General features: G+C 39.0%; 2 protein-coding genes across 3 annotated transcripts; one reads left to right on the forward strand and one right to left on the reverse strand.

Moving 5' to 3' along the window:
* Positions 1 to 15,551: 15,551 nt before the first annotated feature.
* COIL (coilin) lies at positions 15,552 to 60,107 on the reverse strand. The gene is made up of 8 exons (XM_072646776.1): positions 59,961 to 60,107; positions 59,275 to 59,670; positions 22,283 to 23,384; positions 20,477 to 20,563; positions 19,487 to 19,534; positions 17,546 to 17,615; positions 17,176 to 17,264; positions 15,552 to 15,854 (listed from the first exon to the last, which is right to left on the reverse strand). The coding sequence occupies exons 1-8, from the start codon at positions 59,975 to 59,977 to the stop codon at positions 15,771 to 15,773; spliced, it is 1,893 nt and encodes a 630-aa protein (XP_072502877.1). The 5' UTR covers positions 59,978 to 60,107; the 3' UTR covers positions 15,552 to 15,770.
* Positions 60,108 to 61,327: 1,220 nt separating this feature from the next.
* On the forward strand, positions 61,328 to 98,766 carry SCPEP1 (serine carboxypeptidase 1). Of its 2 annotated transcripts, XM_072646777.1 has the most exons (14): positions 61,328 to 61,342; positions 64,535 to 64,652; positions 70,412 to 70,560; positions 74,541 to 74,630; positions 75,935 to 76,090; positions 76,447 to 76,521; positions 83,196 to 83,268; positions 84,982 to 85,019; positions 86,829 to 86,957; positions 87,070 to 87,163; positions 88,470 to 88,583; positions 91,261 to 91,398; positions 92,701 to 92,864; positions 97,822 to 98,766. In XM_072646777.1, the coding sequence occupies exons 2-14, from the start codon at positions 64,595 to 64,597 to the stop codon at positions 97,888 to 97,890; spliced, it is 1,347 nt and encodes a 448-aa protein (XP_072502878.1). In that variant the 5' UTR covers positions 61,328 to 61,342; positions 64,535 to 64,594; the 3' UTR covers positions 97,891 to 98,766. The 2 variants fall into 2 exon arrangements, with proteins under 2 accessions (XP_072502878.1, XP_072502879.1); XM_072646778.1 differs by lacking the exon at positions 61,328 to 61,342 and having other exon boundaries at positions 64,521 to 64,652.
* The last annotated feature ends 45,413 nt before the right edge of the window (positions 98,767 to 144,179 follow it).

Consider the following 144,179-nt stretch of genomic DNA (forward strand, 5'->3'; position numbering starts at 1 on the left):
AAACGGAGCTTGCTACATCTCTGTCTCCCGCCTCATCACTGCGTGCCTGAGACTCGAGATGTCCCACTGGTCAGGGGTCTCTTCACTGAGCCAGCCGTTACCTCAACAGAGGAAGAATGATTAGGACAACTCCTCAGCACAAAATAACAACCCTAATGGCAGAGATCCATCTGCCCAATGGGAGGCTAAGGAAAGGAAGAGATGGCTTCACTCAGTTGTTCTGTGAATTGCTACAAAGTGGAGTCTGGAGACCCCAACCAATCCCTGACAGTCTTTTCCACCCTGGGCCAGCAAGGACTTTCCCAGCCTTGTACTCTTTTGCCATCCCAAACCTCCTCCCTAGTAACTCAGGTTATGCCTGTGATTTAGAACTGGAGGTGCACTTAGAATAAACCACTTCATCCAGCTTCCTCATTGTACCCAGAGGAAACTTGGTACCAGAGAGGTGAAGCCATTCACTCAATGGTGTACAGGTTGTATGTGGCAAAGTCAGGATTAAAATTTCTCTGACTCCAGACCCAAAACTCTTCACTGTGTAGTTCAGACTTCTCCCTTACTTCTAATACTGCTGGTTTTGTTTCTAGGCAGCCCATTTAAACTGGGAAAGGGGTATCTTTGCTTCAGTCCATTTTTCATCCTTTTCTCATGTCTTTTCCTGGGCATATGTATGCAGAAATCTATCCAAGAAAGGACTTCTTCCCTGCCTTGATGGAATAGGAGGCAGCTAGCTATGTTACACTGGAGAGAACACTAGCTTGGGCATCAGAGGGCTGTGATTTCAGATCCCCTCCAACCCTTTCTGACCCTGTTGAGTTGCTAATCTGAGCCTCAGTTCCCTAAATATCTCTAAAATAATCTTTAAAAAATGTCTAAATTTCTAAAAGAAAGGATTGGGGTAGGTCCATCTGGATTCATGATCCTATTATCTCTATGTAAGGGAATGCTGACATAGAGAATCACTTGGTGAGGAAACTCCCTCTGCATTGTAAGGAAGCCCATTCTCTGCTATTTATAGTGTCAAATCAAGAAGTATATATTAAACACCTGCTATACCCTGGGGATACAGAGAAACAGAGAAAGAAGAGTCACCTAGAACACACAGAGATACAATGACTTGCCCAGGGTCACGTGGCTAGCATATTTCAGAGCTGGGGCTTAAACACAGATTTTCCTTAGAGTGGAAGCTGGCTCTCTAGCCACAAAGCCACACTGCCTCTATGATATATACATACCATAAAAAATAAATAAGGGAATGGAAGTGGGAGGGAAGAAATGAGAAAATAATGTGGGATTGAGTCAAAACTTGAAGTCCTAGTTAGAATCTCCTAATGCTTCTTGCTTCTGCACACCCCCATTGGTCAACCAAACTTTGAGGGAGATCTCTTTTGAGGTGGGATGATGAAACAATGACCAAAATCATTGCTCCATTTGTTTTTTCGAAAAGTAATCAATTTTAAACTCCATTAAAAGGAAATCCCTTTGCAAAATTGTGTGACTATATGGGGTCATCCCTAAGTATAGCTCTAAGTATGGGTCACTCCTTTAGGATGTAGGAAGTTGCTCAGTTAGCCTGGTAGGATTACAGAGCATGAGTCATTGCATGAAGGTAATTGATACTCATTGCAAAATCTAGGGATGGACTGAAAAGATTGGCCCTGACCTTTGAAACTATTTGTAGAGTAAGCTAGCCAGGTATGTCAGTCTAGAAGAAAGACAACTATGGAGGAAGAGCTCAGCTTCAGAGGTGGCTTTTTACTTTTCCCCTTGCTCCTATTATAAAATGGCAGTGGATGGGTAAGAAAGGTATATGCTTCCCTATGGTAATAGCAACTTGAAACGGAAACATATACCAGTGTCCAGGGCAGAAGAGAGTCCAGCAAAGTCTAGCTAAATGTGTCAGGGACAAGAATCAAGAGTTAGCTGCTAAGAGAGTGGATTGCATTCAAGAGATGGCAGTCCCCAGACATGACATTCTTACTGGTCTTATGGCTTGGGCTCTATTTTGTTCTAGAAAGGCATCATAGTACCATAGACCAGGATATTAGTCTAGCCCAAAGCTGGAGTCAGTAGTCAATCACTGAATAAGATTCTAGCAGAGCCTGAGAGACCAAGGTTAATGAAAGGAATTGGAGGACATCAACCATCAGTGGTGCCCTCAGCCCCACTACAATCCCCACTTTGAATATATCTTGATGACCCATATTCCTCTTGTGTGTACTTCATTTACCAACTCTGTAGGTATTTCTTCTTCCCTCTGACACCTTGAATATTTGTAGGAAATATTCTCCAGGTTTATGAAATGCTGTAACTGATATCATTTCAGTAAATGCCTTTGTCTTGAGCAAATTATGTACTATGACTGACTAGACTCAAGTCAACAAACATATATTAAGAAGGATCCAAATCTAAGGATACCTTAAAGGACCAAGCTGAGTCACTTGATACAGCACATTTTTTCCCATAGGGCAAGAAATAAAAATAAAAATAGAAATGGGGTGAAAATTTCAAAGCAAAATTATAATAAAATTTTCATGTCAATTGATGCATCTGGACCTTCTACTGGTAAGCACTTTACTATGTGCCAGGCACTGGGCTAATCAGTGGAAATATAAAAGTTGAAAACAGTCCATGCTCAAGGAGCTTACAATCTATTGCAGAAGACAGCATGCAAACTGCTAAGCATGTATAAAATATATACAGTGTAAATGGGAGGCAGTCTTAGAGGAACTAGCATTAAAAGGGTCTGAGAAAGTTTTCTTGCAGGAGGCGGGATCTTAGCAGAGACTAGAAGAAGCAAAGGCAAATGTATGCTGGGAACTTGTGAATTATATGGTGTTAGGAGTGTGGACCTACAAAGTCCTTGAGGACTCAACCTGCAAGTTTAAATGTGGATGGCAGGTGTCCCAGAGAGGTACCACCCCTGTGTTATTTAAAGCTCTCAGGTTTTCTCATGCAAAAAGACTTGGATGAGTATTTCAGTTGGAAGAATTTGCCATTTTTCTTGGTGATAATAATAAAGGTTATAATGAAAATTTCCTCCCTGAAACTGAAGTATTTAGTGGATTTTTTTAATGGAGTATACTCAATAAATCAATGTAAGATCTTCAAATTCACAAAGAACCATGAACCTCAGTTATGCTGTGCCATGGTGATACCCAATTTACAAGTAAGTGAGTGCCCCCAGGCATTATATGTATGCTACTTTTATTGTTATATTGAAGTTGTTTATGTGCTAAAAAAGAAGTGGTAATAAATTCTTATTTTATTTGAATAAAGTATGAACCAAAACAAGGTGGGGTAGAAGAGGAAGATGTCATTATATAAAGTTTGGAAGCTTTATCTTTCAAAGCATTTTCCAACTCCACCAATGTATTAAAAGTACCATCTCCAAGGTTACTAATATTTTTAACTGAAGCCCAGGGAGTGTGAGTGTCTTCTTCAAGGTCACAGACAGTAGTAAGTGGCAGGGATAGAACTGCTACTCAGGTCTCCTGACAAGGCTCCTTCTTCATGGAGTGCTTTGAGGAGCAGAATACTTGTAGAAAAGGTTGGTAGGGAGAAGCTACTTACTTACCTACCTTGGGTCTTGAAGCTAAAGTGATTCATCTCCATTTCTGCAAGTCCTGCTTCTCTTGTGGTTGTTTTTTTCTTTCCCTTCTTTCACCCAGTTTGGAGATGGAGGAGAAAGGATGGAAGAGAAGACAGGGAGGAGGAGAGAGACTGCTAAATCATATTATTTTTAGTCTTTTTTTAGTCCTGTCCAACTCTTCATGACCGTAATTGGGGTTTTCTTGGCAAAGATACTGGAATGGTTTACCATTTTCTTCTCCAGCTCATTTGATAGATAAGGAAACTGAGGCAAACAGGATTAAGTGACTTGCCCAGAGTCACACAGCTAGTGAGCATCTGAGACCAGATTTGAACTCAAGATGACTTCCTGACTCCAGGCCCAGCATTCTATCCACTGTGTCATCTAGCTGTCCCAAAACATATATACTCTGTGAAACATAACACATGTGTCATGGGTGGGGTCTTTTGTCAGAAGCTGTTTTGGCTTTGCTCTCCCAGGATGGGGTAAAGGATGTGGTTTGCATTGATGATGTTCTTATAAAAATAAAGACTAATTAGTAAGTAAGCATAAATTCAAAGGACATATTAAGTACTTAGGGAAAAGTTTGAAAGAAATAATTCTTTTGATTCTTCCCACCCACCCCACCCCCACACCTAGGAAACTCCTGGTGAGGAAATTTCTTCTAATAATATAGATAAGCAATTGTTCTACAATTTAAGAGTCTTAGAGGCTTGCTGGGACAGGGTCAGCAGACATGCTGTAAAGGGCCAGATAGCAAATATTTTGGGTTTTGCTGGCTAAAAGGCAAAATTGAAGACATTATGTAAGTACTTATATAACAAAAGAGAAAATTTTCCAAAAATTTTTATTGATGAAATTTAAAATATAATAATAAAAATGATAATAGAGTATAATTTTTTGTAAAGCAGGTCTACTAATAAGAATGGAATTGGGGAGGATAAAATTTCACTTAATTGGGGTTCAAAATTAGTGTTCCCTATCATCAAAATTGACTACAAATGTTCATCTGTTAATTGCTAATTTTTAATGAGATTTTATATATTTGGTCTTTGAAAATGACTTTTTCACATAGATAACAGCTGGCAGATACTGATATCATTCCATGAATAAATATGTGGCTTTAATTGTGCATATTCATTGCTCAGAAGGCGTTTATAGAATTCTATTTTATTTTTCTCTTGATATTTGCCTTTTAGCAGATTAATCACTTCCAATTGAAGATTAGGGGGAGGCTCCTCAGTTGTCCAGTTCAATGGATTTTGAAATACAGACATTTCTTTTATACTTCAGTCAAGGACCCCAAAACACTACTGGAACAGTAGTTTGAGCTCAGAAAATATTTCTAGTGAAAATTTGGGTGGAAACAAAGCTTTCATTTTTTTGTTTTAACTTTTGAGAGCATAAGTATGTAGAAAAGTTTGACATTACTTGTGAATTCAAACAACATTAATTGTCCTAGAATTGATGCTACCACAGTGTAAATTTCACATAGAAGTGTTGCTTTGCCTTGTAATTTTAGGTTTAATTCATCAAGAAATATTATCAACTCTGCAGCAAAGGCTACTTTTCAAAGCCATTCAGTGTTTGATAATAGTGGTCGAGGGCAGTTCTCATTCAGAAAAATTTCTATCTCAGTCCTCAATGGAAAATATTGTAATAAAGCCTTTTTCTCTTCTTTTCTTGTTTTGACATTATGGGAATGCACTAATAATAAAAAGATGTTGCAAAACAAAAATATGCATGGCACTCAAAATGCGGCTGAATTATGACATCACTGAATTTGTCATGCCCTGAGCAGTGGTACAAAGAGATGAGAGTGCCATGTGCTGTTGGAACTTCTCAGCTCTGCTGTTGTAGCTCACAAGCCATCATGGACAATGATGCATAGCTATGGACAGCATGTACAAATGAATATGGGTAGCTATGTTCCAACAAAACTGTACTTTTGGACATGAACATTTGAATTTCATGTAAGTTTTCACATATCATAAAATATTATTCTTCTTTTGATACTTTTTCAACCATTTAAAAATGCTAAAAGCACTCTTGTTTCAGGGGTCATATAAAAACAGGTAGGAGAGTAGGGATAGATTTGATCCTCCAGGCAAAGTTTGCAGAACCCTGGGAGTAGGCAACCTGCCCAGAGTCATAGAGTCAATGTATGTCAAAAGCAGTACTTGAAATGGACTATGGGGCTATTTCCCTATCCATTAAATCACAGAGCTTCTAGAAAAATTATAGCCCAGGGCAGAGAATACTGATACCCAACATTATGCCATAAACATGAAGACACTTTCTGGATTCTGCTTTTCTCTTCTCCCACTCTTCTCTTTTGCTTGTTTAACTTTCCTAGCCATGACCACATCACCTCTCTTTTCAAAATCCTTGAGTGCAACATAAATTTGTTTGGCTCCAACTTACTTTCCCAGTCTTATTTTCCATCATTTCCTTTTGCACACTATTTCCAGCCAATTTAGACAACTAAATGATCCTGCAACTTGGCATTCCATCCATCCAGTCATACAAGTCATCCCTCATGCCTAGAACATACTCCACCTCTATTAGAATACTTATCTTCCTTCAAGGTGCCACAACTTCTGTGAAACCTCTCCTGATTCCTCATACTTCCTTTCCCCCAGGTAGTGCTCAATCCCTTCTCAAATTATATATTTACTTAAAGCCCAAATCTGACCATGTCATACTCCCTCTCTCTCCTCCAACTCAATAAACCCCAGGGGAGCAAATATAAAATTCTCTCCTTGGCTTTTATTTAAAGACCTTCTCAGCCTAGGTACTTTCTATTTTTCAAGTCTTTTTACATTTGCTCCCCTCCATGTACTCTATGATCCAGTGACAGTGGCCTCATTGCAAAGGTACACCACCTCCTAACTTCCCAAGTGCCTTTTCCCTGGCTGTTTCCTATTCCTAGAATTTTTTTCTTCCAAACCTCTGCCTTCTAGCTTCCTTCGATTCCTTCAAATTTCCCTTTCTCCCCACCCCCCCTTCCATTATACATACACGTGTGTGTGTGTGTGTGTGTGTGTGTGTGTGTTCTCTCTTTCCTAGAGGATCATTACTTTTGTAGACACAACAGAAGTGAAATAGTGTTGGGCACTTCTGCCTTCTCTGTGTAATTCATTACATAGCTCATCCACCCCAGTTCTTCTGTCCTTTGATTTTCCTCTTAACTTCTGCATAGCTCTCAAATCACCTTTAGCTAACCTTAATATACTTTGCCAGCCTTGGCTTTTTCTGTACTTTTGCCCTTGACTGTGTTCTATCCAACATTTCAACCACTGATTTGGATGATGACACAGTGGGTAGGTTTAGCAATCATCATACATGATCCAGACCCAGGAAGAACACATAATATGTTTGAATGACAAAATTTTCAAAAAGGTCTCAAAAAGCAGAAACAGTGAGCCTAAACTAACAAGATAAGGGTCGATAAGGGTGAATTTAAAGATCTATACTCACTTTTTTTTAAAGTTCATATATAAATTCAAAATTAGGGAGACTGGCTCATGTGGGTGGAAAAAAATCTAAGGCTTTTTGTTGACCACAAGCTCAGTGTGAGTGAACAATGTAATCCTGCCTCCTCCTCAAATCCTCCTCAAAAAAATGATGTAATTATTGACTTCATTATTAAAAATAAGGTGACAAGAACAAGAGATAATATAATTCTGCTCTAATCAGACCACATGTAAAGTACTCTGATCAGTTTTCTGAGATATCTACTTTACTATACATCTAAAGTTTTAAAAGTATAGTTAATGCATAGACTATTTTAGTCCCTTTTTCTTCCATTTCTATATCTTTGTTCATTTCTTTATGTTCTCACATTTATCCTTCTTTAAACATTGCTAATATTATTTCATAATATTCACATGCTATAATCTGTTTGGACAAGTGTTGGACACAGTTTGTTTTTAATATAGTTTATTTTTTTAACTTTCATCTTTAAAATATCTGAGTTCCAAATTCTCTTACTCCTATTAGCCCATCCCAGACCAATGAGAAGGCAAGCAACATGATATTAATCATAAATGTGAAGTCATGCAAAACATATTTCCATATTAGCCATGTTGCAAAAAATAATAATAAAGTAAGTGAAAAAAGTATGCTTCAGTCTGCCCTCAGAATTTATTAGCTCTTTCTCGGGAGGTACATAGCATTTTTTATCAAGAGTCCTTTGGAACTGTCTTGGATTATTATATAGGTTAGAGTAGCTAAATCTTTCACAGCTGCTTTTCATTACAATGTTGCTTTGACATTGTAATACATTCTCTTGTTTCTGCTCACTTCACTTTACTCAGTTCATGTATCTTCCCATGTTTTTCTGAAGCCATCCCCTTCATCATTTCTTATAGCACAATAGTGGACATATAGTTTGTTTTCAGGTTTGAGCTGTATAGCATGGATGTGAATATTTCTGCTGACCCATCTTTCTTTCTACTTTTTACTTACATTTTTGGGTATGTTCTCTGTCAACATAACTTGTGAGTCTAATATGACCATTTATGTAAGTTGCCTTTCCTGCCTCCCACCAACCCCAACCAAAAGGAATACAGAATGCATCAGAAAATGTCATCAAGGGTACAGCTGCTACTTTGTGATATACAATCATCACTGGCAAGTCCTTCAGTGCTCTTTACGTTAAAGATAATGCCAAGGTTGTAACCTCGGACACTGGAAGGATGGTGGTATTCTAGATAGAGAAAACTGGAAGAGGTGTGTGTCCATCCTTCGCTGCCAAAGAAGATCATGCCATCAGAGAAATAATGACATGACTTGCACTTGACTTTGTTTTGAGTGAGGGAGGGATGTTTAGGCCACCAGCCTCACTTCTCCTCCAGAGCCATCTGAATCCAGTGACCAGGTATTCATTAGGATGACTGGAGATGACCCAGGATGAGGCGATTGGGGTTAAGTGACTTGCCCAAGGTCACACAGCTAGTGAGTGTCAAGTGTCTGAGGTGAGATTTGAACTTGGGTCCTCCTGACTCCTGCACTGGTGCTGTATCCATTGCACCACCTAGCTGCTCATGGATTTGGGGAAAAGATAATAAATTTTGTTTTGGACATATTGAGTTTGAGATACCTGAGATATTCAGTTTGAAGTTTCCAATATATAGTTTAGAGATGTGTAGGCAGAACTCAGGAGATAGGTTGAGGATAGATAAAAAGATCTGGAAATGATATTTAAACCCATGGGAGCTGATGGAATCACTAACTGATAGAAGGCAAAGAGAGAAGAGGATCCTGGGCAAAGTCTTAGGGATATAGTTAGAGGGTGCAATATGGTTGGTTAACCAGCCAAGTAGGCTAAAAATGGATTGTTCAGACAGGTAAAAGGAGATGAGGAGCGTAGTGTCATGAAATCCAGAGCAGAGAAAGTATGTGTCAAATGCTGCAAAGAGCCTCCCCCGCTCCCCCCCCCCCAAAAAAAAACTTAAGAAAAATGGATAAGGATTAAGCAAAAAAATTGATTTGACAAATTAGAGATTATTGGCAATTTTGGAGAACGCAGTTTCAAGACGAGTGGAAAAGTCAAATTACAGAGGACTGAGGGGTTAGGGAGAAAAAAGAAAGTGGAGGCAAAAAGGGTTGGCAGATTTTTCTAGTTTAATTGTGAAAGGGAGGAAAGTATTCTCCAGATTAGCATATGTTTATTTCAGTATTTCTGGCCTTGAAAAAAAAAAGTAACTTTCAGAATTTCAGAATGACCATGTACAGTGTTGCAAGCATTAGTTTTGTTTTGGTTTGTTTTTTTGTCCCTTTCAGATTTTAATCTATGATCTTATAAAGATTTGCTTCCAGAATACTCCAGCGGTATATCTTTATACAAACTGAGGAGTAAAGTAGTTAAGTCTGTAGTAAACCAGTAAAGAAAATAACAAGGGTCTTCAGAAAAGTCCAACCACCAAAAATAACCTTTAGATGCTGTTCCAGTCCTTCCCATTGCTTCCATACATACATAGCTATCTGGGACAGTGAATAATCGGCTGTGACAGAACCATTATTAGGACTTCATAAGACTTTCATAAGTACTGAAGTATGTAGCAGGCCAATAGTCCTACCATTTTTATTGTTTCTATGATTTGTTCTTTGACCCACTCATTATTAAGGATTAGGTTATTTAGTTTCCAATTAATTTTAATCTCTTCCCATTAAATGTAACTTTTATTGCATTATGATCTAAAAGGATATATTTAATATTTCTGCCCTTCTGTATTTGATTATGAAGGTTTTATGCCTTAATACATGGTCAATTTTTGTGCAGGTGCCATATTCCACTGAGAAAAAGGACTATTTCTTTCTATCTCCACTCAGTTTTCTCCAAAGGTTTATCATATTTAACTTTTCTAAAAATCTATTCATCTCCTTAACTTTTTTCTTGTTTATACTTTTGGTTAGATTTATCTGAGAGGGGAAAGTTGAAGTCCCCCACTAGGATAACTTTACTATCTATTTCCTCACTTCTCCTTTACAAATGTGGATGTTGTACCATTTGGTACATATATGTTTACTACTGAAATTATTTCATTAGCTATGATACCTTCCTTATCTCTTTTAATTAGACCGATTTTTCCTCCTGCTTTGTCTGAGATCATGATTGCCACCCCTACTTTTTTACTTCAGCTGAAGCATAATAGATTCTCTTCCAGCCCCTTACCTTTATTCTGTGTGTCTCTCTACTTTAAATCTGTTTCTTGTAAACAACATGTTGTAGGATTCTGGTTTTTAATCCATTCTGCTAGCCACATTTACAGTTAAAATTACTGTATGTTCTTCCATCCTATTCCCCTCATTTATCCCTCCCTCCCCTGCCCCTTTTACTCTGTCCCTCTTGACTAATATTTTGCTTCTGAACCCCACCTCCCCCCATCTGCCCTCCCATCAGTCCTTTATTCCCTTCTCTTATCTCCCCTTCTTCCTGCTTCCCTATAGGGTAAAATACATTTCTATGTTATAATTGTTAATTGTTGTAATTTGTCAATTGTTCTACTCTCTCCTTTCATCCTATCCCTCTTCAATAGTGTTTTGCTTCTGACTACCACCTTCCCTGATCTGGCCTCCCTTCTATCAGTCCTGCCCTCTTCTCTTGTTTCCCTCCCTTCCTGCTTCACTATAGGTAAAAAAAATTCCTATACCCAACTAAATGTGCCCCTCTTTGATCCAATTCCAATGAGAGTAAAATTCAAGTGATGCCCACTCCTTCAACTTTGCCTCCACTGTAATAGGTCAAAAGACCTCTCCATGTGAGATAATTTACCCCATTCTATCTCTTCCCTCTTCTCCCAGTGCAATCCTCTTTTGTTTTTTTTTAATATACCATCCCATCAAAATCAACTCATATCCACACCCCAAGGCCTATGTATATTTCTTCTAACTGCCCTAATAATAATAAAGTTCTTAAGAGTCACTAGTACCATCTTACCATTTAGGAGTGTAAACATTTTAACTTTGTTGAATTCCTTATGTTTTCTTTTTCCTGTTTACCTTTTTGTACTTCTCTTGAATCTTGTATTTGAAAATCAGATTTTCTGTTCAGCTCTAGTCTTTAGATCAGGACTGCTCGAAAGTCCTCTATTTCATTGAATATCCATTTTTTTTTCTCCTGAAGGATTATATTGTTTTCCTGGGTAGGTTGTAATTGTAGCATTTTTGCCCTCTGGAATATCATATTTCAAGCCTTCTGATCCTTTAATGCAGAAGCTGCTAAAAACTGTGTAATCCTGACTGAGACTCCATGATATTTAAATTGTTTATATCGTACTACTTGCAATATTTTCTACTTGACATGTGAGTTATGGAACTTGGTTATAATGTTCCTGGGAGTTTTCATTTTAGGATCTCTATCACGGGATGAGTGGATTTTTTCGATTTCTATTTTAAAAACCTCCCCCTGTTCCCATTCTAGTACATCAGAGCAATTTTCCAAGACATGATCTCCAGGCTCTTCTTTTGATCATGGTTGGACCAATAATTCTTAAATTATCTCTCCTGGATCTATTTTCCAGGTGAATTGTTTTTTTTCAATGAGATATTTCACATTTTCTTCTATTTTTTCATTTTTCATTTTGCTTTATTGTTACCTGACGTTTCCTACAGTCATTAGCTTTCACTTGCCCAATTCTAATTTTTAAGGAATTATTTTTTTGTTTAGTTTTATTTTAGATTTCAACATTCATTTCCACAAAATTTTGAGTTTCAATTTTTCTCCCCATCTCTCTCCTCCCCCCACCCCATAACACCTTGCATTCTGATTACCCTTTCCCTCAATGTGCCCTCCCTTCTATCACACTTCCCTTATTTCCATCTTCTCTCTTTTCTTGTAGGGCAAGATAGATTTCTATACCCCATTGCCTGTATTTCTTTATTTCCCAGTTGCCCGCAATAACAATTCTCAACATTTGTTTCTAATACTTTGAATTCCAACTTCCCTCCCTTCCTCCCTCCCCACTCATCCCCACTGAGAAGGCAAGCAATTCAATACAGGCTATATATGTGTCATTTTGCAAAAGATTTCCATAATAGTCATATTGTGTAAGACTAACTATATATCCCTTCATCCTACCTTGTCCCCCATTTATTCTATTCTCTCATTTAACCGTCCTGTCCCAAAAGTGTTTACTTCTAATTACTCCTTTCTCCCATTTTCCCTCCCTTCTATCACCCCCCTCACCTCACTTGTCCTCTTCTCCCCAACTTTCCTGTAGTGTAAGATAGATTTTCATACCAAATTAAGGGAGCATTCCCTCAAGCCATATGTGAAGAGAGTAAGCTTCACTTTTCCCTTCACCTCCTCCCTTTTCTCCTCCATTGAAAAAGATTTTTCTTATCTCTTTTATGAGTGATAATTTGCCCCATTCCATTTCTCCCTTTCTCCTCCCAATATATTCCTCTCTCACCTCTTAATTTTTTATAGATATCATCCTTTCTGGTTCAACTCAACCTGTAGTGTGTGTGTGTGTGTGTGTGTGTGTGTGTGTGTGTGTGTGTGTGTGTGTACAATCCCTCCACCTACCCAAATACTGAGAAAAGTCTCAAGAGTTACAGATATTATCTTTCCATGTAGGAATGTAAACAGTTCAACTATAGTTAAGTCCCTTATGATTTCTCTTTCCTGTTTCTCTTTTCATGCTTCTCTTGATTCTTGTGTTTGAAAGTCAAATTTTCTCTTCAGTTCTGGTCTTTTCATCATGAATGCTTGAAAGTCCTCTATGTCATTGAATGACCATTTATTCCCTTGAATTTAGTCCCTTGAAGCGTGGCCAGGGCTAAGCTGCACTCCGCGTCCCATGTGATACTTTTCCTGTTGGCCTTCCAGGTTACCTTTGGCTGGAAATCTCTTTCACTCCATTGTTCTGTGGCTTCTGCTACTCTAGAATTTGTTGAGAGCCATTTTTTACAGGTATTTTATGGTCTGTGGGGAAAGAGCTAGAGTACGTGTGGCTTTCTACTCTGCTATTTTGGCTTTGCCCCCAGGAATTATTTTCTTCAGTTAGCTTTTCTAAATCCTTTTCCATATGGACAATTATATTTATTAAGGAGTTGTTTTCTTCAGTGAATTTTTGTACATTTTTTCCCATTTCCTCTGTACTGCAGACAGCTGTGGACCAACCAAAGGATGGAAGTTAAAAGATGGTCACGGTCACCTTAATATAAGGGAAATTTTTTTAAACAATTCAATTCAACAAACAATTAAGTACCTGCTATAAAGCAGGTAATATGTTAAGTGCTACAGATATAAAAAACTAAATGAAACTATTAGAGCTGCTAAAAGCACGATTGTGACATAGTGAACTCCCCAACTGTGGAAGTGTTCAATAAGAGTCAGGGTGTTGTAGAGGGATTCCATGCATCAGATGGACTAGATAACCTTTTAAATCCCTTCCAACTCAAGTATGGCATGATTTGGTAAAGGCAGAGGAATATTCTATCCAAAGTCCAGGCAGATGAAATTCTGGGCTTGAGCTCACCAGAATATGAGATGTCAGAACTATACAATATAGATAAGGTATCATTGGTCTAGTCAAAACTTGTAAAATAATGAGTTTTTCAGTTTCCCAACTCCCATCAAAAAAAGTTTTCACCGAGGAAGGGACAAACTGGAAGGAGGGAGTTGGCAACTGGAGTTGGGATTGACTTATTCTTGTCTATTTAAAATGTGACTAACCCAGAATGAGATAGGTAACCCAAAACAGGATGATGGAACTAAAATGGCAAATACGTCTGAGGAGTTAACTTAGAAAAGGCACCTTGATGCTAAAAGGGTACATATGCTTGAGGAGAGAAGAAAAGGCATATACGTCATTCATTGGTTTCTAGATTTGAGGCAACAGGTGATCAACTCCCCATTCCTCAGCATGGTATTCGAAGTCTTCCACTGTCTGATTCTACTTCTACCCAGACTTCTCTACTACTACAACACCAGGATAAAACTCTCCACTCAATCAATATAGTTATCTTGCTTTCCCCTGAACACATCATGATTCTTTTGATGGTACTTTTATTAACTCTGGCTGGCAAATAAATACTTACTTCTCCCTTCCTTTCAACATGTTCAAACCCTAACCAATCTGCAAATCTGACTCTTATACAGCATCTTCTCTAACCTCCTCAGTTCAGTTTTCTTTTATTTCTCTGTACCACAGAATTTAGCAGTAGATTACAGTTTAATAGACAAAACTGTCACGTAATGAGGAATGGGGCAGGTAGGTGGCACAGTGGATAGAGTGCTGGGCCTAGAATCAAAAACACTCTTCTTCATGAGTTCAAATGCAGCCTCAAACACCTATGACCCTGGGCAAGTCACTTAACCCTATTTATCTCAGTTTCTCCATCTATAAAGTAAGTTGGAGAAGGAAATGGCAAACTACTCCAGTATCTCTGCTAAGAAAACCCCAAATGGGATCACAATAAGATGGACATAAATGAAAAATGACCCAACAGTAACCAGGACTTGTCCACTGAATCAACACCCCTTTGTTATCTACTATGTGTTAGGCATCAGGAATATAAAGATAATAATGAAAATAGTCTCTACACTCCATGAACTTATATTCTATTGGGAGAAACAGCATGTACACACACATACATCCAAAGACACTGTGCATACATGCACACATACATATATGTACACACATGTAATACAAGGTAATTATTTGTAGGAGGGAGCAGTTGGGGGTTGGGGGGTAGGAAGGTCTTATGTAGGAGGTGGCAATTAATCCATATCATTGTTATCCTTGGGAGGTTATGTTTATTTCTGATGCTATTGCTCAAAAACTTGTTTGTAAGTCCTCTTTGAGAATTACCTTATGAGCCAATTTATGAGACACATAAGAGTATCACTTATAAACATCATACCTTCTTTTTTGACCAAAATCAGTTTCATCAACCTGATTTCTGACCTCACCCTTGACCAGCTTTGACTATGGATGGCTTTGCTCCCCCTAATCCAATCTAATCTCAAAAGATGAAGAATTGCCACCATAGAACCTTACTGCCCAAATAGCTGAAAACATTTATACAAATACCCATTATATCTTGGGAAAATATGTCTATGAATGAAACTAAAATTTGTAAAATTTTTCAATGGATAGAATTATTAAAATATGGAAATTTGCTTTAGCAGTTTAAATGTTACCAAATGGCATATTAAAAAAAAATACAGTCTCTTTTCTTATATTACCACCCAGTGGCCAAACAGTTTATTAATTTCAGAGCACTCATCTGTTATGTCAAATTCTATTAGGAAAGTCCTACTGACTTCCAGGATTTCATGGTGGGGTTTGGGGAAGAAATTACATATCAATGATCCTAAAACTATGGTTAATTTAAGATAACTAATAATTCTGTAACATATTTTATGTTTTAAAGTGACTAGTTTCAATATTAAGAGGTAGATCTTTTGTAAGGTATTTAACTTAAAAAAAGACACTAAAAAATTTACTCTGATGTTGAAATACTTTATTTAGAAAAGGTCCAAACTACAGTCACTTTCACAAGGTCATAAAACAAACAAACAAAAAAAATTACAAACTATTTGAACCCATATGGTTAGTCCTTATCTGACTTATATGTGTGTGTGTGTGTGTGTGTGTGTGTGTGTGTGTGTGTGTGTGTGTGTGTGTGTGTGTGTGTGTGTGTATATAGGGTGGAATGATAAAGGTCAGGCCTGTTCTGTACTTGCAGGGTCAGAGTGAGGCTCAATAATCAGTCTTGGTTCAATCAGTTCTTTCCAACTAATAGTTATCTGGGGAAAAACACAAAAAATAATCAATATGGTGATACTACCTTTTCGGTAGACTGTTCTAGTGAAATAAATTCATTATCAAACATAATCAACTTCAATATAACCAAAATAAGGAGAAACATTGTTTTCTAGTAAGTTAATACCCTGGCTGAGTTATAATAAATTATATGTATAATGGGATATAATGAAATATACCTAACACTAAAACTGAACGTATACAAAAACCCTAATAAAACAACTGAAGCATTATCTTCCTTCTAGACTAAGCACAGGGAATATATCCTACCTAACCTTTTATCTCACCTAGCAGAGTGCTTTGTATATAGCAAGGACTTCATAAATATTTGCTGAATTGAATTATTTTTTAATTTTGCAGAAGGATCTTTAGAAACTTGTTCCTCAGACAGAGGATATCTGTTCCCTGTGATTATCAGATGGTAAAATAATCTCCTCTTTTTGCCATTCTACGTTCCATAGATCTGTTCTTCTTTAAAAAAACAACTTTATTATTTCTTGCCATGGTAGAGTGTTCATTTATTAATTTCTATCAGCTGTCCTATAATTAATTACAATGAAATTAACTTTATTAATGATGCAAAAGCATCACTTAGTGGCAAAAATGACAAACTAACCAATAAGCCTAACTGCCTAAGTAGCACATAGAGGAAAATGTTTCTTATTATCTACTTAACAACAAAATTTCCAGAAATGTAGAGTAGCAAAAAGTCTATCGTATGGAGATTGGAAGCATAATAGACTGAGCTAGTATATATTCATTCCAATTATGTTCTTTGAAAGCTGATCTTTTAAAAAAATAAGTCTGAGAGCTTTCTACTTCTCTCATAAAATTAGAAAAACCTTTCATAAAACATAGAAAAACCTATATATTTAAGCTTCCCAACTATTTAAGTTTGGGACAAAATGAGGGTTACTGTTTATGAAGTTCACCTAAAATACAAAATCTTTTAAAAAAGTATTAAACATAAAAACTCATATTTTTCCTTTCAATGCTGACAAAATAAAAAAAGCCAATTCATGTCAAAGAACTTGAAACCTTTAGATTTTTAATATAAGTCCTAAAAAGTTTCTGATGGCTCTACTAATCTAAACCAAACACTCTTAAAAACAAGCAATTTTTTAATCATTTAAATAAGTTTTTAAACAAATAGCTAAACTATGCTTAATAGAATTATAGAACAACATTATTAATAGAAAGTTTACCACAACAAAAATCCTGGTAAGTCACTGTGTTTAAAGTAAAGCACTAATAAAACTTTTAAAAAAAGAATGAAACTAAGTAGCTCCCAGAACAGAAGCATACCCTTTTATCCTGTGACACTGCGTACTCCACCACTTCTGTTCCATTTTCATTCTGGTACACCAGATCAAACTTCCCAGGCTCCTTCACCACTGAAACCATAGGTAAGAGGGAGGTAGGGGGAGGGGAGAAGTGTAAGTGTGTGCGATTTCTAGGCAATTAAGATATTCTGCTAATAGCTGTTTTCTTCATCTTAAACAGAACTATCCACTGGATAGTTAGTGTAAAGAAGGATGAGAGTCTTGAAAAAGTGGACAATACAGTTCTAATGCCAAGGAGGTCATTCAAAACTCATCCACCTCTATGAAACTTGTTTAAAAGCACTCTAGAAACCCACAGTCGATGTTTCAAAATTGGCTCTAAAAGGATTTACCTGGTATAGAGGAAAGGATTTCTATGTCCACTTCCTGAGCATCAGGATTGTAGTTTATTATTTTTCCCTCCTTCAAAAATAAAAAAGTTCACATCAAGGTTACCTGTAGTTTATCAAACATCCCATTTCAACAACACAGACATACTACATTACAAATAAAACAAAATTTCATTTAAGCCAACACACATTTAAATCTGGAAGGCCAGAAACAACATAAATGTAACAATAAAGCATGACTATACAGAACTGAGACTGAACCAGTACAGCAGAGGACATTCAGCCAAATGATGAAAAGCTATGTACTCATTTCAATAAGACTATCATCACTGTCAACCTCTTTCGAAACTCTTCCTTCAGAACTGCCTTCTGAGCATGAGATGGAGATCCCCGGGCAAACAGGGAGGCAGCAAAGTTGCACAGTTGGTCTCACATCTTGTTAACCTGTGCACTTCTTTGCTCACAAGACATTATCTTCCGTTCCTCACAGACACATACTCTGGTACTAAAAGCTAGTTTCCCTGTTGCCCTTAACACTGACTGGCCAGTAGTGCCATGCTGATTTCTACTGCTCTGGCCAAGAAATTCCTACTATACACGGTATGGTAGCAGTCGTAGGACAGAGAACCTTGTAAGTAAAAATCTGCAAGACATACTAAACACTAATGACTGCCCATTCTTGCATGAGGATCTCTATTACAGTATGACCTGAAAAATTTGATGTTATTAAACAAACCAGAATGATTGAAAAAGGAAGAGAGAGAATAGAAGGAAGAGAAAGAGAGAGGGTAAGGAAGAGGGAAAAGAGAGAAGTTCTTATCAAGATTTTATTACAAAACCAAAATCTTGAAGGCATGTTCAGGAATTTCAAACTCAGACCAATTTCTTACATTTTCCTTAACTATTATGTAAGTTCTACAGTATAATTAGTGAGAATCTTAATGCATTAGAAAATCACAAGAACAATGCTGTGTGCACTTTCCCAAAAAAGAGTACTATATACCTTAAAAAGATTTCCAATGAGTTATTTTTTAAAAGAAGCAGATTCAAGGTAACCAAGTATAAATGACCCAACATTGTTTCTTGATCATTCTGGGATAAAAGTTTTACTGAATTGTAATATGTAATCTAGCAATAAATGTCTCAAAGAGATGAAATAGCTCAATTTCAAAGAAAATAAACTTATAAACTGACAACTCAAAAGAAACATGTTAATATGACTATCATTAGTATACTTATGTAAAACTTTAATCTTAGAATTAATCTAAGTTTTTAACAGCTTTTTTTCATTCAGCTTAAAGTTCACAATGGGAAAAGTGTATCCCGAAAAATAGGATGTTATAGATTGACAAGGCTGACTCCAAAAAATGATTTTGTTGGATGAAAACGTTCACATTCATCATTTATGAAGTACATGGGAAAATTCACCCATTACTGGGCTTAAAATAGAGATAACTCCTAAAGAAAGTCAGTCACTTTGTTTACAAATTAATAATTTTTTCATTCTTCTACTAATTATACTACTCAGCTCAATTCCTATACTGTCTATATCTATTAGGTTAAAGAGAATCAGCATGAGATATAGTAAATATAGCACTAGATTTGGAAGTCAAGAGCCTTGAGTTTGAAACTCATTGCAGACAATTATGAGCTATATGTTCACTGGCAAGTCACTTCAGCTCTCAGGGTCTCCTCTGTAAAATGGGGATAATAAAAGCTGTACCATATACTTCACAGACTTGTCAGGAGGAAAGTGCTTTGTAAACTTTAAAAAGTACCATATAAATGTGAGCTATTATATTAAAGTCTACATAACAACTAAAAACATCAACCACTTTGAAGGTGATATTAAATCCTACAAATATGGTTCACAAGATTACTTTTAAGCCATGTGCTCTAAATACCTTTACTTTTGCCATATAACAATTTTAAAATAAGTAGTACCTTGTAACTAGAGACATCAGGAGAATAATCTGCTGTCAGTTCCAAAAGCTAAGAAAGATAAACAAAAAAAGGTATTTATCATAAGCTACATAAATTGCTCATTCTTAAAATTTTTAAAAGGCTAATAAACATGACAAGAATATTTAGCCATTCCACTGTTGATAATACTGGAGGAGAAACTAAAGGTTTTCCATATCAATAAGTAATACCCATTTACCATTGATACAGCATATTAAGGTGGGACAGGGAAGAAATACTGAAAGAAACTAGATCTGGAAAAAAATGAGATCTGGATTACAGCTGCTCTGGGTCTACTAATTCTTGAGAAAGGCTATCTTCTAATTTCTTCTCACTTCTAATTCCCCAAGACAGCACAGCAGTGTCAGAACGCTGACCTCTCCTCTCCTATTTCACCTGCCCAACTAATATGTCTAACAGATGAAGGAGTAGCAGAGATGGAAGAGGGAAATACTTTAAAGCTATTTTGTTACATAACCCAATAGACCAAGCGTTCATAACTTTGTGTGACATGGCATCCTCTGGTGAAGTCTGTGGACTGCTCAGGATCATGTTTGAACATGTACAATAAAATACACAAAATTGCCAAGAAAAGTATTTCTATTGTTTTTGTTCATTATCTTAGTCATATCCAATTCTTATGACACTAATTAGAGCTTTCTTGACAAAGATACTGGAGAGGTTTGCCATTTCCTTCTCCAACTCATTTTACAGATGAAGAAACTGAGGCAAACAGGGTTAAGTGACTTGCCCAGAGTCACACAACTAGAAAGAGCCTGAGGCCAGATTTGAACTCATAAAGATGAGACTTCCTGACTCCAGGTCAGGCACTCTATCCTACTACCTAGCTGCAAAAACATTTTTTTTTTTTAAAAGTTCACAGACTCCCAAGCAATCCATGGACCCCAGCTTAAGAACCCCTACAATTTATTCTAGTTGTTCAGGCCATTTAGATGTTAGGGGGAAAAATACCTTAAATGCAATCTTTTCCCCTACCCGAGGGGGTGCTGCTAATTGAGGAAGTAGACTGTAGTCCTTCTGAGGTGTCTCCACTGGATTCTACAAAAAATAATGGTGACTATGAAGAGGTGACCCTTATCACCAAGGCCAACCCTCTTCGTTTACTCCTGAAACCACCCCTTCCCATCTTTGGCAGAAGATCACCAGCAAACATCATTCTGCAACCTCTGTCTTTAAGCTTTGATCTCTCCCCATTTAGTGGATCCTTCCCTATTGCTTAAAATCATACTTAAGCATCTCTACCACCCTCGCATCAGAACCTTCCTTCTCCATAAGTTCTTTCCTCTTTCTCCTCTTCTTCTCAGCCAAATTTCTAGAAAAAGCTATCCACATTCATTGCCTCCACTTTCTCTCCTTAATCCTTTTCAATACTTTTCAACCTTATTACTCAATTAAAATTGCTTTCTCCAAAGTTACCAGTGATCTTGTAGCTGCTAAATCTGATGGCCTTTTTTCAATCTTCATCCTTCCCAATCTCTCTGTAGCACCTGACACTACTCTCCACCCTCTCTTCATGGATCCTTTCTTGCTCTGGGTTTTCACAGCAATGCTTTACCTTGCTTCTACTACCTCTACGACTATTCCCTCTCAGCCTCCTTTGCTGGGTCATTTTCCACATCAGGATGCCTAACTCTGGGTATACCACTAGGCTTTCTAAGGCTCTCTATAATCTTTCACAGGTTTAATTAAAATTTCTATTCAGATGACTCCCAGATCTATATATCTAGTCCCAACATGGCCCTGGAACTTCAGTCATGCATCTCCAACTGCCTATGGAGCATTTCCAACCAGAAGTTTGGTAAGTGTCTCTAATTCAACAAGTGTAAAACAGAACCCTAAATTCACTCTAAATGTACTCTTCTTCTAAAGATTCTTATTTTGCCTAGGACACCACCATTATTCTAGTCTCCTAGGTTTACAACTTTAGTATTCTCTCTCCTCAATGTCTCATCTTCTCTCAATTCATATTACTAATCAGTTGTCAAATCTTGTTTCTACCTCTATAACATCCTGATATAGCATCTCCTCTGCACAGACTACTGCAAATTCTTCTAACTGGTGTCCTAGTCTCAAGTGTTTCTCTTAATTCATTCTCCATGTAGATGTCCAAATGATTTTCTCCAAGAACAGGTCAGACTACATCACTACTCTAACTCCAACTCCAATTTATACCTCATTGTTCCTAGAATCAATTATAAACCCTTCTGTTTGACTTTTAAAGTACTTCATAGCCTGGTGCCCACCTACCTTTTCAATTTTGTTTCCCGCACTGTTTTGTCCAACTAGACGGGCCACCTTGCTGTTCTTCACCCAGGGCACTCCATCTTCCATTTCTGTGCCTTTGCACTGGATGTCCTCCATGTCTGGAAACACTGCCTCTTCACCTAAGCCTTTTAAATCCTCATTCTTTCAAAACTCAGCTCAAATGCCACCTTTTACATGAAACCTGTCCTGCTCCATCTAGCTACTTGTGCCCTAATCCCCCAAATTAACTTGTGTTTATACTTAAATGCACACATACAGAAACACATATTTTTAATCCTTGAGGGTAGAGATTGTTTCATTTTTGTCTCAGATCCCTAGCACAACACATGGCATATAAACAGATACTTAATAAATGCTCAATGACTGATTGATTTCATTAGCAGAAGTAAATACTGAATAGATAAACTCCAGGCTCACCATAACGCAGGCTGGTTATATATATGTAGGGAGTAAAAAAATAAATAGATAAAAGAAGAAAGGAAGGCTACATACCTGGATAATAATGGAAGTGTTTTTTACTACTTCAGTTAACTGCTGCTGTTTCTGGGATTCACCATTAAACACATAATTAATGTTTCCCCCTCTCCCTCGTCCTCTCATTCCACGAAAACCTCGCCCCCTTGGTCCCCTCCAAGGGAAAATGTCTTCCCCTCTTCCCCTCCCTCTTCCAAAACTGCTGGGGTGAGGAGCTGCTTCTGGAACCAGAGGTGTCAGCTGTTTCCCACTATTCCCCAATACTGGCTTATCCCAGAGATCAGAGTATTGTATCTCCTGTCTTGTTCCTAAGTGATTGTCTGTATCCGGACCATTTGCCTGTGAAGATCCTGGAGATACTGTTGTTCCAGTTGGTGGAGGAGCCAATGCTGGTGCTCTCTTTGGCATCCTGCCCTGGTCATCCGAACTGGAACTGGAATCCAAACTAGAGGATGATGCTTGAGTTCTTTTGTCTTTGACAGAGGGTGCGTTACTGCCAATGTTGGCAATAAGTCTGTCTGCAGTTGGGTGGGAACCAGTTGGCTTTGATGTGATAAAAGATGGCTTCTCTACTAATTTCTTACCACCAAGACTTGTCTTGCTGTGGCTATCATCTGATGATGTGGCAGAAGAATCAGAATCTGATGAAGTATCAGTTTTAGTTTTACCAGACAAGCCAATATCCTTTTTCTTCTTTATTTCAGCTGAATTATTTTTATTAGAAGCACTCTTCTGAACACTATAGTTCTTTTTGGTCCGTTCTGGCAACATCTTTGCTTTAGAAGGCTTTGGAGACTTTTTCTGCTTCTTATTTTCAGTTTTCCCTTCCTTCTCCTTCCCTGATTTTTTTGGAGTCCATTTTCCATTATTTTCACTTCCTCCCTCATTTCTTTTTCTCTTCTTGTTTTTCTTCCTTGTGCCTTGATCTGGTTCCAGGGAAGAGGAGGTTTCACTGATCTCTCCCCCTTTCCAATGCTTCTCTGTGTACTGATCATTTTCTGCATCAGACTCATCTTCCTCCCAGGTGGTTCTCCTCTTCCGTGCTTTTTTGTATGAATAATTGAGTCCATTGCTGACTGCTACAGAGTTCTCGACAATTTCAACATCTTCTAATTTAACTCTGTCAAGAATAAGAGGTTCAGTGAGAAACCTATGACAATTTTTCCATACAAAAGCACTATGACTACACAAATCCTATATCAACATTCAGTAGAAAAGTTATCAATCTCCAAGACAGCAGTTGTAAATGCTTTCATGAATGCGATTAATACAATCAAGTCTTAATCATCTAATGATGAAAAGAATAGGCAATCTAAACAACCTCAAAGTTTAATACAAAGGTGGTGTTTGTATTTGATTTTGGAATGCAATTTTTAAAACCCCTGTGTATTCTGATATTATATATTTAGCAAAATATTAAATTCATTAGAATTTGAATACATTCACTGGTGAGGCAGAGACAATTCAGAAAAAAAATTCTATGACATTTTACCCAAAACATTGTACTGACAAACTTTCACTTTTTACTATATCCACAGGATCCTCTATGCTCACAGTCGCTCCATGGGCCATCCCTCTATATAATCTACTGTGGTATATCACAACTAGAAGACAATCTTAGCACACTTTCTCATCCTGGGAATTCCTCTGCATAAGATGCAATCTGCATTTTTATGACAATCTTTAGTAGCCCAGAAAAGACTACAGAATTATATTCTATAAGTAAAAGGGGAAATATTAGCGAACAACGCAAACGAACTATAGCTTACATTTATATCATGCTTTATAGTTACAAAGCACTTTGTAAATATGGTCTAATTTGCTCTTCGCTGACAGCCCTATGAGATAGGTGATACACAAGTATTATAATCCCCATTTATACATGGAGAAACAGACCCAGACAGATCAAAAGATCAGAGTACATCACGCCTAGCAACAGTCTGAGCCAGTATGAGTCTAGATCTTCTGATTCTAAATCTATCATTCTTTCAAGCAAAATGACAAATAAAGGAATTGCAAACATCACACTAGAATGTTGTTATTACACTGATGTATTCATATATTGGGCCACTAGGTGGTACAGTGGATAGAGTGCCAGATATGGAGTCAGGCCTCATCATCCTGAGTTCAAATCCTCAGACCCTTACTGGCTATGTAACCGTGGGCAAGTCACTAACCACTATTTGCCTCAGTTTTCTCATCTGTAAAATGAAATGGAGAAGGAAATGGCAAACCATTCCAATATCTTTGCCAAGAAAACCCCAAAATAGGGTCACAAAAAGTCAGACACAACTGAAAAATGACTGAACAACAAAAATTCATATGTGGGTATCATAGCAATAAATTATCTACAATCATTCTCCAGGAACTCATAGCACAAAAGTTCATAGATATGAACAACCAATATAAAAACTACTTAGATTAATGACATGAAGAGAGAAATATAACATCTTGAAATACTATCTGTTTAAATAATAAACATGTATCATTGTGGTGATAAACATATATCTGTTTATCTGTGGTGAAGATGTCCTATAAGTTCACTTTCCAGCTAATCAACAAATAGGACAAATTAATTCCTAGCAATAGTAAGACTTTAAAAAATTCTTTAATAATATTAATGTTTTGCATAATTGAACATGTATTAACTTTATCAAATTGCTTACTGTCTCAGGGAGGGGAAAGGTGAAGGAGGGAGAAAGAAAATTTGGAACTGAAAAACTTTTTAAAATAAATGTAAAAAATTGTTGTTACATGTAACTGGAGAAAAAGGAAACTTTTTTTAATCTTTAAATTTATTTAAGTTTTCAACATTTATTTCTCCAAAATTTTGAGTTTCAAATTTTCTCCCCATTTCTCCCCTCCCCCCACCCCAAAACACCGAGCATTCTAATTACCCCTATCACCAATATGCCCCCTCTTCTATCATCCCTCCCTTCTATCATCCCTCCCTTCTATCATCCCTCCCTTCTCTTATCCCCATCTTCTCTTTTGTCCTGTAGGGCAAGATAACTTTCTATACCCCATTACCTCTATTTTTTATTTCCTAGTTGTATACAAGAACAATATTCAACAGTTGTTCCTAAAACTTTGAGTTCCAACTTCTTTCCTCCCTCCCTCCCCACCCATTCCCATTGGAAAGGCAAGCAATTCAATATAGGCCATAACTGTGTAGTTTTGCAAATGACTTCCATAATAGTCGTGTTGTGTAAGACTAACTATATTTCCCTCCATCCTATCCTGTCCCCATTGCTTCTGTTCTCTCTTTTGACCCTGTCCCTCCCCAAGAGTGCTGACTTCTAATTGCTCCCTCCTTTCATTGCCCTCCCTTCCATCATCCCCCCACCCTGCTTATCCCCTTCTCCCCCACTTTCCTGTATTGTAAGATAGATTTTCCTACCAAAATGAGTGTGCATTTTATTCCTTCCTTGAGTCGAATGTGATGAGTAAGCTTCATGTTTTTTCTCTCACCTCCCCCCTTTTTCCCTCCACTGAAAAGTCTTTTACTTGCCCCTTTTATGCGAGATAATTTGCCCCATTCCATTTCTCCCTTTCTCCTCCCAATATATTCCTCTTTCACCCCTTAATTTCATTTTTTAAGATATGATCTCATCCTATTCAACTCACCCTGTTGAAGGTTGAAGGTTGAAGGTTGTCTCTGTCTCTGTCTCTCTCTCTCTATGTGTATGTGTGTGTGTATGTGTATGTGTGTGTAATCCCACCAACTACCCAGATACTGAAAAAAGTTTCAAGAGTTACAAATATTGTCTTTCCATGTAAGAATGTAAACAATTCAACTTTAGTAAGTCAAAAAATGAAATTTTTTAAAAAAAGAGTAATATTAACTTCTTTATGTTGATGTAGTAACAAGGATGGAGTTTAAATTCTGTTGCAAAGAACAAAACTGAATTTAATAAAACTAAGATAAAAATTCATTTCTAGGCAGCTTAGAAAATAATCCCAAAGCTTTCCCAATAAAAATGGCAATAAACACATTTAATAATTACTTTGAAGAACCTGGTGTGTACTCAGCACTAGATAAAACCCAAAAGCAATAATTATGGTTCCTGTTTTCAAGAGACTTAAAATCTACTTAGAGAAACAAAATTTACTGTTTATCAACCAATTAAGAAACATTGGCTAATGAGCAAAAAGCTATGTTAAGTCCTGGAGAAGGCAAAAAAATTTTAGAGATAGCCTTTGCTTTAGTGGATCTTAGAGTCTAGTAGGGAAATAAACATCAACACAGATATTGAAAGGCGTAAAGGGGAAGGTCACGAATACAAGGCAGTTTATAATCAAATGCTAGATTGGATAGTAGGGAGAGTCTTTACTGTACTTTTATGTTCCCACTGAGGTTTTCACTACTTAGCACTACAAGAAATCAACCAGAAGATTAAAGTAAATTTTCTAGATTCCAAAATGACTGCTACTCTGAAGCAATAGTTATAAATTTATACTGGAAATCTAGTTCTAGGAGGAGAAAATAATCTCCCATAGGGCTGTATGTTTATCTAAAAATAAAAGATAGATCTACAAGGATTACTACCATAGATGGATGTAACTATTGTTCAAGTATCCTATACAAAATACAGAGTTCCCCAGAAAAGCTATCAAAACTAAACTAAAAATAGCAAAATACTTATTTAGCATTAAGGGCTTCTTAATCCTTTGCTAGGCACTGTAGGACATACACAAGTACTGTACCCCCTGCCCTTAAGAGTTTATAATCTTGCTAGGTAGATCAGATTAGGATTTTTTAATTATATACTAACTTAAATGGTAGAATGGTAACCACAACCCTGTATGTGCCAAGCAATCATTAAAATTGTGTGGTATTGACACAAAGGCAAAGAAACTATCTGGATGCTGCAGTGAAAGGAACTACTACACCCTAGATAATAGGGTATCTCTCAGGAATAGAAAACTGGGCATACTCTGACATGCACTCTAGATCTTGGAAAAGCAGATTTTGATGGGTTCAAGAAAAGATAAATAGGATTTCCAAAAGGAAAATGCTGAATGGAAAGGCAGCTCAGCAGGGATGGGAGATAATGCAAGAATGAAATTCTGAAAACATAAGGCAGCACTAATTCCACTGAGTTTAAAAAATGGAATTTATTGAAAGAGACTGATGTGGATGCACAGGGAACAAACCAACCAACTTAAGATTTAAAAAAGAAATGTACAGAAGATAGAAGCCAGGTAAGAGAAGAGAAAGGGTAGCTAGGTAGTGCAGTGGATAGAGCACTGGGCTTGAAATCAGAAAGTTTGATGAACTCTTCTTGAGTTCAATTTTGATCTCAGACATTAGTAGCTATGGTACCTTGAGCAAGTCACTTAACCCTGTTTGCCTCAGTTTCCTCATTTATAAAATGAGTTGGAGAAAGAAATGACAAACCACTCTAGCATCTTTACCAAGAAAACCCTAAATGGGGTCAGAAAGAGTCAGACAAGACTGAAATGAATGAACAAAAGAGAAAAGAAATGTAAGAATGGGACACAGTTCAATAAAAAACTGCCAGGAATGCTAAAGTTCTGAATGAGGTGAAGAATCTGGTTGAAGGAGTTGAAAGAAGCAAAGGACAAAAAAACCCCAGTATTTTAGAGTTATACTGGGAGAAAAAAAAAAATAGTTAGTCACTAAACATTTGTTAAGTGCCAAATATGTGCCAGGCACTGTGCTAAGTGACAGGGATACAAAGAAAGGCAAAGTCCCTGCTTTCAAAGAGTTCACAATTTAAGGGGGGAGATAAATGCAAATAACCATGTACAAATCAGCTATATAGAGAATAAACTGGAAATAACAACGGAGGGAAAGCACTAGAATTAAGAGGATCAGAAGGCTTCTTGTAGAAGGTAGCAGTCTAACAGGGAATTGAAGGAAGCCAGGGAAGTCAGAAGACAGAGTTGAAGGAAGAGGGAATAGGGGACAGTTAGAGAAAATGTCTGAGTTGAGAAATGATGTGTCTTGTCTGAGAAACAATGAGGCTAGTGTTATTAGATTAAAGAATATTGGAGGATGGGGGCAAAATGGAGGTAAGGTATAAGAAGACTAGAAAGGTAGGGAAGGGTAGTTCATATTTCAATATCAAACAGAAAATTTTCTATTTGACCCGAGAAGTGACAAGAATCACTGGAGCTTATTGAGGAGTGTGTGTGTTTGGGGGGGGGGGAGCAGGGATAACATGATCAGATCTGTGCTTTAGAAAGATCACTTTGACAGCTGAGTGGAAAATGAACTGGAGAAGGGAAAGACTTGGGACAAAAACCAATCAGAAGATTATTGCAATAGTTCAGACTAAGGTAATGAGGGCTTGCACCATGTCAGAGGAGAGAAGAGAGCATATACGAGACAAAGTAAAATTGACAAGCCTTGGCAACAGATTGGATGTGGAGCGGAGAGAAAAAATGAAGAGTTGAGGACAACACCTAGGTTGCAAGCTTCCGGGCCTAGAAGGACAGGGGTGCCTTAAACAATGATAAGGGCCAAGATGGCGGAGAAGAAAGACACATATACTCTAGCGCTTCCCCCACAGCCCACATAATACCTGTAAAAAATAATTCTCAACAAATTCTAGAGCAGCAGAAGCCACAGAACAACAGAATCAAAGAGGTTTCCAGCCAAAGGTAACCTGGAAGGCCAACAGGAAAGGTCTATCTCACAGGACGCTGAGTATAGTGGAGCCCAGCCCTGGCCACATGGCATGGAGAGGAACGGAACCTGAACAGAACTCCAGGGCAGAGTTTCCAGCAGGGACAGTCCCAGATTCCTCAACCCACAAGGAAAGTTCCAAAGGTCAGTGTGGGAGGGCTTTCCCAGCTGGGCGAGAGGGGAACAGGGTTCCCCCAGCAATAGCCCCAGGTGACGGCAGCAGCAGCAGGCAGCTACAGTGTCCCGGAAACAACCTGGGTCCACTGTCCAGGCAGCTCAGCTTAAAGCCTCTGGTGGTAGGGAGCAGCTGATCTAAATCTCAGCCCTCAGTGTTGGCCCCAGTCCCACCCAAAGCTCTGGGGAACCAACCAGCTGAGTCAAATCTCAGCCTTGAAAAACACTGGGGAGAGGAATGGTAATAGGACCCTCCTTTTGACAAAGGATTCAGAAGTCAAGTAACTGGCTGGGAAAATGCCCAAAAAAGGGGAAAAAAAAATAAGACCATAAAAGGTTACTTTCTTGGTGAACAGGTGTCTCCTCCCATCCTTTCAGATGAGGAAGAACAAGGTATACTGTCAGAGGAAGTCAAGGCTCCTGCCTCCAGTGCCTCCAAAGTGAATGTAAAATGGGCTCAGGCAATAGAAGAGCTTGAAAAGCGAGTCAGCAGCTTGCTAAAGGAGAAACAAAAAAAATGCTGAGAAAAGCAACACCTTTAAAAAGAGGCTAACTCAATTGGAAAGAGGTCCAAAAAGCCAATGAAGAGAAGGAGGCCTTAAAAAGCAGAATTAGCCAAATGGAGGAGAAGGTTCAAAAGCTCACTGAACAAAATAGTTCTTTAAAAGAGAGAATCAAGTTCAGGGAAGCTAATGACTATGAGATAAACCAAGCAATTAAAAAACAAAACCAAAAGATTGAAAAAATAGAAGATAATGTGAAATATTTCATTGGAAAAACAAATGACCTGGAAAATAGATCCAGAAGAGACAATCTAAAAATTATGGGACTATCTGAAAGCCATGATCAAAACAAGAACCTCGACATTATCTTCCATGAAATTATCAAGGAAAATGTTCTGATACTCTAGAACCAGAAAGCAAAATAAATATTGAAAGAATCCACCAATCTTCTCCTGAAAGAGACCTGAAAAGAGAAACTCCTAGGAATATTGTGGCCAAATTTCAGAGTTCCCAGGACAAGGAGAAAATACTGCAAGAAGCTAGAAAGAAACAATTCAAGTACTGTGGAAATACAATCAGGATAACATAGGATCTGGCAGCTTCTACATTAAGGGATCAAAGGGCATGGAAAGGATATTCCAGAAGTCAAAGAACTGGGATTAAAACCAAGAATCACCCACCCAGCAAAACTGAGTATAATACTTCAAGGGAATAAATGGTCATTCAATGATATAGAGGACTTTCAAGCATTCATGAGGAAAAGACCAGAACTGAAGAGAAAATTTGACTTTCAAACACAAGAATCAAGAGAAGCATGAAAAGGTAAACAGGAAAGAGAAATCACAGAAGACTTTCTAAAGCTGAACTGTTTACATTCCCACATGGAAAGATAATATTTGTAACTCTTGAGACTTTTCTCAGTATTTGGGTAGATGGAGGGATTATACACACACACACACACACACACACACACACACACACTGACACATATATAGACAGAGAGTACGGGTTGAGTTGAAACAGAAGAGATGATACCCCCCAAAAAAAGTAAAATAAAAATTAAGGGGTGAGGTAGGAAAATACTGGGAGCAGAAAGGGAGAAAGGGAATGGGGCAAATTATCACTCATAAAAGAGAGAAGAAAAATCTTTTTCAATGGAGGAGAAAAGGGAGAAGGGGAGAGGAGAAAAGTGAAGCTTACTCTCTTCACATATGGCTTAAGGAGGGAATAACATGCTCACTACATCTGGTATGAAAATCTATCTTACACTACAGGAAAGTAGCGGAGGAGGCGACAAGTGGGGTGAGGGGAATGATAGAAGGGGGGCAAATGGGAGAAGGGAGTAACTAGAAGTAAACACTTTTGGGAAGGGACAAGGTCAAATGAGGGAATAAAAAACAAGGGGGAATAGGGTAGTATAGAGGGAAATAGAGTTAGTATTACACAACATGATTATTATGGAAGTCTTTTGCAAAATAACACATATTTAGTCTGTACTGGGGATGGGTAGGGAGGAAGGGAGGGAGAGAAGTTGGAATTCAAAGTATTAGAAACAAATGTTGAGAATTATTATTGCATATAACTGGCAAATAAGAAAGACAGGTAATGGGGTATAGAACTTTATCTTACCCTACAAGAAAAGAGAGAAGATAGGGATAAGGGAAGGGTGGGGTGTGAGAGAAGGGAGGGTACATTGAGGGAAGGGGTAATCAGAATGCAAGATATTAGGGGGTGGGAGGAGGGGAGAGATAGCGACAAAAATCGGACATGTTACAAAGCAATTAGTACTAAAACGTTGACTGAATTAATTACTGAGACGAAATTAGAGACATCTTTAGTTTGGGGAAAAGAATTTTAGTTGAAGTTTCCTAGAGGCAAGTAATCTCAGGTAAAATTTGTCATTGATGGAAAAGTTAAGGTTTTAATGGCAAATTTGATTTTACGACTGTTATTTAATCAGGACTAGAATATGTATAGAAAGGAATGTAAGCCACTTAAGACTTGCCTCAAATGATGTTCCTTAGCCAATGTGAAATTATAGTCATAACTGAAACCTGAAAAAAAAAAACTAATGATAAGGAAATTTGGAAGGGGTGAGTTTTGGGGAAGAAAGAGTTAAGCTTTGGACATGAATTTAAGATGTTTACAGGACACCTACCTCAAGGTATCTAATATCTGATAGCTGAAGTTGCAAAACTGAAGGTCTACAGAAAGGATGCTAGATTAGATTTGTTAGATAAGTAGATCTGAGAATCATCAGTAAGGGATGCTAATTTATGACAGTTGATGAGATTACTAAGTGCAATAGTGTGGAGGAGAAGATGGCCCAGGACAGAACCCTGGGGGAAGTTCATGGTGAGTAAACATGACTTGGATGAAGATACAGCAAAGGAGAATAAGAGGGGAAAAAATCAGGAGAGAACAGTATCTCAAAAATCTAGAAAGTGAACAGCAAGAGATAGAAAGAGAAATCCCATTTAAAGTTAGGGTAGACAGTATAAAATACTTAGGAGTCTACCTGCCAAAACAAACCCAGGGACTATATGAACACAATTACAAGACACTTTTTGCACAAATAAAGTCAGATTTAAGTAAGTGGAAAAACATTAGTTGCTCATGGGTAGGCCGTGCTAATATAATAAAAATGACAATTCTACCCAAATTAATATACTTATTTAGTGCCATACCAATTAAACTATCAGACAATTACTTTCTAGAGCTGGATAAAATAATATCAAAATTCATTTGGAAAAACAAAAGGTCCAGAATATCAAAGGGACTAATGAAAAGAAATGCTTGGGAAGGTGGCCTAGCGCTACCAGACCTTAAACTGTACTATAAAGCAGCAATTATCAAAACCACTTGGTATTGGCTAAGAAACAGAGAGGTAGACAAGTGGAATAGACTTGGCACTCAAGATGCAGTAGGCAAGGAATATAGCAACCTTCTGTTTGATAAACCCAAGGACCCCAGCTTCTGGGATAAGAACTCATTGTTTGACAAAAATTGCTGGGAAAACTGGATAACAGTGTGGCGGAAATTAGGCATAGACCCATACCTGACACCGTACACAAGAATAAAGTCCAAATGGGTACATGATTTAGGTATAAAGATTGATACCATGAATAAACTGGAGAAGCAAGGAATAGTGTATTTATCAGATCTATGGAGAAGGGAAGAATTCTTTACTAAAGAAGAGATAGAATGCATTATGAAATGCAAAATGGATAACTTTGAGTACATTAAACTGAGAAGTTTTTGCACAACCAAACCCAATGCAACCAAAATCCGGAGGGATGTAGTAAATTGGGAAAAAATTTTTACAGCTAAGCTCGGGGATAAAGGCCTCATTTCTAGAATATATAGAGAACTGACCCAAATGTATAATCATACAAGTCATTCCCCAATTGATAAATGGTCAAAGGATATGAACAGGCAATTTTCAGAGGAAGAAATTAAAGCTATCTATAATCATATGAAAAAATGCTCTAAATCACTATTGGTTAGAGAGATGCAAATCAAAACAACTCTGAGGTACCACATCACACCTATAAGATTGGCAAACATGACAGAACAAGAAAATGATAAATGCTGGAGAGGATGTGGGAGAGTTGGAACACTAATTCATTGTTGGTGGAGCTGTGAGCGCATCCAACCATTCTGGAGAGCAATTTGGAACTATGCCCAAAGGGCTACAAAAATGTGCATACCCTTTGACCCAGCAATATCGCTACTAGGACTATATCCCCAAGAGATCATAAAAATGGGAAAGGGTCCCACATGTACAAAAATATTTATAGCAGCACTCTATGTAGTTGCCAAAAACTGGAAGTCAAGGGGATGTCCATCAATTGGGGAATGGCTGAATAAATTATGGTATATGAATGTAATGGAGTACTATTGTGCCATAAGAAATGATGAACAAGAAGACTTCAGAGAGGCCTGGAAGGACTTATATGACCTGATGCTGAGTGAAAGGAGCAGAACCAGGAGAACTTTATGCACAGCAACAACCACAGTGTGTGAGAGTTTTTTCTGGTAGACTTAGATTTTTGTAATAACACAAGAACTTCTGAAAAAAAAAAAAAATCCCAATGGTGGACCTCAAGGCAAAAAGCCTTCCACACTCAGAGAGAGAAATATGGAAGTCACTCACATAATGTAGCAGATCATGTTTGTGTATGTGTATCTGTTTGTGTATCATGTTCTGATTTGTTATACGGATTCTTTCATTTATCTTAGTCTGACTACACAGCATGACGATAGTGAAAATATACTCAATAGGAAAGTTTATGTAGAATCTATACAGAATTGTATGCAGTCGTGGGGAGGGAGGGAGGTAGTGGGGGGTGGGTGGGGAGGGATAAAATCGCAATTGTATGGCAGTGATTGTTAAACATTAAAAAAAAAAAAAAAAAAAAAAAAAAATCTAGAAAGTGAAGTGGACATTATCCCCCCCCCAGCCCCTGGGTTGAGAAATGTCTGTTGAGTTTCTAGGCAGGGTTGGGCCTAGTAGCCACTTACTGTTTGTGGCTACACTTTCTGTTGTACCCCTTTGCCTAGCAGCGGCTTGGGCCCCCCTCTCTGTTGTGCCCCCTTGCCTAGCAGTACCTAGGAACCCCTGTCAAAACTGTTCTGTGAAAAATGTGTGCTATTGGAACCTCAAGGCTGTACCGGGAAGTGCTAAGATGCTTAAAAGGCATACACACCTTTGTTCAGTGCTGCCTCTTCGGAGGACAGCCGCCGGCTGATAAAGACGCTCCCAAATTCTCAATTGACTCTTGCCTGTGCCTGTCTCAATCTGTCCATTACAAGGAGAAAAGAGTGATCAACAGTGGCAGAAGGCATTTAAGTGATGTGAAAGGAAGAGGGGAGAAGAAGGAGCTGCACATAGCCTCTTTTTTTTCTGTAAAATATGAGGCAAGGATCTCAGTGGAGAAGGTGGGAAGGTGAAGAACCATGGAAGGTTTGAGGAGGGATGAAAAGGTTTGGAAGAGTGTGACAGTGAGTTGATAAGGGAGGTGTAAGATTAAGTTACAGAACATAAAATTGTAGTGAACCCAGTCAGCATGGTTTTATGATTTTCTCCTTTCAATCAGCAGCATGTGCACAGGAGTAAAGGCAGCAGATGGTGGGAGTGATCCAAAGCTGAGATTAGGCACATCGAGATCAATGATACAATAAGGAAACCACAGGGACTCCAGAGAAGAGGTGAGGGTAGAGTTGAGATGGAAAGGACAGTGATAATTGACAAAAGAGAGAAGACAGAGCTGCACCATTCTTTTTGTTTACATTTTCTCTGTAAAGACCAATGACTTTTACTTTGGAAGTGACAGAAGAAAAAAAAAACAACCTAGATGCTGATAATCAAAACAAGTAGGAAGATAGTGAGAGAGCACTGAGTTGCCCTTGATGATGAATTCAAGTCACTGGGCCCAGATGAACTACATGGTTATATGTTCTGAAAGAATTGGCAGGTGTGACTGCTGAGACACTGTCAGTGATTCATGAAAGATCATGAAAAGTGGGAGATTAGATAAGATCAAATTTGCTGATTTTCCAAAAAGGGAAGAGGACAATCTATAAATTACAGGCCAGACAACTTGACTTTCAGTTCAACAAATACCTAGAAATGGAAAGGGTGATGACCAAGAGCCAACATGAGGTCATCAAAATTAAATTATGCCAGCATTTCTTGCCTTCTCAATGGGTGGGGGAAGGGAGGGGGAGAATTCAAAACCAAAAGTGAATTTTTAAGAACAACATAAAACTTAGAAAAAAAAGTTAGATCATGTCAGACTAACATTATTTCTTCTTTGGGTAAGATTACTGAGCTAGTAGATGAGGTGAATGGTATGGAGATGGTTTGGTTAGGTTTTAGCAATGTTTTTGATAAATTATCTCATACTACTATATGGAGATGGAGAGGGGAGAACTAATACACTGAATAACAAAATGAGGATCCAAAAGAATCTTAACAGGCTAAAATATTGAGCTGAATCTAATAAAATGAAATTCAATAAGGATAAATGCTTTATAGTTGGGTTAAAAAAATTCAACTCCACAAGTATAAGATAGGGCAGAAATGGATAGAAAGCAGTGGAGGTTTAATGGACCACAAGCTCAATGAATCAACAGTGTGATGTGGTGGCTAATGCACTTTGAACTGAATGAGAAGAATTTTGTTGTTATTCAGTCATTTCAGTTGAGTTCAACTTTTGGTGACCCAATTTGGGGTTTTTTTTCTTCCCCATAACAACCTCATGAGGTAGGTGCTTTTATTATTAATATTTTCCAGATAAAAACTGAAACAAAGGGATTAAAGAACATTTTCAGAATAACATGGCCAGCACATGAGTCAGAAAGTATTCAGTATGTTCCTAACTTTAAATCTGTTTCCAATGATCACAACTTTAAGGCAAACTATTTCAATAAGCTGTCAACTCCAAAACAATCGAAACAGATAGTAGTAAAGATATTAACCATATTTTCCCCTGTTGTTCTGATTCTTCTTTCACAACATGACCAATGTGGAAATATGTTTAATATGATTGTACATGTATCATCTATATCAGAATGCTCACTGTCTTGGAGAGGGGGACAGAATATTTTATTTTGTATTGACCTCTATTTTGTTTGGTCATAAATTCTTCCTTTTATATAGATCTGGTAAATAAACTATTACATGTTCTCCTAAATTGTTTATGCTATTACCCTTTAATGTGTAAATCATGCATCCATTTTGGACCTTATCTTGGTATACAGTATACAGAGTGTGAGATGCTAGTTTATATGTAGTTTCTGCAGTATCATTTTCTAGTTTTCTGAGCAGTTTTTGTCAAATAATGAGTTTTTGTTCCAAAAGCTTGGATCTTTGGGTTTATCATATACCAGATTACTATGCTCATTTACTGTAATGTAATTTGTACCTAGTCTCTACTCCACTGATCCATCACTCTATTTCTTAGCCAATACCAGATTTGTTTTGATAATTATCATTTTATAAAACAGTTTGAAATCGGTTATTGCTAGATCACTTTCCTGCGCATTTTTTTGATTACCTTGATATCCTCGACCTTTTGTTCTTTCAGATGAATTTTGTTATTTTTTTCTAGCTCTATAAAATTAAGTTTTGATAGTTTGATTGGTTTGGCACTGAATACATAGATTTAGGTAGAATTGCCATTTTTTATTATATAGGCTCAGCCTACCCATGAGCAATTTATATTTTTCCAAAGAGATCTGACTTTGTGTGAAAAGTGTTTTGCTGTTGTGTTCATAAAATTCCTAGGTTTGTCTTGGTAGGTAGACTTCCAAATATTGCATATTGTTTATAGTTATTTTAAATGGAATTTCTCTATCTCTTGCTGCTGGATTTTGTGGGTAAAATAAAGAAATGCTGATGTTTTATGTGTTTATCTAATTATCTTGTAAGTTCGCTAAAAATAATTTTCAAGTAGTTTTTTAGTTGATTCTCTAAGTATAACATAATATCATCTGCAAAGAGTGATAGTTTTGTTTCCTCATTGAATATTCTAATTCCTTCAATTTCTTTTTCTTCTCTTATTGCTATAGCTAACATTTCCAGTACAATACTGAATAAGAGGTGATAATGGGGATCCTTGCCTGACCCCTTATTGTACTAGGAAGACTTCTGGCTTATTATATTACAGATAACACTTGCTGATGGTTTTAGATAAGCATTGCTTATCATTTTAAAGTAAGCTCCATTTATTTCTATGCTTTCTAGTGTTTTTAATAGGAATGGGTACTGTATTTTGTCAAAAGTTTTTTTCTGCATATATTGAGATAAACATAGGGTTTCTATTGCTTTTGCTACTGGTGGTCAATTATGCTGATAGTTTTCCTTATGTTGAGCCAGCCTTGCATTCCTAATATATATCTTACCTGTCATAGTGTATGATCCTTGAGATATATTGTTGCAGTCTCTTCAAGAGTATTTTATTTAAAATTTTGGCATCAATATTCACCAGGGAAATTGGTTTATAATTTTCTTTCTCTGCTTTGGCTCTTCCTGGTTTTGAAATCAGCAACATATTTGTTTTATGAAAGGAATCTGGTAGAACTCTGCCTATTTTTCCAATTAGTTTATAAAGTATTAGGATTAGTTGTTCTTTACATGTTTGGTAGAATTTGCTTGTGAATTCATCTGGCTCTGGGGATTTTTTCATAGGAAGTTCATTGATGACTTGTTCAATTTTTTTTTTCTGAGACTGGATTAAGTATTTTATTTCTTCTTCTGTTAATCTGAGTAATTTATATTTTTGTAGATATTCATCCATTTCATTTAAACTGTCAAATTTATAAACATATAATTGGGCAAAATAGCTCCTAACAATTGTCTTAATTTCCTTTTCATTGGTGATGAATTATGCCTTTCACTTTTTGATACTAATTCTTTAGTTTTCTTCTTCTTTAAATCAACCAATGATTTTACCTATATTTTTTTTTAATAAAAAATTTTTTCATAAAACCAGCCTCTAGTTTTATTTATTAGGTCAATGGTTTTCTTACTTTCAATTTTATTAATCTCTCCTTTGATTTTCAGGATTTCCAATTTCGCTTAATTGGGGGGGCTTTAATTTGTTCTTTTTCTAGTTTTTTTAAGTTGCACGCTCAATTCATTGATCTGTTTTTTCTCTATTTCATTGACATAGGCAACTAGAGATATAAATTTTCCCCTAAGTACCATATTGATGGCATCCTATAAGTTTTGGGTATGCTGTCTTACTGTTGTCATTTTCTTTAATGAAATTAGTGACTGTTTCTATGATTTGTTCTCTGACCCACTTATTTTTTAGGATGAGATTATTTAGTATTCAATTAATTTTTAATCTATCTTTCCATTGCCCATTACTGAAGGTAATTTTTATCGCATTATGATCTGAAAAGGATGCACTGACTATTTCTGCATTTTGGTTATGAAGCTTCTATGGCCTAATACATGGTCAATTTTGGTGCAGAAGTCACATACTGCTAGAAAAAAGGTATATTCCTTTCTATTCTCATTCAGTTTTCTCCAGAGAGCTATCATATCTAATCTTTCTAGAATTTTATTCACTGCCTTAACTTCTTTCTTATTTATTTTTTGGTTAGATTTATCTAGTTCTGAGAGGGGAAAGTTGAGGTTCCCCCACCAATAAAGTTTTATTATGTATTTCCTCCTGTAATTCATCCAACTTCTTCAAAAATTTAGATGCTATACCATTTGGTGCATGGTTAGCATTAATATTACTTCATTACCTTTCAACAAGATATAGTTTCCTTCCTTATCTCTTTTTTTGTTTTTGCTTTGTCTGAGATGATGACTGGTTCTCCTGCTTTCTTTGCTTCAGCTGAAGAATAATATATTTTGCTCCAGCCCCTTACCTTTACTCTGTGTCTGTTTCAAATGTGTTTCTTGTAAACAATATAGGATTCTGGTTTTTACTCCATTCTACCATCTGCTTCCATCTGTTTTCATCCCATTTCATATAACTGTGTATCTCCTTCCATGCTACTTTTCCCTTGTTTATCCCTCTCTCTCTCACACATCCATCCTTTCCCTCTTTAATCTATGAGCTCTGGAATTTGGCTATGATGCTCCTGGGAGTTTTCATTTTCAGACCTGTTTCAGGTTCAATTTCTATTTTACCCTCTGTTTCTAGTATAATAGGGCAGTTTTCCTTTATAATTTCTTGAAATATGTTGCTCAAGCTTTTTTTTTTTTTTTTGTCATGGCTTTCAAGTAGTCCAATAACTCTTAAATTATCTCTCCTGGATCTATTTCCTAGGTCAGCTGTTTTTCCAATGAGAAATTTCACATTCTCTCCTATTTTTTTACTTTTTTATTTTGTTTTATCATACCCTCATGGAGTCTCATGGAGTCATTAGCTTCCACTTGCTCAATTCTAATATTTAAGGAATTATTTTCTTCAGTGAGCTTTTAAAGTACTTCCTTTTCCATTTGGTCAATTTTATTTTAAGGAGTTGCTTTCTTCAGTGAATTTTTGCTATCTTTCTGCATGTTGCTAATTCTTTTTTCATGATTCTCTTGCAATGCTCTCTTTTCTTTTTCCAGTTGTTCTACTTCTCTAATTTGCTTTTAAAAATTTATTTTAAAACTGTTCCAGGAGTTCTTTTTGGGCCTCAGACCAAATTACATTTTTCTTTGAGGCTTCACAATTAGCCATTTTGACACTATTGTCCTTTTCTAAGTTTGTGCCTTGATCCTCCTGTTATCACAGTAATTTTCTTTAGTTCTTTTTTAATTGGTTTTTGCTCATTGTTTTCTATGTATTTAGTGACATTGTGTTTTCATGTGACAACTGGGCTCTGGTCCTGCATTGTTCCAAGCTTTTTTGTGCTGGGGCTCAGGGTCTTGCTTCTGGCTTTCTCTGAGATTTAGGAACTAGCTGCTTGCTTGCAGTAGAGGGTTCAATTCCCTTCTAGCTTGTACTAGGGGGTGGGGCTCCCTGTTGACCTTCCCAGGGTGTGGGGTTTCTTTGCTGGCCTGCCCCTGGGGAATGGTCTTGCTGCTGAGTTGCTATGAAAACAGTCTTTCGGCTGCTTGTCTCTGGGAAAGGGTTATTTTGCTCATCTGCCCCAGTGCTGAGGCCCTTTTGCTGGGTTGCTATGGAAACAGAGCCTCTCTGGGGGAGGACCCTGGGGGCAGGGTCTCACTGTTGGCCCACCCAAGGACAGAACCTCACTACTGGTCAGCAAAGAGGTGTAACAGCAAGGACCTTGGCATACACAGGAGGGCCTTCTGTAAAGGTTCTTAGATCTGCTCTGCTAAAAGGAAAACAACTTTTGAAGGGTCAAGAATCTACTTTAATCAAGCACATATATCATTCACTTAGTTCAGGGAAAAAAGCACCCTGCAACTTCAGAGAAAATACAAACAGAAATTACAAACAGAAAGACCAGCTTCCAACTGTCTGACCAAGACAGTACATACATCGTTACCAGAGAGAAGCACCAATATCTGGGTTTTCAAAGCCGGGGTGGGGGGGGGGGGTTCTTAAAATAGCAGCCCAGAGGCTCATCTGGCGCAGGAACCTTCTTCCAAAAAATAAGCCCCAAAGGAAAACTTCACCTCAAAGTATATATACTCTTTTTCAGGGCTGGAGGGCACAAACCTTGTGACCTAGTAGCTCATTAGAAATAAACAAAAGGTGTCGGAGGCCTATTAATGGGTGGGGATGATCTTTAACTCTTCCTCCTACCCACCATTAACCTTACATTAACTTTACAAGGGGTCAAAGCCTGGCTAGTGGTCTGTGCTGGGTATTGGGCCTTGCTGTGCTGCAAAAATTGCTGGACTGCTGAGGGGGCTGCTGGGTTGCAGGAGGGTAGGGTCTCAATGGTGGATTGTCCCAGGCTCTAAGCCCTGCTGAAGGTCCCCTGCTGTGAAGCTGGTTGCTCTTGCTCTCAGACTTTGCTTCACTTATACCCCAGTGAGGTGGACCTTTCCTTCTGTGCTGGTAAGAGGCTCCTAGATCAGTTCTGAAGTGCTTTTCAAGTTGTCTGGACGGGAATGTGGGAAGGCTTCAGAGGGTTCCTTCCTCATTCTGATGGGGTGCTTGGGTACATGTACTTGGGCCCCAATTCTAAAATCACATTTCTCTTTAAAAATCACATTTCTTCCTAGCCTCAAAACACTATCTCAGGCAATTTCTCCCTCAAGGACACAGCCTGCCCTGGCAACAACCGTTATCTCCCTTCCTGCTATAGTAGCCAGCTGCTCCTATAGAACTCATTAGTTTGAACCAGCTGTGTACTGAACGGTGTATATTGGGTTACTACTCACTGACCAGTCATATGTATTCTAGACTTGGACATACCTACACTCCCTTACATTAATCTTATCTAACAAGACATTGATGAGAGAAGCCTACATTTCAGGCCTAAAACTACACCTCCAGGTAGCCCCCACCTTGGGCTATTTCCTGATGAACTTTGGATAAAATACTTGAGCAGTAGATACCAAATGTACTTGTTCCTTTGAGAACTGACCACTCCTTAGCCACTCCCTAATCCTATCCCAAAACTCCTAGTTAGCACAAGTAATACTATAGAATATCATATATAAACTTTCCCTGTACCCCTCTAAGGTTGCAGGTTCCCTAAGAACCTGCTGAAAAGCCTAATAAATCTTTACTTTGACTTTAACAATGCTTGAGTTTGTGAATTCTTCTCCAGACGACCTGTCTCTGGTACCTGGGTCTTTGTAGGGGTCTCATACCCCCTTTCCAGCCCTCATCAATTCCACCACCTTGGCACCAAGAAGTCCTTGGGATTTTCTTGGCAAAGATACTACAGCAGCTTGCCATTTTCTTCTCCAGCCTTTTTTTCCCCTTCTTAACAAATGAAGAACTGAGACACATAGGTTAAGTGACTTGACCATGGTCACAGAGCTAGCGTCTGAGGCCAGATTTGAACAAAAATGAGTCTTCCTGACTTCAAGTCCAACATTCTAACCACTATGCCACCTAGCTGCAATGTATTAGAAGTACACCTTCCATAATTAGGGAAGTGAGTGTTCTGTGGTAACCTGCCCTAGTCAAGTCTCAGCTGGAATATTATGCTCAATTCTGAGCACCAAGGTTTAAGAAGACATTAATATATTCAGTGCTATACCAATCAAACTACCAAAAATTATTTTATAGAGCTAGAAAAAATAATAACAAAATTCATCTGGGAGAACAAAAGGTCCAGAATATCAACGGAACTAATGAAAAGAAATGCTAGGGAAGGTGGCCTAGTCATACCAGATCTTAAACTATATTATAAAGCAGCAATCATCAAAACTACTGATAATGTTTACTATAAATTTTTGGAATAATTTCTTTGTTCTCTCTGAAGCGGACTCAGAGAGTGCCTCTTCCTGTGTCAGCAAAAGCCAGCCAGAGCTGACTCTGCACTCCTTGGGAGACCTTTAACCTATGACATATCTTGAATAATGGACACATACTATGTTATGGGATATTAATGGTAAAGAAAAATAGGCATCCTGGGTTTCTATTGAACATTGTTTGCCCTTTCCTGCATCAGTTATCTGTTTGGGGCAGGAAGCCTGCCACTTGCTAGTGGTGGGATTTCCTTCCTTCCTTGTCACTGAGACATATGTTTACCCAGCTTGGAATCCCAACATTTGATTGACATTGCTTTGTTAATTGTCTTGTCTTACTGAATTTATGATTTGCTTAGTTAAGAGAGTTTCCTCCTCATGGCAAAATGTATATAAGCCAGAAGATTTCTGCACTGGGTAGCCAGAACATTTCTGGCTCCATAATGCATTATGTAACTGTTTTCTTTATGGGGAATTGATCAATTAATTAATTAAATCATAAAATGTATGCAATTAGCCTGTTGCCTTTTCTTAACTAAGTTTTCAGGTTAACAGTTATGGCGCCCAAACGTGGATTGGAACTGTGGAACCGAACGGACATTGCCTCATCTCGCCAACGCCAGGACTCCGGCGCCAATAGGAACTATTTTTCCTAGAGTCCTGGGCCTTGACGGGGTCGGGGTAAGTCCTTCCATTCCCAGCTTCCAAAGAACTCTCACTTTAAATTCCCTTTAAGGAAAACTCTGGGGATGTTACCGTTTTCTTTAATAGGGAATTGATTAAATTCCCTTTAAGGGAAACTCTGTGGACCGGAGACCAAGTCGCGTTAAATCGCTCTGTATTACTTAGGTCTCCTCTGGCGATCGATCTCAGGAAACTTAGTACAGGTATTGCTAGCACTAGTGTCAATCAACTAAAGATAGCCCTAAATTATGTTGGCCACCACAGGGCTCTTTTGGACCGGTCAAAGTTACTTTATCTTACAACCAAATTAAGAAAGGCCAACAAAACAACTAGCCAGCACCGAGAATGTTTCATCTTGGGCTTTCTGACTTGCCTGAGCGAGAACAAAAGACAGGTAGCCTCTTCCCTGTAGGGCTGGGAGCTGCTTCAGCACCTAGCCGTATCCTGGCAAAAAAAAAAAAATCTTTTCTTCTTCAGGGGCTCCAGTCTGTCCTTCCCTTCACTCCCTCCGTCCTATTCCTTGCCCCCTTCCTCCCCTTCCCCTTGAAGGCCTCTGATCTGGGGAAACTGACGGCACCTAGATGCAATCTTTCCCCATCGCCTTCCCCTACCTTAGACCTGAGGAAGGCAGCCTCCGTTCAAGCCTCTGTTGCCTCCCTCCTCCCCATTCCCCTTCCCCGCTTTCCCATAAGGGCTCTAGTCCTGAAGAGGACAGTTACAATCCACCTAAGAACTAAGGCTTGCACCTATTCCCATGGGGCCTGTTCCTTTAAGACAGTCAGAAAGTTTGGGGCACCAAGACTCCCCACCCCTCCAACAACTACAGGGGTGCTCTGAGCAAAGGCTGCAGGATTCCCCTTTATTATCAGACCTTGGATTCTTGCAACAGCCTTTCCTCAGAATGATAATAGCCAATTCATGATGGGGATTTCCAGCAAGCTTCTAATTGCCTTCTCTCTCTCTGGGTTGTTTTTTTTGTGAGCTACGTTTGTATTTGTCCTGTTGTCAGTTTGTCTGTTGGTGTATGTCCCTGTCTGTATCATGTGTGCTGTGAATGAGTGTGTTATCTTGTAAGATTTAAATGCAAGCAGCCAGACTTCAACGGCTGCAGCTAGGGAAATAAACAAACAAAACTTTGAGACTTTTCCTTGTCATTCTGGTCTGGCCAACCTGGAATTACAATGGAAAGGTAGATAATCTTAGGTAAAATCATTTTAGCTGATTTGTATGTTGTGAAATTAATCAGAACTATTTCGGGAACTGATCATTTGAAATAATTCCTAAGATTGTGAGTAGCCCACCTTTCTAGGTAAAGCATTCCGCCCACCCTGTCCCAGCACCTGCATATCGCCTTAGGGGTTCAGTAAATTCTGCTGCTTTGGGGGGGGATTGGTAAACGTGGACAAATCAGGCCTGTAGCGAGCATTCTCTACACTCTGCCTGCGAAAGTCACCACTGGGACATCAGTTTCTCTGCTTTTGGTAAGCTTCACTTCTTTGTTCTAGTTGCAAAAAGTATCTTATCTCTGACCCATTTTCTGATTTGTAAAAATAATTATGCTTGTTGTTATGGGATCAAAATGATAAAATGATTGTAAAATGCTTAACGTAATGACTGGTATATGTTGCATACAACATTATTATCTCTAATGTAATTGTTAACTTTGAAGTGGTTTTAATTGCTAAAAGTAATAAGATCAATAATTTCTGGAAATGCAAATTATACCATCTGCAGTTATTGTTGTGTTAAAACTGTATTTCTAGGATTGTATTTCTGAATTTCTCTTAGATTGTGAAAATTGAGTGACCACTGTAATCTAGAAAGAGTGTTACACAAAGCCATTTTTAATTTGAATTTTTTTGAAACTAGAAGATGTTGGGAAAATTGTGTAACACCAGTTATGTTACTTTATCAGTCCTGCTAACTTTGTCTTATAATGTTTTGTAATTGTCATTTAGAAAACCAGGTATTTTCACCCTTGTCTGTTAAAAAAGTTAAAAGCTAAACAATTTGGCTATGTTCTGTGAAGTTGTAGGATTGTTAACTAAGTTATTTGGGATTACTGTTTGAATGTTGAAACCTAACATTGTTAAGTGATTCCTATATATGGAAAGGAGGGAATGGAGTGAAAACTTTCTTTAGATTCCCTCTGCCCATTCAGAACAGTCCCACAGTGGAGTGAAAACTTTATTTAAATTCCTTTTGTCCACTCAGAACAGTCCTTCCATTCCTGTGGGTAAGATCATCAGTCCTAGTAAAGGAATTTGGTTGGTTAATGCAAATTCTAAACAATGAATATTACTTGCTCAGAAGTTGTAATAGATAGAGAGAATTTTTAATAATTGGCTTTTACATCAGGACAAGTTTTAAATTTGAGAAGGAAAGATGTTAAATGGAATCCCTTATGTGTGTGTGTCCTGGTAAATCTTTATTGTTTATTGTAACTCCAAGAGAGTGGAAATAACTGTTATCTGACTCTAAGTTGTGATTAGTGAAACTTGCTGTTTAAGGTAAAAGGCATTTGGGACCATTACTATTTTTTTGCTTTGAGTCTGAATTTGGGTACAGTTGTCTGCATTAAATCAGTATCTGAGACACATGCCACAAAGGAATATTTCTCATCTGACTAAACACTGAGGGGACAATTCTAAATTCAATCTAGGATGGGTTCCCCCTGGCTCAGTTTCCCTATTGTGTTCCTTAAAAAAAAAGGAATGTTTCTCACCTGTCTATTCCTGAGTCTGGCTATGAAACAGATACTGCATGATTGGAGAATTTCACTCCCATCTGAATTCAAACAGAGTAAAGGATGTTTTATCCTGTCATATTTGGTATGTCATATGTCCCTGCTTTTTCCTTCTATAGCACATTTCTGTGGTCAGTAACAAGTGACCAGCAAAACATGTGAGCCTTTTGTGTAATCTTACTGGGAAATCTAATATTATTTTTATCTGAAATTAGAACATGGGCAGAAATTTATGTAAACTACTTAAGACTCACCTTAAGATGTTCCCATTGTTTAAAAGGATTTTAAAAGCAAGTGTTTTTTTTGTGAGTCAATCTCTTATATCTAAGAATACTGTAATAATTAAGAATTTAGTTTGTTATAATACTTTGGAAATTCATATTACTTAAGAACATTTTTTGTAACAACTCAGCTTTAATGAATTCCAGTTTTAAAGGTTTATTTTTGCTTAAGAAAAAAAAGAAAGAGATATCAAGCATTTTAAAAGTTTCCAACTAGTTTTCTTCATAAGAGTTTAGTGAACATTAGAGTAAATTTTAAACTGTTTTTAAAGAAGGGAAATACTTTTAGAAGAAATGTTTTGAAAAATCATGTGTGATTCTTAGAAGGCCTACTAAAACTTCAAAATGATATACTGTTAAATTAAGCTGTTTTGATCTGAATATGTAGTCATTCTATGGCCTAAGTTAGAGTTAAAGTTTGCGTTTGAATTTATGAAAGGGAGATAAGATTTGGGAATAAATATGGGTTATCCAAACCCCTCTTGCTCCTAGATAGTTGCTCTGGATACTTTTGTGTCAGTTTCAGATAGTTTAAAGAGTGAGGAAGTATTTTATCTGAAGGATACCAGCCAATATTGATTTGCTATATAAGACTGGGACTGCAATTTACTATTGTTTGAAGTTCTGATTACAGGAATACTTGTCTAAGTTATCATAAAGCCAATTGACATGTGCTGCAGGCTAATGGTGGATGCTTGGAAAGGTTTTGAAGACGACCTTGGACACGGCCTAGGTAGGATCTTCCTAACTCTATTTCCCAAATGTGCTATTTCCTTTCTGAAAAAGGAAATTTCCCACCTGATTATCTCTAAGCCCTGCTTTCAGCACTTTGTAACCTCATGATTACATGTCAGATAATGGCTTATTCCTGGAATCAACCAGAACTAAGGAGATTCTTTCCTTCTGTTAACATTGTCCCTCTTTTTCTTTTATAGCAAATCTTTATAATCAAGAAGTTCTGAAAGCAGAATACTAAGTCTATCAAATAATAAATTGAAATTGGAGAATCTCTGAGTTATTATAATGGGGTGCAGGAATGAATAGCTTACAACTTTAACCTATATTCCTGGCCAAATAAATAAATATAATATAGATATAACATTGAGGAAATGATTAGATCAGGTAATAAGACAAAGATGTAATGTGATAGAGTAGCAAATTTTGAGGAAAAAATATGCAAATGTATATCATTGACTTCTAAAATTTGTCATGCTTTTGGATAATAAGATCTCAAATTTGGATTTTTGCATAAAATTTTTACAGGATAGTAGTAAAAGTAAGTGAAATTATTTCTTCTCCATTAAAATATCTGTCCAATAATTAAAAAGGCAGATGAGTTCATTTTGTAGTTGAACCCTCACATTTTAAAAGATTCTTATTCCAGGTACAAGATTTAGGTAAAGATAGAAACAGTAAATAATGTGAACCAAAATTTTCTGAAATTTCAGAAGTGGAGAACAAATTTTAAGTAATTGTACTAATTTATGTTGTCAAAAGTATCTGGGAACTTCTAGATTTGAACCAGAAAGGCAGAATTCTCTTTTTTGAACTGTCCCAAGAATAAAACCTATTGTCAAAGAAAAGATATCTAGGTATCAGATAACTACATGAGAAATCTGGGATTCAAAGTTTTTTTTTAAATGAAAATTAAGAATGGATTACTGGGATACAAGGAACTTAATGTTAATTAACTTTGAAATAATACATTGATTTGTATGGTTCATGTTTAATTTTCTTGTTTATATTGGTGACATGTAAATCTCCCTTTTAAAACTAGTCTATTGTGAGCCATCTAAGTTTTAATCTGTACCTGACAATGTAAAAATGCAATTTGTGAACTGTAAAAAAACTTCACTGTGTTGTTTGAACCTAGCCCTGCATGGCTGGGAAAGTGAACTATTGCTAAGTGTCTTTAGCCATGTTAACTATGTTGTATTGTTTCATTTCAATTATCAAATCATGTTTTCTGGGAGACCCTGTCAAGTTTTCTGTATAAACTCTTGGATCCATCTGTCACCTCCATTGCTCCTACTCCTGAGTGGATCATGTCCTCCAATTTTGAAGAGGCCTGAAGAAGATGCCATCAGACATAGACGACTTTCCCAAGAGCCTGGACCAGACTTGCATGAAGAGTAAACTCTCACACTACTGGTTATTTAGAGATTTTTTTTCTTATCTTTGTTGGTCTACAGGCGAAGCCTTCGGCTTGCCTTTGACCAAAAGGAGGGAATGATAATGTTTACTATAAATTTTTGGAATAATCTCTTTGTTCTCTCTGAAGCGGACTCAGAGAGTGCCTCTTCCTGTGTCAGCAAAAGCCAGCCAGAGCTGACTCTGCACTCCTTGGGAGACCTTTAACCTATGACATATCTTGAATAATGGACACATACTATGTTATGGGATATTAATGGTAAAGAAAAATAGGCATCCTGGGTTTCTATTGAACATTGTTTGCCCTTTCCTGCATCAGTTATCTGTTTGGGGCAGGAAGCCTGCCACTTGCTAGTGGTGGGATTTCCTTCCTTCCTTGTCACTGAGACATATGTTTACCCAGCTTGGAATCCCAACATTTGATTGACATTGCTTTGTTAATTGTCTTGTCTTACTGAATTTATGATTTGCTTAGTTAAGAGAGTTTCCTCCTCATGGCAAAATGTATATAAGCCAGAAGATTTCTGCACTGGGTAGCCAGAACATTTCTGGCTCCATAATGCATTATGTAACTGTTTTCTTTATGGGGAATTGATCAATTAATTAATTAAATCATAAAATGTATGCAATTAGCCTGTTGCCTTTTCTTAACTAAGTTTTCAGGTTAACACTACTTGATACTGGATAAGAAACAGTAGTGGATCGGTGGACAAGTGTTGAGGGCCAGGGTGGAGTGCATTGACAAGATCAGGATAGACCTTAGGGGAAACTGTTCTTTGAGACTGTGCTCATTATCATCCCGAATGGCTCTCCATGCCCCCCAGATGTTGCTGTCTCTATGAGACAAACAAGAGAATTACAGAAAATAAGGGATATGTAAAATAGATGCCCTCTAGGCTCACAGTCTGATTAAATCAGTCTTATCAGACTGATTAAATCACTAGGGCAGGAGACAAGCAGAATGTCAGTAGGCTTGCAGTTTCTGTCTAATAAATACTCGGACCCTCAGATCAATAAACGGAGTTGGTCTTTCTTCTCCCACCTCCCGTGTCTTTCTTCTAAACCACATCATCGAGCCATGTGGGGACGCAGGCCGTCCGCTACAGACAAGACGCAGTAGTCAATGACTACAGTAATCTACTGTTTGATAAACCCAAAGACCCCAGCTTCTCGGAGGAGCGCTCACTATCTGACAGAAACTGCTGGGAAACTGGAAAATAGTATGGCAGAAACTGGGCATAGACCAATATCTCATACTACATACCAAGATAAAGACAAAGTGGGTACATGATTTAGATATAAAGGCTAATATTACAAGCAAATTAGGAGAGCAAGGAAGAGTTTACCTATCAGATTTATGGAGAATGGAAGAATTTTTACCAAATGAGAGAACATTATGAAATGCAAAATTGATAATTTTGATTACATTGAATTAAAGTTTTTGCACAAACAAAGCCAATGCAACCAAGATTAGGAGGGAAGCAGAAAACTGGGAATTTTTACAACCAGTGTCTCTAATAAAAACCTCATTTCTAAAATACATGGAGAACTGAATTAAATTTATAAGAATACAAGTCATTCCCCAACTGATAAATGTTGTCAAAGGATATGAAGAGGCAGTTTTCAGAGGAAGAAATTAAAGCTATCTATAATCATATGAAAAAATACTCTAAATCTCTGATTAGAAAAATGCAAATCAAAATAACTCTCTGATACCACATTATACCTGTCAGATTGGTTAACATGACAAAACTGAAAAATTATAAATGGCTGGAGAAGATGTGGGAAAACTGAAACACTAATACATTATTGGTGGAGTTGTGAACTGATTCAACCATTCTGGAGAACAATTTGGAACTATGCTCAAAGGGCTATAAAACTATGCACACCTTTTGACCAAGCAATATCACTTTTCAGACTATCCCAAAGAGATCATAAAAATAGGAAAAGAACCTACAAGTACAAAAATATTTACAGCAGCTCTTTTTGTGGTGGCCAAGAACTGGAAAGGGATGGGATGTCCATCAATTGAGGAATGGCTGAACAAGCTGTGGCACATGAATGTAATGGAATACTACTGTGCTATAAGAAATGATGAACATGTAGACTTCAGAAAAATCTTATATGATTTTATATTTTATATAACATATAAACTGATGCTGAGTGAAGTGAGCAGAAACAAGAGAACACTATACACAGTAATAGCCACACTGTGTGATGATTAACTTTGATAGACCTAGCTCTTCTCAGTAATGTAAAAATCTAAGCCAACTCCAAAAGCCTCATGGTGGAAAATGCTATCCACATCCAGAGAAAGAACTATGGAGCCTGAATGCAGATGAAAGCAGACTAATTTGCCCTTTTTTATTTTTCCTTTCTTGTGATTTCTCCCATTCATTCTAATTCCTTACAATGACTAATGTGAAATTATGCTGTAATAGTAATTTAAAATGGAAAGATCTTTCTTATTAATTAATAAGCCCGTATGATCTGCTTTGATCACCTGGAAGCCTGGGTCACATGTGGTGGGAGGAGCTTGAAAAGGTGGAACAGGAAGGGTGCAGTGGAACCCAGGAGGAAGTGAGTGGGGTCAGGTCAGAGGGGAAAGAACACAGGCCAACTGACACATTGTGATAGTTGACAGTTGAGAAGTCCCTGGCTTAGGGAGGGCAGGTTTGAGAATGGCTTTGCCCCCTGCTGTGATCATGGTTATTAACTTCTTGGTCACCATAAGAGATTTTGCTTTCTGGTTCTGGGATTTGACTTTCTGGTGTTTAAATAAATGTTTTTCTTCTGCCTTCTATATGGAGAGTTTTTTATATTTTTTGATTGATAACTATACTGGCATATTCATAGTCACCACCAGTGCTGTGAATATTGCCTTGGCGATACACGTTTACTAAGAATGTATATGTAGAGCCTTTATCAGACTGCATATCATTTTGGGGTGAGGGGAGGGCAGGAAGGTGGAGAAAATTTAAAACTCAAAAGCTTATGGAAGTGAATGTTGAAACTAAAATTAAATAAATTAAAGAAAAAAAAGAAAGATACTAATAATCTAAGAGGGCAACTACTTGAGTTTGTGATGTACAAGGAACTGAGCCTGTTTATGCTGGAGAAAAGAAGACTTGGGGGGACCTGATAGCTGGGTTCAAATATATTAAGGGCTGCACTGTGGAAGAGGTATTAGATTTGTTCTGTTTGGATTTAGCAGAATCAGTGAGTGGGAGCTACAAAGAAGCACAGATCTGATGGCAGGAAAAGCTTCCAAATAACCAGACCTGTCCAGAAATGGGAGGGGCTATCCCAAGAAGTAGTGGGCTCCCCCTCCCTGGAGGTCTTCATGTACAGGCTGAATAATTACTGGTCAGGTATGATAGAATGTGGGCTCTTTCTTGTATGGGTTGAATTAGAGGGCTCCTGAGTTTAGTGAAAGGTGAGATCAATGTGGATCAAAATAATTAGGAGAGTCAGCCCAGAAGACTAGTAATTCAGGCTGCGCCATGTATTAAATGAAGAAGTTTGCCTAGATGTTCTCTAAGGGATCCTTCTAGCTCCAAACTCTATGATCCTCTGCTCAAGTAGGATTTGGAAAGACAATGTTCCAAATGATAAGAGCAGCATGAACAATGATAGGAAGCTAGGAGCAAGTATAGTGTGTTCAGCAAACAGTGAAGAAACCAGCTTGAGTGAAATCTCCACATTGAAAGGTAATGGGACATTTGATTCGATTTGTACAATGCCAGGTTAGGGATTTTGGTTTTGAAGTAATTGGAAAATGTTATGTAACTTGATAAAAGTGGAAAGGTTAATTCATCAACAAGTAAGAAGATGGAAGGGATGGAGATGAGTCCGGAAATCTAGCTACTAAACCATTACAGCAATCCATACATACCATCTTGAGAACCTAAACTAGCACTAGCAATGAAGAATAGATAGAACTCTATGACACTGGATATAAATGTAAAGATATAAAGGAATCCAATAAGATTACAAATTTTAAGCTAGGACTACTAGGAAGGAGAATGGCAATAGCAGCAGAAATGTAGATTTGGGGAGTCTGGTAGGGGCAGGAGAAGGAAAAAGTATAATTCAGTATGGGACAAGTTGAAGTTGAGGTGAAAACAGGTTATTAAAGATTTATAAGTCATTGAAAAGACAGATTTGATTACTGTATAATTTTGCTTCTCCAAGAAGATTATAAACTTCTTGAGAACAGTGTTATGATATTATATATTTTTCACAGTTAGACTTATAACAAGAACTCAATTAGAGGTTGAGATTGGATACCCTGAATGAAGAATTGTCAGTAAAGGAGACTTCTTTTTACCTCAATTAAAGGAGTAGGTTAAGGGAGAGAAGAATGGGGAAAGATAGGTTTTTAGATAGTTGCCAAGGGTTAAGAAGCAAGAGAAAACAGAACTGCTAAAGGAGACAGAGGGAACAGAGTAGTAAATGAACCAGGACAATACTGTAGAAACCAAAGGAGTTGATTTGGCTTAAACAAGAGGAGATGGTCAATAGTATTAAATTCCACAGAAAGGTGGAAAAGAAACAGAAATAGAAACTGAGAAAAGTACATTTTGGCTGGAAGATCACAATTTACCAATTACCCTCATCATACCCATCTCTTCCAAGTTTGCTGGGATTCTCATTGAGATGGGGCTGTGTCAGACAACATCACACCCCTGTGCTCTGGCTTTACTGTCAGCACCCCTCTCAGCCCTAGTGAAATGGGATTTCAGAAAAATGAAAAGTACAGGTAAACTTTAATATCGTGACCTGTCTACACATACACACACACACTTCACCCGTGAACTTTAGAAACTTTATAGTAGTAACTACTGCGATAGGAACAATGTTATAAGTGGTAGATTCAGTCTTTCTCTTTTATTTTGGATGAATGATGGTGAAGAGGGAACAGCCTGCTGGTTGACCTCCTGGGGTGTTCGGATGGCTCCAGGGCTGAAGCCTGTGGAGCTAGGGGAAAAGGGACAGCTCTAAACACAAAGATGGTCAGACTCTTGATCTTGCCATCACCCACAAAAGTACCATCTCCATGTTCAAGGACTCTGAAATCCCATTATCCAACCATAATCTATAGGCTTTTCACCTATCCCTGTCTTCTCTTACATAACCTTAATTCCTTATCCTCACTATGACATCCAATTCCTGGGCCTGGCTTAATTCTCTCCCAGGCCATTTCCCCTGTACTAGCCACTCTTTTCTCTTCTAATCATCTTCACTCCTTGGTAAATCAATGTAACTCTAAACTGTCTACCTCTCTTGAATCTCTGCATACTTATCATATCACCAATCACACTTAAGGGGCAGCTAGATGCAACAGTAAAGGCTGGGAGGCAGAAAGATTCAAGTTCAAATCTGACCTCAGACACTTATTAGCTGTGACCCTGGGTAAGTCACTTAACCCTATTTGCTTTAGTTTCTGCATCTGTAAAATGAGCTAAAGAAGGAAATGGAAAACCACTCTAATATCTTTGCCAAGAAAAACCCAAATAAGTCACATGATCCAAACAGGGTCATGAAAAGTTGGACATGACTGAAATGACTGAACTACAAACAAAAATGATGCTCAGCCAAGCTTCAGCCTTGGATCAATCCCATGATTTGTCACCTTCACTCCTACACATGTGCTATTGAATGAAGGTAAGAAAAAAAAATCATACAACGTTCTAAGTGGGTCCACTCAAATTTATGTTCCCCAACCTCACCTGGGCCCCCACTCCTGCTAGGCAATTCTACTATCCCTCCCTTACGAACTCACCATCCTCTTCTCCAAAGTGGCTCTTCTAAACCTTTTCAGTTTTTTTCAAACGTCCTATGGCTCTGCCTCCTCCCACTCTCTTAATTTCACCTTTGCAATATCTCTCATATATGCCCCCTTCTCTCCTCTGACACTGTCTTCATTCTAGTGCAGGCCCTCATCACCTCACACCTTGATTACTGCAATAACTGGCTGCGTCTGCCTGCCTTAAATCTCTCCCCACTCTACATTCAGCCACCAAAGTGATTTTCCTAAAGCACAGGTTTGACCATGTCACCTGTATTCAATAAACTCCAGTGGCTCCCTCTCTCCTCCAGGATCAAATACAAAATACTTGACAACTGCCAAAGTGTTGCTCCTAAAGCACAGGTCTCCCCTGCTCAAAAAAAATTCTAGTATCAAATATAAGTACTTCTGTTTGGCATTCAAACACCTTTACAATTTGGCTCCAGCTTTATTATCTGTTACCTCCTTTTAGGCAGCCTACACTCTATCCATAGTGGTCATATTGCTGTCCCTCACATTTCATCTCCCATCTCCATACCTTTACACTGTCTATCTACCCCACATGTCTAGAATGTACTCTCCTTTTCATTTCCACTTCTTAGAAGTCAATCCAAGACAAGAAGCATTTACTAATAGCTTAGTTAATTAAAAAAAAAAGGCCAGACACTAAGCTCAGAACTGAAGATATGTTAAAAAAAATGGGGAAAATGCCCCTGCTCACAAGGAGTTCACACTTTAATGAGGGAGACAATTAGACAACAACTACATGTAAACAATATATAGACAATATAAATTTTAGATAATCTTGGAGAGAAGGCACTAGCATTAAGGGAAATCTAAAAAGGTTTCTTGAAGAAATCTAGGACCTGAAGGAAGTCAAGTAATCCAGGAAGCAGAAAATTCCAAGTATGGGGGATATGTGAAAATACAAAGAATATAGAGATAGAGTATCAAGTTCAAGGACCAGCAAAGACATTATTATCATTGGATCAAAGAGTACATGGTGGGAAGTAAGGTATTGGAAGGGGACAGATTATGAAGAACTTTAAAAGTCAAACAGTTTCTCACTTTCTCAACTGGGAGTGAGGAAAGAAAGTGAGAGGGAGAGAAGTTAGAGCTTCGTAAAAATAAATGTTAATTTTGAAAAAGCCAAACACAGGATTTTATTTTTGAATCTGGAAGTAATAGTCACTACAGTTTACTGAATGGGGATAGTGGTGACATAGTCAGATCTGCTTTAGGAAAAATTAATTTGACAGATGAATAGGGAATAGGAGTAGAGAAATATGTGAGGCAGGGGGACCAATCAGAAGGTGATAAGGGCCTCTGCCATAGGGATGACAGTGGAGAGGGTCCTATATCAGAGATGTTGCAAAGGTAGAATGAATAGGTCCTGGCAAGTGGTATGAGGAATGGTAAGAGTAAGAAGCTGTGGATGATGCCTAGGTTGTAAGTCTGGAAGACTAAAATGATGGTAGTACCCTGGAAAGTAATAGGGAAGATAAAAAGAGGGGACAGTTCAGGAGAAAAAACAATAAGTTCCAATTTGGACATGTTGAGTTTAAGATGCCTACGAGATATCCAATTCAAGATGTCCAATAAGCAAAGGAAGATTCAAGATTGGAGATTAGGGCAGGACAAAAAGATCAAGAATCATTTGCATACAGACAATTGAATCCAAGGGAACTGATGAGATCAACAAGTAAAATAATACAGAGGGAGAAAAGAGAAGAGGCTCCAGGGGCATCCATAGTTTGTGAGCGTGACCTAGACAAAGATCTGGCAAAGTACCTGAGGAGCAGCCAGGTAAATAGGAGGAATACAAGGACAAAGTAGTGTCTTAAAAACCTACAGAGAACAGAGTATCAGGAAGAAGGTGATTGACTGAGTCAAATGCATCAAGGATGAGCATAGAAAAAAGGTCATCACATTTGGCAACTGAGAGATCATTGTAACTTCTGACAAGGCTCTTTCAGCTGACTGGTGAAGTCAGAAGCCATATGGCAGAGAGTTATGAAGAGAGTGATAGGAAAGGAAGGAGAGGCACCTTATTGTAAACACACTTCTCAAGGAGTTTTGCAACACAAAGGAAAAATAAAGCTAGCAAGAATGGATGGATTAAGGAGGAGATATGTTTGTGGGCAGGAGGTAAAAAGCTAGTAGACAGGGAAAGAAGGATTAGTGAGAGTGGGGAAGATAGAAGGGATAATCTGATAATGATGATTATTTGTGTATGTTTGCCTAGGTCAGGAGAAAGGCCATTTCTTCATGTGTGCTATTGTTCCATCATTTGTTCTCAGAGAGGATCAATGATGTCCCAAGAGTGACGTCTAGTCTTCTGAGTGAACTGAATTTAAATGAGGCAGAGATGCACAAAGCTGTCAGATTCATTCTCTCTTCCAAAATCATCTAAGTTGACTGGCAATAGCCTGGGATGCAGTGGATCACCTCAGCCTTTCTAAATTAAGGTCTTTCCCAAGCCCCAGTTTGTCTGCAGCAATGCCCATTCAATGACTAAGGACTGGGTAAAAATTCAGACTTAGCCTCATGTGCGACAGCAGCGTACAAGATAGTGGCAGAAGGCAAGAGTGATGTGAGATGAGAGAAGAAAGCACTCTTGTCGAATGTTTCAACTTTTCAAATGAAATATGAGACAATGCTCTCAGCTGAGAAGGTCAGGGAAGGACAGGAGGGAAGAGATGGAAAGGTGTAGAGAAGCTGCTATAGCGAATGGAATAGTGAATCAATTAGGGAAGTATAAAATGCTTGCCTTGCTGGGATCATGTAACAAATCTGGATTGAATGTAGTCAACACAATTTTGTTACTTTCTCCAGGTTCATTGTGCAGCATGTGAGTAGGAGTAAAGACAACAGACTATGGAAGTAATCCAAGGCTCAGGCTTGCCAAGGAAAGACTATTGATGGATAAGGGAGGAGAAGACTCAGAGGAGAGGTTCAAGATAGGGAAGAAAGGAGAGTGTAGCTAAAAAAAGGATTGATGGCCTGAGAAAGAAATGAGGAGATGGAAGGATTGCAGGTTACCCTGAAGACAAAGAACAGGGTTAGGTGATGAGAGGCAGTGGGATAGACAGAATAACAGATGATTAAAAGAATTTCAAAGTTCACTAACATGGACGAACACTTGTGGGTGATAGAAAGATCAAGGATGTGATCATCTCAGCAGGTAACTGAACAGGTCATGAGAAATGAATAAATTAAGGAAACAGGAGGTTAGGGTGCTTGGGGGATTATCAAAATTTATTATAAAGTTAGGTTAGAAAGAGAAAGGTGAGTCAGGCACTGAACTCTTTAAGGAAGGGGAAAGTGTTCTGGAGGGTGGTAAATAATAGCTACCAGAATCCTGATTCACTGATAAATATGGATTGAATGAACCTTAAATGAGAGATTACTGAATGATGACGGTAGAGGATGAGCATGGAAGTGGCAAGGGGGAGCAAGGGGTATTCCAATTCCCTCGCCTTGATCTGAGTTGTGAATGAAAATGCAACTTGTATTGGAAAAAGTCTGCAAAGAAACTGTAAAATCCAGGGGGAGTCAGGTCTCAGTAGGAGAATTCGGGCTCCTTTCAAAGCTCAGCTCAAGCACCACATCTTAACTGCTGGTACCTCTTCCCTCCTCAAATTATCTTATATTTACTTTGTATGTTCTTTATATCTACTTGCACATGGTTGTTTCCTCACACAGAAGTCTGCCCCTCAAAAAGCTGTTTCTTTGTATTTCTCTTTGTATTCCTTATAGTCAGGAAGACTGAGCTTCAAGTTATGCTTCTAGTCACAGGAGCAGTGTGACCCTGGTTAAGTTTCTAACCTCTCCGCTGTCTAAGACAGTAAGACTCTAAAGCTGCAGAGAGAGGGAAGACCTTCCTCACTAGAGGAAGTTTCCTCCCTGTGTCCACCCTTCTCCTGGGCCTGCCTATTGAGTAATACATAGTAAGTGCTTAATTATTAAAGGAAAATATATCATCAAATGTGTAAATTTAGTACTGTAGAGTGTGTGTGTATTGGGAGAGGTATAGTAAATAAGCATAATAGGTGCTGAAGTTTATTAAGCAACTACTGCGAGCTGCTAGCTGCTGCTTGTCCTTTGCTCTCAAAGAAGACCATGACATCAGGAAGGCGAAGCCATGACATGCGAGTGACTTGGATTTAAGTGAGGTAGGGCTGTGCAAACTCACCAGCTTCACTTTCTCTTCTGGAGCCACCGGGGTCCAGAGGTCAGAGATAGATCAGGACAACTGGGATGGCCCAGGATACAGTGGGGATCCTTGGCCTTTTCAAGCAAAGATCTTCAATAGGTCTCAGTCTAACTGAGGCAAAGCCTGTTCACTGATTAAGGCTTAAGAAATGAAGCAGAGAATGACCAAAAAGGTCACCTCTTCCTCTCCCCTTTCTCCCCCCCAAAAAAAACCGCCCAGGGAGGGAAAGACCAAACCAGAAACACTTGCTAACTGCATTCATTACAATACCAAGCACGGTACTAAGGGCTGGGAATACCATGAAAGGCAAAGGGCTATCTGATCTCTCAAAGAGCTCCCGGTCTGAAGGGAAAGACCACACCAAGCCAGGCGGTGCGAGGGTGCCGCTAAGATTCATCGTCCTGAGTTCCAACCCAGCCTAGCTGGCTGACCTGGGCTGGCGCCCTGGTGGCCTCAGTTTCCTCATCTGTAAAATGAGCTGGAGAAGAAAACGGTAAGCCATTTCTGTATGTTTGCCAAGAAAAGCCCCGATGGGGTCAAGAAGAGCCAGATGCGACAGGATAAACTGTACATAAGGGAAGGCACAAGGGTCAGGGTTCCCTGTAGAAGGTGGGATTTCAGCAAGGGCTCGGAAGGGGGAGCGAAGGCCAGGCACAGGCTCGGCCCGGTGTCCCCGGATCGGGAGCGGGAAGAAGCAGCGCGCCGTTAGACAAGGGGCCACACGCGCTCCGGCCATCCCGGATCCGAGCCGCTCTCTTCAGGTCCCCGGGCGCTCCCGCGCTGGACGCAGCTCCAGGGCGTCCCAGCGAGGGCTGGAGGGGGGCGGGGTGCCGCCTCCCCCAAGTACACGGCCCTGGCAAAGGGGAAAGGCTAGGGGGATGCCCACGGAGCACGAGCCACGGCGCGCCCCCTCCCCGCTCCTCCGCGCATGCGCCACCTCGCGCACGTTCACGCACCTGAGGCAGTCGTTGTCACGCACCAGGCGCGCGCTCTCGGTGGGGGGGAGTAACCCCCCATCCAGGTAGAGTCCCAAGGCCGCCCCAGAGCTGAAGCCGAAGCGGTGGCGGATGAGGCTGGCCAGGTCGGTAACCACTCGGCATTTGGTCAGGTCGGCCAGGAGCCAGAAGACTGAACACCGCGGAGAGGAAGGCGGCGGGTAGTCGAAGTGGAGCCGCAGACGAACCGTCTCGGCGGCGGCCATCTTGTGCCGTGCTTGACGGAAGCCGAGAGGCACCAACAAACCTCTGAGATGCGCGCGAACGTTGTGAGGGGCCCCTTCGGTTGCCTCGGGGATGACACCGCCACCTTCTGGCGCAGGGTGGACACTGCAGGCTCTCTGTTGAACCGAGAAACTGGCGAGAAAGACGGAGAGCTTTGTCATCTTCATTTGAGAACTCCCTTGTGGTTAGAACAACTAAGAAGGGTTACTAAAACCCAGGGAGTTTACAATCTCAACATGCATAAGGAGCTAGTACAAGGATAGACTCTGGAGTCCCAGTTCTAGTACTGCAGGCAAGCCAGCGTCTGGAGCCAGGGAGTCAGCAGTTCTCATTCAGCCTCAGACGCTTCTTAGCTATCTGCCTTAGTGTCCTGGGTTCAGGGTCTCCCAGTCTGGTTCTGGGGACCTCTCCAGCCTTATTACCTGTTGCTTCCCTCCATGCACTGGCCGCTTGTGCCAGACTGGCCCTCCCACTCTCTCTCACAGCATTTCAGCCCAGAATCTACGCCCACATCTCCTCTTTATATCCTTGGTGCAAAGCTTAGCTCTGAAGTTCAGATTCTCATCTGTGCTCAGACCCTTAGAGGTGGGGTTGATGGGGTGCTTGGGCCCTGATTCTAAAATCACATTTCCCTCTAAAAATCATGTTTCTCTTTAGCCTCAAAACGCTCTCAGACAGTTTCTTCCCAGCCCAAAGACACAACCTGCTACAGTTGCAACTGTTATCTCCCTTCCTGCTACAGTAGCCAGCTGCACCTAAAGAATTTATTACTCTGAACCAGCTGTGTACTGACTGATCTGGCTGTGCGCTGGGTCATAACAACATTTACTCACTGACCAGTCCTATGAATCCTAGACTTGGACATATGTATACTCCCTTACATTTATTTGTCTAACAAGACATTGATGAGAGCAGCCTGGTATTACTTAGTTAGTCCTGTTAGTTGACTTAGTGACTGTTAAAGCCTAAAACCACACCTCCAGGTAGCCCCGCTTTGGGCTATTTCCCAATGAACTCTGGGTAAAATACCTGCTTAGTAGATACTAAAAGCGCATGTTCCTTTAAAAATTAACTACTCCCTAATCCAACCCTGAATCACCTACTTATCACACTTGGTACTTGTTTTGCTATAGAATATACCTATACCTCATTCAAATCACAGGTTTCCTAAGAAATCTTGCCAGCAGAAAAGCATGATAAATCTTTACCCCCTTGACCTCAAGAGTTCTTGAATCCTTGAATTCTTTTTCCAGCTGGCCCACACATGGAACTCCAGTCTTCCTCTATCATTCCTCTATCTTTCCTAGCCCTTATCAGGGTGACCTTGGGCATCTCACTTAGGCTGCTTTGTAAAATGAGGGTAACAGCACAGCCTACTTCTCTGTTACAGTGAGGGGAAGCATTTTGTAAGCCGAAAGGCCAAAAGTTATTATTTTTCATTCCTCTCATGCGTTGGGCAGAGACCAGATCCTCCTTGTCCTCAGTTTCCTTAACAATCCTTCCACTTTTAGGTTAACCACTCCTATACCATCCTCCTAGCAAATCTAGAAAACTTTGTCAGAAGGAGTACGGGATGGACCATTCTTCCTTTTATCTAGTAGGGTCCAATTAGGTTGCTGAATTGAACTGAGCTATCTAGTCTTGAGTTTGGCATAGTACTTGGAATGGATGCCACTGGTGCTACCAAGTTGATAACCTTTTCAAAACAGGTTGACTACATCCTCATGAAGATTAGCTAAGCAGTCCATTTCCAAAGTCATCCTTGTTCCTTACCAAGAGAGAAGAAAAGAAAGAAAAAAAGAAGGTAAAGGCTTATTTTTTGCTTCATTATTCTACTACATTACTATTACATACATTCCTCCTCAGCGAGAGGAGGCTACACTTGCTTTGCCAAGATTAGAATCACTCTGGTTAACCAAGGGCAAGCAGAAGAAATATACCTTACTCAAGATTTTTTTTTTTTTATCAGCACATCTTTTGCCTTTCTGAAGACACAGCTAATGAAAATGCCAAAGATTTGCTAGAGGGATACAGTATTAAGTGTCAAATAATAGGCCAGTATTTAGTGAATACCTACAAGATACTTACGTATATACCTCTCTACTAGGTCAACCCAATAAATAAGGTCATTTGAACAAACTAGTCTCTGCCCTAGAGGCATGTAGAGTGATTTACAATCAGGCCAGGAGTGCATATTTTAACTTCATTTTAACTTTATCTTCATGTCCCTCCACACTTACTGTGCACAATTATTTTGGCCCGAACAGTTACATAATTTTGAATTTTTAATTCAGAAACCAAAGCTGGAAATAGGTTTGCAAGCAGCTGTGAGGGATAAAAAAAAAGTCACACCGCAGGGAAATGTTTTAGGTTGTTAATAGCATATATCAATCTTAGCTCTCAAACTTGACAGATTTAAATGATTTCAGTTTTTTAGATACAAACTCAGAAAAAAGGAATCATTTCAAGGTGACTCAGTGACCACAGAGAGACAGCATGGTATAGTGGAAAGTCAAGCCCTGGATGAGAAATCAACAGACTTGAGTTCAAGTCTGTCTTTGCTATTTATTAGCTTTGTGACCATGGGAAATTCACAATATCTGGAACACAGGTTTCACGATTTGTAAAATGAGGATGATAATATTTGCTCCACCTTACCTCATAGGGTTCTTGTGAGGATCAAATGAGATAATATCTGTAAAGTACTACGTAAGTGTCAGCTATTATTTGAAAAGTGGAGAGGAGAATAGGAAAATCCTTCTTTCTGATAACAAGAAAAATTTCTAAGACCCAAAGAAAATTTCTAGCAAGAATTGCATCTATTATCTTTTCCTCTTCTCAGTCAGTTATCCAGCCCTGACCTATGGGACTTGCCTTCCAATTACAGAGACATTTCAAAGGTTTGTGGAGCCACAGGTGGATTCACAGTTTTCTTTTATTTCCCAACCAGTTGCTTTCCCCTCATATGCACCACGTATTTCCCTCTGGCTAACCCTAGAAAAATGATGACACAGAAATGAACAAGAAGAGGTTTATCTCTTGCCTCAGAGAAGTATTTTTTAAATAGTCTTTAAAAACATTCCTGAGATACCAGATTCCTCAGTCGATGCTGGCTAATTTTACAACATAGTTTCACTCACACAGGTCAGGTGATTTGGAGAATCACAGCATCAAAGATTTAGATGTATCAAAGATTTAGAAAGCAGGGACTTTCAAGGTCATTGAGTCCTCTCATTTTGGATTTTAAACTGGCCATTAAAGATTTCCAGCTGTTTACCCAGGAGGAAACTGGAAAAAAGTAGAACGCCCCCCCTGCATAGACATAGTGAGCCAAAATCCATGCTCCCAGATCCACCCGTATCAACTATGTGTCATTAGGGAAGTCACTTAATGTGACTCTCTGTTGGAGCAGTGAATCCTCCAAACTAAAGAAATACCCTGCTTTCTTCCAATCTAACCCCTCCTCCTGCTTTGGGGGAGGCAGGGAAGGACAAGTTCAACTGAGGAGTGTCTGTCTCAGAGCTGTGCCTAAGAATTCTTGGGACTATCTTACCTACTCCCCCAAACCCTCACCAGAAGTTCTTTTGTCTTTACCCTGCCAAGACCTCCCCAGCCTACCACCTGGTCATAGAAATTCCTTCTTTTCTTTCTTCTGTACCATTGAAACAACTGCCCAATTAGTTTCTCAGCCTCAAATCTCTTCCCTCTCAATCCATCCTCCATCAAGGAAGATATTTGTCAAAGGGATATTCCTGACCACATCACTCCCCCTTTAAGCAGCTTCTTATTTACTCTAGGATCAAAAGCAAATTGTTTGACATTTAAATCCCTATATGATCTGGCTCCAGCTTACCTTTCCAGACTTATTACACACTAATCCCCTCTATGTACTCTATTGTCCAGTATTGTACTAGTATTTTCTCAGGCCCTGGGGATACACAACTACCACTACTACTACAACACTTACTACTGCTATTACTTCTACTATAGTTATCCCTCCCACATTTGGGGAATTAGGGGAGTGGCACCCCCATCTGGAAAATCCGAGGAAATTTGGGCCCTCTCTCCCTACCAGGAAAGAAGTCTGAAATTTTTCTTTTTCTCTTATGGGGTGTTTACAGTACCCTATTGTAAAATTTGGGCGAAGTATTTGGCCATAGGCTCTGTGTCATCTGCTGGCCTTCACATATCCTCTGTGGCTTCCACAAAATTCCATTTAATTTCTTATGCTGACCTAAGGTATATTGAAACTGGGATGAGGGAGAGTTGAGATGTGGAAGAAATAACATTTACATAGCACTATTATGTATATGATCATAGGATCATAGATTTAGAGCTAGAAGAGACCTTAGGGGCAAATGAGTCCAATCTCTTAATTTTCTAGATGAGTAAAGTAAGGCATAGAGAATTAGAAAATAGGAGGCAGGATATGAATCCAAGATTTCCTTACTGCATCCCTACCACCCTATCCTGTACACCATCTACAAAATAGCTGAAAAATAAATACAAGGTCATTTCAGTGCTTAGGTCCTAGAAGCTGGTGGGGTGGGGTGGGGATCAAGACAGCCCATGCCAACCAGTTTCAAGGTCTCTGTCTCACAGTCATCGTCATAACAGCAGGCTTTACATATCCAGGCTTAAAAAGATAGTGGGGGCAATATTTTACAGCATCCCCTTGGGGACCCTTGTATTCCTGTTTCAAGCATCCTTGAATCTTCCCTTCTCCACCACCCCCCATCCCAATTATATCTGTAAGAGATTTTATCAGCAAAAGATGGGGTGACAGCTTTCTGACAGGGCTTGAAGGCCGAATCTCCACTCCCCCACCCCTACCCTCTATGTGGCTCCCCCAGGAGGTAAGTAGAGGCTTTTTTGTCACCTGCCGTGTAATAGCCCAGTGGAAGGGCCAGAGGGAGCCCTGGAGAAAGTATGACTGACATCCTCCCCCCAAGCCAGCCCTCCCCAGCTCCCTTTTTCTCCTCCGCCCATCCGGTAGGTCATATGACTTCTGCCCTGCTGCTGCGGCCGTGACTGCTGCTCCGGCCCCGCACTCATCATGGAGCTGGTGCCCTGGCCCTGCACTGCCCTGCTGCTGCTGCTGAGCCTGAGCCCGGGTAGGTTTGGCGCCTTCTTCGCTGTAGCTGAGGCCGATGCTTTTCTCAGAGGGAACTCGGTGCTGTCCCTTCTCTCCCTTTAGTTGGTTTCATCTACTGTGTTTCTACAGGGGCTAAACTTTAACTTTAACAAAAACAACCACAGCTAAGCTAAGAGTTGCCTTGTTCAGAGCTGGAGGCAGGAGACCTGAGTTCCAGCCCCTCTTCCCCTACAAACCATGGGACCCTGAGAGAGCCTCAGGTTTTCTCGTCTGTGAAATGGGGAAGTTAATTGTATTTTTGCTGCTGACTTTCCTAGGGAAAGAACTTTGTAAAAACCTGAAGGACGTTCTTTAAATGAACTGTTCTCATGAAAGGAGGTAGAAAGAGCCCTGAACTTGGAGTAACAGAGCATGAGTTTGAATGCTGGCTCTGCTTCTTACTAGACATGTGAAAGTTATCTCGTTACTGGACAGTCACTTCCTTAATCTGGATCTCAGCTAGCCCATCTGTAAAATGGAGGGTGGGAGTGGGGTCTCAGATGACTTCTAACGCTGGATCTCTGATCTTCTGAGAACTGGGTTTAAGTCCTGCTTTGGACATATACTAGCTGTGACTGAGGACAATTCACTTGGAAGTTTTCTGGGCCTTGTTTATCTATAAAAGAAGCAGCCTGGATGTGCCCCATTCCACAGGGTCATGGTGAGGGAAAGCCATATGTAAGTGTGAATGGTTATTTTCTTCTCAGTGTAGAAGAGCTGGTCCCCACATGCAATGTAGTAGTCTCAACCCAGGGTTGAGATTTCCCTTTTTGTGCAGTGTTTGGATGGGCTGGGCTAAATGATGTTCTCTTCTCCAAAATTTTGAGTTGAAAGATTCAGAAGAAGAAGAAACTTTTAAAAAGAGTCTTGTTTCTTCAAGACAAAAGAAAATCTTCCCCCTCTGGTACCTTCTTGATGCTCTGAGAAGCAGCCTGTGCAGGGCAGTCCTTGGGTTCCAGTCCTGTCTTGGATACTAACTGTATGAGTATGGGCAAGTCACTTAATGTCTCATTGTGAGGGATTTTCCAAAAAACTGGGAGTCCCCTACGTTTGAAATCATAAGAACCTTTCTTCTGTCCCCACCTATATGCAAACAATAACAACAATAAATCTTTCTTCATTTTCTCTTGTTTGTTTTACAAATTGGGATTTAACACAGCTTATTTCAAGGAGTTTTTCTCAAAAAAGGCCACATGACCTTAGTGGAAACTTTGTTCCTATTTAGTGCTCATTGCCTGTTATCATAGGCCAAGTGGTTCATGGAGAGGGATAGACTTGGAGTCAGAACTCTAGAGGTAAAGTCTACTCAGTTTCAGGTACCTAGCTTGCCCAATACCACAGTTTTACCTTTTATAAAGTAGGAATTCCAGCATGTCCCCCTTCTCCTCTGACTTAAAGACAACACATTCTTGTTGTAGGGACTCTTCGTGACCCCATTTTGGAGTTTTCTTGGAAAAGATCCTGGAATGGTTTTCCATTTCCTTTTCTAGCTCCTTTTACAGATGAGGAAACCGAGGCAAACAGGGTGAAGTGACTTGCTGAGGGCCACACAGCCAGCAAGTATCTAAGGCCAACTTTGAACTCAGGTCTTCCTAACTCCAGGCCCAGCACTCTATCCACTGCACCACCTAACTACTCAAAGACAGCGTCATGTGGATAAAGGACTGGAGTTGGAATAAAGAAGAACCAGATAAACTACCTCAGTCACTTAGTAATCTCTCTGAGCCCCAGTTTCCTCATCTGTATAATGGGGATAATAACAGACCTTACCTCTCCAGGATCCATGTGAGGCTTAAATGAAAACATGCATGTAGAGTATTTTATAAAGTGCTGATGTATATCAAATATCAGCTGTTATTATAGTATCTCCAAAAGTGGGAATGGAAACCAGAAACTATGCATCTGTTTATTTCCTGCTGTCCTTCTGTCTCCTGACAAGGGCCACTTTCTGTTCCTCTTAATTTGCACTCTTCACTCTATCCAGCCTCTACTCAGCTACTGAATCTTCCTTAAAAGCCAATCTGACTGTGCCACATTCTTTCCTCCCACACTCAAACTAAAATGGTTCCCCATTATCTCCAGGATCAGAAATAACATCTTAGTTTTGTCTTTTAAAGCCCTTCATGCCCTGACCCCTTCCTACCTCTCAGTCTTCTTGTACCTTTCCTTCCTGTACTCGATAATACAGTGACTCTGGCCTTTTTGAACAAGATATGCCCTCTCCCACTCTGGGCATTTTCACAAGGTACCCCCCATTTCTACTCTCATCTTCTCCTCTCTACCTGGTGACTCTCCTTGGTTTCCTTCTCAGCCAAAACCCCACATTCCCCAAGCCTTTCCGGTCTACCTTAATACTAACGTCCTCCCTCTTGAGAATTCCTTCCTTCTGCCCTGTATATATCTTGTAAATACTAAGTAGTAACTGTTTCCTCTTTTACCCAGGAATCCTGAGGGTCTTCCCCTCCTAGATTGAATTTTTTATTTTTTATTAAAAGGGGCTATCCCTTGAGTAACTACTTAAAGAGGCCTATTCTTTGAATGGGTATATCTCACTCAAAGTGAGAATGTGACAAGAACTTAGCCTAAAATGACCAGGGTCTCCCTTTGTATCCTGGGCCATCTCTAGTCGTCCTGATGAGTATCAGCCCTTTGGATGGTTCTGGAGAAGAAAGTGAGGTTGGTGACCTTGCACAGCCCTCCCTCACTCAAATCAAAGTCAATGCAAGTCATGTCATCATCTTCATGTCATGGTCCTCTTTGTGAAGAAAGGACAAACACAACAACAACAATCTTGTGCTTTTATAGGCAAGTCATCTTCCTGATCTTCAGTTTCATATCTGTGAGACAGAAATAACAATAATTTATAATAATATATAATATTATATAATTTATAATATAATAATAATATTCATCTACCTTATCTCATGGTGTTTTGGGGTGAGACAAAAGACATAGGGTTGGTGAAGCCCTTTGCAAATGCTAAAGTGCTTATATTGTCCATATCATCATCATCATTCCTCTGCCACAGAGTGAAGGTTTGGAGCTAAAGGGAGAAAGAAATAGGAAACAATCAAGTCAGGGATGGGGATGCAATAGCCACTTCTTTTTGCCCTCCTCTCCCTTTATTTTTGAACCCTGTTCCACTTTCCACCTCATATAGAAATACCATGCTGGTGTGAGGTGAAGGTATTTATAATGGCATTTAGGAGCAAGGTTTGTGCTCAACAAAAGGAGGCGTTGTAGGAAGTGGAGTTAGTCTGTAGCATGAAGGATTTAGATTAGATTTACAGAATAATTCCTCTACCATAGAGGTTTTTAGATTAAACACACACCACCACCACCACAACAACAACAGGTGAATATGCTTTGGAGGTTTTAGAAAAACTGGTGAAATTCTGCTCTATTGAACTTAATTTTGGTCCTGTCTAAAGGCTTCTGAGCGTCAGCGATTCTTAGGTTCATCTTTGTATTTTTTATTCTGGGTGTGGGGAGAGAGGTTTTAGAATGCAAAACCATCATTGAACTATAGTATAAGTGGCACAATCATTCCAAAGTGTATGTAGCATTGAACTTGGAATCCAAAGAATTGTTTTCTAGTCCTGTCTGCAATGAGAGAGAGAGAGCAACAGACAGACAGAGAATGAATTTATTAAGCACTTATTATGTACTGGGTACTGTGCTAAGTAGTGAGGATACAAATGCAACTGGGAAAAAAAAGACAATTCCTGCCCACTGAGAGAAGACAACATACGAAAAGAGAACTGAAAAGAGGAGAGGAGGGCAGCACAGACCTGAGGGCTAGGCCCAGAAAGGGTTTGGGGAGTCATTGGGCTGAACCAAGTTTGGAATGAATATGGCTGACTTGGAAACTAACTCAAATGCAGGTTCAGAGGAGGAGACCGTGGAAGTGAAGCATCTGTTAGCTTGGAGATGATCGCTATGGGCAGAGGTCCAGTAGGAGCCCAGAGAGTCTGGAACTGAACCTGGCTTAGAATGTGTGACCTTGATCAAATCCTTGAACCTCCTTCAGCCTCTGTTCCTTCATGTGTACAATTTAGATACTCATCTTAGATTCTCCAGGGATCTTTGTGACGCTAACTGTAATAGTAAAATGCCACCTAAGTGTCAGTTTGAGAGGTTTTTGTTATTGGTTTTGTTTTTATTCTTTTGGATTTGATCTTTGATTTCCTTGGTATGAGAAGGTCCTGTTAGGGAAACTGTTCCAATTCAAATCAGCATCCCTACTGCCTCGGGGTGGGGCAGCTAGATGGATAAGATGAGGTCAGGGAACTATAACGCTGAGGTTTGGGATCTTGGGACCCCAAAATACTGACATGTCAGGTGTTGCTGAATGAATTCAACCCAAGCCTTCTTTCAGTCAAAGTAAAATAAAGTTTATTAAAGATCTACCGTGTTGGATTGAATCAAGACACCCAACTATTTGTGACACTTGTATTGACAAGTGGGCCAAATAGAATCTGAGCTAGACAGAATCAGAGCTGGATTGAATCTGAGCGTTTTCATGAAGGCGAAATGGAATTTATTTACAGAAAGACTATGGGAAAGATATGGAGGTGGCCACATAGTTTTGTTGAGACTGGGGTGACTGACAGAGGTGGGAAACAGCTGGAGGCCACTGGGAGATAACAAGACAATGGAGAGCCAGGCTAGGTTAAGTGTAACAGATTTGGGTATGAAAAACCAGATTAAGTGGGAAGATTCTAGGAGGTTCTCAGAGGCTGTACCCCATCAGATAGAGCGCTGGGCCTGGAGTCAAGAAGACCTCAGTTCAAATCCAGCTTCAGACAATTACCAGCTGTGTGACCCTTGGTAAGTCGCTTAACCCTGTTTGCCTCAGTTTCCTCATCTGTGAGGTGAGCTGGAGAAGGAAATGGCAAACTACTCCAGTATCTTTGCCAAGAAACCCTAAAAAGCATAACAAAGAATCAGTCTTGACTGAAATAATTAAACAACAAAACTGCCTTACAGAGCATATTCCTAGAACCTTGAGGTTAAGTGACTTACCTGGGGTCACATAGTCAGAGGCAGGGCTTGAACCAACCTTTTTTTTTTTTTTAATTTGTTTTCAGTTTTTTACAATCACTTCTATAAGTCTTAGATTTTCTCCCCCTCTCAGCCCTGAGAGGACACGCAATCTTATATGGGTTCTACACATACATTCTTATTAATCACGTTTGCACGTTGGTCATGTTGCATAAAAGAATCAAAACGAATGGGAGAAACCATGAGAAAAAAACAAACCAAAACAAAACATAACACAAGAGAAAATATTCTGCTTCATTCTGCATTCCAATTCCATAGTTCTTTCTCTGGATGTGGATGGCATTTTACCTCAAGAATCCTTTGGGAATGTTTAGGTCCTTGCATTTCTATGAAGGGCTAGTTCTACCAGCAACGGTCCTCACGCTCTGTGGTTGATACTGTGTACAATGTTCTCCTGTTGAGCCAATCTTTCTAACCTCAAGGCTAGTTTTTTGCTTTGACAAGCTGCCTCTTGTATAAAATATGTGGGAAAAAGAGAAAAAGCTGCTCCTACCATCATGTCCACCATCTCTACTAGTAGTACTATTGGGGGGAGGGAGCATGAAGATAAAAGTCTGAAGTCTGAAATAAATTCTCCCCCCCCACCCCAAGCCAGTATAGCCAATGTCCTTTATTTGGGCACTATTCAATGAATGAATGAATGGGTAGATAGATAAATATAGCTTCTTTTTTTAGGCACTGCTCGAATTCAACCAGTAGAAGAAGGCAAGGAAGTCTGGGATTATGTGACAGTCCGGAGTAACGCGTCCATGTTCTGGTGGCTCTACTATGCCAACAATCCCTGCAAAAACTTCACAGAACTGCCTCTGATCATGTGGCTTCAGGTAAGGGTACCCACATATTTCTAATTAAAGGTGAGCGAAAGCTTTTTTTTTCCTCCTGTCAGTTCTCTGGCACTTACGAGGAATAAGACCCGTCCAGGTGCTTTGGTAACCAAAACAAGAACAGAGAAGCCTCAATAATGGATCAGCAGTCAGCTGGAGTTCCACTGGTTGTGATTTCAATCCTTTGCCCATCAGGCTATGGCAGAAGCTATGGCCAACTTAGCCACCACCTATGTGCAAAGGATGAATACTAGTCCCAGACTTTGTGAATTTTTAATTTTCACTTTTAAAGAACTTGTTTAAGGACTGTCTCCTGAGACTTCTGTTGAAAGTTTTTTTTTAAATGAAAATATTTTATTGTAAAGTTAATAATAGCATGAACAATTGAAGAAAATGAAGGCTGAAGCCACAAAATCCATCCAAGCTTATCACATGGGACCACAGAAAAAGAATTTGGATCTGAAGAGCTGGGTTTAAATCCTAATCCAATTACTCACTATCCCATGACCTTCCTCATCTGTAAAATGAGGGAGTTGGACTAGTCAGGGGTGGGGAACCTGTAGCCTCAAGGTCACATATGAGCCTCTAGGTCCTCTAGTATGGCCCTTTGATTGACTCTAAACTTCACAAAACAAATCCCCTTAATAAAAGGATGTTTTCTGTAAAACTTGGGCTCACTCAAAAGGCTGCACCCAAGGACCTAGAAGGCCACATGTGGCCTCAAGGCCCCAGGTTCTCCACCCCTGGACTAGATCTTTAAGGTCATTATGAGTCCTAAATCTATTGTCCTGGGATCTACATTTTGAGAGAAGAAAAAGAATATAAAACTTCAAAGCCAAAAAAAAAAAAATTACTCTGATGATTTATTTGCTGTGTGTTCCCTTCCAGTCATCAAAAGTATTTTGAAACAGATGGCCAACAATAGGCCAAATTGTGAAAGATTGCTGCTGCTTGCTTCTCCTACTTCATCTTGAGGCATTCTGTTCTCTCAGAAACCGTGATAGGACAAAGCCTGTTGGAAGATTCAGAAGATACCTTTATGGGAATAGCAGTCACCTTCCTCCTCTTCTAGGAGTGTTTTCAGTTTCCAGTATCCTTGGGATTTTTTTATTTTGTTTTTCTCCTCTACTTGTAGAGCAAAATGCTTTGTCTCTTCTTAAAGGCATTACCTCTGGAGGGGCTAAGCAGGAGGGTAGGGTAGGGTAGGACCTTTCTAAAATAGCAGCACCTACCCCGTAAAGTCACCAGCCTCTAGAGTGAGGGGGAGGGGAACTATGTTTCAGGTAGAGTTTAGGACTATAGTCTTGTTGCCATAGACTCTAGGTTACCTGTGCATGACTTTGCCCCAGCCATCAAATCTTCACCAATACAACTGATGGCTCATGTAGTGTTCTCTTTACATATAAGCTAATAAAGAAATAGCAGTCTAAGCTTGCAAAACTTGCCCTTCCCCCCACCCCCATAAGTTGACCCAGGCTATCTCATGAGTTAACAATTTACAGAGTATGATTCTTCCAGTATAGTTATCATGCTCCAATTCTCTGATAGATTAACAGATGAGGCCCAGATGGTATACCTGACCTTGGAGATGCTGAGAACTTCTCTGGAAGAAATGTCCTTGAAATATATCCACCTAAGTTGTGAACTGTTCCAGCCATTCTGAAGAGCACTTTGGAACCATGCCCAAAGGACTATAAAAATGTGCATACCCTTTGACCCTAGCAAGACCATTTCTAGGACTGTATCCCAAAGAGATCATGCAAACGGGAAAAGGACCCACATGTACAAAAATATTTATAGCAGCTCTTTCTGTGGTGGCAATGAATTAGAAATTGAGGGGATGCCCATCAATTGGGAAATGGCTGAACAAGTTGTGCTATATGAATGTAGTGGAATACTACTGTTCCATAAGAAATGGTGAGCAGGTAGATTTCAGAAAAAAGTGTATAGACATGAACTGATGCTGAGTGAAATGAGCAGAACCAGGGGAACACTGTGAAATTGTGTAATGACCAACTCTGATAGACTTAGCTCTTCTCAGCAACGTAATGATCTAAAACAATTCCAGAAGACTCATGATGGAAAATGTTATCCACATCCAGAGAAAGAACTATGGAATCTGAAGGCAGATCAAAGCATACTCTTTTCTCTCTCTCTCTTTTTTTCTTTCTTGTGGTTTCCCCTTTTGGTTCTGATTCTTTTTTGCAATATGACTAATGTGGAATTTAATATGATAGTAGACATATAGTCTATATCAGATTGCATAATGTCTTGGGGAGGGGAGAGGAGAAAGAGGGGAAGAAAATTTAGAACTCAAAACCTTATGGAAATGAATGTAAAATACTAAAAATAATTTAAAAAAAAAAGAAATATGTCCACCTATAAAATGTCTCCTCCTGCTGCCTCCTCCCATCCAGTGGTAGTGTGCTCCTTTGTGGGGAACAGATGTAAAACTAACTGTATCCTAAGGCTAAAGAGCACCTGAAAGCCAGGGTACCAATGGTCTACAAATATTTCCAGGCTATCTTAGTAATTAATAACTTGAAAATAGTACTTTAAGGTTGAGAGTGGTTTACATACAAAATAAGTGCTAATAATCAGCTCTTTGCTATTGCCCCAGAGGACTGAAACTAGAAATAAATCTTAGCTGAAACAAGAGTTATTTGAGTTAAATGTGCAGAAGAACTTTCCCACAAGGATGCTTTGAAGCTTTAGAATAGCTTTCAAAGGGAAGTTATGACATCTCTTGCATAGAGGTCTATAAGAACAGACCACACAGTCTTGGAGAGTTGGAGATGGGGGACTAGACTATCTGATAATCCGTTAAAGTTCTATTTAATTTTAGGATTCTAGACTCCTGTAATGTTATATCATCACTGAAATGCTAGTTTTTATGAGGAGTCTTTTACACAGTTTTTAGAGTTACTGTACAGTAGGCATCCAAGTGACGTATCAGTATTCTAGTTATCCCTTCTTTCCACTAGGGAGAAGTCAAAAATAAATCTGATCTTGCACATCTGGATGACTGGTAGGTTGATGGTGCCCTTCACAGAAATAGGGAAGTTAGGAAGAAATTTGGAAGGAATGATGACTTCTTTTCTGGAAGTATAGAGTTTGAGATGTCTGTGGGACATCCAAATGGAAATGGCCAATCTGCCATTAAACCCATTTTATCACAGTTGCCCCGTGTTCTGGGATCCCCTCAGCAGTTCACAGTCACTTTTGTCAACAGGGTTTTTACTGTAGAACTATGACTCCGAGGGTAGCGTAGTGGAAAAAACAGTGGGCTATGGGTTAGGAGACCTTTGTTTGCAATAGGGCAGTCTATACAGAGTAACATGCCACCTGGATATCTAGGGGCATTGCTGCTGACTTGACTGTGGGATTTGGAAATAATCATTTAACCTGTTAGAGACCCAGTTTTCTTCCCTATTAAATGAGAGGTTTGAACTAGTTTATCTCTAAGCTCTCTCTCAGCTCTACATACTATACTCTAACTCATGGTCATGTAGCATCTAAGTCCCATTACTGTTTGGAGCCCAGAGCCCTGGGAGACTGCACTCCCTAGTAAGGTCTTCTCTCTCCTTAAAATGAGCATTAGATAACCTAGTTGTTGTCAGTGTAATCTGTAATTTTCTTTTTTAAAATAATTATTGATATTTTCATTTCTGAATACATCCGTTTCCATGCCCCTCCCTTGTCACAAAGAATAAAAATAGAAAGAAAATAGAGTGGTTGAGCCAAACTACCCAACGTACGAACCAGACATGACAGTGCCTACAGTTGGCCACACCCACAGTTCTCTCTTCCCCAGCATTGCCTACAAAAAAGGGAGGGAAGCACATTTTCTTTACTCTGGAGCCAAGGCAACTACATAACATTCAGTTTCATTGTTTTCTTCTCCTTATTTATATTGTTGTGACTTGACTGTATTTTTTATTGACTTACGTAGTCATTTGCTTTCTATTTATTTATTATAGGGGGGTCCAGGAGGTTCCAGCACTGGATTTGGAAACTTTATGGAAATTGGTCCCCTTGATGTAGAGCTCAAACCAAGGAAAACTACCTGGGTAAAGTGAAGATTATTGTCAACTGTAGCTGTGAGCTGATCTTTTGCTGTTGTTCAGTTGTTTCAGTCATGTCCTACTCTTCCTAACCTCATTTGGGGTTTTTTCAGCATAGTGATTTGCCATTTCCTTCTCCAACTCATTTTATAGATGAGAAACTGAGACAAACAGGGTGAAGTGACTCACCCAGGTCACACAGCTAGAAAGTGTCTGAGGCTGTATTTGAACTCAGGAAGATGAATCTTGTTGACTCCAGGCCCAGCATTGTATCCACTGTGCCACCTAACTGCCTAACTGTCTGATCTAGTCTTGCATTTTTTGCAGATAAGCAAGTGAAATTCTGAGCATGCAATCTTAAATCCTGGACTGACAAGTTCCAGAGGCAAATAGTGAATAATAACACATTCATTGCTTCTATTTTATTATATGATATTATAGGATAACCTCTGATGGCTAAAGGCAGTGTTCCCCCCTTCTAATGCTCAGTTAGAGGACCATTTTTGCTTTTTCCCAAGCCTCTCAGCCCCCTACTGAAGCAGCATGGTGTGTTTGGAAGAACCCTCTGTAATAGAAACAATACCATAAGTGGGAAAGAGTTTCAGTCCAGCTCTGTGTGATATTAAGTATGTAGGCACCATTCATTTCTGGGCCTGAGCTTTCACAAGTATAACCCATGGGGCTTAGATGTGGGTCTCTCTCAGATTTCTGCCAGCTCTGACATTCTGTCATTCTAAGAGTCTTTAGAAATGTCTTAGAGCATCCTGGCTAGTGTGAGACTGAATTTGGAAAGCAGGAGGCAGATGGAGGGAGATAACAGGCAGTGTTATTTATAGTCCTTGAATATGATACCACTGCTTTGAAATCATTGGTCAAAGTGGAGTGATGCAATTTCACATGGGCCTTATCAGATATCTCCACCATTTATGGTTTGTGTAACCCTAGAGTGTTGTGTCACCCAACCCTTCTGGGCCTTACTTTCTTCATCTGTAAAATAAAGCAGTCAGACTAGATGACCTCAATGTCAGCCTTAGATCTATGATCCTGTGATCCTGAGTATTTAAAGTGGTACAGCCTTATGAGAAAGAAGGCAGAATCTAGGATGGTGTAGAAAACATTAATTTCCTTCTCTCCACACTCATATGTCTGATGTTGCTGGGGGGAAAAAAAAGCCCCAAGATCCTAATGTAGGAGAGCCTCACCCCAATTCATAAATAAGACTTTTTGCTACTATGTGGACCACACGCTGGCTCGGGAAATATTGTCTGGCTGATGGCCTTCACCACTTGTCATTTTTTTATAATATACAGCTACAATCAGCCAGTCTTCTGTTTGTGGATAACCCGGTGGGCACTGGATTTAGCTTTGTAAATCAGAGCGATGCATATGCCCAAAATCTTGACATGGTGGCTTCTGACCTGCTGGTTCTCCTACAAAATTTTTTCGAAGCTCGGCCGGAGTTTCAGGTAAGCAAAGGTTCTGTGATGGTCAGAACCAGTGCTAGCAGGAGCAACGTTGCTTCCCTCAGATCAAATATGTTTTTCCTTTAAAGTGAATTTTTTAAACTCTCAATCCAGTGACACAGTTTTAGAGTAATTTCTGTAAAGATAAGGATATCAGTTACTGGTAAAATTGACATTAACTTGACAGAAGAGCCCTGGACTCTACACCCTAATCAAGGCTTAATTACACTCAAATCATGGCTCAGAAGAAACCTTAGCAGGTTTATTTTTGCTTATACACAGTGTGGAATAGAATAGACTTTGTTCCTTTTGAAGACCTTTAGAATTTTGACTTTTCTACACATTTTTTTCTCCTTCAGACAAATTCATTCTACATTTTCTCAGAATCCTATGGAGGGAAGATGGCTGCTGGGATTTCCTTAGAGCTTTACAAGGTAACAGGGGAGAAGACTTGGCTTTTGGTTTCCAGAAGACACTTAAGGAAGATATACTTTCCATACTACTTTGAAATTTGATGTATCTTCATTGAATGGGGGAGAGAGTACTATAGGCTGGGAAACTGAACTCTTGCTTCTGCTCCACTATGTGATTGTAGGGTAAGTCATTTACCTCCCTGGGCCTCAGTTTCCTCATCTGCAGAATGGGGATAATAATCTTGACACCCCACATCTATCAAGGACACCTAAAGACCTTTGAGCTCTTTTGAAGAAAGGCATCATATGAATTAAACTATTTAATTAAATATTGAATTAAACTATCATTGGTATCAGTCAGGTATTCCAGTCCAATCACTCAAACCAGTATTTGTCAATAGGTACATGTTTTGTATAGAGATGTTATCTCCCCCAGTAGAAAGGAAGCCCCTGGAGAGTGAAGCTATTTTTTTTCTTTGTAAACATCTTTTGACATTGGTCATACAACAAAGGAGCCCCAAGTTTATATTTTAAACACTTTTTCTTTTAAATATTATGGTCAAAATGGCATGGTACCATACTTCCTAATTTTAATATTATGAACTTGACAGATATCAACAAACACAAGGATTTCCCTGTACCAAGAAGAGAAAAAAGAGCATTACATATGAAGTTGTGAATCTCCACTACCTACTGCCTATGGGGGTTTTGCTTTTTAATAAATATTTTAAATTTAGCATGGTAGTTCTAACCTGCATGCCTCTGTTCTCTTCTGACCTTCCCTCTGCTCTCTTCACTTTAAAAAAGAAAAAGTTTCATCAGCAACTTTTTCTTTAATTTTTTTCCTTTTTCTTAGTATCACTGTCACTATTTCCACTTCTTTTAGTTCTTCCTTCTTCCCCCAGATGTCTTATACCCTTACCCTTATAACAAATAAGTAGATTCCCACAAAACCAGTACATACATTGGCTATAGCTGAAAATGCATGTCACATTCTACACCTGTGGTTGATCACATCTTAGTTCAAAGGTAGAGGAGAAGCATGTTTTATCATCGGTCTTCTGGAGGCATAATTAGGCACTGGATCATTGATATTAAGTATTTCTTTACAATGTTACACTCATAGTATAAATTATTCATTTATTCAATTTTTATTTATTCAATTCTTCTCATTTCACCACTCTGTATCAATTCACAAAAGTCTTCCCAGGTTTCTCTGAATATTCTATTACATTCACATACCACACAATTTGTGCATGCCTTCCCCAATGGGTGGGAACCCCTTAGTTTCTAGTTCTTTGCTACAACAAAAGTCCTTTCCCTCTGTCTTTGACATCTGAGGATTAAATACAAAAAAGTAGTGTCTCTGGTTCAGTGGGTACATACAGTTTAGTGATATTTTAGTTTAGTTCCAAAATGATTTGCTGAGTAGTTGGACTGCATCCCAATTCCACCAATAGTGACTTAATGTACCTGTCCTCTTATAGTCTCTAATATTTGTCATTTTCCCTCTTTGGTAATCTTTGCCAATCTGATGAGTATTAAGTAGAACCTCAGAGTTGTTTAAATTTGCATTTCTCAGATTATTATTAATTTGGAGCATTTTTTCACATGATTATTGATAGCTTGCATTTCTTCTTTTGAGAACTGCCTGATCATATTCTTTGACTATCTAAGTGTTGAGGAGTGGATTTTTTTTCTTATATATGTGTAGCAATTTCCTATAAGGGTGTCCAAAACTTAGTGCAGTTTTTGTAACTTAAAACTGAACTTTTTTTTTAAGTTCTTTTTTTATAATTAAATTTATTTATTTAACTTTTAACATTCATTTTCACAAAATTTTGGGTTACAAATTTTCTCCCCTTTTATCCCCTCCTCCCCCCAAACACCAAGCATTCTAATTGCCCCTATGACCAATCTGCTCTCTCTTCTATCATCCCTCTCTGCCCTTGTCTCCATCTTCTCTTTTGTCCTGTAGGGCCAGATAGCTTTCTATACCCCTTTACCTGTATTTCTTATTTCCTAGTGGCAAGAACATTACAGTTGATCCTAACACTTTGAGTTCCAACTTCTTTACCTCCCTCCCTCTCCACCCCTTCCCTTTGGAAGGCAAGCAATTCAATATAGCCCAAATCTGTGTAGTTTTGCAAATGACTTCCATAATAGTTGTGTTGTATAGGACTAACTATATTTCCCTCCATCCTATCCTGTCCCCCATTACTTCTATTCTCTTTTGAGCCTATCCCTCCCCATGAGTGTCGACCTTGAATTGCACTCTCCTCCCCATGCCCTCCCTTCTATCATGCCCCCCACCCTGCTTGTCCCCTTATCCCCCACTTTCCTGTATTGTGAGATAGGTTTTCCTACCAAAATGAGCGTGCATTTTATTCTTTCCTTTAGTGGAATGTGATGAGAGTAGACTTCATGTTTTTCTCTCACCTCCCCTCTTTATCCCTCCACTAATGAGTCTTTTGCTTGCCTCTTTTATGAGAGATAATTTGCCCCATTCAATTTCTCCCTTTCTCCTCCCAATATATTTCTCTCTCACTGCTTGACTTCATTTTTTTTTTTAAGATATGATCCCATCCTCTTCAATTCACTCTGTGCACTCTGTCTCTGTGTATGTGTGCGTGTGTGCATGTGTGTGTGTGTAATCCCACCCAGTACCCAGATACTGAAATGTTTCAAGAGTTACAAATATTGTCTTTCCATGTAGGAATGTAAACAGTTCAACTTTAGTAAGTCCCTTATGACTTCTCTTTGCTGTTCACCTTTTCATGGTTCTCTTCATTCTTGTGTTTGAAAGTCAAATTTTCTTTTCAGCTCTGGTCTTTTCATCAAATATGCTTGAAAATCCTCTATTTCATTGAAAGACCATTTTTTCCCCTGAAGTATTATACTCAGTTTTGCTGGGTAGGTGATTCTTGGTTTTAGTCTAAAACTGAGCTTTTGAGACACACCATATATCTTGAATAGTGAACCTTTATCAGAAAAAGTTTGCAGCAAAGATTTTTTTCCCAATTAGCTTTTTTTCTTCGTATTCAAACTACATTAATTTTGTTTGTGTGAAAACTGACCCTTTTATCTACCATGATTCTCTGTGTCCTATGTGTATTTATTCCCTTATTTTTAAAATTCCATTTTATTTTATTTCCTGTTCTAGATTATCTTCCTCACCCCACCCCTCTCCCACCCGTTGAGAAGGCAAGAAATACAATACACATTACACATATGAAGTAAAATGTACTTTGACACATTTTCATCATGAGTCCTTCAGAACCATCTTGGATCACTGTACTGATCAGAGTAGCGAAGTCTTTCACAGTTGATCATTGTTACACTGTTGCTGTCACTGTGTAGATTGTTTTCCTGGGTTCTGCTCACCTCACTTTATATCAATTCATATAGGTCTTCCCAGGTTTTTCTGAAACCAGTTTGTCATTTCTTATAGCACGTCATAATCATATGCCACAACTTGTTCAGTCATTCCCCAACTAATGGGCATTCCTCTTCTCTCTAGTCATAGTTGTGAAAGATATGTTATTCTCTACTCCTAATTTGTTTAGGAGATGACTTCATATATGTAGGTTACTTATTCATTTAGAAATTATAATAGCAGATAGTAGGAGATGTTGATCTAAACCTAATTTCTTTTTTTAGAATTCTTTAAATTTAAATTTAATTTTTGTTACATTTGAAGTTCCAAACTGTCTCCCTTCCTCCCAACATCATAGTAGAGAAGGGCACCATATATCTATATCTATCCATCTCTATATGTGTGTATGTGTGTATATATGTATGTATGTATATACATGCATCTATATGTACATACATATGTGTATGTATATACATACACACACACTCATACCACATACTATGCATACTTCCATTTATTAGTTCTTTCTCTAGAGATGGATAGTATCATCCTTCATGGGTCCTTTGTAGTTGATTTGAACCTCAGAATAACTTAGTCTTTTACAGGGTTTCTTCAAACAATATTGCTGTTACTATATACAACACTTTCCTGGTTCTGCTCATTTTATTTTTCATTATCTCATGCAAATCTTTCTATGTTTTTTCTAAAATCCACCAGCTCATTATTTCTTACAGCACAGTAATATTCCATCAACACAAACCTAATTTCTATCCAACTGCTTTTCAGCTTTTCCAGCAGTTTTTGCCAAGGAGTCTTTACCTTAGTAGTGAGGGTTCCCTGATTTATTCAACACTATGCTACTATCTAAGTGTCATAGTTTCTGAGTCTGGTGTACCTAAACTGTATCACAAATCAAATTTTCTGTTTTTTAGATGAGACTGAATAGTTTTGATGATTCCTGCTTTGTACTTCCCACTTTTTTTCATTACTTCCCTCAAAGTTCTTGACCTTTTGTTTCTCAGATGAATTTTGTGGTGATTATTTCTAATCTAACGGTAATTTAGTAATTTGCTTGGTATGACATTGAATCTGTATACTGATTTAGTTAATATTGTTTTTCTTGTATTGGCACAGCCCAGCCAAGAGCAGTTTATATCAGTGCAGTTATTTTGGTTTGTCTTTATCTCTGTAGAGACTGTTTTGTAGTTGTATTCATAGAATTCCTGTGGGTGTCTTGGTAGCCAGAGTCTCTGATGTTTTATATAGTCAGTAGTTATTTTGAATGGAATTTCTTTCCCTGTCTTTCCTGCTTGCATTTGATGGTAGAGCCATAAGTTTGTTAGTGTGCATTTCTGGTTCTTTGGGGAGCTCATTCAACTTAAAGAGTATTCTCAGAAGTTTCAGCAGTTCCTTAGAAGTTGCTGTTTGCCAGTGACTATGCACAAGTAGCACTTGAGTGTTCACACAAAAGACTGTGTTCCATATTGCAGGGTCAGAGATGTGCTCTGCACTTATAGCCCAAAGGAAATTGAGACCTTTCACTAGATACTCACTTCATTTTTCTCATATGCGTATGATTTGTGTAAGGGTGGACCTGATCAGGCTCACTTTTGTTGATGAAGCACATAAAAGTAGCTCCTGCTATCTCCATGATAATAATAGCTGACATTAACATGGTACTTTAAAGTTAGCAACAGGCTTTGTAGACATCACAACAACCCTGTGAGGTAGGTGCTCTTATTTTCTTTGTTTTACAGATGAGGAAACTGAGACTCAAAGAGGCTAAATGATTTGCCCAGAATCACAGAGGCAGCTAGGTGGCACGTTGAATACAGTGCCAGGTCTATAGTCAGGAAGACCTGAGTTCAAATTTGGCCTCAGACGCTTAATAGCTATATGACCCTGGGTAAGTCACTTAACCCTGTTTACCTCAGTTTCCTCATCTGTAAAATGAGCTTGAGAAGGAAATGGCAAACCATTCCCAGTATTTTGCCAAGAAAACTCCAAAAGGGGTCACAGAGAGTCAGAAAAGACTGAAATAACTAAACAGCAACAGAGCTAGTGTCTAAATCAAGATCTGAACTATATCTCCCTAACTCTGAGTTCAGCATACTAGCCTCATTATTAGACTGTCTCTTTTTATGTCTACTGCTAGTGTCCAAGATTAATTAATATGGGTACTTCATCCAGTTAGACAGTTTTCATAACATTCAGTTGCCAGAAAATCACCTGTAGATAAACTTGGTGCTGAACCCCTCTGATTTTCACCAGGCTAATTCTCAGATGACACACCTATGGTCCATTACTGGGCCCATCCTGAAAGACTTTCCATAGCCTTTCCCATCACCTCCTTGCATCAGAAGAGAACCTCAGCGGAGGCATTCTGCCTTCATATTTCTATAACAATGTTAGTAATAGCTTACGTTTACATGGTACCTTATAACAGCAGCAATGTGTTTTACAAAGTGTTTCATATATACGTTACCTCTTCCAGTCTCTGCAATAATCCATAAGGTAATAGCTCAGATGCTGCTTGACACATGAGGAAACTGAGGCTCAAAGAGATTAAGTGAAGTCATTTAACCCTTAAGTTGAAGGACCTGGATTCACCCTCAATTCTGCTGGCCTCCAATTTAGTCAGTCCTCTTCTCATTACATCATACTTTCTATATGAGTATCCATCAGATCTATCCACAAGAATCTATTAAGCACTTTCATGCCTGGCATTGTCCTAGGTGTATGGGGATATAAATAAAAAAAAAAGACATACAATTCCTACTGTGAAGAAGCTTATACTCAATTGGGGTATAAGACATTTAAGTGTATGGAAAATGAATCTATTATTATTTAACACAAGGTAGTTAGTTAGAGAGGGAGGGCACTAGCTATGGAAGGATCAGGGAATGTTTGCCGTAAAATATGGTTCTTGGGTTGGATCTGGAAGGAATAGAGGGATTCTTCTGTCAGGAGAGAAAGGAGTAAGTTCTAGGCATGAAAAAAGAACAAGGCAAAGGCACAGAAAGAAAAGTTTTCTGTATTGGTGAAAAGGATCAGGTGAAGATTTTCCTCTAACCTTTTACCAAATGAAGGGATATCTGGACTTAAAATTTGCCTTTCTAAGTGTGACAAGGATCATAGGGCCACAGACTTAGAGCTGGACGGGACCTCATAAGATCATCTGGTTCATCCCATTCACTTTATAGATAACAAAACTGAGTGCCAGAGAGGTTAAGTAGTCTGCCTAGGGTCACACAGAGAGTAACAGAAATCATGTGCCAAGATTTGAACTCTGAGGCTTATGTGCTTTTTCTCCCCTCAGGCTATCCAAAAAGGGAGTATAAATTGCAACTTTGCTGGGGTTGCCTTGGGTGATTCCTGGATTTCTCCTGTAGGTAAGGCTTCTCGTCCATTCCCCAACCCATCAGCCCTCAGTTGTGTTTCAGAGCCCTGACTCTGCAGCCCCTTGGAGAAGACAGCAGCTTTTGACCCACTGTCGTCCTCCTCCAATATTAAAAAGCCTCCCAGAGCTTGACAGGAAGCATTGGAACAGAAATTTCCATTTGTTTTAGAAATTGTGAGATAGATGCATATTACAACAGATGATCTTTTTTCACCCTCCCAGTTTCATTAGCTTCCTTGTCCCAAGCACATACGAGTTAGCTGATTTTATTTTTAATTTGAATACTCAAGATTTTGGGGTATAGTTTCGGGAGTCTGAACCAGATAGATGTTGGTTTAGTGCCATACATATATCTCCTGTGGGTAAGGCTGTCAGTAAGATAATATGGTAAATCCACTTAAAAGATAACTTTGTGGTCTCATTTAGGAGCATGACCATGTTCTGTCTGTTTCTGATAATGGGCCATTCTTGCCATTTCTGAAACAGGATGAAAATCACATGAAATGAACTGTGAGTCTTCACTAAGAATTAGTACTTTTCATTTTTCATTGGGAACTTTGGCTCTTAGAAGGTAGTTAAGCTTCTGTGGCCTTTAAGTAAACCTAGGACCTGAGGGGCTTCCTGCTTGATCATAGAACCTTTGAGTAAGAGGAACCTCAGAAGTCATTTAGTCTAATTTGCAGCCTGGAGCAAGACAGGACTCTCTTCTACACCACTGAACTTTTCCAAAGATGGGGAATTTACTCTTGCAAGACATCCCATCCTATTGCTGGACAGCTCCAACTGTAGAAAATTCATATTATTTTGAATCCAGATCGTCCCCCTTTAAGCTTCTACCTATTTTTTCAATTTCTACCTTCTAGTACCATACAGGGGCATTAGTTTAGAATCTTATTAGGGGGATTAGAATCCTCTAATCCCACTTCTCCATGACTGTTCTTCAAATATTTGAAGATGACAATCACATAGTTTCCTTCTTCCCCTTTCACTCTCCTTATTTCTCTCCCAAAGTCAACAAACTTGTTCCTTTACTAGGTCTTCAGATAACATGATCTTCAGCTTCCTTCCTAAATTCTGGCACCTATAATTGAACCCAATATTCTAGAAGTGCACAGTTAGGTGGGGAATTTTCCCAGGCACTGGTTCTTTAGGTTCATGGAGGTTCATTTATTCCTCCTGTTTATATAAAATTACAAAAAACAAAAATCAAACCCAACATTCTGCAAAGCCAATGCCAATGAGTTTGCTGGGTGTGTTTGACTTGTTCTCAGCCTTCCTTAACTAGCTCATTCTCTGAAACAGTAGCCCTAGTACTTGGGGAACAAACAGGATATAGGCCAAGAATGTGGGGGATGAGCTAATGTTTAAAGCTACCAGAAGATGGGAACTGGGCAAAGGGGCCACAATCCACCTGTCAACTACCTTTCTGCAAGGAGACTTAATTATTTATGACAACGTTTATTAAATGTGCAATGAAGTCCTGCCTTGGAGCATGCACCCCACCCTATCCCCATCTCCTAACCACAGAGAAATCCATGAGTATCACCAAAAGAGTATGATTCTGAGTTAAGGAGTCAGGAAGTTATAAAATAAACATTTCAAAATTCTGCTTAGGAGTATAAGTTAGGTTTTGCTTTTTCTCCCTTGAAAACAAAGCTGCAACAAGCTTACTTTATGTATTCTGGAAATATGTGATTCTCTTTAGATTCTGTGCTTTCCTGGGGACCTTATCTATATAGCATGGTAAGTTTTACTTCCTTTATTCCATTTTTTATATCTATCAACTAAATTCCTTCAACTGGAAATATTAAAGTTTGGAGTTGTGTATGTATTGAATTGTCTTTAAATTGCCATTTCTTTTATCAACCGGAAAACTAGTTTATTTAATTGTCTTTGAGGGCTAAAAGAGATTGGTGATTTTTTTTTTTTAATGAACATCCAACCTCCAGAAAATAGGAGTAAATAAATCAGATTTATCATTTTGCCAGGCACATGAACAACTCTTCATATTTTACTAGTAGTTCTTGATTGAAGACAGCTGTCATCAGTTAAATATACTTCAGCTATTTTGCATTGAAATTCTTCCCTTAAGAGATTTTTTTTTAAATTGATGCCCTTTGTTCTGTCAGGGTAGAAGCCCCTCCCATTCCTCTCCTTTACCACTATCACCATCCCAGCCCCCACATTAAAACCTCCCTCGTACGGAAGAAGAAACTGTTAAGCAAAAACAACCAACACACTGAACACTCCCAATAATGATGGCATGTTGTCTTCTGTTCTCCTTACTCTCCTACTTCTTTGAAGGAGAAGGGAGCATGTTACATGATTGGAGATCAGGAGGGGGAAGGGGACGTGAGGGACCAAAATTGCTTATAATTACTCAAAGTTCCATTTCCTTTTAGTGTTTGTTCACTTAAATTATTTTGGTCATGGTTCTTCTACCTTCCCTCTGTGTTAGTTCATCAAAGCGTATCCATGTCTTTCTGAATTCTTGAATTTAATAATGTCTCATGACATGATAATATTCCATTATCTTTTATAGCACAGTTCATTCAATCATTTTCCAATCTGCAGACACTCACTTTTTGTTTAATTCTTTGCACCACACAAAAATGCCTTTATGAATATTTTGGTATATTTGGTGTCTTTATTTGTATTTGAAGTGCTTATCACAGTGCCTGAAATGAAGCAAATACTTAATAAATTGCTTGTTCAGTGACTGACTTTCTTTGACCTATTCAGGGTGTGTGTGTGTGTGTGTGTGTGTGTGTGTGTGTGTGTGTGTGTGTGTGTGTGTGTGTGTGTGTGTACATACCTTAGTAGTGAGATCTCTGAATCAAAGGATATGAACAATTTAGTAGCTTTTCTTACATAATTACACAATTTTCTGGAATGGTTGGACCAATTCACAACTCTACCAACAATGCCTGTCTTCCCATAGACACTCTAATATTTGACTATTTCCTCATTTTTTTGGTCACATTGCCTTCTTATTTATGTGAAATGCAACCTTGAATTGTTTTAAATCATATTTCTCTTATTAGTGAATCAGTATTTTTTTTGTATCATCATTTAACTTGCCTTTCTTCTTTTGGAAACTGTTTATTCATATATTTGCATCAATTTCTTTTGTCATACCCTTATAATGACATTTGATGTGAAGATTTCTTCCCAATTGACAGTTTCTTCTTTTTCATGTGGCCTTTATTTCATATATGCAAAAGTTCTTTTAATCAAAATTGTCTTTTTGTGTGTGTCTGTATGAGATCTCTTCTATCATTTGACTGGTAAAGAATTCTCTCCCCAACCACAGATCTTAATGAAACCTTCTTGTTCTCTGTTATTTTTGTAATATAACATTTTATATTTAGGTATCTTCACTTCCCCCCTCCCCCAAATTCCAAACAATTGCTTGATATTTATTTTTCACATTTTTATTTTACTAAAATAAATAAGATTTTCTATGAGCCCAACAAGATCCTTGTCCCCAAAACAAAACCAAGATTAGACTTTTAAATTAACAACTCTTTTTCCTCTCTGTTTGCATTCTAGTCTCTTCTGGATGATGGAAGTCTAACAGATTTGATAAAAATTGGAGAGAAAATTGTAGAGGCTATGAATTTAGGACTATATGAATGGGCTACCCAGCTGTGGGCAGATGCAGAAACGCTTGTGGAGCAGGTGAGAAAAGAAGTCTGTTTAGGGATAAAATCAGTTATCAGACCTATGAGTTCAGGATCTGAAGAAAAAACTGTTACAAGTAAGAGCAGCATGACTTTTAATTTAATTTCAGGACACAGATGGAGTGAACTTTTACAACGTTTTATATAAAAATCCCCCAGAGAGTATGATGAAGACAAGCCAAGAATTCACCCAGAATCATCTAGGTGAGTTGGGCCTGGTGACCTTAGGTTATACATACCCTAAAGATATACCCAGGTACTGTTTTTGCTTTTCTTTGTGTCCCCAGCTGATAGTACAGAACCTGGAATACAGTAAGTGCTTAATAAATGGTTTTTTTTGATTGACTGTAAGGGAAAAAAGACTTGGAAAATTCTTGTCTGCTTTAGACTCATTATTATTTGCCCTTTATCAGCTCAAACGCCTTATTGATGCATAATTTCCAAGCTGAAAGTCCTTTTTAACTGACTTTTTCACCACTTTGCCAATTATTGAATTTATAGGTAAGCTGTTTTTTTTATTATCTCTTTTTGCTTCTGTTTGCCTGGTGCATAGTAAGTGCTTAATAAATGCCCCGATTGACTTGTGGTATGAGACTGTAGCCTCCCCTGCTCCAGGCAGTCTGCACCCATGACTAACCAATAGGGTGGTTTCCAAGTCCAGGATTCAGTTACAGACTGGACAGCATCTCATCTCACACTTTTTCACTGCATTTCATTTCATGCCAGCCTGTGGTATCTATAGGTGCAACTAGGCCACACACAGCCTTATGCAGTGCTCAGGGTCTGACTTCATGCCCCCTTTCAGCAGCTCGAGTGCTAAACACATGGCCAGCCCTGCCAAGCTCTGCACAAACACTAGTACCTGCTAACTTAGACTTTTGTCAGAGCGTCTCTCCTGCTGACTCTCTAATCTTACAGGAATCCATATGCAGGCAGAACCTTCTCACTACAACTGCTGAGATTCTTTCTATCCTACTGCATTCTTAGACCCCTGAAATTCCAGTCAACACACATCAGCCTCCACTCTACTTTCTCACGCTCCTAAATATCCCCAAGGACTTCATATCGCCATCCTCTCTTCCCTCAACTACTTCCCCCAATTGTCCCTAATGAGAGGCAGCTACTTCTCTTTTCCCCTTCCAACCCCACAGCATTCCTGTTCCTAACCTAGGTTCTCTTAGAGTTCAAAAGCAAAGTAATGGAGTGTACCTTTCTAAAGTAACAAACCATCTCCACTTTCAATTTGTATTTCTTTCAGGGACAGCCAAGATTATTCTTTCCTATCTTCTAACTAAAACACTTCCTTTACAAGCATATCTCCTCCCACCTAAACTCTAACCCTGTCGTATTAGTGTACCTGAAGCTACAAGACTTTATATGTTGGTTTGTAACTTGATCTTTCAAGTAGTTTCACTGTGGAGGCTTTGTAAGAAAGAGGCTGTCATGATATTTTTTTCTTTTTGGATTTATTTTCAGTCCAATGACTCAATGCAGACTGGTTTTGTTTCAGTTCGACTTTATCACCGCCATGTGAGACAACTACACCAGGAGAAGTTAAGTGCACTCATGAATGGACCCATCAGAAAGAAGCTCAAAATCATTCCAGATTTTGTCACCTGGGGAGGTATTAGTTAATATCATTAGGTTCCATTTATAGAGGATTTTGGAGAAGACAACATTTATAAACTTTAAGATTTACAGTATACTTTTCCTCCATGTTTTATCAATGCCTTTTGTTTAATTCCCAATATCCTACCCCCACTTTGAACCTGCTTTTGTAACAAAGCAGTAAGCAGAACAGACTGAGAAAGTCACCAAGTCTGGCAATGTATGCAGAATTCCCACACCCAGAGGTCCCTACCTCTACTGAGAAAAGGGATGTGTAACATGTTTTCCATCCTCCAAAACCAAGATTGACTTCTGCTCGAATTCAGCAGGCTTTTAATGTTATTTTCTTTTTCATTATTGTATTGGTTGTATGTGTTGTTTTTGTGGTTCTGCTTTCTTCACTTCATACAGGTCTTTCCACATCTCTGAATTCCTCCTATTTATTATTTCTTATGGCACAATAATATTCCAATACATTCGTATGCCACAGTCGGTTCAGTCATGCCCCAGCTTGTGAGCATCCACTTTGTTGCCAGTGTGTTTGCTAACATAAAGCATGCTACTACAAATAATTTTTTCCACGTGTCTTTCTTTCTGTAACTGCCCTTCTTAGAGTATATGCCCCTAGTAGGAACTCTGGGGCAAAGGGTAGGAACAATTTCATCATTTTTTCTTGTGTAATTCCACATTTTTTTCTAAAATGTTTGGACCAGTTTGTTGCTGTACCAACAGTGTATCAGTGTGCCTCTTTCAAACCCCTCCAACATGAACTGAGTCATATTTACTAATTTATGGGGTCTAAGGCAAAACCTCAGTTATTTTATTGTGCATTTCTCTTATTAATGCCTCAGAGCATCTGTTCTTTTAATTGGTAAATTCTTTATTCAGATCTTTTAACTACTTGTTTATCAGCGTCTTCAAGTTATATTTGTGTCAATTGTCTCTATATCTTAGATTACACACTTTGATCAGCAATATTTGACAGAAAGAGGCAAAGATTTTTTCCTCCACTTGACATTTTCCTTTCCAGGACTTAGCATAGTGTCTGTCATATAGCAGGCATTTTATAAATGCTTGCTGACTTCTTATTCCTAACTATGTTGATTTTGTTCATGCAAAAGCATTTTAATTTTATGCAAGCAAAATTTTCTATTTTATCTTCCTACTTGGCTAAGAATTTTTCCCTAAGCCACTGGTGGTGAAAGAGTCTTCCCTCCATTTTCCCTTTTTTTATGAGGTGATCTTTTGTATTTAGGTCAAGTAGCTATTTGGAGTTCATTGTGATGTATAGGGTAAATGCTGAGCCAAATGTAACTTTCTTGCTCAACTGCTTTCAAGTTTTGCTGGCAGTTCTTCTTATAATCCTTTGCCCAGTCATTTATGTTCTTGGGTTCATCAAACAGTAGTCTATAATCGTTTTCTTTTTCTCTTCTTCCTCCTTCTCCTCCTTCTTCTCCCCTTCCCCTCTTCTTCCTTTCTTTCTTTGTAACACCTTTGTGACTTAGGTTGTACAGGTTATCTCCACTTTAACAGAACTGATAATAATGATTACGTGTGTATGTATAATGCTTTCTTTAAAACAGGATACTTTTTCTAAAAGTGTCTTTCTTTTGTCAGTTCAGTTATTATCTCCTCAAACCTGTAAGGAATTATCCCTGTTCTACAGATGGTGTAGCCTAGACCCAGAGGATATAAATGACTTGCCCAAGGTCACACAGCTAATGCAAAACCAGGACGCAAATTCAGGTCTTCTCAATCCTTGCCCACGGCTCTTTCTTTTAGGCCACTTTACCTCTGAAGACCATCACTGACCCTTTCTGTACCTCTGTTTAAAGGAGACGCTGTAGTTGAGGCTACGTGGATTGGCTTAACTTGTTAAGTGTTTCTAGTGGTGGCCAGCACAAAATTATTTAGGGAGGCCTAGAAATATCTGGCTTCTGAGCCTCTGTGTCACTTTGTGACATTAGGCAAACTACTCCCCCAAGGTCTAGTTTCTCTTTAATAAGATATAATGAAATCTGCCAAATCATTACCAGGCATTTAGATGAAATGTGCTGGTGGTTCTTTTTATACTTGCCCATCCTTCCCTCAATCTTTGGTTATCACAGAGTCAGGGTGCATTAGGACCAAGGCCAGAAACCATACCCTGAGAGCTTAACCCTTTCGCTCTAGAACTCTTATCCTGAGAATTCCAAATGGTGAGCTGGTTTCCACTGCCCACTATTTCAGCCTGCGCTCAGCTGTGGTTTACTCCCCAGGCACCTCCTTCCACCACACCCCTTCCAGTTCTGCAACCATAATGAAATCAGTACAAGAAAAGGTGTGCCAATCTACTGCTCTATGGCTTTTTACTCACCAACCTAGTAACTTTCCAAAGCAAAACTCCTCTCCAGCTACCATTCCCTTATATGTTTTATCTCTGTTCACTAGAATGTAAATTTGAGGGCAGGATTATTTTTGCACTTCTTTTGTATCCCTATTCCTTAGCACAGTATATAGGAAATATTTATTAAATGCTTATTCGTTTATTGAGATAGGGCCATATTAACTAAGCACCTGTGACTGATTCACTACTTAGAACAGTACTATTAAAGTAAATTATATACTGAAACTACTTATGTCATGTATCCAGTGACTTCTCTTATTCTGATTAAGTCAAGCCTAATCCATTTTTTCTCTTTCTACATATGCAGAACAATCAAGTTTAGTTTTCAAAAACATGGAAATGGACTTCATGAAGCCTGCGATTAACATTGTAGATGAACTGCTGGAAGCTGGAGTCAACGTCATCATTTACAATGGGCAATTAGATCTCATAGTGGACATTATTGGTAGGGAAGGATGGAGAGGGGAAGGCAAATAGATCTCATAGTGGACACCATGTGTGGGAAGGGTTGAGGTGGGTAGAGAAAGATATGATAACATGGAGAGAGTTTCAGGAATTGACCTAAAAACAAACAGACAATGAAAATTCACTGACTAGGCAAGTAGAATTGATGATATTAAGTTTGTTGGGAAGCTGGTCATCTCTATCCTGTTGTGTCTTCCCTGCCAGTCAGCTCTCAGATCTTGTGATAAAATTGGGCTGCTTCATCTCAGCTCTCTTCCCCTCTCCAGCCTTTCAAGTTAAAGAGCATTTATTAAGCAGCTGCTTTGTGCCAAACACTGTGCTAAACACTGGGGGTACAAAGGAAGACAAAAGTGGTCACTGGGTCAAGGAGCTCCCATCCTAATGGGAGAGAAGGGGAGTGGGAAAGGCCTTTGATCTGAGATCTGAAGGAAATCAGAGAATGCCAGAGGCAGAGGTGAAGAGGGAGGGCATTTCGGGCAAAGGGAACTTCTAGTGAGAATACACCAATAGGGAGATGGTGTCTCCTGTGGAAAGAACAAGGAGACCAGTGTAACTAGGTTGTGTAGTAGATGGGAGGGAACAAGGTGTGAGAAACCTGAAAAGGTAGGAAAGGAGTGAGTTATGAAGGGCTTCAAACACCAAACAGGATTTTATACATAATCTTGAAGGTGAAGGGAGGCACAGAAGTTGAATGAATGGGAGGCAAGGATGGGAAGGGCATTGTGAAGTCAGACTTGTGCTTTAGAAAAGTCACTGGTAGCTGAGTGGAGGATGGACGGGAGTCAAAGAAAAAGAAAGAAAGCAGGTAGCATAAGGATGAATAGTACCTTGCTTGCACTCCCACTTTTGGAGGCCAATATCAATGGATAGTAGAGAACATAGAGAAGAGTAAGGTAGAAGGGAACTAGAAAGGTAGGAGAGGGCCAGGTGGCCACTTCAGATTTGAGAAATGCCTGACTACTGTCATTGCACATAGCCTGCTCTTTGTCTGCATGAGGCAGCTGACTGTGTTTGGAGCTGTCTCCTTGCCCATACAGTTATTTATGGGAGTCTCTTAATGCCATATCAGGTTGCTGGAGAGGTATTTGACTAGCAATTATGGGAAAAATGGAAACTTGTGCCTCTCTACAGTGCAGATAGACTTGGGTGGTCCATTTCTATGGGTTATAGCCCTTTTGTAGCCAGCCACTGACAGCAATAGGAGAAGTCTGTCTGACAAGAGAGCTGTCTTGTTGGAGACTGCTGATAATGTTCATTTCTTTGTCTTTCTCATCACTGACAGGTCAGGAGGCATGGTTGCGTAAACTGAAGTGGCCTGAGCTGACTACTTTCATTCAGAAGAAAAGGAAGCCTCTGTATGTTGATCCTGGATCTTATGATACATCTGCTTTCTATAAGTCCCATAAGAACCTTGCTTTCTACTGGATTCTCAAGGCTGGCCACATGGTAAGGAAAACATTTTGTTCCAGAATGAAAAGTGTGTGTCCTCTAGGCTGGCATACACAGGCATATTGGAGAAGCCAAAGGCTGGCTATGATAGCCTGCACCATGTGTCTTTCTTTCTTCCCTTTTTTTTTTAATTGTATTTATTTATTTATTTTTAGATTTCAACATTCATTTCCACAAAATTTCGAGTTCCAGTTTTTCTCCCCATCTCTCCCCTCCCCCCACCCCATAACACCTTGCATTCTGATTACCCTTTCCCTCAATGTACCCTCCCTTCTATCACACCCCACCCTTCACTTATCCCCATCTGCTCTCTTTTCTTGTAGGGCAAGATAAATTTCTATACGCGACTACCTGTGTTTCTTATTTCCCAATTATATGCAATAATAATTCTTAACATTTGTTTCTAATACTTTGAATTCCAACTTCTCTCCCTCCCTCCCTACCCATCCCCACTGAGAAGGCAAGCAATTAAATACAGGCTATATAAGTGTCGTTTTGCAAAAGACTTCCATAATAATCATGTTGTATAATACCAACTATATTGCCCTTTATCCTACCCTGTCCCCCCCTTTTTTATTCTCTCATTTGACCTTGTCCCTTCCCAAAAGTGTTTACTTCTAGTTACTCCCTTCTCCTATTTGCCCCCCTTCTATCATTCCCCTCACCCCACTTGTCCCCTCCTCCCCTACTTTCCTGTAGTGTAAGATAGATTTTCATACCAAATTTAGTGAGCATGTTATTCTCTCCTTAAGCCATATGTGAAGAGGGTAAGCTTCACTTTTCCCCTCTCCCCTTCTCCCTTTTCTCCTCCATTGAACAAAATTTTTCTTATCTCTTTTTTGAGTTATAGCCTGCCCCATTCCCTTTCTCCCTTTCTCCTTCCAGTATTTTCCTTCCTCACCCCTTAATTTTTTATTTTATTTTTTTTATGGATATCATCCCTTCTGATTCAACCCAACCTGTACTCTCTGTCTATATATGTGTGTAGGTGTCCCTCCACCTACCCAAATACTGAGAAAAGTCTCAAGAGTTACAAATATTATCTTTCCATGTAGGAATGTAAACAGTTCAGCTTTAGAAAGTCTTTTATGATTTCTCTTTCCTGTTTACCTTTTCATGCTTCTCTTGATTCTTGTGTTTGAAAGTCAAATTTTCTCTTCAGTTCTGATCTTTTCATCATGAATGCTTGAAAGTCCTCTATATCACTGAATGACCATTTATTCCCTTGAAGTATTATACTCAGTTTTGCTGGATAGGTGATTTTAATCCCAGTTCCTTTGACTTCTGGAATATCCAATTCCAAGCCCTTTGATCCCTTAATGTAGAAGCTGCCAGATCCTGTGTTATCCTGATTGTATTTCCACAATACTTGAATTGTTTCTTTCTAGCTGCTTGCAATATTTTCTCCTTGACCTGGGAACTCTGAAATTTGGCCACAATATTCCTAGGAATTTCTCTTTTCAGGTATCTTTCAGGAGGTGATTGGTGCATTCTTTCAATATTTATTCTGCCCTCTGGTTCTAAAATATCAGGGCAGTTTTCCTTGATAATTTCATGGAAGATAATGTCTAGGCTCTTTTTTTGATCATGGCTTTCAGGTAGTCCCATAATTTTTAAATTGTCTCTCCTGGATCTATTTTCCAAGTCAGTTGTTTTTCCAATGAGATATTTCACATTATCTTCTATTTTTTCAAACTTTTGGTTTTGTTTTTTAACTGCTTGGTTTATCTCATAGTCATTAACTTCCCTGAACTTGATTTTCTCTTTTAAAGAACTATTTTGTTAGTGAGCTTTTGAACCTTCTCCTCCATTTGGCTAATTCTGCTTTTTAAAGCCTCCTTCTCTTCATTGGCTTTTTGGACCTTTTTTTTCAGTGAGTTAGCTTCTTTGTAAAGGTGTTATTTTTCTCAGCATTTTTTTGATTTTCCTTTAGCAGGCTGCTGACACGCTTTTCAAGCTCCTCTATGGCCTGAGCCCATTTCATATTCATTTTTGAGGCACTGGAGGAAGAAGCCTTGACTTCTTCTGACAGTATGCCTTGTTCTTCCTCATCTGAAAGGATGGAAGGAGACACCTATTCACCAAGAATGTAACCTTCTATGGTCTTATTTTCTTTCCCTTTTTTGGGCATTTTCCCAGCCAGTTACTTGACTTCTGAATCCTTTGTCAAGAGGAGGGTCCTAGTGCTTCTCCTCTCCCCAGTACCTTGCTCAAGGCTGAGATTCAGATCAGCTGCTCAATTCCCCCAGTGGCTTTAGGTGGAGGCAGGGCCACTACTGAGGGCTGAGGTTCAGATCAGCTGCTTAGTTCCACCAGAGGTTTTAAACTGAGCTGCCTGGACAATGGACCCAGGCTACCTCTGAGTAAGCCACCTGCCACCTGCTGCTACTGCCACCTGGGGCCAATGCTGAGGGAACCCCATTCCCCTCTCTCACAGCTGGGAAAGCCTTCCCACACTGACCTTTGGAGCTTTTTTTGTCACTTATGGGTTGAGGGATCTGGGACCCTCCCTGCTGGGTACTCTGCCCCAGAGGTCTGTTCAGGTCCTGTTCCTCCCAGTGCTGCGTGGCCAGGGCTGGGCTCCACTCTGCTCAGCATCCTGTAAGATAGACTTTTCCTGTTGGCCTTCCAAGTTACCTTTGGCTAGAAACCTCTTTCGCTCTGTTGTTCTGTGGCTTCTGCTGCTCTAGAATTTGTTGAGTCATTTTTTACAGGTATTTTGTGGGCTGTGGGGGAAGTGCTAGAGTATATGCGTCTTTCTATTCTGCCATCTTTGCTATGTGTCTTTCTATGGGCAACGAGGTGGCATAGTAGATAGACTCAGGCTTGGAGTCAGGAACACCTGAGTTCAAATCTGATCTCAGATACCTATTAACTATGTGACCCTAGGTAAGTCATTTAACTCTATTTACCTCCATTTCTTCATCTGTAAAATGAGCTGGAAAAAGAAATGGCAAACCACTTCAGTATCTTTGGCCAAAAGAAAAAAACCCAAATGGGGTCATGAAGAGCAGGACATGACTAAAAATAACTAAACAACCATAAAATGTGTCTCTCTAAACTATTTAGTACTAAGACTGATAGTGATAGTTTTACTGAAATCTCACCATCATTTTTGAGGCTAAACAAATTACTAGGTAAATTACCTGGTAGCTCTTTTGCACTTACTTTGTATATATCTAAATGTGTATGCGATGTCTCCCCTCAGGGAGTTCATCTCAACAGTACCTGACATGTAGTAGGCATTTAATAAATGCTTGTTGATTCACTGAGAAGATGAACAGAGTGGAGTTGAGTGAATTTGTGAAATCAAACACTTCCCCTTGCACAACTAGCTAAAATGTATTATGCCCTGAGGTAATAGAAGGTTTGACTGGGTACAAGGAAGGAAAAGGTATTTTGGAGCATAGGAACACCAAAGAGAAGGTGCTAGCCTGGATGGGGTGGGGGCACCCAGGGAAATTGTAAGCATTGAGAACACTGGGATGCACAGATTGGTGATCATTCACATCAGCCACAAAGGGAAATAAGGGGCAGTGCATAAACTCAGCACAATTTATCATAGCTGAGAAAACCAGACAGCACAAGTCATTATGGGATCTTTACAGGGAAAAGACATTAGATACACGCAAACCGTTTAAAATTTTTCCAATTTTCCATTCCTTTAATTATTTCTATTGATTTTACTTCAGATAATTTCTAGGTTTTCCATGACTCTTAAATAAGAATACTGATCCTTCCCTCATACCCTTTCAAGAGGAAGAGACTCTTTGCCATGGGAAATGTGACTCTTTTTAGAAATATGCCCCAAGTGTTATTTTTATGATTAATACCTTACTTCTATGTAGCATGCCCTATGTAACATTACCCTGAACAATATAATCTGACAATAATAGCACTAATAAATTAAAATTAAATGCTACCCAGGATGGTAGCAGAAAAACCTGGAAAGACTTATGTAAAGTGAACTGAGCAGAGCCAGGAGATCATTGTACCTGTGTACAACTGTATGACAACTTGTGTTACAACTGTGTAACAGCAAAATTACACAATGATCAATTCTGAGTCACTTAACTCTATTCAGCCCTACAATGATTCAAGACAGTTCTGAAGAACTTACAATGAAAAATGCTATTCACTTCCAGGGAAAGAACTGATGGAGTGTGAATGTGGATCAAAGCATACTTTTAAAACTTTATTTTTCTTTGGGTTTTGGTTTTTTGGGTTTGGTTTTGGGGTTTGTTTGGTCTGTGTTCTCTTTTTCTACATGGCTAATATGGAAGTATGTTTTGCATGACTGCACATATATAATTATCATAAGGTTTTCCTTCTTGGGGGGCTGGGAAGAAGGGAGGGAATTTGGAACTCAAAAATTATTTTAAAATGTTAAAAATTATTGTTATGTGTAATAGAGAAAAAAATAAAAACATTGTGAAGAATAAAAAATTAAATGCTACCCTAACCCTGCAAAGCCCTTGCATAACATTGATCTGATATCTGGAATTAGGTCACTAGCAACTGCCTGCAGAACCTTATTTCATTTAAAGTTGTGTTTTCATGGATATGCCTGTATTTATTCTTTCTTTCTTTGTTACTTCCTTCCCTCTATCTTTTTTTCTCCTCTCTCTCCCTCCCTCCCTCTCTCTCTCTCTCTCTCTCTCATACAATCATGGTACAGTGGGAAGAGTGCTAGATTTGGAGTCACCATCTGTAGTCACATCTCAGTTCTGCCACTTCTTGTGTGACCTTTGACAAACCATTTCACTTGTCATCCTCTCCACTTCCTGCCCTCTAAAGTCAGGCAATTTAAAGGGCCTCCAAGTTCCCTTTCAGTTCTCCATCTAAAAGCCTGAGATTTCTTAGACACTACCCCCTAACTCCAAGTCCCCAAAATGAACCTAACAATTGCAAAGCCATTTTAAACAGTAATATCTAAACTCATTTTTCTTCCCAGGTTCCATCAGACCAAGGGGAAATGGCCTTGAAAATGATGAGGATGGTGACTGGACAAGAAGAGAGTTGAGATGGAAGGCAGCTGACCTGGCCTCTGTAGCTCAGTACAATGTCAAGGGCACATTGCTGAGTTGGGTAACAGAATGGCCACTGGGTTGCCCAGGGCCTTTCTTTTTTAGACATCAAACAATTAATTCTTTATGATCTGTGAAACCTTGAGTCATCATACAAATCTTCTTAATTTGAGGATTTGCTGTGACTGAAAGCCTCCCAAGACTACCTTCCAAAAATGCCCTTTGGTTTAGGGTTGAGTTTTGGTGGGTGTTTTTGTTTCTTGGTTTGTTTTTTTGTTTGTTTGTTTGTTTGGGGGTTTGTTTGCTTTTGTGGGGACCACAGGATGCCTAAGACCTTTTTTATGGACCTGTTTTCATCAAGATGAAGTTTCAAGTGCTTTTGTGTGCTTCTCATTAATGAAGCCAATCTTGGCATTGTTTTTAGATTTGAGATCTTTAATTAGTTAAAAGAATCCAAATTTATTCTATGTTTACTTTGTCAGCAGTCAGCATTTCAGTACTGAACCCTCTTGAGGCTTTTGTTTACACTTGAAAAAAAATCAACAGATATTGGTTGCCTGCACACATAAGAGTTCCAATCCAACAAGCATTTACTAAGCACCAACTATATGCAAAGCACTGACAGCAAATTTTCCTATGTGGACTTGAAGAAGGAGAGCAGGTTCTCAACTTCCTCCTGTCTGTTGAAGAGAGTTTTAATTCTGACACCACTGAACCATCACCAGCCTGGGATTCAGCCTCTCCTGCTACCTCCTGCCTGTCTGTACTCCGACTGGTCTGCGATGACAACGTTCTTCATAGAATCCACCCATAACTCATATCAGATCTAACCCTTCATGCCTTGACCATTAAAAATCAAAAATGTTTCCTCATTTCTGTACCTTGATCTTTTCTTTAAGACCTTAACCTGAAACGCCCAAGGTCTCACATGGCATCCTGGGCCATCTCCATTCGTCCTGATGAATATTAGGCCACTGGACCCAGATGGCTCAGGAGAAGAAAGTGAGGCTGGTGACCTTGCACAGCCCTCCCTCACTCAAATCAAAGTCAACTGCAAGTCATATCATCATCTTGATGTCCTGGGCCTCTTTGAGAACAAAGGACAAACACAATAACAATAACCCAGCTGTTCTCAGGTTCTCTGGCAGATGTAACTCTATGTCTTACTTCATAGTTCAGCAAGGTAACATCATTGAGAGTGACAGGAAGAGGGCAGGCTTGCATTTCCTAGCTAGGACTGTTTTAGAACTGCTTCAGTCCACAACAGAACTCATTATCTATCTCTCCAAACTCACCGTCTCCTCCAAACTGCATCATTCTTCCAATCTCCCACATTCATAATCTCAGTGTTACCTTTGACCCCTTACTTTCATTAGACTTCTAGATCCATTCAGTTGCCAAATGTCTTTTTTTCTTACCTCTGTAGAATCTCACATCTGTCCTCTTGTTCACTTCTCTCCACTCTTGTGGCTACCATCAGGTACTTACTCACTTTTCATCTAGACTATCGAAATGGCTTCCTATTTAGTCTCCTTGCCCCTAGTCTCTCTCTACTCTAATTTATTATCCACACAGCTGACAAAGTAGTTTTCCTAAAGCACAGATCTGACTGTGAATAAACTCCAGTGGGTCCCTATTACTCCTAGCCTCTAGGATCAAATGTAAACTCAGTTTGACATTTAATGTCCTTCACAATCTAGCCGAATCCTACCTTTCTAACCTTATCACTCATTATTCTCCATACTTATGATTCTGCCAAAGTTGCCACCATATATTTCCTCACACACAGATTTCCATCTCTCATCTCCATGCCTTTGCATTGACTGTTCTGGAATGCACTACATCCTCTCCTTTACCTATTAAAATGCCGAGTTTCCTTCATAGCACAGCTCCAACTTCATCGTCTACTTGAAATGAAATCTTTCCTGATCCATCCAACTATTAGTGCCTTTTCTTCAATGCTTTATATACATATATGTATATACACAGATCAGTTTATGGATATCTATCAGTCTATCTTGTCTGTCCTCACTAGTTTATAAACTTTGAGGGTAGGGTCTTTTGTCTCTATCTCCACTGTCTGGCATAGTGCCTAACTCGTAGTAGTTTTTTATTGTTTGATGGTGAATTTATTACAAGGTGTAATTACAAGTTCAGTAAGACTTCAGTGAAGTTTTAGCTTGATAGGAAGATTATAATTTATGTAAAATATGGCAAAAGGTAATTTATTTCCAGTTCAGCAAGAATTTATTAAGTACCTACTAAGTGCAGGGACTGTTTTTGGCACTGGAGATGCAAAGACAAAAAACAGACCCTGACCTCAAAGCTCCAAGCCTCTGGAAATCTCTTCCCAGGAAAATGAAAGCTTTGAAGTTTTTTGTTTTGTTTTCATTTTCTGTGCCTAGCACATAGTAGGTGCTTAAGTGTCAATTCATTTAGAAATAAATGGGTTTTACATGAACCAAAATCTGCCCACTCACCTTTAGTTTCATTATGGGGCTTCACTAAAATCTGGCTAAGCTTGTAAAACAGTCCCTGATCTTCTCAAGGGGGTATGTATTCATAAGACAGGTTCTGGATCTCTCTCTCTCTCTCTCTCTCTCTCTCTCTCTCTCTCTCTCTCTCTCTCTCTCTCTCTCTCTCTCCAGCACCTAGCATATGTTTAATAAATGTTGACTAATTACCTTGTTAAATCTAACACTGAAAAAAGTAATAAATTGCAGTTCACGAGAAAGCTTTCAATATCTTTTCATTGTTTTATTTAAATTCTGTTGTTGTTCAGTCATGTCTGACTCTATGGCCCCATATGAGATTTTTTTGACTGAGTGGTTTGCCATTTTCTCCTCTAGTGCATTTTACAGATGAGGAAATGGAGGCAAGCAGGTGTAAGTGACTTGCCCAGGGCCATACGGCTAGTAAGTATCTGAGGTGGGATTTGAACTCAAGAAGGTAAGTCTTCCTGACTTGGAGTCTGGCACTGTATCCACTTCTCCACCTACCTGCCCATCTCTAAATTTACCCTACTATAATTGTTGCACCAGGGAGTCTGGACCTTTAGAAAAGAGAAAATTTTTTATTCATAGTGCTGATTTTATTTATGATTCCTACAAAATGAATCTTTCCTGAACCTCTGGAGAAATCTTTCTCAAACATTTTTAAGATCACTCTTCTAGAACTCCCCCTCCCCCGTCAGAATTAGCACATTAGACATTGTCAACAATCTTCAGACCATCAGGACCTTTCGGTGAGGCCTATGCTGTCCCTTTAGTTCTAGAAACCATGATTCTGTCATCCAGGGTACAGAGGTACAGACACACACACACACACACACACACACACACACACACACACACACACACACACACACACACACACACACACACACACACACGAAGTCAAAAGGACAAGGACAGTAAAAAAAAACATCAGTCAGTAATTTCTACAGCAGCAATAGCCAATCTATAACCCAACTCCCTTTCATCCTGTTGAAGAAAAGAAAGGAAGTAAGTTATGTTTTAAAATCAACATTTTGACTTTCATGAACACATGACATTAGATAAAAATGAGACAGGGAAGGTTCTGCTGAGTTCGTAGGATCAGAGAGTTGGAAGTGAAAGGGACCTTAGAGGTCACCCAGTTCAATCCCCTCTCTTAACACATGAGGAAACTGGAGCATAGCGGTTAAGTAACTTGTCCTATAGCTCCTAAGTGTATGAGGCAGGATTTGAGCTCAGATCTTTTTGGGTTAGTTAGTTTGAAATCAAGCAAATATGGATAAAAGTAATGTGGCAGCATGGCCCAGTGAGGGTCTTTGTAGAGGTACAGAAGATATTGAACACAATTCTAGCATGGAAATACCATAGAGTAAAAGAACTAGCTTCAACCTGACTAGAGAAGACACTCTCCCAGGTTTGTAACCTCAGCAACATCCTCAACTCTTCACCCCCCTCGTCTCCTAGATCTGATCAGCTACTCAGTCTTGCTATATCTAATTCAGCAATATCTTCCTGCACCTGACCCCTTCTCTGCACTCACACTACTACTTTAGTTCAGACTTTTATCACCTCTCACTGGACTATTATAATAGCCTTCTAATTGACCTCCCTGCCTCAAATCTATTCCCTACACCAGAACATCTTCCACTCCGCTGCCAAAGGGATTTTCCTTAAGAGCAGACCTGACCATGTCACTCAATAACATGAGTCACTCAATAAACTCTAGGATGAAATATAAATATAATATTTTTTTATGACCATTGCAATCTGGTCCCAATCTATCTTTCTAGCCTCATTAGACATTACTCCCCCTCCTGTATACTACAATCCAGCTAAACTGGCTTTCTTACTATTACTCACCATGACAATTCCATTGCCTATGTAATTGCCTTTGCCCTGACTTTCTGCCAGGTCTACAATGAACCTCCTCATCTTCCTCTCTTCCTTCAAAGCAGAGTTCAAATACCATCTTATGTAAGATTTTGTGATTGATACTCTCAACTACTAATGCCCTCCCTCCTAAAGCTACATTTCACTTTAGCTGCTTTGTATTTATTTCCTTTATTTTTATTTTGTATATAATTACACATGTTGTTCTTTCTTTGTTAGAATGCCTTATTAAAAAGGCCAACGTCTCCCACTGCCTATGGGAGCATCATTAGTGATCCTGATCTATATCTGGCCACTGGACCTCAATGACTCTAGAGGAGAAAGTAAAGCTGGTGACTTTGCACAGCCCCCTGTCACTTAAATCCAATTCACTTGCAAGTCATAGCATCACCTTCCTGATGTTATGGTCCTCTCTGAGAACAAAGGACAAACACCAACAATTAGAATGTAAGCTCCTGGCAAGTAGGGATTATTCATTTTTTCATCCTGGTACCCAGAGGTATGCTGGTAAATGTTTAACACCCAAGTCCCCGCAAAGCAACAACACATACAAGACACACTTTTAAGTTTAAATTGCATTATTAACATTTTTTTCCATCACTTCCTTGAGTCTAGACAATCAACAAAACAATAAATTAAACCGTGATTTGTAGCTTTTGCTGATTTCTGAGGCATAAATGCTCACACTGAAAACTGAATAGTCAGCTCTCATAAGCTAGCTAGAGCTGGCTCCAGAACACCCCAGTGCCTAGCACAGTGCCCGACACATGGTAGGTTCTTAATCAATGATTCTTGACTGGCTGTTTGATTGATGGAATTTCTCTGGACCTTGGTTTTTCTCATTGAAGAAATGAGGCAGTTAGACTAAGTAATTTCTAATGACCCTTCCAGTTCCAAATTAGTGATCTTTTCATGGTCTTCTCATTTCTTCACTTCCCTCAACTCACTCTACTCTGTCTCACAAATTTCTTTTGTGTTTTTATAATATTTTATTTTTCCCCATTACATGTAAGAACAATGTTCATTTTTTTTAAAAATTGAGTTCTAAATTCTCTCCCTCTTTCTTCACCCCATCTCTTCTCCCTGAGGTGGTAAGCAGTTTGATGTAGGTTATACATCACAGGTTTCTTTTGTCCAGACCTAGACCCTTGATTCTACACATGAGTGGCGTCCCTTTGTGCTTCCCTCTCTAGTGTATCACCCATAAATATCACCCTAGAGAGATCTCCCCTCATCCGACCCCATTCTGCTAGTACAGTCTCCTCCTTGATGGTAAAGTACAATCCTGGGCTCCAGGAGAAATTCCTCTGTGACTCAGAATGTAGTATATTATATTACAATGTGAGGTTTGTATATTGATCCTGGCATCTCTGCTTAGAAGGACAGTAAATCATATCTTTGGCTGCCATGTATTTAATTGTTTTTTAAGTGAATTCATTTGGATAATGTCTTCCCATTGGTTACAGGGTTAAAGGTTCCTCAGAAATGCCCAAACCTTTGAAAGTCAATTGAGGATGTGGGCTCATAAATCATAGAGTGCTGAAGAAAATCATCTATTCCATTCCTCCCACTTTAGAGGTATGGGAACTGTCGCCCATAAACAGAAGATCCTACACTTACTAGGCCCTTAATACATGCTTGCAGCTGTTTGTGGCATACGCAAAGGAGAAAGGTGGATGTCTGCTTACCTCAGTTGAAGTTCAAGTACATTACTGCTCTAACTTCAGTGGGAGTGCCAAAAATGGTTTTTGGTTTTGATTTATTATTTCATTGATGTAAAGAACTTCAGGTGAGAAAAGTCCCTCTAGCAGTACAGGGAGTTGCCTGGGTCAATGGGCTCATATAACCAGTAGGCCTTAGAGATGAGACTTGATAAAATAAGTATTCCAAAATTGAATCCAAGAGAAATCATTAAAAATTATGCCAGTGTTACATAAGATATTTGGATAATTTAAGCAAAGGCCCTGATATTTGTGTAGTCCAAACCATGGAAGTAAAAATCTCAGTATATAAAGGGAAATCTTTTTGGTCCCAGTGGATTTTCTTGTAGGGAACTCCCAGTAAGGAAAATTCTACTAAAGCAGACTGGCAACCTTTTTGCAACTCATAGTCATAGAGAGTTGACTAGGGACACAGAGAGGTTAAGTGACTTGGCCAGGGTCACACAACTAGTAAGTGTTTGAGGTCTAGGGTCAGATTTTAATTCAGGTCTTCCTGACCCCAGGCCCAGCACTCTATCCATTGTCCTACTTTACTTCCTCTAGACAGTGGGAAGAAACATAAAGAGAATTTAACAAGGAGTCTGTTACAAGTAATGGCTTAAAAGAAATTAGGGAAGGCAAGCAGAAAGGAGATGAAGAGAATTTCTTTCTTGATGGAGTTGTGTTAACCTTTTACCTTGTAAAAGAGGGTGATGAGAATACTTGAGAAGCTATTTTAATTGGTATTCTGAGTAAACTAGATGTTTGGACTGTATTTTTAGAAATGACAAAGCTTCATCTGCAGTTACAATGATTGTTTGAGGTGACCGGCTATGATCGTTCTCACAGCTGTAAAAATAATTATAAGTTATTGAAAATAGTTATCTATTTTGTGGTTTTGCCTTGTTAATAATGTAATATATTTATTTATTTATTATATAAATTTATTTATTATTTTTATAGGGTAAAGATGCAATTACATAAGAGAAATTTACATAGAACATATTCAATTTATTTAATCTGAGATTAGGGGTTTTGATATAGAAGTATGAACAATAATATATGGAAAAGGTTTTTCAAACTTATTAAATAAATAGGAGAGGCAATAATGTACTGGATGGAGAGCTGAGACCCCATTATGATGCATAAGAATTGTGTCCCTGTGTGCCAAGCCTAGAGGCCTGTATTGGGCTACCCGAGTCTTTCTTACCTGTCCCAGGTCTTCAGTTGGCCAAACCGGATAAACGTATGAGAGAAAGGACGTTCCAGAGTCGAACAGGGGTTGAGCTTTATTTCAGGGTCCGGGTTACAAATGCAGGGGGGTCCTTAGGAGGAAGAGGGGGAGATTTCCTAAGGAGGCTAAGCTTAAGGGATTGGAAGTAGAAGTACAAGCGGGGAGAGAGGGGGAGGGGAGAGAGGAAAGAAAAGAAGCGGAGCCCTACTATCCTCTTTGGCTCCACACGTGCTAAGAGAGAGCTTTCAGGCTTCCTCAATCCTACTTAACCTTCAGCCACACAGTTTGCATCTCAATACCGTGCTGTTAGGTAACTAGGTGTGCTCCAATCCGGGATGACCTCGAGGGCAGGGAGACTCCACCCATCACGTATCTCCAGGGGAGAGGCGGAAATACCCGAGCTAGCCGAGCTAGCTCAGTCTGACCTTCTCAAACCCCCACTGTTCATGGAGGGCCTCGTAAGACTCTAAGATTTAGAAGTCCCACTTTTACATGCCCGAGACTGTCCACACGGAATTGAGCTTCTAATCCCAACACCTGTGTGTCCCTGAACAAGTCACCAAGTTCTCAGTGTTCTAGAAAACATTCAAGAACATAAAGTTGAAAAGAATATACTGATCAGTATTGGTAGAGGGAGTTGCCTCTCTGGGAGTTCTCTAAGCTAATGAAATCACAAGTCTAGTCCCTATCCTCTATGAAATATAAATAATATTTAATAAGCTGGAGTGGGGGAATCACATCTTAATTGATTAATTAAATGTAATTAGTAATTAATGAGGCAATATCCAGAGTGCTCTCTGGATTACCCTAGAATTCAGAATTATGAGAGCGAATTTGGTAATATGCCTAGTAGCAAGTTCAGAGGTCACCTACAATGGGTTTGGAATTAGCAGCACCCTGCTTAGGGAAGACTTGTGGGGAACAGAAAGCCACAGTAATGCCCTAAATGAGGAAGCTGCAATGGCTACAAATGACCATGGCAAGTTCTCAGACTATGTCCCAAGGGCAATGATAACCGTAGTGCCCGAGGAGGGAAGCATCAGAGACATACAGGATCATGTCACATGCCACCCCTTCCATGTAGACTTCCTATTACTGAGGCTTTTATTAGTACCTCTCTCTCCAAAAGCAAAAAAAAAAAAAAAAAGTATGTACTTTACATATATAGTATATCTTCTTGTATGTGTATAATGTGCTGGTGTGGTGTTTGGGGTTGTTCAGCCATTCCCTATTTACTGCCCACTTTACTATTGACTATCACCTGGATGAGTTTCCCCATATTCTCTCTCTGCTCTGGGAAGCTGTAACAAATATCAATAATTCTTTCTATTTTTAGCTCTGAATCCCCAGTCAGAAACAATACTCTGGCAAAACACCTCAGTGTTAAAATTGTCTTTTTCCTCTGTCTTTTGGAATGGTCCCTGCCCCTCCCTCCCAATTACTTCCTTCTAACTACAATCACACTAAGTATACCCAGTCTAGCAAATGCTTGAGGTTAACATTGCTTATAAAGACATAGTGAATATTTAAAAACAAAGAAAAGTTACCAAGAAAACGTATTCAGGGTTTCTATGAGGGAAATCAAGAGGAGAAAGAATATACAAAACCTTGTAGCTGGAAGCTGGGGGAATTGAGCAATACAACATTTATTTGACACTCCTCATGTCTAACTGGCCCCCAGAGTCTCATTCCTGGAGTCCTGGTCCTTGTTCCTTGTGGCAGTTGCCTACACCCATTCTCTTCTAGCTCCATATGGCAAATTTCTTACATTTCACATTTATCCCATGTCCAGTTCTGTGCGTTCTATGCATATGATTGAATGCTGTATTTCTCCTTGAGTCTGGCTTATGCCTGGACTCATTTTAATTGATTGACTCGAACTATTGAACTGTTCCACTAACATTTTTTTTTAAATAAATTAAAATTTTTTTAATGGATAAAACTATTTTCTTTCCCTCCCAATTTTTCCCCATGAAAAGAAAAATCAAAACCTTTGTAACAAATATGCATAGTTAAGAAAAAAATCCTCAACTGGCTATGTCCAAAAAAACTCTTTCTGCGCCCTGTCCATTACCTCTCTGTCAATTAATAGGTAGTGTTATCCATCACTGATCCTCTGGAATTGTGGTGATCAGAATTATTGTCTTTCCAAATTGTTTGTCTTTATAAAATTATTGTTGTACAAATTGTTCTCCTGGTTCTGTTCACTTTGCTCTGCACCAGTCACATATTCATACTTTTCCTTTTTACATTTCTTACAGCACAATAGGATTCCATTCCATTCACATATAGTCATTTGTTGGACTTTCTTTTTAAAGGCCACCTGAGATGTGTACCAATGAGAAATTGTTCCTTTAATCCACTCAAGGGTTTTTCACAATCCCTAAAGAATTAGTATGTTGTTAACCCATGAACACACACTCAGTTTGTGATCATATCCAATCCCTATCAAATACTTTAGTTTGTCATCTATAAATATTTTTCCAGAAAAATTGACATTTAGGAAGAGGGACTGGACCTGTGATTATACTGATATATGTGAGAAACTCCCTCTCCCAATGCAGGTCACTATTTCCTTCAACTTCTGGTGTTAGATGAGAGTTGCCTTGAGTCCTGAGAGGTTACAAGACTTGTCAAGGTCAAGCAGCCAGTATGTGTCAGAGACAGGACTTGAGCCCCAGTCTTTCTGGTTCTAAGGCTGGATTAATCATTCACATTTTTAGTAGTTAGTGCTAGTTAATATATGTTTGAAAGTAATAAAACCACATTTTATTCTCTCTTCCTTCCAATGTCTTCTCTCTGTTAATTATTTCCTATTTATCCTGTATAGATATATTTATTTGCATGTTGTCTCCCCAATTAGATTGTGAGCTCCTTAAGGGCAGGGACTGTCTTGTGCTTCTTTTTGTATCCCCAGCACTTAGCATAGTGCCTGGTATGTAGAAGGAGCTTAATAAATATTTATTGAATTGAATATTTAACAACATTCTATACTTCATAATTAAATCTAATAGTTGGTCTAAATTAGTGAAATTCTATTACTTACTTATCATCATGGAAGGCAGCATAGAAAGAAATGTTAGAGAGGGCAGTGAAAAGAGTGCCAGATTTGGAGTTAGGAGACAGGGCTTTGAAAGTGAACTCTGATGTTAGCAGCAAGGTTGAGTGGAAGGAACACTGTACTTACATTTGGAGCACCTCAGTTTACATCCTGGCTCCATGCTTAGTCCCTGGGTCGCTCTGGGCAAGTCAGTTCATCACTATGGGCCTAAGGTTTACAATACAATCAACATTTATGAAGCACTTACTATGTGGCAGGCACTGTGCTAAGTGCTGGGGATACAAAAAGAGATACTAGACAATCCCTGCCTCCAAGGAGCTTATAGTCTAATGAGTCACATGTTTGTTTTTGTTTTCTCAGTGTATATAGAAATTACGTTTATGCTATAATGTTGTCTATTAAGTATATCTGTAGCATTATTGTATCTTATAAAAAGTACATACTTTAACTAAACAATACTTTAATGACAGTGTTTTATTGAAACATTGAATGTTACTCTTAGAAATAAGTCATTTTGGGATAAGATTTATGCTTTGTGCCTGAATGTATTCTTCACTCCTTTGCCCCTGTCATACAAGATAAAGAAGTGATAAGCAGTTATAGTAATACAGATTTAAACCTAGAAGGGACTTGAGAGATCATCTAGTCCACTCCCCTCATCTTAGAGATGAAGAAACTGAGGGCTAGAGAGGGATGGTGATTTGTTTAAGATCTCACAAGTAGTAAAAGACCTTGGCCTAAAGGGCCCACGGTCTCCCAGTGCATCCTGGGCCATCTTCAGTCATCCTGAGGAATATCAGGTCACTTCATTCAGTTGGCTCTGGAGGAGAAGTGAAGCTGGTGACCTGCACAGCCCTCCCTCACTCAAAACAAAGTCAAGTGTGAGTGATGTCATCATTTCTCTGATGGCATGGTCTTCTTCAGCAATGAAAGATGAACACACACACACCCAAAAGTCTAATGAGGGAGACAAAGTGCAAAGAAATATATGCGAAGCAAGCTACATACAAGATAAATAGGAAATAATCAAAAGGCAAGCACTGGGCTTCAATGGGGTTAGAGAGAGATTATAGAAGATGAGATTTTAGGTTAGACTTAAAGAAAGCCAAAGGAGTGAGTAGTTAGAGCTTAGAAGGGAGAGAATTCCAGGCATGAGGAACAGTCAGAAAATGCCCAGAGCTGAAAGATGGAGAGTCTTTTTAATCGAATAGTCAAAGGGCCAGTGACACTGGATTGAAAAGTGAATGTTAAGGGGTAAGATGTAAGAGGACTGGAAAAATTCTTTATGAACAACAACAACAGCTAACATTTATATAGGGTTTACTATATGCCAGGCATTTTCCTGAGCACTTTTCAATTATTATTTCATTTAATCCTCAGAAGAACCCTGGGAGTTAGGTGCCATTATTATCCTCATTTTACAGATGAGGAAACTGAGGTAAACAAAGGTTAAGTGACTTGCCTGGGACCACACAGTTAGGTAAGTGTCTGAGACAAGATTTGAACTCAAATTTTCCTAAGACTTTGTAAAGTCAATGTGATTGAAGGACCTACCCATTAAAGGGAGTTTGATTAGGGGAGATTTATAGGACGGCACATTCCTTTTGTTAATGAGGCACTGGTTCTCAAGGGTTGTGATACCCTCTGGCTCTAAAAAATGTACAAATACTCTGAGGTGAGTTTTTACTTTAGGGCTTACTCTTTGGAAATGTTTGGCCAGAAGAGACTCTGGGTAGCCACTAAGGAACCCTGCCCCCCTCCCACCTTCCCACCCTCCACACCCTTTAAAAACCCAGATGTTGTGCTTTTCTCTCTGGTAACTATGTATGAATGGTCAGACAGTTATCTACCCGTCTGTTGATGTCAGACAGTTGGAAGCCCCATCTGTTGATTTTGATTTCTCTGTATTTTCTCCGAAGTTCAGGGTGCTAACATTTTCCCCTGAACTAAGTGAATGATACATGTGCTTGATTAAAGTGATTGTTGACCCCTCAAGTTGCTTTCCTATTAGAAAAGCAGATCAAAGAACCTGTGATAGCAACCCCCCCACCCTGTGTATGTCAGGATGCTTGCTTTTACAGACTCCAGGCCCAGGGTTCTATTTACTGAATTACCTAACTTCTAGCTGTAAACTAAGTAAGCTAGATCAGATCATCTCTAAGTTCCCTTCTAGCCTTAAATCTATTATTCAATGACTTTTTAGCTCTGTGATGATGGACAAGTCATTTTATTTCTATTTCTATGTTTGTTTCTTTTTCAATCCCTCATCTGTAAAATAGGGATAAAAACTTTCATTGAATTTATGCTTCTTTAGGGTAGGTAGTATCCTAATTTTTATCTTTGTGGCCTAGAACCTAACCGACTGCTTGGCATACAGTAAGTGTTTAATAAATGCTTGTTAGGATGAAAATAAAGGACAAGTACTAAAGCCTAAATGAATTCAATTTCTATTATACTTTTCATGCAAAAATTGTTTATACATGACAAACTCAGCTTCCCATAAGAAGGAAAGAAAATGAGAAGCAATTCCAGCAAGGATGGGGTAAGGGAGGGGTGTATATGTCAGCTACAATGCATTTATTATATGCCTTCTAAATGCCAGGCACTGTGTGAAATACTAGGGATACAAAGAAAGGCAAAAGACAATCTGTTCCCTCAAGTAGCTCATAGTCTAATGGAAAAGACAAAATGAAAAGAACTATGTACAAACAAGATATAAATACAGGAGAATATGAGGATAATGCATAGAAGGAAAACACTAACACTAAGGAGGATTGGGAAATGTTTCTTGTGTATGTTTATATATTTTGTACATATCATAAATACATAGAGATATAGAGGCACAGATGAAAAAATATATGTCTAAAGAACATTGTGAATAAATAGGGAAACTGGCGATCTGGATTTTTTAAAAGAAATATAAGAAATACAAAAGAAAATTAAAAAATTATAAAGTACACAGAAGGAAACAAAAAGCCATTTGGATAGGGGAATATGAGGAAACAGTAGTTTTGTTGCTGCCTTGTTAAATTAAACACACATTGTTGCTGAATGATCCTAGACAAGTCCTTTATCTTCTCTGGGACTCATCAATAAAAAGGAGTGGGGCTCAAGGATCTCTAAGATTCCTTCCAGCCCTAAAGCTATGATCTAGGATATAGAATCTAGTATATGTATGACCTATTTTATAAAAATAATTTTTTGCTTTTAAATTTCAATATGTTTTCCCAATTATATGTACAAATAATTTTCAACCTTCATATTTTATAATTTTGAGTCTTAAATTCTCTCCCATCCTCCTTCCCCTTCCTCCTCATTGAGAAGGCAAGCAATTTGATATAGGTTGTACATGTCCTGTCATGCAAAAACATATTTCTGTATCAGTCATGATGTGAAAAAAAATCCCCACAGACCATCAAAACAAACTTAAAACACACGTTCACAATTCCATATGCAAGCCTCTGTTTTGTCCTTAATATATTAGAATATTTGTGTTTACTGCTGTTTACTAAGTTTAGGTAAGAAAAAAATCATTAAAAAAAAGAGAAAAATATATGTGTAGAAGAGAGAAGCAAGATCAGGAAACAGGGTCTGAATATAAAAGTAAGGTCAATAGGCGAACAGCCTTAATTGTGAATTTGTGACTTATGTGTGGTTCATGTATCTAATGTAATATTACTCTGCTGCAAGACATGACAAATGTGATGAACACAGGAAAGCATGGAAAGATTTACATGAACTGATATACAGTGAAGTAGGAAGGACCAAGAAAACAATATACACAATGACCAAAATAATGAAAATGGAAGGAAAAATAACCACAAAACAATAAAATGTGAATGTTACAAAATTAGAAAAAGTAAGCATGGTCCCAAAGAAGACATATGAGAAAACACTCCTGCCCAGAGGTGTGTTGGGAAATGTGTAACAACCATCTCTCTGAAAAATTTATTAGCAACACTTTATTAACACTAGACAATCAACAAAGCAATGAGTCAAGCCCTGATTTGTTTGCTGAGGGAAAAAAAAATCTAGGACATTGTTTTTGACCTTGCTCAACATTTCCTAGCACTATAGACCATTTGGGGCAGCTGGGTGGCACAGTGGATAAGTGAATTCAAATTCAGCCTCAGATACTTACTAGCTATGTGATCCTGGACAAATCACTTAACTATTTGCCTTCGGTTTACTCATCTGTCAGATGATCTGGAGAAAGAAGTGGCCAGTATCTTTGCCAAGAAAATCTCAAATGGGGTCATGAAGTGTCCAGGGTGTGGCTGAACAGACAATGACAATTTAGCAATGACAATTAATTGTCACAGATAATTGAACAATCATATGCTACTAATTGAAGCACACAGGGGTATAATTATTAGTAGTAGTAATTTGAAATTTGTACCTACCTTTCCTTCTTCCACAGGGGCTTAAGGAACTTATATTTTAAAGCTATATGAGATAAGATATTTGAAGATTATATTTTATCTATTTAGAAGTGAAAGGGACCTTGGAAGTCATTCAGTTCATATCAATCATTTTACAGATATGGAAACTGAAGCCCAGAGAACTTAAATAACTTGTTTGATCTTTAAAGCATTAGTGATAGGCATAGTGAAGAAAGAGCAGATCTAGAGGCCTTCAAGGTAAGAATGGCGCCCTCTGTTTTTGTATGGCCCAAGGGCAAAGAACACATTCATAGCTCGAAGGTTGTACAAAAACATGCAGTGATGCAGTGGGCCAGATTTGACCCTTGGGTCATAGCTTACCTAACCCTGCTCGACAACTAAGACTCTAGAAAAGGGTGCTGAACTGCATTGGGAAAGGGAGTTTACTCTCCAGGGAGTTCCCTATATCAAGGAAATCATAGGTCCAGGCTTTATCCCTGAGTGTCAAAACCAGGACAAGAAAAACTTGAGACCTGCCTAAAGCAAGGAGAATAAATGATTGCTATGATATAGATGTGTGTGTGTGTGTACATATATGTATCAGAATTAAGCAGCTTATGTTACTTGGCCAATAAATTTAAACTCAAGGTTTGGGGACAACTAAGGCAAAGAAATAAACATTACTTAATTTTTAAATTTCTGATAACCAGAAGGCAAATTTATCAGCAGATGGAAAATTTCCATGCAAATATATCAATAGAGAGAACGTGCTAATCGATGGCACACTAAGGGCTACCATCATTAAAACCAAGATAAATCTCAGACTTTGGGATGGTGATAGAGATTGCTACAGGTGTATTTTGATGGACAATACTATGAGTAAAGTCTTCATCTTGGAATCACTGGATAAGTGGGAATTACTGACAGTGCCTCACGTGCTAGAGTCTATCCAATTTCAAGATGGAGAGAAAATTTTCCATTGTAACAGAAGGTACAGCTTCTGTAACTCAGCTCAGGTCTGGTAATAAGTATGTGGAGACTGGAAGGCTTAGGCCATGAGATCACTTTGGAGAGACAGCACTGATACTTGACTGGCCTTAGGCTGCCATTGTGGTAACCCAATGAAGTATGTGAAGCTTGATCATCTTTGCTTCCAGCAAATCTTCAGTCCTTACTTAGAAATCCTAAAGAGAAATATTCAAAGACACAACTTTCTCTTCCTTCTCCCTAACTCCTTCCAATATCTCCCTGCCTTTTATGTTAACCTTGTGCCTCAACAGGTTGACCTGAGTTGTTTCGTAGCTTCACCAGATTGTGAACTTTTTATGTTTTTATGTTTCTGTCTGATGCAGTGGAGAGAACTGCCCATTCTCATTACAGGGAAAACAATTTGAATGAGACTGACTTTTTGATACCTTGAATGAATTCTAAGATCTGGGACTAGGAATATCTAGGAATAAAATGCTCATCTTTGCATTGTCTGTTTGTTTAAAATGCAAACTCAAAATAATAGCTTATATTTATGTAGATTTACTTTATCCTATTTCATCTTAAAAACAATCCCGTGAGTAGGAAATGCAAATATTACTGTCCCATTTTACAGGTGAAAAAACTGAGGATCAGTAAGAATAAATACCTTGTCCAGGATCACACACATAAGAAATGGCACAGTCTTGATTTGAACCCAGTCTTTTTAAATCACTCTTCCCACTGCACCAGGTTGCCAAAGAAAGAACAGCTTTATCTTTTAGCTGAATTGATCAAGATAGGATATGTCTCCAACGTGAAAATGAGAGAAGATACTCACAGATTTTTCACCTAAGAGGCAATGAGAAAAGGAGCAGAATCCCAGAACTCTCCAGAGTTGAACCCTGGATCATTCCTTTTGTCATATAAACTGGTGATCTGAAGTCTAACTCTGGTTTACAAATCAAGGCTTAAAGGGGTGGGTATTTTTGTCTCATGGGCAATATTGCATAGGCAATTGTGTCAGAGTCCAGTGGTCCTCCCCAACATTAAGCGGGGGAGAAATAATAAGAAATGCTTTTGTTTTTCTATTTTTCATTCTACCAAGATATTATCCTTGATCACTTTTATGGAGAGTATCCTTGAATCTGGTTATAATGCTTTTCTTTAGATGGTATTATAGTCTGTAGCTAGGACTGCTTTGTCTGGCTCTCAAGAAACTTACAATCTAGTTGGGAAGACAAGACAGATATGTTACAAATTAAAGAATAATACATAAGATTTTACCCCTTTCTTTGGACTCACCCATCCCATTTCAGTTGTGCTAGACTAAGGTCCCAAAGATTCAGCTCCCTAATAGAAGTTACAGGACCAGTTGGAAACTATATCTGGAATCCTTACCAAAAAATCTAGCACCATTCTTCTGAAGACATTTAAGACTTGGGATTATGGGAAACAAAATTCAACCAGGAATCAACGTTCCCAAAATAGTCACCACTTATTAAAAATGAATAATTAGCATCAGTGGAGGAGTTTCCACAACAGAAACTCCCTACGATCCCTCAGTCTGTTTTTTCCCTCTCCCCGAAAAAAACTTTACTTTTGAGAATGAAAACTTTTCAGAAGTTTTCTTTGAAAAAAAGTTTTCCAAAAACTTTTCTTTGACCTTTTTTTAAGGCTTCATATTTACTGCAACAAATTTTAAAACAATAAAACTATTGATTATGTGTTTTTAAAAAGTATGTCAAGCATTTTGTATATTTAACTTTTTATTTAATAAGCATTGCTTTTCTTTTTTTTAAACAAACTCATTATTTATTTTTTTCATTCTTTTTTTTATTTTAAGTTTCAGGTTCCTTCCCTCTCTCTTGTCCCTCCTCCACCCATTGAGAAGGCAAGAAATGTGGTATCAATTATATATGTGAAATCATCCAAAACATATTTCCACATTAACTATGGTTCAAAAAAAACCAAGAAAAATAAAGTTAAAAAATTGATTAGCCATTTATTTTCTCTTCTTCCCCATTTTCTCACATTTAGAAGAAAGAAAAACAAAACCCTTGTAACAATATAGTCAAACAAATTCCCAGCTTGCCCCTGTCCAACTACATTCATCTCATTCTGCATCTTGAGTCCATCACTCAACATGCTATGTCAGGATGTGGGTAACATGCTTCATCACCAGTCCTATGTATGTGATCTGGGTCAGCTAGGTCTATCCTAGACAAAGCTAGGATAAAAGCACTGGACTTGGAATCAGGAAGATTCCACTTACCAGCTGTGTGATCCTGGGCAAATCACTTAAGCCGGTTTACCTCAGTTTCTTCATCTGTAAAATGAGTGAGATAAGGAAATGGTAAGCCACTTTGCTAACTTTGTCAAGAAAATCCCAAATGGGGTGAGAGTCAGACATGACTAAGCAGCAACAATTGTGATTGGTCATTGAACTTAACAGAGTTTTTAGATTTTTCAAAGTTGTCAATAAGCATTTAAAGGCTTCCTATGTGTCACTCGTGCTGGGCACAGAAATGGAAGAATTCCTGCTCTGAAGAGGCTTATAATTTTTATTAGAGGAGATTATTTGTACACCTAAAAGTATGTACAAAATAAAAAATCATTTGGTGAAGAAAAGCCCTAGAGGCTGATAGGGACCAGGAAAGGCACTAGATGGCAGTGCTTGAGCTGACTCTGGAAGGAAACCAGGACTCTTACAAAATATCTGTGAGAAGGAAGTACATTCCAGGCATGGGTGCATCCTGTGCAAAGGAACAGAGAAAGATGAAGATTGGAGAAGGCAAACAGGAACTAGCTAATCTGTAATCTCTTCACTCTTCTAGCTGGTATTATAGGTGGTGGTAAAAAGCAACAAACATTTATTAAGCATGTACTATGTGCCAGGCACTGTGCTGAGCATTTATTATTGTCTCATTTGATCTTCACAACAACGTGTGGTGGTAGTTGTTGAGTCCTTTCAGTCACATCTGACTTCTTATGACCCCACTTGGGAATTTCTTGGCAAAGATATTGGAGTAATTTCCATTTCCTTCTCCAGCTCATTTTATAGATGAGGAAACTGAGGCAAAGAGGGTTAAGTGACTTGCCAGGGGTGACACAGCTAGTGTCCAAGGCTGGATTTGAACTCCTGTCTTCCTGACTCCAAGTCTGACACTCTACCTACTGTACCACCTAGCTTTCCCATTTTAAAGTTGAGGAAACTGAGGCAGACAGAGATTAAGTGACTTGCCCTGAATAACACAGCTCTAAGGTCTGAAGTGGAATTTGAGTGCAGGTGTTCCTACTCCATGCCAATCATTCTATCCATTGCATCACTTAGGGGCCCCAGGATCAGGAGAAGCTTGATAGTATGGACAGATGGTTACTTGGATGTATCGTTAGTTAGGTGAGTGGATGGGTAGATGGTTAGTTAGCATTTCTATTGGACTATTTCTATCAAAGATCAGATCCTTAAACAAGCATTGTAGAGACATTGTTCCTCATACAGTCCATCTATTCTAGAATCTGGCAATGCCTGGTATGTCAAGATTAATGTTTTTTTTAATACATCACTTATGTGTCTTGGAAATGATTCAGTTTTATAAAAGCAAAAGATAAATTCTAACAGAACTGGTACTGATGGCAGAAAAACATTTACAAAGCACTAACAATGCCCTAATTGTGCCTCATGCTAGATTTCTAATTTGTCCATGGCAGATCTTGTTAAATACAATTACCCCTTAACAATTAATTAATCAAGAGGCATTCAGCCCATTTTACTCTCTTCTGTCTTCTCTTGGAGCTTGAATAATAGCCTCTTAATGGTTCTAAATTCTTATAAAATTTGAACATGCTTTGAAGGGGGACATAAATGGTACATGCCCTTTGAGAAGTGGTATGCTAGAATTGAACAAGCACAACTTCCCAGGGATCCAAAAAGGCAATTCTTCTAAGCTTACATATTACCCAGGAGTTGTTGGAGGGAGTTTCCATATATAGTAGTTCTCCATACTGATGAAATCACAGGTCAAGCTTCCCAACTCGTTGTTCAATCCTATCTGACTCTTTGTGATCCCATTTTGAGATTTTCTTGTCAAAGATATTAAAGTGGTTTGTTCTCCAGCTCATTTTGCAGATTAGGAAAGTGAGGCAAATAGGGTTAAATGACTTGCCCAAGGTCACATTGCTAATAAATGTCTGAGGTCAAATTTGAACTTAAAGATGATTCTTCCTGATTTCAAGCCTAGTGCTTCTGCCACCTAGCTACCATAGTTCCTCTCTCACTCCCCCTTCCCAAATGGATGTTATTGGCAAAATTTTGGATTTACCAGAAAAGGATCAAGTCAAACAAGCACTGGGATTAATCGATCACTTGATAGAGTGGATACTCGAACAATCATTTAATAGATGGAGACTTTCTTGCGTCACGGAAATGGAATCTTGCCAGAGGTCGAAACTTCATGGTACAAGCTATTTAGTAGAAAAAGTCCAATCAGTACTGTTGCCAGGCTTCTTTCTTTATGAGTAAGTTGGTCTACACAGTTAGTGCCCATTAATAATTCCAGGACAACAATGAACAATTATATTCTACGTCAAAAAAGTTGCCTGACCAAAGCTTAAGTTGAACAAATTCTTAGAAAAGCAGCAATCTCACCTTGTATAATTGTCAGAAATAGAATTGTTCCTGTGTGGGCCATCCTAAAAGGAGGATAGAAACACCTAATGATTTTCCTTTTTTAATAACAAAATAAGGTAAAAACAGTAAAAATAAATAAAACAATAAAAAACAAAAATAAGGTAAAAAAATAAAATAAAGAACAGAACTATTTGCATGAAAAAACTATAAAATAACATTATTTTAACATAATATAGAATTTTAAAATAACAATAGCAGCAATTTAGGTACTGCATGTCTCCTGTAGTCAACTAATGCTTATACTCCATTAAAAGCAAAGTACAAGCAAAGCTTAGAGAGATGCAGGATCCCTGGCTCAGTAAGAAGCAGATGAAATTCAGTTTTATGCTGATAGTAACAATCCAAAGTGCTTTTATGATTCCCTGAAAGGTAGTTATGGACCAAAAATCTATGGTGCATCACAACTACTCAGTGCTGATGGAACCACATTGATTAGTGATAAGGACATGATCCTAGAGAGACAGCTGAACACCTCCACAGTGTTCTCAACAGACCATCATCAATCAATGCTGAGCCCATTGATCGTTTACCTCAGGTTGAAGTCAATCCCTCAGCTGAACTTTCAACTGAAGAAGAGGTTTTGAGGGTCATTAAGGCTCCTTGCATGTGGCAAAGCACCTGGTGCTGATTCTATTCCAGATGAGATTTACAAGGTAGGGGGACCATTGCTCATACAAAAGCTGACTGAAATTTTCCAGGTTATATGGTAAGAGGAGATTATCCCCCAGGAGTTCAAGGATGCCTCCATTATCCATCTCAATAAGGGTAAAGGGAATAGGTTGTCTTGTAACAATCACAGGGGATCTCTCTCTTAGTCACTGCTGGCAGAATTCTTGCTAGAGTCCTCCTTAATAATCTGATCCTTCACCTGGAAGATGGGCATATACCTGAGAGCCAGTGGGACTTCAGAAAGGGCTGAGGAACAGTTGATATGGTGTTTGCTGCTCAACAACTTCAGGACAAATGCCAGGAGTAGAACAGAGGTCTGTACACAACGTTTGTAGATCTGACCAAGGCCTTTAACACTGTTAGTTGTGAGGGCTTATGGAAAATTATGTCAAAATTTGGTTGCCTGGAGAAGTTCATCAATATTGTACATCAATTTCATGATGGCATGTTTGCCTGGGTTCTGGATAATGGACAAAGTTCTCGTGCCTTCCCAGTCACCAGTGGAGTGAAACAGGGCTGTGTGCTTGCTCCCATGATTTTTAGCATGATGTTTTCAGCCATATTGACAAATGCTTTCAATGAGGATGAACATGACATCAAGGTCAGCTACTGTACTGATGGTAAGTTCTTCAATTTGAAAAGGTTACAAGCCAAGATCAAAGTGGAGGGAGTGTTGGTGCATGATTTTCTGTTTGCAGATGATTGTGCACTCCATGCAGCCTCTGAAGCTGAGATGCAACAAAGTATGGATCAATTCTCTGCTGCCTGTGCTAATTTTGGTCTAACAATTAACCAAAAAAAAACCACAGATGCTCCATCAGTCACCACCACTCCATCCATATGTGGAACCATTGGTTACAACAAATGGAGAAGTTTTGAATGCTGTGGATAAGTTCACTTACCTTAGTAGTGTACTTTCCAGGGATGTACACATTGACAATGAGGTTGATGCATAAATTGCCAGAGCTAGCTCAGTGTTTGGGAGGCTCTGAAGAAAAGTTTGGAAGAGAAGAGGTATTAGACTGACTACCAAACTGAAGGTCTACAGAGATGTTGTGCTGACCTCATTGTTGTACACCTAAGAAACATGGACAGTATACCAGCGCCATGCCAGGAAACTGAATCGTTTCCATTTGAATTGTCTTAGGAAGATTCTGAGGATCACCTGGCAGGATAAGGTACCAGACACTGAAGTCCTTGCTCGAGGTGAACTGCCAAGTATTCAAACTATGTTTCAGAGAGCCCAGCTCCGATGGTCTGACCACATTGTTCGAATGCCAGATGTACGCTTGCCAAAAAGACTATTTTATGGAGAACTTGCATGGGGCAGGCAATCACATGGTGGTCAGAAGAAATGATACAAGGACACTCTCAAGGTCTCTCTAAAGAACTTTGGATTTGACCATGCAACATGGGAGACACTGGCATAGGACCATTCAGCATGGCATGCCCACATCAGAAAAGGTGCTGTGCTCTTTGAGCAAAGCAGAATTGAGACAGCACGAAGTAAACACAGGATGCACAAATTTGGGATATTCACCCCAAATATTCACATGGACTATCTGTGCCCAACCTGTGGTAGAGCATTCTGAGCTGGTATTGGTCTGATCAGCCACAGTCAGACACACTGAAATTTCACTTTACAATGGTGATGTCATTTTGGCCCTCTTTGAAGAAGGACAACAACCAACCATACTCCAATTTTACTTCCGTCACATTGCATATCTTTCAATATTTATTTTGTTTCCATTTTGTTTCATATTCCATTACATTGACACATACCGTGTTTTGTTTTTGTTTTTTCCCCAGGCTAAACCCCAAAAGTTGTTTCTAGGTTGTTGTTTTTTTTCATATTGTAAATAAATAGGGGAACAACTCCAGTGGGGATGCCACCCCTTCTGTGTCACTACCATTTGCTGACCAACTCCCAAGGGTTAGGAGGGCAAGTTTGAAACAGTGAAGTGCCCTGAGGGAGAGACAGGGTGGTACATGTGTGGCAGGGGAGAGTTCAGCCATCATGGTTGCTCCCACCCCAGGGCCTACAAGTGGCTACTCAGGAGCTCCCTGAGTTTTAAGGCCATCTATCTGTCCACTACACCACCTTGCCTCTTGAATAGACATAGATATATAATTTATATGTATACATGTGTATGTGTATGTAAATATGAATGCATGTAATGAGCCATTTGTAATTCCACCAGCAATGAAATCGTGTTTATTTAGTGTCTTATATAACTTTTGTTGTTTTTTTCCTATTTTGATTGATCTGATGGTTATTAACTATTAACTAATAATTACTAATTAATTATTTTTAAAAATTATTTTTTAAATAAATTTATTTGTTTTTCAGTAATTACTAATTAATTATTAAAGACTCCAAACGAATTATAAAATATTATTTATAGCATTTCATGGTCCCATAGATTACTTCTAGCCTGATTTCCTAGGGGACTAATCCCTGCACAAATAATTGAGTGAATGGATTGTTATACTTTGTGTTCCTTCTTTTGTAAACTGACTGTTCTTATCCTTTTATCATTCATTGATTTACCCAGAGACTTATCTAAAGACTATTCTTGCAGGAAGTCAGGCTAGAAGCAGTGTCCTCCAAGGAACCAGAAGACATTTGTCATCAGAGTTGCGACATAAACCGAATTCACCCTAGAGTCTAACATGATGCTTTTGAGGCTGTCTAGCAGGCTCTATAGCTGTGCCCAGAAAACCAAGGAAATAATAATAGTAATACACTATTATTTTCAAGTAATAATATTAATTGGCATACAGAACTTTCAGTCTGGCAAAATGCTTACATAAATTATCATCATTGATCTTCACAATGTCCTGTGAAGCAGGTATTCTGAGGCTTAGAAAAGATAAACAGCTTGTCCATGGCTACACATGTAGAGATGGGATCTAAAGCCCCACATTTTCTTGACTCCAAGTCTAAAAATCTATCCCCTATACCATGATGTGTCTCAAAAGTTAAAAAAAAAATTTTTAATATGTAATTGGAGGGAAATATTATATGTATATATATTTATACACATACCTACACCTGTGTGTAAATTGGTTTAAATTTCTAAAATATTGTCGTATTATGCCATATTAGCTCTCATCAGTATCACCTGATAAGAAACAGGAGGCACAGGTCATTATCCTCATTTTGCCCTTGGTGTAATTGAGGCAGATTAACTACTATGTTTCTTCAGGTTAAGGCTAGAATCAAGACATGAAACTGAGTCTCTTGCCTCCCAGTTAAGATTCTTTCCATTAAAAGTTGACCACAGTGTCTCCAACTGTAGTAGGAAAAATTTAGGTCTCTCAGACCTGCCTTACTCCCTTGTACCCTTTTAGCTGGGTCTAACCACTATAATTTGATAACTCATACTGAGCTGCTCCCTTATGTATTTCTGAAGTTCGTCAACAACCTCTAGGTGCCAGGACAACTCTGTTAGACTATCAGTTGGAAAGGATTTTCTGTCTCCATTGATCAAAGGAGATTCCTCCCAGGGGAAGTCGCTAGAGGAAATTACAGGTCTGAACTATAGTGTGTATTTCTATAACCCTTTAGGGTTTGCAAAGTAATTTATTCATTTAACCCCTACCTCACCCCCCCCAGCTCTTCTTTATCAGTCTTCCTCTACTAGAATATAAACTCCTTAAGGGCAGTGACTATCTTGCTTACTTGAAATTTAAACTCTGGACCTCAGCACAGTACCTGATACACCATAAGGGTTTAATAAATACTTTACTATCATCATTCCATATTATTTCATTTGACCTTCACAACAACCCTGTGAGGTATGTATTGTAGATATTGTCAACTCTCATTTTACAGATGAGGACACTGAGGCTCACCCAGAATCACACAGCTAGTAATAAAAGGTAGTATATGATCACTTATCATAGGAAACCTACAAAGGATAATTGCAGAACTGCTTTCCCATCGCAACTCTCCATTTATATAGTAAATTAATAGAGCGTTTATATGGTAGGTTAATAGAACCTTTCACAGCCATTAGCTCATTTGATCCTCATAGCAATTATGTATAGTAAGCAGGGCATGTGTTATTATCTCTGTTTTTACAGTTTTTACAGCTGAGTTTTTGCAGCTCAGAGAATCCTAAAATGTCAGGGCTAAAAAGGAGCTTAGCGAGTTATCTTGCTGGCATTTCCATGTTACAGAAGAGTTCCTTCCCACTTGCTTTGGTAGAGGGAACTTCAAGGCCTTCATTTCAGGGAGGAAAGTGAAGCCCAGAGAGGTAAAATTAACTTGCTCCTGATCACCCAACGTATCTAGACAGTGGAAGTGCCAGGCAAGAACTCAAGTCTTCAGGTTCCCAGGTAAAGCTCTTCTAGAGGCTGTGCAAGTTCAGACAAAAGAAAAAGTACTTCCTGTTGGCAAATTTGGGGAGGCTTAAAGAATGGAGGAAGATATGAGCTGGGTCTTAGAGGATAGGGCAAGGGTTGGATGGGTAGAGCACCAGGAGAGGGTCCCTTTCCCAGTCTTGTTTTTGCAATAAAAGTTCAGAGAATTTCATTTTATCTCAAGGGATGTCCCAAGGTTTTCAAAGCAAAATTAAATTTAATTGGCTAATTAAAACATCCCTCCTCTGAAGCCTCACTCCTATGCTTCATCACAGTGTGAGGATGACCCTGGCTTTTCACAGGCCATGCTAGAGAAGCACCAGCAGTGGTGCCTAGAACCAAACTTCAAAGGCTTGAGGTGTGAGCCAGGGATAGGCCCATGTCTCTTGTCTAAGGGTTCACATATTTAAGGCCAGAGAAAGAGATCCACTATCAAGTTGACTATTAGATAATACTTCTTTTCTTTTTTTTATTTTTAAATGTTTGGGTTTAGGAAAGCTATTTTTTCCTCTATACAAAAGAAATACTAAACACCAAAGGTTCCCAAGCTCTTCATTTACAAAGACTCAACACAGGATACAGTAACTTAAAACTACTGCTATTATTCCTATAATTGTGGAGACATAGAAGTAGTTGGTAGGGTTGCGAAGCAGGCATTACTCCATTTCATCTCAATTTTGCAGTCTCCTTCTGCTAAGTCAGGCCAGGGATTAGCCTGGTTCCTCACAACTCACCTCGATGTTCAGCTACTGACGTGTGAAAGACGGGGATTTTCACTAGTGAAATTTTTTCATTTTTTTTCTGAAAAAAATCCCAGATATCTGCAGTTTTGAAGTAAAGTAATTAAAATAATAAATCTATGCCATACAGCCCTTCGACAAGGTGGAACTGGTATTGCTATAGCCTTGTGGCCGATCATACAACTGTACAGAGGTTGGGGATCTTTGCCAGAAACACAAAATCTTTCAAATTCTAATTGCCCAGTTAAGGTGTGTTTGCTGCCTCTCAAAGAGAAAACTAAACTTTTCCGTTTTCTGATTCTTCTTTCACAACATAACTAATATACAAATATGTTTAATAGGATCATACATATATAACCTATATCAGACTGCATGCCTTCTTGAAGAAAGGGGAGTAGAGGTAGGGGGGAAATTTAGAACTCAAAACAAAGTGGAAATGTTGAAAACTAAAAATAAATATTTTTTTTAAAAGAGAAAACCAGTGCAGTCAGTTTAGAAATGTAGGAAAGCCAGCGTAGCCACAGTACGGTTCAAGTTGCTGCGTGGTACAGTGAGAGAAACCTAGCCTGGAAGCCAGGAATACTGTGTTCAAACCTTGCCTCTGATACATAGTAGCTATGTTAACTTGGGCGAGTCATTGTTAACCTCTATCTGTCCTAGGCAGGTGGTATCAAACTCAAACAGAAACAGGCTACTGAACCTAACAGAAGGACTTCGATGGCTCTGGAAGAGAAAAGTTTGACATCATGTTGGTAACTCTGCCTCACTTAAATCTAGTTCACAAGCATGTCAAGATATCGCTGGTTCTCTTCAAAATTAGAGGAAGAATAGCAAACAAACAAACCTAAAGACCTACTAAAGGATCCCTGTGGGCAGCATATTGACTTAGAAAACCACATATTAACATTATCTATGTTTTATGGTATTTTTATTTATTTTGTCAAATATTTCTCAATTCCATTTTAATCTGGAGTGTGCTGCAATCATGAGTACTGTGGGCTCCTGACACCCCTGCTACATGTTTGAAACCTTTGTTCTAGGCTATAAACTGCAGGTAAATGCAGAACTGTTTTGGTAGGTGTTTTCTCACCTGGAAGTTCTGTGTTCCAATGAAATCATACTCTTATCCTGGCCAGTGTGAAGGTGTGGAAGGAGCTCGACATAGAGTGAGTGAGAAAAGACTTGGATTCCATTCCTACCTTGGAAACTTCTGAGCTATGTGACCTGATCCCCAATTTCCTCCTCTATAAAATAAGATTAATAATAAAATGAGATGATGTATGTTGTGAAAGTACCCCTGAGATTAATATGTCTGTTTTCTATAAGTTACCTTACCAGATAGGTGCTCTGGACACAGAATAAGCCTGTTTGCTGAAAGGAGCCAATCAGGAGCCTGCAATGAACCAAAGTCTTGCTCACTCCCAGATGCCTTTGCTGATGTTTGCTGGGTGACCTTGCTGAACTGTCTCTCCACACCCCTCACCCCAAACTGGCCCAAACCAGTCTTGTGGTCAACTGTTTCTGCAAAACATCCTGCATCTACGTCTACCTATTCCTGAGAAAGATTTTTCCATTCTTTTCCCCAATCGCTCCCTGCACCTCCCCTTTGTGGTTTTCAAGCATAAATCTACCCCGTCTCTCCGGGGCTGTGGGTTCCCTTGTACCTTGTCCTGGGAACTCGGCACTAGTGTCTGATTTTCCTCCTAAAAAAACTTTTCTGCTTTCGACTCAGCTTGGACACTTCTGAGAGGTAGGCTTCACCTGCTTGACAGCATAAAGGGACTAATTTTTATCATTTCCAGATTCAAAAGGAGAAAGCCTAATTCATGTGGCTTCCTAGGGGTCATAATCCATATTCTCATTCAGTCCAAAGTTAGGTAACAGGCACTGACTAAGCATTTACTTTGTGCCAGCTACCATGGTAAGCAATGGAGAAACAAAGGAGCAAAACACACAGCCTCCCTAAGAGACCTTCCTTATGCAGTGTACCATACACTAAACCTAACTGGGTTTTAAATAAGAAGACTTGACTCCTAGTTCTTTTACTTAATTATTACCAGTGTAAATTTGGCAGCTTACCACCTCACCTCTTGGGATCTCAGTCTTCCCTACTGCAAAACGCAGGGATAGGCCAAAGCATAATACCTATGGTTCTTTCTTCTCCCAGATGAAATTTCTACAACCAAGAGTAGAGGTAGACATGGGGGTGTCTCTTAAAAGATATTTGGCTTTATCATTCAGTACCAGGTTAGTTTTGAACGACTGAATTTGAAGTCTAACATTGTTTTTATCAGTGGTCTGAAAGAAAATGCTTTTGAAGTAAGATGCAAAAACTCATATGCTTGGTGCTTAATAAACGTTTATTGATTGATTCAGTGAGTGTGTCCTGCGAGTGGCAGATATATTGGTGATGTGGAATGTGTAAAAATAATAATAGCTAACATTTATGTTGATTTAGAGCTGGAATAAGTTTATTGGAATAGCCCAACCCCTTTCCTTTTCCATATGAGGAAACTAGAGAGACCAAATGATTTATCCAGGGTCTCACAAGTAGTAAGTGGAAGAGACAAGTTTCAAACTCAGGTCTTTTGACTCCAAAATCAGTGCTCTTTGCAGAATTCCATGTTGGTTTTACCTTGCCAGATAGCTTGTCTCTGGGAGTCCTCCCTGCTTTATTACTTGATGTTCCCTTAGGAAGCCCAAAGTAATTTTAATGTGACATAATATAAAACATCATAGATGGTGAGGCTGTAGCTGAAAAAAAAAAAATCAATGTTAGACTGGAAGGAACTATTATTTAATCCAGGTCTTTCATTTTACAGAGGACTCTAAAGTCCAGAAAGGTAGAGCAACTTGCCCTAGACCACACAGATAGTAAAGGCTGGAGTTAGGACTTGAACCCAAGTTCCATTATTCCAACAGCAGTGCTCTTCCTACCTTATCATATAGTATTAGAGCATCTCAAAGTCAGTTTGATTTTTGCAAACATCCATGCTGCTATGTTCCTCCATTATCACGCTAGTCAATTCTTTGGTCATTAATTCGCCAAAGAGAGAGTTGACATTATGTTCACTTTAACCCTATAAGTTTAAGTTTTCCGTACAGCTATATCTCCTTTGGAGTGGATATAACTCCCTAGAGAATTGGATAGGAAGATCTGTTCTTTCCCAAAAATTGTTGTTGGCTCTCAGGTGTGACTTTGAAGTCTTTATTTTTTTTAAAATCTGTTATTCTGAATTTAATGATGACCCAATTTCCATTAATTAAACAGAACAGAAAAAAAAGATAATTATATGTGAAAATGTGAATTTACATTAGATACAACTTGGTTTTTTTTAAAGTATATAATAAATTCAACACATTACTTTCAAAGCTATCCTGTTTGCCTGTGTTTCCTTCTGAACTTCTTTCTGTTCTCTTCTGAGACTTTAAAAAATGTTTTAATGAAATTTTCTTTCTTTTTAAAGCATTTTTAAAAAAAAACATAGGTAAACTAAATCTTTTATAGCTATTTCTGGCATCACAATTAATTGTTGACATTGTATATTTCCTTTAAAATCAGTGAGTCTATTACATACCACAGACTTGGGAAAATGGACTTTTCTGCTAATTCAATCTCAGTCTAATTGTTCCTCGGTATAGTAACCTTTCTGGATCTTAAGCTTTCTGCTGGTAAATTTCCAAATGCCCTGAGGAGTCATTGGCACAATGAAAGAAGATTCTGATTGGATAAACAACAGTTCTCAGGGGAGGGTTCTTCAAGTTAATTACTTTCAAACAGGTGTCTGCCATTATCATTGGCAGGAGAAACTGCCCATCATTACCAGCAATACAAACTTCAATTGGCAGATCTGCCGTTTATGTCAGCACTTGTCTAGACCTTTGAACCTTGAACAGAAGGTGGGTAGGGATTGGCCATCCCTACAGTCCCACGGTAGTGCAGGGGAAAGTGGCAATCTCTCCCCCATAGGTCTTCTCAAGCAAGTCACTTCACTTTCCTGGAAGTGACTTACCTATAGAACAAAAGGGTTAGACTAGGTGTCCTCTGATTTTTCTTCCCCTAAATCTAGGAGCCCTCAACTAAGAGCCTGAGCTCTCCCGCCTAGGTGGCTGCAGCAGTTTTAATTGTGCCTAATTTTTCAACCTCATTCTCTATAAAGAGCTGCATTTCCCAGATGAATTCAGCATCACTACCTTGAGAAGAGGAGGTAAAAATGTATGCTGTCCACGCTTTATAGATGAAGAGAAACTAGAGCTGAGCATTGTTTTCAGTGCTGTTTGACACATTTTAGGAAGGAGAGCGATAAGTTGGTGAGTGTCCAGAGAAGGGTAACCCAGCTGGGGAAGGGTTTTGAAAACATTCCATATGTGGATTGGCTGGAAGAAGCAGACACAGCATCAAGTGGGGTTTTTCTTCTTTCTTTTTCTCTCTTTCCATTCATCATTTAACAAACATTTATTAAGGATGAACAATACACTAAGCCAAGTCAATAAGCATTTATTAAATGCTTAGTAAGTACCTCGTACTGAGCCAAGCAAAGCACTAGGGTTGCAAAGAAAGGCAAAAAACAAAACAAAACAACGAATGAACAATACACTAAGCCAAGTCAATAAGCATTTATTAAATGCTTAGTAAGTACCTCGTACTGAGCCAAGCAAAGCACTAGGGTTGCAAAGAAAGGCAAAAAACAAAACAAAACAACGAAGTCCCTGCCCTCAAGGAGCAGAGAAGGTAACAGAAAAACTACGACGAAACGATATATATGGTATAAATTGGAGGCAATCTCAGAGGTTAGGCTCTAGGATTGAGGGGAAGCTGGAAAGTCTTCTTGCAGAAGGTAGGATATGAGCTGAAACTTGTAGGATGCCAGGAAAGCCCAGAGGTGGAGATGAGGAGGTAGAACATTCAAGGTATGGGGGACAGCCAATGAAAATGCAAGAAGACAGAAGATTGAGTGACATATTCCTGAAACAGCAAGGCTACTGTTACTGGATCTTAGATTACATGAAGAATAAGTAAGAATGGAAAGGTAGTAAGGAGCCAGGTCATGAAGGTTTTAAGACCCAAACAGGATTTTATGTTTGTTCTGGGAGATAACAGAGAGCCACTGGAGTTTATTGAGCAGAGGAGTGACATGGTCACATCTGTTTTTCAGGAAGATCACTTTGTAAGGTGAGAGGAAGATGGACTGGAGAAGGGAGAGATCTGAGACAGAGAAATCAACCAGCGGGCTATTACAATACAGTAAGCATGAAGTGATGAAGGCTTGTACCAGGGTGGCAGCTGTGGCAGGGAAAGGAGACCTGCGTAACAGAAGTTGAGAAGACAGAAATGCTAGAGTGTGCAACAGATTGTACATGTAGAGTGAGTGTTAGTAAAGAGTCAAAGATGATACCCAGGCCCAGGTGACTGGAAGGATGATTGTGTCTTGACAATAATAGGAAAATTTGGAAAAGGGGAGCTTCTTGGATTTCCTTATTGCCTCTAGGATCATATAAAAACCCCTCTGTTTGGTTTTATTCAAGATAAACTAACCTCTAGGATCATATAAAAACCCCTCTGTTTGGTTTTATTCAAGATAAACTAACAAGAGGAGATATTCTAGGTCTCCTCTACAATGGTTGGTGCTATAGACCCATTTGGCCCCAAATGGAAACTTATCTCCAAAGCTATTATTGAGAAAAGAGGCCAGGGAAATGATCTCATTGATTTAAGGGATGAAAACAAAAGAGAAAGGGACTATTAAGATTTACAGGATACATGTTCATTATCTGGTGTCAGTAGTTATTATAAGTGTTATTATCTCAAGTAAGAAATCAGAGGATTTATAGAGATAACTGTTTTTTTCTTTTGTTTTGTTTTTTGATGGTGGAGCATCTAGTTGGTGCAGTAGACAGAATGCTGGGCCTCAAGTCAGAAAGACTCATCTATCTTAGTTCAAATCCAGACTCAGATGCTTATCAGCTGTGTGACCCTGGGCAAGTCACTTAACTCTGTTGGCCTCAGGTTCCTTATCTGTAAAGTAAGCTGGAGAAGGAAATGGCAAAGCACTCCAATATCTCTGTTAAAAAACACTCCAACTGAGATCACAAAGAGTTGGGATACGATTGAAGAACAAAATGTTTTTTTTTTTCCCCTTGAAATTCTAAATATGAGAATCTATGACTAAGGAAGAAAATAGTTCACTGCACAAAGATACTAACAGGAATAAAAACTTTACTTATTAACAAAGCTAGCAAGCAATATTGATTGGTTTACAATGAACATCAATAAGCAAAATTCTATCCTTTTACACATAGTGAGGAAAGGCATAAGATTACAGACACCAGACAGTGCAAGGTAGTTAGGTTAGCTGTCCCACAAGGTATTCAATGTCAAAGGAAGAATCTGAACCCAGGTTTTCTAGATTCCAAGCTCCAGCTTTCCACTTTTCTTTTATGTTTTGTCTTCTATTAGGCTGTAAGCTTCTTGAAGGCAAGGACGATCTTTTTTTTTGTATTTGTTTCCATAGCACTTAGCTCGGTGCCTGGCACATGGTAGGCATTTAATAAATGTTTATTGACTCATCACTGATAAGCCATAAAGTGAGAGCTAGAAGATCCTTCTGACCCTCTGTCCAGCACTCTGAGATAATGCTCAAGTACACATAAAGGCATAACTAGAAAAGAGGAAATTCTTAAATTAAATGCCAATAACTACTTGCACAAGAAAAGTGGAGTCCAACACATCCTCAAGGATATATATATCCGTAAAATAGAGGGTCTTTAACCTGGAATCCGTAGATTTCCCCCATCCTCATGAAATCAATGGATAGATTTCCAGGAGTCCATGAATTTAGATGGAAAAACAGTCACACCATTATTCTCACCAATTTCTAATTGAAGTTGGAGGCAGCTAGGTAATACAGTGGATAGAGTGCTAGGCCTGGAGTCAAGAAGACTCATCTTCCTAAGTTCAAATCTGGCCTTAGAGACTTAGCTGTGTGAACCTGGGCAAGTCATTTAACTCTGTTTGCCTCAGTTTCTTCCTCTGTAAAATGAGCTGGAGAAGGAAATGGTAAACTACCCCAGTATTTTTGCCAAGAAAATCCCAAATGGGATCAGGGAGAGTAAGATACAACTAACTAATTAAACAAACAACAAAATAGAAGTTAAGAATTTCCTTCAACTATTTTAAAACATTAAGGAGTTGAATGGCACAGTGGGCCTGCAGTCAGGAAGAAATGTCTAAGACATTTGCTACCTTCATGACCCTGGGCAAGTCACTTAACCTCTAGCTGCCTCAGCTTCCTTACCTATAAAATGGGGATAATAATAGCACCTACCTCCCAGGGTGACTGTGAGGATCAAATGAGATAGTAATTGTAAAGCATCAACACAGCACCTGGCACGTAGTAATTGTTCTAATAATGTTAATAATTAATGATCATCATCAAAGAAATTGGGCCAATTATGTAGCAAGAGTGAGGGATTTAAAAAAAATAGTGAGATATAACAGATGGACACCCTAAGTGTGCCTCAGGAAGGCAAGTATCGACCAAATGAGGAAGGAACTAGAGGAAGGATTTAATCTTATTAGCTAGTTCCTTTCAGGTGGATTAATGGGACCTCAGGTCAAAAATTACACAGGATAAGATCTGAAAGTGTTCTGATTTATACCACTAGAGGGAGTTCGCACACTGATGAGATCACAACTCTCCAAGGATCACAATTCCTTCAGAAACATGGGGAAAGCTATTTTATATTTATATTGCACAAACAGGCATATTTATGATGTCATGGAAAGAAACTGTGGTATAGTAGAGAGAGCAATGGACTTGAAGTCAGCATCATGGTATCATAGGCTTAGACCTGGAAGGGACCTGAGATCTTTCACTCCTTCCCTCTCCCTCCCTCTCTCTCTCTCTCTCTCTCTCTCTCTCTCTCTCTCTCTCTCTCTCTCTCTCTCTCTCCCTAGTCTACAGCCCCTCAGTTTACAAATGAGAAAACTGAGGCCCTGAGGGGGTCACACAGGTAGAAAGTGTCAGAACCTTGAACTCAGATCCTCTAACTCCCATCCTAGCATTCTTTACTAGGTTCAAATCCAAGCTCTGACCTCGAGCAAACCTTTTCACCAATAATTGCTCCTTACAAGTTCCCAGGATTTCCTGAAGTCTTAAATGGGATATAATCTGAATTAGTAAGGAGACTTCCCACACTAGGAATTCCCTACATAGCTCCTTCTACAGTGCCAAGGCAAACAGTTGGTGTAGTGGATCAAGGGCACTGGGCAGACAGTCAGAAAGTGTGAACAGGTCCCTGCCCAAGCTTCACATAAGGGCTGGTTTAGGATGATTATCAATAGTAACAGTTTCTCTTTCCTTCCCAATGTGATTTAGTTATTTTTTTTCTTTTGCTCATTAAAAGAGCTATCCCCTGACTACTTCTTAAAACGCCCACTCAATGGGCATTACCTCCCTCTAAGTGAGTCCTTGGAAAAGCCAAGGTCTCCCATTGCATCCTGGGCTGTCTCCAGTCACCCTGGTCACTGGATCCAGATGGCTCAGGAAGAGAAAGTGAGGCTGGTGACCTGCACAGCCCTCCCTCACTGGAAACAAAGTCAACTGCAAGTCACATCCTCATTTCTCTGATGTCATGGTCTTCTTCCGCAACGAAGGACGAACACAACAACAACAACATGACTCTATCACTTTTAACTTAGTTTCTTCATTGGTAAAACAGGCTATTAATGGCACTTATCTCACTGTGAGGATCAAATGAGATAATATACATAAAACACAGGGCAAACCTTAAAGTCCTTTTACAAATATTAGCATTTTTTAGTGATACATACATTAAAGTGAAGTTCTGTCTATTAAAAACAAAAATTATACTTATTTATTGACGCCCTCTTATAAATAGCTGTGTGTGGGGTCCTGATAGGATTAGTAGTAAAACACACACATATGTATACATGTATACATATACACACATATACATACGTACATACACAGAGATAGTCAATAATCAATGAACATTGCTTAAGTACCTGCTATGTGCCAGGTACTGTGCTAAGCCCTGGAGATACAAAATGAGGTAAAAGACAGTCTCCTGGTCTCAAGGGGCTTACAATCCAATCAGAGAGACAACATGCATGCAAACACATACAAAGCAAACTATATACAGGATAAATAAAAAATAATTAACAGAGAGAAAGCAATAGAATTAAGAGGGATTGGTTAGTGTGTGGATTCAGCTTCTTCATTTAGAAAGACTTCTAAGGAAGCCTAAGTTTTTTTTAAAGGTGGCACCCAAGAGCATTTGATGGAGCAAGGAGACTATTTCAGGGAAAGGGTTATTTCCTAGTTCAGTCTCATAGAGAGGGGTGACAGAGGCCTTACTCCATAGCAGACAATTGTCCAAGGGTGGAACTCATAGGGTCATAGATTTTAATCTGGAAATAACCTTTAAATGACCAAATCTTTCATTTTACAGGGGAGGAAACTGAGGCTCAGAGGGGAAAGTAGACTGGCCAGGATCACACAGATAGTGAATGCCAGAGTCTGGATTCAAAGATAGGTCCCCTGACCCTGCCAATTCCAGGATTCATTTGACTATGCCATAAATTTGAATCGAAGCCAGCTGGTGACATGTTGGTTTCAGCGAAGGAAGGAGCATACTACATCTGGGGGAAGCAACCATGGGGTTGTTCCTTCAGTTGGGCAGTGACTCTCATGGACCACTATTTCGGAGAAGCCCCAGCCTGGCTTCACTTCCCTCCCTATTCTCCTCTTCCTCTCCACCACCTTAGCCACCTCTTTCTGCCCTTTGTGCGCCCTTTCCTCTCTCCTCTTCTAGAACTGGAACCATAAACCAGGATCAAATTCACTTTGCATCTTCCTAGATAGGGTGTGACATTCTCCTCCCCTGTGGTCCTGCTCAGTATCCCTTTTCTGACCAAAGCACCCTTCCCTGGCCACCACTTCATTGCACGTGCAATCTCCCTCATTGGAATTTTTGCTCCTCGCAGAACCAGAAGAACAGCGTACAAAGTAACGGCAATATTGTATGATGATCGACTGTGAATAACTTAGCTATTCCCAGCAACAGAATTGCTGATAATTCCAAAGATTTTCCAAAGATCCAAAGATAATTCCAAGATAATTTCAAAGGTCTTATGATGAAAAATGCTGTCCAACCCCAGAGAAAGAAGTGATGGAGTCTGAATGCAGATGGACACATACTTTTTCAAAAACTTTCCTCATTTTTCTTGGCTTAGATTTTTTGTTTGTTTCCTTTTCGGTCTGTGTTTTCTTTCACAACATAACAATATGGAAATATATCTTGCATGTTTGCACATGTATAACCTATATCAAATTGTTTGCCAACTTTTCAATGAGAAGGGAGAGCAAGGAGGAAGGGAGAGAATTTGGAACTCAAAATTTTTAAAAATGAATGCTAAAAATTGTTTTTACAAGTAATTATAAAAATTTCTATATTTATTTATGTATATATTTGTGTGTGTGTGAATGTAAGCTTCTTGAGAGCAAAGACTGTTCTTGATTTTGTATTTGTATCCCTAGGACATGCCTTGTGCCTTGGTATATAGTAAGCCACTTAATGAATGCACTTCCTTTTTTTCTTATTCTAACCTTTTACTACCCATAATCACCCTTTGGAAAGGGGGTCTTATTTGTGGGGAGGAGTAGTGACAAAGTAAAGAGCAAAGGAAGACCTTAAGTCCATCTCTGATGGAGGGCCAGCCAACCTTTCCTGAGGCCATCTCAGCCTCCCTAAACCTTTGTCTTTTCCCCCCAAATTTTGATCTCTCTTGCTTCTCACACCTGCCCTAAAGACTGGACCTGCAATGGGATACTTGTGGCCTCAAGGCCACATGTGGACCTCTAGGTCCTCAAGTGCAGCCCTTTGATTGAATCCAAATTTGACAAAACAAATCCCCTTAATAAAAGGATTTGTTCTGTAAAACTTGGACACAAAAGGCCATACTCAAGGACCTAGAGGGCACATGTGGCCTTGAGGCTGCAAGTTCCCTGAGTCATGCTATGAGAAAATGGGGTGGTGGTATATTTTAAGGATCTTAGCCTCTCTAGTGACCTAGCATCTTCAGCGTCATAGATGCCCCAGGCCTAGGAGATTTCCTCAACCTCTCAGCTTAGCTCTGCCAGTCCAGGGAAAGGGATGGGGGCATTTCAAGCTGGGGGAGACTAGAGGGGAGGAGCCAGCCCCCAGTTTTTGCTTTTAGAAACTGCTTAAATTCCCACTGACTCTCCAAAGTTGGTGCCCCATTTTTAAACTCTCGGTCTTTCCTATTTGTCCCCTTCACCAAGGCCTTCAGGTGGGACATGGACTTAGGGCCAAAGTGTGCCAGAGACTGCATTGCACCTGGAAGCTCTATATGTACCTAGTCATATGTATCTTTATCTCCTTGTTCCCCCCACCCCATTAGAACGTGAGCTCCTTTAGGGCAGGGACCAAGTTTATGCCTCATTTTTCCACCCCAACTCCCGCCCCCAGTCCTTAGCCCAAGTCTGCCACATAGTGCTCAATATGATGAATAACTACCCTCAGTTGTGAGATCATGAACCACTACTCTGGGAGGCCAGGGGCCCCTGGGGAAGTCCAATTTCTACAATCTGGCTGAAAGTGCAGATCTTACTAATTAAAATGACAAAGTCTGACCCAGAAAGGCAGTAGAAAAGCCCTTCTTTCTTTGAAGAGATGGGAGACTAACCGAGAGGTTGGGAGGCTCCCATGAGATAAGGGTTATAAAGCACTTTACAAACACTGTAACACAATATGAATGCCTGTAATTTATTAATACTGTTATTGTTATTATTTGCCTGCAGTTATCAGACCTCTAGGCTACTGATGAATTCATTCCCTGAGCTTCTTACTGCACTCCTACTGAGCCCAAGAAAAATTTGTAGAGCATTGCTGGGGTGTGCTGGTAAATGGTTAACTATTGGGCTCCCTGGGGTGGGGTGGGGGAGGGAAGTATGCATACACACCTTCAAGGTTAATCTGCTAACCAACACTTAAGCCTAGACAATCAACAAATAATAAACCAAGCCTTGATTGGTAGTGACTGCTGATTTCTTGGGAATACATGATCACATTGAAAATTTAACAGTTGGCTCCCCAAAGGTGGTTGGAACTGGCCACAGCACACCTCTGATTTCAGTGTAAAACTGCAACTACTCAGTTGATCTGTTAATTTTGCTGAACAGCTTTTTCCCAACATTCTTTCTTTATCATTCTTTGTTATAAGAGGTGACTTGCTGGGCAGGGGAGGGAGTAGAAAAATCAGTGATCAAACAATATATATTAATGAAAAATTATTTTTTAAAGGAAAGTGCTAGAAGGCAGAGGCTGAGTGAGGTCCACTGGTCCAGGAAACCTGTGTCCCCTTTCAATTGTGACTCTAAGCTAGTGTTAAATGAGCAAGTTGACCAAGGTGGTCTCTAAGATCCCTTCTAACTCTCTGGTATTGATCTGTGATTCTATGTGATGTGAATTTGATCTGATTCTATTCCAATGCAGCCTTTGTCTTAGGAGGAGCTGAGTAAATCTTTCAGTGTGACGTTGGGCAAGTCCTTTGTCCTCTGTGGGCCATCATTTTCCTCAGTGGTTCAGTGGGTAGAGGATGAGACAAACTTGAGTTCAAATAGTACCTAAGACATTTAATAGCTGTGTGATGCTAGGCAGTCACTTGTACCTCTCTGGGCCCTCAGCTTCCTCATCTATAAAATGAAGGGCTTGGCTTCCCCAGCATACTAAGGTCTCTTCCAGTTCTGAAGGATACTTTGAGAGTTTGATGGGGATGGTTGACTTCAAGTCCCATTTTAACATACCCCCTCATACCTTGTAGTTTTCTGTTTCTTTTGTTAACACTCCTCCCCACCACCCTCCTCTCACTACCCAGTAGTTAGGATTCTTCACCAAATGACCCATTTCTTCTGGGGTTGAGGGGAAGCTTCATTAGCTGTGACCTTATGGTATTCTGGGCTCTGTCTCCAGGCACAGGGGGCTGTCAAACTTTAAAACTGACCCAGCTCAGTTTGTGGTTCATAATCCAGGTTGCAAATGTTCCTAGTTAAGACTTTGAAGACCAAGTCAACAAAGAAGTAAAAGGCTAAGTGCTGTTGAGTCTTAAGGATGAGTGTGTTGGGGTGTAGGGGCTTCCCAAAGTGTATCCATAATATTCTGTTTCAGGAACTTTCTGGGTCTTTGCTGATTACTGCCCACATAAGCCAGCACAGGATACCGATGGGTAAACTGTAGTTTATTTATAAACTATGTATTCTATATTCTTTTCATCTGAACTATGGACCCAGAGAGAGTAACCCAAGTTTTTCACAAAGCAGTCTTGTGTAAGAAGTTGTAGGGTCTGTAAGTAGAAAAAGTATCAAAACAAGAAAGATATACTTAAACTGTTATAAAGGAAAGAATGTGTCCTTTACAAACAGCCCAGACTTCAGAAAAACCTGAAAAGACTCATATGAACTGCTCATATGAGTGAAATGAGCAGAACCAGGAGAACATTATATACAATAACAGCCACAGTATGCAAGGACTGTTTCTGATTGACTTAGCCCTTCACAGAAATGCAAGGACCTAAAACATTTCCAGAGGACTCAATGTAGAATACCATCCACATCCAGAGAACGATCTATGGAATTGGAATGCAGAATGAAGCAGATTATGTTCTCTTGTTTTACATTTTGTTTTGTCTCATGGTTTCTCCCATTCATTTTAATTCTTCTATGCAACATGACTAATGTGAAAATGTGTTTAATAAGAATGTATGTGTAGGACCCATTTAAGATTGCATGTCATCTCTGGAAGGTAGGGAAAAGGGAAAGGGAGAAAATTTAAAACTTATGGAAGTGATTGTTGAAGACTGAAAACAAATTAATTTTTTAAAAAAAGAACTAATTTGGAAAGACTTATGTGTGTTAATTATAGCCAGTAAAATTCATCATTCAACCTTAAAAAAAAGAATATGTACTTTAGTGTAGCCATTTACACCAAACCAAATAGTATCTTCATCAGGAAGTTGATTAACATTTTTATAGCTCTACAATAGGCTTTATTCGATAGGATTAAGTGGGGGAAGATGGGTTTCTGGAACTATTGGGATCCCATGAGTTTTATTTTGTACTCAGAAAGCTATTGGGGGAAGGGAAGTACTTAAGGAGATATCCAGTACTGCAAAAAGAAAAAGAAAAATAGCAAATACTGGACAAAATGGAGTTAGCTATGTTCTCTTCAAAATCTATTTTCAACAACAGCCAACTGGTGGAACCAAGAGAGCAGCGGCAGCCAGTTAGCTGAACTCTTCCAAAGTCTCCTCCAAACACCTTTAAAAAAAAACATCTCAAATCAAATTTTGGAGAGGCAGAGTCAACAAAAGGTTGGGGTGAGACACTTTTGTGGCCTAAGAAAACTTAAAAGGTCTGGAGGAGAAGTGTGTGACACTGAATGAAGGCCTGGTCCTTCAAACCCACACACACACGTGGCAAGCCCCAGCAGCAACTTTCAGAGCTCTCCGCCTGGGGCGTCAGACAACTAGTCAGAAAGTCATTACAGAAGACACTTTTGCTAGTACTGGGTATAGCTGGTGCTGACTGGCAACTCTATTGTCATACTTCCAGGGTAGAGAGGAGTACTAGGGATCACTCACAAGGGAGCTAAAGCCCTGGTCACAGTTCCAAAGCAAAGAGAATTGCCAGCATTTGAGGCTGCCCTTCTTGGGTAAAGGCCAGAGTGCAGACCAGGAAGACAATGGTCATACTTCTTCCAGGATCATACCACCTTGGAAGCACCAAAAACTTGCTTACCCCCAGAACTGACCCTGAAAACAGCATGACAAAGCTAAGGCTTGGGACAGTGCCTCCCCACCCCCAGGTGAGCAGAGCCCAATTTTAAGATAAAGTTCAAAGTCAAGAAATAGTCTGGAAAAATGAACAAACAACAAAAAAACAATTTGATCATAGAAAGCTACTACAATGGCAGGGGAGACCAAAACATAAACTCAGGAGAAGACAAAAATGTGAAAACAGCTACCAAAAAAGCCTCAAAGAGAAATGCTAATTGGATCCAACCCCAGCAAGAATTCCTGGAAGAATTAAAGAGATAAGAGTGGTAGATGAAAAATTGGTAAAAGAAATGAGAGTGATGCAAGAAAATTACGAAAAGAGAATTAACGTCTTGGTAAAAGGGGGGACTAAAAAAAATACCAAAGAAAATAGCACCTTAAAAAAAAGGATTGGCCAAATGGTAAAAGAGGCACAAAAATTCACTGAAAAGAACTTTAAAAAGTTGTATTGGCCAAATGGAAAAAAAGGTACAAAATCTCTCTCAAGAAAATAATTCCTTAAAAAGTAGAACTGGGAAAGTAGAAGCTAATCACTCTACAAAACATCAATAAACAATAAAACAAAGTCAAAAGAGTGGAAAAAAAGAAAATGTGAAATATCGCATCAGAAAAAACTGACCTGGAAAGTAAATGGAGGATAGATAGCGATTATTGGCCTACCTGAAAGCCATGCTCAGATAAAGAACCTAGACATCATATTTCAAGAAATTATCAAGAAAAACTGCCTTGATATCTTAGATCCAAAGTAAAATAGAAATGGAAAGAATTTACCAATCACCCCTTGAAAGATACCCCAAATGAAAATTCCCAGAGACCCCAGGTCAAAGAGAAAATATTCAACAGCCAGAAAGAAAAAATTAAAATATTGCGAAGCCATACACAAGATTTAATGGCTTCTACATTAAGGAACCAGAAGGCTTGGAATATGAAATTCTGGAAGGCAGAGGAGCTAGGATTACAACTATGTATAACCTACACAGAAGAACTGTGTGTAATCCTTCAAAGAAAAAAATGGATATTTAATGAAATACAGGATTTTCAAACATTCCTAATACAAAGTCCAGAACTGAACAGAAAACCTGATATTAAAACACAAGACTCAAGAAAAACACACAAAAGTAAACATGAAAAAATAATCATAAGGGACTCAAAGTTAAGTTGTTTGTATCCCTGAATGGGATGAAGATACTTTATCATTATTAGATCTGTTAAAAGAAATTGACATAGACAGAATGCATGAGTGTGAGTCCATTATGTTGGAATGATCTCCCTCCCAAAACAATGATGGGAAAGAAAGAGGGATATACTGGGAGCAGGGGGAAGGTAGAGGTAGAATAGGGAAAATTTTCCTCACAGAAAAGAGTTTTTACAATGTAGGGGAAAATGGAGGAGGGGAGGGGTGGCAGGCAATGCTTGAACCTAACTTTCATCAAAATTGGTTCAAAGAGGAAAGGATACATATACATACATATACACACACACATATACACACAAATATATGTATATCTACATATATGTACTATATATACATATACACATATATGTATATATGTGTATACATACACAAACTCAGTTGTGTATAGATATATCTAACTTGCGTTGTTGTGTTTGTCCTTCATTCTCAAAGAGGACCATCAAGATGATGATATGACTTCCAGTTGACTTTGATCGAATGAGGGAGGGCTGTGCGAGGTCACCAACCTCATTTTCTTCTCCTGAGCCATCTGGGTCCAATAGCCTGATATTCATCAGGACGACTGGAGATGGCCCAGGATGCAATGAGAAATCTAACTTGCCCAATAGGGAAATAGGAGGGGGAGGGAATAAAAGAAAGGGAGGAATAATAAAATAGATTAAGGGAGGCAATGATTAGAAGCAAAGAAGACTTTTGAAGAGGGACAGGAGAGAAGGGGTGGGGGAAAAAACAGAAGAAAATGGGATGGAGAGAAATACATAGTAAACATAGCTGTGAATGGGAATGGGAACAAGCTCACCCATAAAACAATATATTGTTTACAAGAGATACACCTGAAACAGAAAGATACACACAGAGTTAGAATAAAGGGTTGAAGCATAATTTAATAAGTTTCAGCTTAAGTGAAAAAGCAATCATCATCTCAGATGAAGCAGAAGAAAAAAATTATTGTTGTTAGTTTTGTCCAACTTTTTGTGATCCCATTTGCGGTTTTCTTGGCAAACATACTGGAGTGGTTTGCCATTTCTTTCTCCAGCTCATTTGACAGATGAGGAAACTAAGGCAAACAAGGTTAATTAATTTGCCCAGGGTCACATGGCTAGTAAGTGTCTGAGGCCAAATTTGAACTCAGAAAGATGAGTATTCCTGACTCCAGGACAATCATTCTAGCCACTGTGCCACCTAGCTGCCCCAAAATAAAAATAGACAATTAAAAGAGACAATGCGGGAAACTACTTTATGCTAAAAGGTACCATAGAAAATGAAGTAATATCAAAGACTTTTGCAGCAAGTTCTCTGATAAAGGTCTCATTTTTCAAATATATAGGGAACTGAGTGAAATTTATAAAAATAAGAGTCATTCCCCAATAATAAATGATCAAAGGATATAAACAGGCAGTTTTCAGAAGAAAAAGCAAAAGCTGTCTAAAATCATATAGAAAAATACTCTAAGTCATCATTGATTAGAGAGATTCAGATTACAACTCAGGAGTACCACCTCACACCTATAAGAAATGACAGGTACTAGAGGGGATGAGGGAGAAATGGGTATGCTGGTGAACTGCTAGTCAAATAGATGTAGCCGCAAGCACTATGGCACATCCAGGATGTCCTACTAGAATGGGTTCTTAAATCTGCTTTTCTGAAAGGAAAGCAACTTTAAAGGGGGGGTGGTGGTCAATAATCTATTTTATTTACATTCACTAACACGGAAAATACAAGCAGGGAAATAAAGACCAACAGGCAGGACTTCTAACTGTCTGACCATAAGCAATATATACATCACAGATCAACAGACAGATCCAACTTCCTGACCATTACATACATTACATAGTTATCAGAGAGAGAAACACCAGCATCTGCATTTTCAAAGCTGGGAAGGCTACACAGAGTCTCATCTGGCACATGAACCCAAAGCAAAACCTCACCTCAGAGTATATATACACTTATCAGAGCCAGAGGGCATCATGATCCTCAGGACCCAGTGCCTCATTAGAAATTAAGAAAAGGTGTGGGCCTTCCTACAAAACAAGCCTCTCCTAATCAAGCTTCCCTTAGTGGGCTCTACCTGAAACCTATTACTGGGCAGGGAAGATCTTTGCCTTATCACAAAACAAGCCTCCTTTAATCAACCAACTCTTGTTAACATTACAACAGTGAACTGGTCCAGCAGCTCTGGAGAATGATTTGGAACTATGCCCACAAGGCCTAGAAAACTCTGCATGCCCTTTGGCCCAGCAATACTACTACTAGGTCTAATATCCTCAGGAGATGAAGGAGTGGGGAAGGGCGACTTATATGTATAAGAATATTTATGGAAGCTCTTTTTGTGGTGGCGAAGAGTTAGAAATAGAGGGGATGCCCATCATTTTGGGAATGGTGGACAAATTGTGGCATATGATTATAAAGGAATACTGTTGTGCTATGAGAAATGTTGAGTGGAATAGTTCCAGAAAAAAACAAAACAAAACATGGTAAGACCTATAATGAGCTGATGTAAAGTGAAATGAGAAGAACTATGAGCTCATTGTGCACAGTAACAGCAAGAATGTAATGATTATGGATTGTAAAAGACTTAGCGACTCTGATCAACATAATGATCTGAGAAAGTTCCAAAGGACAGATAATGAAATAAATGCTATTCATTTTGGAGAGAGGACTGATGAACTAAGTGCAAGTTGAAGTATAATTTTGTCAAAAATAACAATGCCAATCCACTACGAATGACCAACTCATCTTCTACCCGATGAGACAAAGAGTAACCTAAGTAGAAGCAATACTTCCATCTTCACTAATTAATTATTGTTTATCTGATTTTATCTATGGAGGGAATTTCCAGAGTGGAAACTCTCTCCCAGGATGCATATAGGCAAGTCTGCTGTGATCTATTGTCTTAAAGAGATTGCCTGGAGCTCTTTAGAGGTAACATGATTTGCCCAAGGTCACAATCATCTAGTAGACATCCCAAGCAGAACTTGACCCCAGGGCTTTCTGACTCCAAAGCCACTCTGTCCACTATTCCATATTGTCTCTTTCCTTTACTAAACATTTATCTAAAAATAATTGTTTTTCAGTGGATGGATAAATACCAGGCAGTTGGGGGGAGGGGACTGGGCAGGAAGTCATTGGAGGATAAAATCACAAGATTTTGGAGCTGTAATGAGCCTTACCTAGTTCAACCCTCTCATTTTACAGAAGAGGAAACGACTCACAGAAGGGCAGTAGTTTCTCTAAGAAATTTCTCTAGGAAGCAGCAGAGCTTTCCAGGTCCTCTGGGTCCAAATCCAAAGTACATTCCCCTATACAACAAACTCCTGCACTATGAAAAGCAGCCTGCTCCTTTATTTACAGCCATTGGATGATGTCTCAGGTTTTCTTCAGCAAGCAAATCTGACTGCCAGTATGTACCTTATCTCTCCCATCTTACGTTTCTTTTTGAGACTGGAATTACACAATTCCTACTATAAATTACAATAAAAGGCAGTCCTAAGCAGGACACAGTTTGAGGGAAAGAATCTGCTATTTTGGATGGGACTTGTCTGGACAAGTCAGCATTTTAAAAATTCTTCAAAAGGACTCTGAAGAAGGAAGCATGATTCAGGCTGTAACAATAGCCGCCTGGACTTTAAATAGCCAAATTCAATCCTGTTGAAAGTGAAAAGAAAGGTTCTCTGGAGACCATAAATTAGGCTTTAACCTCTTCCATTCCAAAGAACATGAAGAAATCTAGAAAGGGTTAGAAAGGGTGATGGAGGAGAGGGCAAGGATTCCTTCCACAAGCTTATCTGTAACATTTAAACAGCATATATGTTGGACTTCCCTCCTCAGGGTGGCTCTATCTGACCTGATCAAACCTAACAGAGCTAAGTCTGATCTGCCTGTCCCAACGTCTCTGCCTGTTCAATAATGCCTTGACTCCACTGAGGTGAGGTTTGTTATTGTTACACTGGGAGGAACCTTCCTCCAAAGAGGGCAGGTTGGGATTTGATTGTCAACAGCTCTGAAACCTGCCCTCCC

This window comes from Notamacropus eugenii, chromosome 2 (genome assembly GCF_028372415.1).
Source record: "Notamacropus eugenii isolate mMacEug1 chromosome 2, mMacEug1.pri_v2, whole genome shotgun sequence".
Taxonomy (NCBI): Eukaryota; Metazoa; Chordata; class Mammalia; order Diprotodontia; family Macropodidae; genus Notamacropus; species Notamacropus eugenii.

Bases quoted from the DNA above. Each gene is read 5' to 3' on its own strand.
- COIL (XM_072646776.1), bottom strand. The intron at 19,535-20,476 runs GTATTTTTCCCC...TATCTTTCTTAG, and splicing joins GGGAAAAGATTGCATTTAAG to CTTTTGGAACTGACAGCAGA. The intron at 17,616-19,486 runs GTACTACTTATT...TTATTTTTGAAG, and splicing joins CTGATGTCTCTAGTTACAAG to GAGGGAAAAATAATAAACTA.
- SCPEP1 (XM_072646777.1), top strand. From the start codon at position 64,595: ATGGAGCTGGTGCCCTGGCCCTGCACTGCCCTGCTGCTGCTGCTGAGC. The intron at 70,561-74,540 runs GTAAGGGTACCC...TATTTATTATAG, and splicing joins CTCTGATCATGTGGCTTCAG to GGGGGTCCAGGAGGTTCCAG. The intron at 92,865-97,821 runs GTAAGGAAAACA...TTTTCTTCCCAG, and splicing joins TTCTCAAGGCTGGCCACATG to GTTCCATCAGACCAAGGGGA.